This window comes from Taudactylus pleione, unplaced genomic scaffold (genome assembly GCF_031769625.1).
Source record: "Taudactylus pleione unplaced genomic scaffold, aTauple2 ptg000138l, whole genome shotgun sequence".
Classification (NCBI taxonomy): Eukaryota; Metazoa; Chordata; class Amphibia; order Anura; family Myobatrachidae; genus Taudactylus; species Taudactylus pleione.
The window spans coordinates 8,772,121-8,916,299 of record NW_028284540.1 but is presented as its reverse complement, the minus strand read 5'-3'; the positions used below and the strand labels follow the sequence as shown (position 1 = coordinate 8,916,299).

Below are 144,179 nucleotides of genomic sequence, written 5' to 3'. Positions count from 1 at the left end.
ATCCCAAATGACAAAGTTCAGGAAAATGACCTTGAAAAAAACATTGAAATCATCTGAAGAGAAACGTAAACTTGCCAATAAGCCATTTACGACACGGAGTGGCAAGGAACGGCTAAGGTCTTTCCCTATGTTCATGACTAGTGGTTCAGCTTCACATGACGATGGAAGCCCTCCTCCCGCTAAAAAAATCAAACGAGTTAAGCAGGCTAAAGCATAGCGAAGAAATGTGCATTCTAAGAAGATATCACAAATCCCCAAGGAGAGTCCAAGTGTGGTGGCGGTTGCGATGCCTGACATTCCCAGCACTGGACGGGAAGAGGTGGCTCTTTACACCATTTGCACGCCCCCTGCAAGTGCTGAAAGGAGCACCCACAGTCCACTTGCTGATATGCAAATTGAAGATGTCACTGTTGAAGTACAACAGGATGAGGATACTGGTGTAGCTGGCACTGAGGAGGAAGTTGGCGAGGAGGATTCTGATGGTGATGTGGTTTGTTTAAATCAGGCTCCGGGGGAGACAGTTGTTGTCCGTGGGATGAAAAAGCCCATCACGGTCATGCCTGGGCAGAAGACCAAACATTCCACCTCTTTGGTCTGGCAATATTTCTATCCAAATCCGGACAACAACTGTCTTGCCATATGTACCATATGTAAAGGTGAAATAAGTAGGGGTAGGGACGTTAACCACCTAGGAACATCCCCCTTATACGGCACCTGCAGCGCGTTCATAAAAAGTTACTGTCAAGTTCAGAAACTTTGGCTCAGACCGTAAGCAGTCCAGGGTCACCTAAATCCCTTTTTCCTGTTTTATCCAAGGAATCGGTGGATGAGGAGGATGAGGACGACATCTTGCCTCCGTAGAACCAGTTTGTGCAGGGACACATTAGCTTGTTTTGTGGGGGCCCAAAGAACCAATCATTTCAGCCACAGTCGTGTGGCAGACCCTGGCGCTGAAATGATTGGTTTGTTAAGTGTGCATGTCCTATTTATACAACATATGGGTGGGTGGCAGGGCCCAAGGACAATTCCATCTTGCACCTCTTTTTTTTCTTTGCAGTATGTACTGTTTGGGGCCTAGTTTTTCAAACTGCCATCCTGTCTGCCACTGCAGTGTCACTCCTAGATGGGCCACGTGTTTGTGTCGCCCACTCGTGTCGCTTAGCATAGTCATCCAGCTACCTCGGTGCAACCTTTTGGCCATAAAAACAATATTGTGAGGTGTTAGGTGTTCAGAATAGACTGGAAATGAGTGGAAATGAAGGTTATTGAGGTTAATAATTGAATAGGAGCATAAAACCCCACACATTCTGTGATTTTAGCTGTTTTTATGCTTTTTAAAAAAAAAATACAGATCCAAAACACAAAACCCAGAACCCAAAACACGGAAGGGTGGTTTTGGCAAAACAAATCCAGATCCAAAACACGAAGAAAGATCCAGATCCAAAACCAAAACACAAAACACGAAAAGTGGCCGGTGCACACCCCTAGTTTATACCAATATTAGTAAAAGTTAGCTGGGTATGACAAGTAGGATGCTATATAAACAGAGACAAAGGAGATTCCAGCAGCCTGCCCTTTGCCTGGATCAGTCTGCAGCTGGTGGCCAGGAAATTGTTCATCCAGCTATTCTGAATAGACTGAAGGCTCCTGGATTGTGTAACCATTTTCTATTCTGAAGCTAAGTAACTATTCTTTTATATGTTGTTATTTGTTGTAATAAATTACATCTTTTTTCAAGATATTGGTTTGTGTGGCTTAATTATCTTTTTGTATCCAAGAACCTTATTTCGTTCCACCGGGAACACAATTCTTCCGTTCTTTCCCTGTCTTCAGTCCATAAACATATTTCAACTCCGTCGGGCCTCTGACCTAGTTGAAGAAAACAGTCTTGGTTTTTAAACTTTCTAGGGGTGGTGTAGTTTATTAAACTGCCATCCTGTCTACCATTGCAATGCCACTCTGTGCCATGTTGGGAGTTGAACTGCCACATGCTAGTGCCGCCCACTGTTGTCGCTTAGCTTAGTCAGCCAGCTAGCTGGATGCAACCTTTTTGGCCCTAAACTAGATGAAATCAATATTGTGAGCTGTGAGGTTGTCAAAATTGGAAATAAATATTATTGAGGTTAGTAATACTGTAGAAATTAAATTTTGTGATTTTAGCTGTTTATATGATTTTTTTTAGAAAAAATACAAATCCAAAACTAAAACATGTAAGGGGAGATTTTGGCAAAAGCAAATCCATATCCAAAGCACGAGGGGGTGCAGATCCAAAACCAAAACACGGGGGTCAGCGCACATCCCTAATTTAGTGAAAACTCTATAGTATACCTAAGTACACTGCCTCACCTGATCAAACATCACTGAGGTACAGTATATGACACCAATATGTAGATTGACTGACTGGAAGAGACAAACAGCATGTACTTCAAAGATGATAAAAGAAAGAGAGGGCTCAGGGGGAATACCATGGAAAGTGCAGAAGAAAAAGAGTAGGATGCCCATGTGACTGCTTTGTCAGCCTACAAGAACAGCTTAGGGTAGAGATGGGAGAGGGGAAGTTATATAACTTATATGACAAATTTCTGTGACAACCTTTATATAAACCTAAATAGTATTGTAACAAACCTTTTAGGAAGTGCACATTTTAAGTGCATTCAATGCCAGGACTTTTTATAAAATTAACTGATTATTGTAGAGAATAGCTGTGTTAAAATTGTGACACTATAATAAAGTATTCTGGGAGTTGTTGTATATAACAGCTGGTCAGTGACAGACTTTGTAATACTGCTCTACATTCTACACTGCATCTAGCAATAAAGATATTTAAGAAAATCAGATTAATTAAACTCTCCAATCTGTTAATATTATGGAAAAATAGAAAATATATATATATTTTTTCTCAGTAGTAGAATGCATTAATTATTCTACTTATTCAGTCCCACCTAGGTGAGATATTGCATAGCCTCAAACACTCACGATGGGAACTGAGACAATTTAGCAGCACCTCACCGTGCTTTATAACATTTGTCTATTATTTATCAGTAGCAGATAGAGAATCTCACCGGGAATCTGCATTTGATTAGCAGTTATTAGAGAAGACTGCAATATAGCGGCGGCTCTAATTGCTTCAGGCAAAAGCAAAACAACAGTATACGGTATTCATTAATATTTTACACCCGCCAGCGCTTGTTAGAAGACAGTAAGATATAGTTTACAAAAAAACAGGTGGTCGGCTCAATAAATAAGAGTTTGCACAGCAATAAAACATGGAAGCAGCTCCATTATTTCTGCTATTTGCTGTGAAGTAAATGAGAAAACTTTGAACAGGAATAGACAGTTGCTCTACATAGAGACAGCCATCTACACTATAATGGGGCTGATTAACATGTCTGCAACACAATGAAAGGGTCATCTGGGGTGAAGAAATAAAAGCAAATGTCCATCTATCAAAGCAGTTAAAGGATTATTATTATTATTATCAAACTCATGTGTTAATAAAACTAACAACTGTATGTTATAATTTATATATCAGGGCAATATTTTAGTCTTTTTAATACTTTAACGTTAGAATTGCAGTCCTTGTTTTTTCTTCTTCTAACAATACATTTATATTGAATATATGCAAAAACTATGGGGAACAGAAAAAAGAAAGTAGGGCAACAAGCGGGATGGAAAAACCAAAAGGGAAGTAGGGGGAAGAGGTCATCTACAGACATCAGACAAATAAATAAAACAAACATTATTGTATTAATATATCAAACATCCGGGTCTGCCATTGGAGACAAAAACCCACTATGACATACTGTATATGTTACATAAAGACCACTGCATGATAGGGTAAGAGAGGGCCGTAAAGTTTTTCATTTCAAAAAGGAATTGATTTTGGAGACAACTTTAGCAAATGATGGGGGGAGCGGAGAAGACTTCCAATGTTGAGCTGTTGTAGCTGTAGCAGAAATTAAAATATGACCACCATCTAAATGGCAAAGACAACAGCAGAGTTTAGAAGCTGTAGGCCATATTTTATGTACTTTAAAGTGATCAGGTATAGTCTATGTAAGAGTTTAACATGCATTTCGGTGTGGTAAGTGCACTTAGAGGCAGGCCCGGTGACAGGGGGGGCTAAGGGTACACCCGTACCAAGCCCCGAGGTCGAGAGGGGCCCCGAGGCCCAGATGGGCACAAAGGGGGCCCCGGACGGCTGACTCAGTGCTCCAGCTGGTGCGCTGTGGTCGCCGATACCCAAATCCGCCACCCAGCTCCCTTGTAGTCTGGCTCGGGCACCGCTGGGCATGACTTGCAGGTGGCTCAGACACGCCCCAGGCCGGACATGACATTTCAGTAAGCAATGCGGCTGCGTGATGTAATAGGTCACGCCGCCGCACATCGTCCCTGTCTGTCAGGCACACAGTGGAGTGTGGTGGGGAAGGGCAGGGTGTGGTGGAAGGGTCAGGGGGCAGAGGAAGGGAGTAGGGGCTGAGGAATGTGAAGTGTAGGGGTTGAGGAAGGTGAAGAGGGCTGGGAAAGGTGATGGGACTAAGGGGTGAGGAAGGTGAAGGGGGTTGTGAGGATGGTGATGATGGTCTGAGACTGAGGAAGGTGATGAGGGGCTTTTGGGTTGAAGATAGTGTAGAGAGGATGAATTTGAAAAAGGTTATGAGTGGCTGAGGACTGAGGATGGCTGGCTACAGACACCATCCCTCGTATCCCTGAGGCATCCACAGCACTGTCATCAAGAAGACCCTGGAAGAGACGGCAGACAAGAAATGCAGCATGCATCATCAATGACAGTGTGGTAAGTCATAGTGTATTTTTACTAGGGGTGAGCGGGTTTGGTTTTCTGAAATCCGAACCCCCCCGAGCCCCCCTGATCCGAGGCCGATCCGAGTCAGGCTCGACTTTTCCCGCCTGACTCGGATCTGAAATCGAGGCAAAACGTCATCATCCCGCCTTCCGGGTCTCGCGGGTTTTGGATCCTATATAAGGTACCCGCGTCGGCGCCATTTTCTCACTTGGCTGTGGACAGTGAAGAGGGAGGGTGGGAGTTAGGGCTGGCTGGGCTGTGTAGTGTAGTGTAGTTTTGTAGTGTAGTGTAGTGCAGTGTAGTGTTGTGCTGTGCTGCGCTGTGCTGCTGTTGTCCATAGGGGCTGTGTCCACCACTTCAAAGTCCATAGGGGCTGGCTGGACTGTGTTGTCCAGTCAGTTGTCCATAGGGGCTGTGTCCACTCCAAAGTCCTGTGCAGAGTCCCAGTCCTAAAGGGGTGCTGTAGTGTTGTCCAGGGGGTGCTCTGTCCGTCAGGGGTGCTCCCCCCAAGTGCAAAAAAAATAATAATATTTTTTCTGTGTTTGTGAATTGTGTGCACTGTGGCTGCACGTGCATCAACAAAGGAGCAGCGCCAAGCGTGCGCCTGTGTCCCATAAATAAAGGGCCAGCTGGATTGACCGCTAAAGGGTGCTGTAACCCACAAAGGGCACTCCAAACAAAATAAAAAAATATATTTTTTTGTGTTTGTGAATTGTGTGCGCAGTAGCCGCACGTGCATCAACAAAGTAGTGTCAAGCGTGCGCCTGTGTCCCATAAATAATGGGCCGACTGGATTGACCACTAAAGGGTGCTGTAACCCCCAAAGGGCACTCAAAACAAAATAAAAAAAATATTTTTTTGTGTTTGTGAATTGTGTGCGCAGTAGCCGCACGTGCATCAACAAAGTAGTGCCAAGCGTGCGCCTTTGTCCCCTAAAATAAAGGGCCAGCTGGATTGACCGCTAAAGGGTGCTGTAACCCCCAAAGGGCACTCCAAACAAAATAAAAAAATATATTTTTTTGTGTTTGTGAATTGTGTGCGCAGTAGCCGCACGTGCATCCACAAAGTAGTGCCAAGCGTGCGCCTGTGTCCCATAAATAAAGGGCCGGCTGGATTGACAGCTAAAGGGTGCTGTAACCCCCAAAGGGCACTCCAAACAAAATAAAAAAAAATATTTTTTGGTGTTTGTGAATTGTGTGCGCAGTAGCCGCACGTGCATCAACAAAGTAGTGCCAAGCGTGCGCCTGTGTCCCATAAATAAAGGGCCGGCTGGATTGACCGCTAAAGGGTGCTGTAACCCCTAAAGTACACTCCAAACAAAAAAATAAATATTTTCTGTGTTTGTGAATTGTGTGCACTGTAGCCGCACGTGCATCAACAAAGGAGCAGCGCCAAGGGTGCACCTGTGTCCCATAAGTAAAGGGCCGGCTTGCTTGTCCGTTAAAGGGTGCTGTAACCCCCAAAGTACACTCCAAACAAAATAAAAAAATATTTTCTGTGTTTGTGAATTGTGTGCACTGTAGCCGCACGTGCATCAACAAAGGAGCAGCGCCAAGCGTGCGCCTGTGTCCCATAAGTAAAGAGCCGGCTGGCTCATTTCTTAAAGGGTGGTGTAACCCACAAAGTGCACTACTCTCCAGCAAAAATAAAAAAATATTTTCTGTGTTTGTGTGCGCCTTAGCCGCACGTATATATCAATATAACATAAATGGAGGACCAAACTTTCTCCGATAAAAATAAAATAGGGAAAGATCAAGAACCACTTCCTCCTAGTGCTGTTGCTGCTGCTGGGAGTTGTTCATCATCTCAGAGAGGAAGTAGGAACACCACTACTTTTACTAAACAATTGACCCTCCAACAGTCCCTAGCAAGGAGGATGAAGTACGACAGCAGTCATACTGAAGCAAAACATATAACTGAGGCCTTGACAGCTATGTTGGTGTTAGACGTGCGTCCGGTATCCACCATTAGTGCAGTGGGATTTAGACAATTGATGGAGGTAGTGTGTCCCCGGTTCCAAATCCCGTCTAGATTCCACCTGCATCCTCAAAGCAGCAGCGACAAGCGTGCGTCTGTCTGTTAAAGGGTGGTGTAACCCTCAAGTGCTCCAAAAAATAAAAAACTATTTTTTTTATGTGTTTGTGATTTGTGTGCGATGTAGCCGCAAGTGCATCAACACAGTAGCAGCGCCAAGCGTGCGCCTGTGTCATAAGTCAAGGGCCGGTTTGGAAATCTGGTCCGGACTGAAGGACGTGCCAACAATTTCTGACAAGTCTACTGTCACTGCATATGATACTGTCCTCAAAGCAGCAGCGACAAGCGTGCGTCTGTCTGTTAAAGGGTGGTGTAACCCTCAAAGTGCGCTCCACAAACAATAAAAAAATTATTCTTTTTTTTTCTGTCTTTGTGAAATGTGTGGGGTGTAGCCGCACCTGCATCCTTAAAGCAGCAGCGACAAGCGTGCATCTGTCTGTTAAAGGGTGTTGACACCCTCAAAGTGTGCTCCACAAACAATAAAAAAATTCTTCTTTTTTTCTCAGTCTTTGTGAAATGTGTGGGCTGTAGCCGCATCTGCATCCTTAAAGCAGCAGCGACAAGCGTGCGTCTGTCTGTTAAAGGGTGATGTAACCCTCAAAGTGCGCTCCACAAACAATAAAAAAATTCTTCTTTTTTTTTCTCTTTGTGAAATGTGTGGGCTGTAGCCGCACCTGCATCCTTAAAGCAGCAGCGACAAGCGTGCGTCTGTCTGTTAAAGGGTGGTGTAACCCTCAAAGTGCGCTCCACAAACAATAAAAACATTCTTCTTTTTTTTCTGTCTTTGTGAAATGTGTGGGCTGTAGCCGCACCTGCATCCATAAGGCAGCAGCGACAAGTGTGCATCTGTCTGTTAAAGGGTGGTGTAACCCTCAAAGTGCGCTCCACAAACAAAAAGAAAATTCTTCTTTTTTTTTCTGTCTTTGTGAAATGTGTGGGCTGTAGCCGCACCTGCATCCTTAAAGCAGCAGCGACAGGTGTGTCTGTCTGTTAAAGGGTGGTGTAACCCTCAAAGTGTGCTCCACAAACAATAAAAAAATTCTTCTTTTTTTTCTGTCTTTGTGAAATGTGTGGGCTGTAGCCGCACCTGCATCCTTAAAGCAGCAGCGACAAGTGTGCGTCTGTCTGTTAAAGGATTACATCGGTGACAGCATCCAAGTAGGCATGTCAGACAGTCCGTACATGTACTGGCAGGAAAAAGAGGCAATTTGGAGGCCCCTGTACAAACTGGCTCTATTTTACCTGAGTTGCCCCCCCTCCAGTGTGTACTCCGAAAGAGTGTTTAGTGCAGCCGGGAACCTTGTCAGCGAAAGGCGTAGGAGGTTGCTTCCACAAAATGTGGAGAAGATGATGTTCATCAAAATGAATTATCAACTCTTCCAGGGAGACCAGCCTCCAGAATGTACAGAGGGACCTGTGGTGGTGGATTCCAGTGGGGACGAGTTAATACTCTGTGAGGATGAGGATGTACACAACACTGAAGAGGGTGAGGAATCGGTGGATGAGGAGGATGAGGATGACATCTTGCCTCCGTAGAGCCAGTTTGTGCAGGGACAGATTAATTGCCAGCTTGTTTTGTGGGGGCCCAAACGAACCAATCATTTCAGCCACAGTTGTGTGGCAGACCCTGGCGCTGAAATGATTGGTTTGTTAAAGTGTGCATGTCCTGTTTATACAACATAAGGGTGGGTGGGAGGGCCCAAGGACAATTCCATCTTGCACCTCTTTTTTTTCTTTGGATTATGTACTGTTTAGGGCCTAGTTTTTCAAACTGCCATCCTGTCTGCCACTGCAGTATCACTCCTAGATGGGCCACGTGTTTGTGCCGCCCACTCGTGTCGCTTAGCATAGTCATCCATCTACCTCGGTGCAACCTTTTGGACATAAAAACACTATTGTGAGGTGTGAGGTGTTCAGAATAAACTGGAAATGAGTGGAAATTAAGGTTATTGAGGTTAATAATAGCATAGGAGCAGAGAAATCAACACATTCTGTGATTTTAGCTGATTTTATGCTTTTTTTAAAAAAAATACAGATCCAAAACACAAAACCCAGAACCCAAAACAGCGAAGGGTGGTTTTGGCAAAACCAATCCAGATCCAAAACTCGAAGAAAGATCCAGATCCAAAACCAAAACACAAAACACGAAAAGTGGCCGGTGCACACCCCTAATTTCTACTTTATTTAAAGGCTGGAATATCTTTCAGTTAACATATCATGCTCACATATAACACATGCAGGTGAAGTATGTGTGGGTGCGGGGTCGGAGCTGGTGGTGAGAAGGCGGGGCCCCCAGAGACATCAGTGTACTTGGCCCCGAGATTTCTGTTGCCGGCCCTGCTTAGAGAGGGAAAAGGAGAAAAGATGAATATATTCCCACTGTTTAAGGGTGAAGGTACATTGGGGGTCAGTTTCCCATTTTAACTGACTTATCTGTCTAGTTCGGGGGTGACAGTACCAGTAGGATATGGCACTACAGAAGGGCGTTTTAGACAATCTATCCAAACTTCGATTTGGGGGTATCTGAAAAGTAGTGGGGCCAGTATTCAGTCAATCCAATGTTTAAGTTAAAGATAATAAGTTGAATTTGGCACAAAGGTATGTAAAAGTGAGAATAAAAGATGGAGAAAAGAAATCTGCTAGAGACTCAACACCCAGGTGTAACCAATTGGAAATAAAAGGTGAGTTAATAATCTATCTAGAGCCTTAAATGATACAGGGCCTGATTCCCTATTGTACGCAACTGCAGATTGTTTTGCACTACGCATGCCTACGCAACTCAGTGCGCATACCGGCTGCTGCAATGGGGACTGCGATCGCAGCAGCTACGCAGATCCATCGCAAAATGATTGACAGGAAGTACCTTTTGAGGGTGGTAAAGGGGGGCTAGTCGGGGAAATGCAGGAGTGCCAGTGCGTTTGCACACCATTGCAGGGCCATGCACAATTTAGCCAATGCAATGCAATACGCAGTCTGAGGTCTCATAGCATGCGTTGAAGTTAGCAATTTCTGAGTAAGGTCTGGGCTTGTGTAAGTGTGCATATGGGTCTGATGTTACTCTATGTTACTGATTATTTCACTAAGTTGCTAAAGTATACGGACGTGAGTAAGAGGAAGTGAGCGTCCTTATGTTAGGCTGTGATCGCAATGCTATTGCAATCATTTGCATATGACAGCTGATATTAGCAACTGCGTTGCGTGCGTATTAGCAGAATAGCGATCCTTACTGAATCAGGCCCACAGTCCTGGTAGAAAGGGTAAAATTAAAATTAGTTGGAAGCTTAATATATCAAACTTTTAACAAATCCAAAACAGCTATAGGGAATGTCAGGAGTTTTGGTAGAGGGAAATCATGAAGTTGGGCACACTCAAGGCCCACCCAAGGTAGAGAGTATGTGTGTGTAGGGAAACCAATCATATAATTGTAAAAGGAGGGTTGCCTCATGGTACCTAGTCAGGTTGGGGAAGGTGAGATCCCCCTGTAATTTAGATCGGATCATACAACTATAAGCCATTATGGGAGCCTTTTCTTTCCATATATAAGAAAGCATCAACTGCTGCATCTGATGTAACAATTTACAGGGGATTGCATAAGGAATAGCACAACACATTAGCTTTGGCAATAACATCAGGCACCAAGAGTTCTTGTGATTCATTCTACATGGAGGCCATGGATGCCAGCTGAATTAATACAGGGACATAATTAACATTGTGGACATTTTGAATATTTAAAGGAATGTTAATTCCTAGGTATAAGGAAGAGTTTCAGTTTAGGGGGCATTTATTTTATAATACGAAGCAGGACTATAACTATCCAAGATAGATAGAAATCAATGAGATCTCTGGGTTAGTTACAAATAATAGTACATCATATGCAAAGAGACACAGTTTATGGTAGGTGTTACAAACAGAAAGACCAGGTAACAGAGTGCAGAATGCTTGGGCTAGGGGCTCGATAGCTAACACAAAAGTTAAAGGAGAGAGGGGACACCCCTGCCTAGTACCATTAGAGATTGTAAAAGAAGAAGAGAGGAAACCATTGCTGACAATACTTGCTGAAGCTGAAGGGCCAACATACAGAGTAGAGTTCAAGTAAAGAATATCTCCCTGTAATCCAGTTTGGTTAGTACCTGATGCATATATCCCAAAATGGAGCCTGTGAAATGCTTTTTCAGCATTGAGGGAAAGGAGGAGAAATTGAGCTTGAGTATGCGACACCAACTCAATCAAATATAAGACTCTCCAGTATTTTTGTGAGCTTCACACCCAAGAACAAAGCCCACATGGTCTGGATGTATCAGCTGAGGGAGCAGGGGATTAAGGCGGTTAGCTGTTAGTTTAGCATAGATTTTTTTCATCTGTGTTAAGAAGCGCTATAGGGCTATAATTATTGCATTCAGAGGGTTCTTACTTGGCTTTGGAAAAGTTACCATTTGATCCTCCATCATTTTCACTGGAAAGGAGCCAGTGCAAGAAGCCTCTTTGTAAAGCTGCAAAAGAATTGGGTAAAGGACCTTACCGTATGAAGAATAGAAGGAATTAACAAAACCATCAGAGCCAGGAGCTTTCCCCTTAGGCAGCTGTTTAATTACTAGCTAAATTTCCTCCAAAGACCAGGGGGCTTTCAGAGACGTAAGACTTTCCTCATCTAGGGAAGGATGAAACAGACTATTGTCGAAGCCGAATAATTGGCTGAGACAGGATCGGTGTAAAATTAGATCGGGGCGACGCCATTTTGCAAATGGCAATGAGACGCCATTTTGCGACTGGCCACCCAGTGCCATTTTAGTGAAACTCGCCATTATAAGTACATACGGCGATGCTATTATTTAGCGTTGTGCAATTCCCACGCAATAGTAAGAAGTTAAAGGTCCTCACCATACAAATACAGACAGTCATTAAAACATATAAAATCATTATCCCTGCAAAACAAGTACCATGGTGTACTCCACAAAACACATAGTCGCACAACGCTAACTAGCATCTTTTCCCAAGTCCCCAATACTTACACACTGCACACTTACATAAAAGGTTCCCTAGCATTAAAGTGTAATATCCAAGGTTTATGCAGTAATTATTAATGTTGTGTAATAAAGGTTATTTGATATCTAAGGTTTAGTACATGGTAAGCAGACCGTGTTTGGTGTTATACTGATCCACTGTGTCTCCACAGATTTCCGGTATCATCGGTGAGAAGATTGCAACATGCATCTGCAAACTATGGACTATAGAGAGTTAAAACATTAAAATGTACTCTGTAATGTTAGCAGCTTAGATTAGCATGCAGCGGGAAAAAGGACACAAAGGGTTGTTAGAGGCTGTTTGTGTCCATTCGAATTGACCTATGAACTATCCTGTAACAGAAGCACCTTTAAGAAGAACCAATGGAATAAGGCCAAACTTGTCTATTGTATTGCCTATCCCTGTAAGTGTATATATGTGCGCTCTCTGACCCCAGTCGAGAGTCTTCTTGCTGTGCTGTTGACGGAGGTTTCTAATGCTGATGCCGGTATCTGGGCCCAGAGCGCATGCCTATATAACAACTGTGCCTTGGGTCTGTATGATTTATTTGCGCTAATTGTCTTTAGATCACAGCATGTAACCATCTGTTTTTATATTGAATAATAACTTTTGTGCTTTGGAACCACATTCAAAGTCTGAAAGCACTTATTTACTGTGCGACACATTACGCTAAATAGCGATAATTTTAGAAGGTATAGGCAGGATTTTAGAAGGTACAGACAGGATTGCATAGAGGTTTTAAGAAGGTATCCATAGTTCGGGGCTTGCAGTGTTAATCATGCTACCGATCACTTGGTAACACTCGGTAGCGATCTCTCAGCAAAAGGGTGGAGGTGCCATAGCAGGAGAACGCATTGTGCCTTTGAAATCTGCTACCACTTTGTTGCTGAGAGCCTGCTACCTGCTATTGTGGCTTTAGGAGCGCTGATTGAGAATCCAGGGACGAGGGAGGAAAAAGCTTGTTTTCCTTCATCGATAATTTTTATGTTAAAAAGGGGAAGTTGTGTTATTTTGTTGGCAACCAGTCATACTATAGCGTAAAAATCATAATACGTGTTGTGTAGTAGTCGCATTATTGTGTATGCGACTAGTCGCACAATAGCGTATACGTATTTCCTGTATTGCTGCCACATGTTTTAGACAAAGCTGTTGAGAGTGCACGGTGATATTGATAGATAGCATTGTTGTAAATACATTGATCAGTATTGCCATAGTCTGGGAAAACGTGTATTTTTCTGCGCAGGAAAAGGTTGTGTAACAGTGAGTATTTGTTGGTAGGGACAACAGTTCCCTAGTTAAGGGTATCGTAGGACCCTTAAGGACTAGGCGCAAGGGTCAACCTAGTAGCTCGGTAGTAGATAAAATTCTAACACATAAGCAGGTGTAGTTGTTGTCTTTGTTGTAGGTTCGGCTCCCAGTGTGATTACAGTATTCAGTGATCAGTTAAGGTTATTTGAGCATTGTAATTGAACCGTACAGTTTTGGCTAAATTGTGATTGTGAACTGGGTAGAGGGTGGACGAAATCACTGAAAAGGGTAGGTGTTATTGGAATACCTACATGCTAGCAGTTAAAAGGTAGTCAAAAAGGGATTAGGAGCGTGGAAGCAGCCTGGTTATTCTTCCATAGGTTTGTGGGCGCGTCCTGTTAAAACGTCCACTGGAAAGTGAAAGTATCTTGATTGTCTTTCACCAGTTTAAATCTCCATTGAAAAGCTTAGGCTTCTCCCAGATAGGGGCCAAACAAACGGTAGAGATGTTAGATGATGTGCTGCTGTTGGAAGCGCCGCTTGGATTGGCACGCCATATTATGCATATTAAGTATGGTGCTTATGCAATTAGGTACTGTGATGTATGGTTTAAGATGACGATGCAGAGTGTTAGACCGTTTCCCAGAATTGGCAGCTTTGATAAAGAGGGATTGAACAATGTCCGAGATAGCATCTGTATGGTGCGCTCTCGAATGAAAAAGGTAAAATATAATGAGTGTTTAAAATTATGGCAGCATAAGGGGGATGCTTAAAGGTGTGCACAGAATGCAAACTAGTGTCGCGAGCACGTTACCAGAGAGTACACAAGCAGCGCTAAACTGCGGTGCATGCACGCCGTGAGATAATATGCACGTGCAGCAAGGTAGCGTTGCAGAAGGTATTGCCAGTGGTTCACGCGCACCACTGCCACCCTATGCGGATGGGGGTGCAGGTGCAGTTGTTGAAAAAACCCATAAAAATGTAACAAGTAACTTGTACTCTCTCTTAAGTAATCATAAAGAAAATGTTTATGATGCGGATGATAAGCCTATTGTTATGTCTGCCATTTCCCATGCTGTACACATGTTAGATGCTCCACCACAACAAGCACAAGTGGTGCCGCCATCTTCATCAGTGATAGTACAGGAAGTGTTAACATCCACTGCACCCGTAGAGGAAGTTGTTAACCCTATACATGGCAGTAATAGACTAATAGAATGTGGATCCCAGGTCTTTCTATTTTGGCTTTGTCATTACAGTACTTAGTCTCTTCCTCAAAGCCCGATCATGTCATACACACAGAGGAATAAGAGCAGGCTTTCCTTAATCTTAAGGATAGTCTGACAAGAGCACCTTCATTGGGAATACCTGATTATGAAAAACCTTTTGATTGTATTGTATGGAAGCCGATGGCTGTGCAGCAGGTGTCCTCACACAAAAACATGGTGATACCAGTAGGCCCGTAGCATACTACAGTGCACAATTGAACACAGTGGCAAGATCACTCCCAACGTGTTTAAGAAGTGTAGCAGCAACTGCTCTAATGATCAGTAAGAGTGAGGATGTGGTACTAGGGCATGATATGATTGTCTATACTCCCCATGCTGTATCTGCTTTGCTAAACTCTGCCCAAACCAGACATGTCTCTTCAGCTAGATTCACAAAATGGGAACTAGCATTAATAGCACCTGCAAACATAACCATCAAAAGGTGCAGTATGTTAAATCCAGCTACGTATTTACCATATGTGCAACATGATGCACAAAGGGTGGAGAGAGGTGAGCCGCTGGCAACATGTGAGTTCTGCAGGTATATTGATGCGTATGATTGTATGGAATATCTGAATCAAACCTTTACTGCAAGACCTGACATACGGGATACACCTTTAGAAAATGTAAATGTGACATTTTACATGGATGGGAGTTGTCATAGATAAACTGACACTGGAGAGTTATGTACAGGTTATGCTGTGGTAAATGACGAGGATGTTATAGAAGCCGAACCTTTAGGCCCACCACACTCTAATATCTACACTGACTCTACCTTTGGGGTATTACATGATTTCGGTGCCTTAAGGTGTCTGAGAAAATTTTTGACAGCAGCAGGCACACCAATTGCACATTCCAAACATATAAAAGGACTACTAATAGCAATTCAATTGCCAAAGACAGTGGCAGTAATTAAGTGTAAAGCCCATACATGTGAGGATGATCCGGTGTCACTGGGCAACAACAGGGCAGACAAAGCTGCAAAATGGGCAGCAGGGTTAAAAATGAATGTACCAACTGAACAAATCATGACTTTTCAAACAATTGATATGCTGAAATTAATTGAAATGCAAAATTTGTGTTCTATCCAGGAAAAGTCTGGAGAGACAGACAAGGTAAGCCAGTGGCTCCCAAAGCATACTACCCAAGCCTGGCTGAGGCAGCACACAGTCTGACTCATTTGGGAAAGCAAGGTATGTGTAAATTGGTGAGAGCATACTGGTGCGCACCGGGTTTTTCTTCTCAAGCGGAAAAGAGAGCAATGTCCTGTCTGACCTGCTTGAGGAAAAACATTGGGAAAATGATCCCTACTGAACCATCCCACATTCCTCCAACTGACGGACCTTTCCAGGTAACACAAATTGATTTCATCCAATTACCACCCTGCAGGAATGTCAAGTATGTATTAGTGTGCACTGATGTGTTTTCCAATTGGGTTGAGGCATACACAGCTGCCACTAATACTGCTGCGTTTACTGCCAAGAAAATTGTTCAGGAGTTTGTGTGCAGATATGGTATCCCTAAAATTATCGAGAGTGATAAGGGTACTCATGTCACAGGTGATGTTTTTCACAATATGTGTAAACTGATGGATATTAATAGTCGACTTCATACCCCCTACCGACCGCAAGCCAGTGCCAAGGTGGAGAGGATGAAAGGTACTATTAAAAATAAATTAAGTAAGGTCATGGCAGAGACTGGACTAGGGTGGCCAGAAGCATTACCGTTGGCCCTACATAGCATAAGGACCACTCCTAGACCCCCTCTAAATCTGCCCCCCTTTGAAATACTGTTTGGTAGACAACCTCGTTTGATTATAAGTCCGCAGGAAGATTTGAAAGGTAACAACGAGGTAACTGTAAGGTGTCTTATAATAATGAGTAAACAGTTAAAACAGCAACAGCAGAAACTGAAATTGTTGTCCCATGATATATGCCTGAAACAAACTGTCATGATGTTGAACCTGGAGAATATGTTATGATTAGAAATTTCTTGTGTTCAGGTTGTTTGACTGATCATTGGGAAGGTCCATATCAGGTATTGCTGATGAGTACCACATCTTTGAAGGTGGCTGAGAGAGATACCAGGGTCCATTACACTCACTGCAAGAAGGTCAACCAACCGGTGGAGAAACAAGGCGGAGACGAGGCTGATAACGTGGACCTGTCGATCGCGAGCTTGTTCTGGGAGGGTTAAAAGATTGCAGTGAGATATCTGAACTAAAGAAATTTGCAGGTCCTTGCTACGGCAATGTACTGGTCTGCTGTGTTCATTTTTGTATTCTCTTCCAGAGTTTACATCATCCTGGTATGTTCGGGGGGTTTCTGTTTTCTGTGACGGGGGTATATAGAGGAGATGGGAGCTAATGGCAGTAGAGAGGAGGACTGCTATGCCAATCAGGGGAGTGTCTGGCCAATCTTACTACTGTAATTGGTAAGAGATCTGCTATTTTGGATACTCGGAGACAGTGTGAAGATCTATCATCTGAGGATTATTGTATGTGTGAGTTCTGTAGGTCTGTAGTCAATGAGAGATGCATCCAACAGTGTCAACCCAAGTGTAACCAGTATTGGGGTGGGTATCCTTTAGAGAATTATCATACCATGGTGGGTAAAAGTTTGAACCAAACCGACTGTTGGGTGTGCTCTCACGTGCCCCAAGGACAACATAATGTAGGATTAGTGCCATTCCTATTAAATATCTCTGAAATTTTAGAATTGCTAAAAGGGAAGACACTGGTTGGAAAATTTCTTCATACCAAACCACCCCATTTTAAGCACCACCAGTACCATGCAGATAAAACACTTTTATGTTTAAACATCACCAACTCCAATGAACCAGGAAATTGGGAGGTGACTGGGAATAATCAGACGATGACCTTCTCACAAAGAGCTGATCGTGAGTCTATGAATTATGATCTATTACGCAAAGTTAGATCAGGAGGAAGACACTTCCGGTATAAATATACACTGAGTAACACCAAAGAAATGATTGGTAGAATATCAGAAGGGTATTGTGCTAAGGTTATACAACCAGAAACATGTATTTGCCAGATGAGAGAACCTGAGATAGGAACATTTGTGAGGGAAATGTGTTTGATGATCATGATGCATACTATTCCTAATGTTCTCCCCGATGATGTATATTTTATATGTGGAAGGAAAGTGTATAAGTAGCTCTCTCAGAGTTCCAAAGGTTTGTGTTACCTGGGAAGAGTAGTCCCAGAGGTTATGACCCTCACACATGGTGAAATGTTTGGTATTCATAAAAACACACCATCACCATATCTGCACACGCAGTATGAACACAGAGACGAAAGAAATGATACCTGGTGACATGCATAAAGCCACTCAGTTAATTAGTGAGACAACAGGCTTTCAAGTTTTGGTAGCACTGGATTCCACCAGGATCACTCGGGGTACACTAAATTTCAGATATATCCAACATCTTGCTGAATTAATAGATAATATCACCGAGATGTATGATGACACATTCAGGTATACAGGTAGGGAATTGCAAACGTACAAGAAAGAACTGGTGCAACATAGACTAGTGTTAAATTATTTAACACTTGTCACTGGAGGGTATTGCGTAACTTTGGCCACCCAATTTGGTGTAAAATGTTCTTTGGTGTGTCTCCAGCCATTCCCTCTCATGTGTTTCTTCAGTGCTATAACCCTGCACTTCTCCAGTGCCACCCCCAATTCTCTCTGGCACCATCCACCTGTCTCCCCACAGTGCCATACTCCTTCGTCTCCCGAGTGCCATCATCCTGCTCCTCCCCAGTGCCATTGTTCTGTGTCTCCTCAGTGGCATCCTCCTGCCCTAGCACAGAATAGCCCTTCTTTCTCACACACAGATCATCTCCCCTTAGCACAGAATCACCCCCTCCCCCAGACAGATCATCATCTCCCCCTCCCTTAGTATAGCAGGCCCCCCACCATCAGACAGATCATCATCTCCCCCAGCCCTAGTATAGCAGACCCCCTGTCCCCACAGACAGATCATCATCTCCCCCATCCCTAGTATAGCATACTCCCCCTCCCCATAGACAGATCATCATCTCCCCAGTATAGCAGACCCCCCTCCCTATGGACAGATCATCTCTCCAGTATAGCAGACCCCCCTCCCCACAGACAGATCATCTCCCCTGCCCCTTGTATAGCAGACTCACCCTCCACCACATACAGATCATCATCTCCCCCTCCCCTAGTATAGCAGACCCCCCTCCCCCACAGACTGATCATCTCCCCCTGGACTCTCCACTCTGCCCCCTCCTCAGGCTGTGAAATGAAACTTAAAGTTGACACTTCACAGCACGGGGATGGGAGAGTGGAGAGGAGACAATCAGGCTGACAGACTGCCCTGACCAGCCCCCCCAGCAACTTACACCCACCACGACCATGCCAACCACTGCTGTCACCCGCAGTCCTGTGCCATTTCACCTCCACACTCCTCGATGGCGCTGCAGCATGTGATGCTGGCTGTACGCTGGGTGGGGCTTTAGTAGGTCACAGGCCGCTGGCCTCTATTCTTGTGAGAGAGGCTCAGGCATGGCCAGGAAGTACTGACAGGCTGCAGGAACACACAGGACCCGGCCAGGTGACTTGAATTGGGGGGTGGGGCCTATTTTAACAAATGGCCCCACAACCCACCAGGATTTTCCCCGCAGAAATTAATGCCCCAACCGCCCATGACTGAGGATTCAGCATCAGACTTGAATAATGGGCCGTATCTATAATGGTTAGGTGCACCTGGGAGTCTCAGTAATATTCTTATACTGTATATACTGTAGTCTTGTGGTTAAAATGTTTAACAGTGGCTGGGTACCATCATGGACAGGAATGGTCAATTTGGTCTTGAACTCTGAAAAGGAACTCAGAGGTTAAATGGAGGACTGCTCTGCACCACAGTACCATCCAACTTCCACCACCCTGCATAGCTCAACACTAAGGCCCTGATTCAGAGTCACATGCAATCTGCATGTAATGCCAATGTTCACGTAGTTGAGCGATTATTTGCAACTGCTTGTGCGTGAAAAGCTTGAAAACCCCTCAATGCATGCGTTACCCAGAGTGTATGCAAAAGATGCTGTTGCGATCAATTCAGTCAGTATAAAAAAGGTGGTGAAAAAATGATGGTGATTCCTGGGTGGTGACTGAATGGTGGCTATTAGTGCATGCAAATTTGGGCTGCTCAGTGGGCATAATTTGCAAGAGTGTTGTGGGCGTGTCAATGCAATTGGAAGCTCTCACAGATGCACAGATGCAAACAGGATATTATATAGAATTGGCAGGCCCTGGTGATGAGGGTATGACTATGCCCTTTCTACAAAGATAACACAGAGTCTGCGCCACTGGGGTGGCGAGCAGATTGCAAGCCAATAGATGCATGGTGGCATTGTAGTCAGGGGGGTGGGCTGATCCATTGTTGCTATCCTGTGCAGCAACCATCTGGGACCCTTTGGCTTCCTGCTGACTCTCAACTGGCGATTTTGGGGTGCCCATGCAGTGTTTTGTGGCTCCCCACTTTTAGTTTTGGACTCAGCTGCAGCCCCAGCTTCACAACTGCCACTGATAACAACTATGCATGCCACCACAAAGAGGTGTTGCATACCAAGGAGGGGGATATTCTTCTCACTGCACAGACAAGCATAGGATCGGGTAATCAGTACACACTCCCACCACTTTCTTGTCTGCAAGCAAAGGGTTCTATGGTCAGAATGAGAAAAGGGGTGGCGACTCAGAGTGTTCTAGAAAATGGGGACATGTCAGCCCCATTTTCTGGGCATGCTGAAGCCAGTGGCTGCAGCCTTGGACACAGCTTCACTAGCCTCGGCAGCATCTTTTTCCCGGACATCCTGAGTAACCTGAGGGTCACTCAGATATCTGATGGTCATGCAGTTGATCCAATGGCTACGTTTTCAGACGTGACATCAGATCTGAGACTTAAGACGCCTCCTGCGGCTTTTGCATGTTTTAGCAAAGCTACTGCATAGGAAGATGCAGCGACTGTGCTTCTGCATCCATCTCTGAATCAGGCTCTATATACTGTGTCGAAGTCAAATAATTGAGTATGATCGCTGTTCAAATATTATCTGACAATTTAGTTGTCTATGGTCTGATGACGAATTGCTTGGACGCTACTTGCATCAGCGCAATTCCGATACACACAAATATATATTTATATTACTACAAGGTTTAGTCAGAGTGTGGAAAACAGGTTTTAATGTGTATGTCTGTGGATGTTTGCATATGTATTGAGAAACTCTGCATACTAATACAATATGTCTGTAACAAATAATTAAAATGTAACACAGTGATATGATCAGAGAAGGGTTCAAAATGCAAAGTTAAAAATAATTGTCAGGAACCTGTTTATCATTAACAATTGTATACCTTTTGTTCAATATTACTACTGTTCAAAGGAACTGGCATTTAGACTTTGAATAGGCAGAGGAAAACCTTTGAATTAGCTACCAGATGATGTGACTTCAGCAAACAGCTGTTGATCTCCCCTGTTTAGAAATAAACCTTTATTTACACCTTAGAATTTGGTTCAGGCAATGTCTAAATATTAAAATATGCCAGAAATGGATAAAAGTTGGGGATATATCTCCATTACACATACTCTGATGCACATAACACACACACATAAACATATATGCATACACATAGACGATCACATGCGTGCCCACATACATAAATACGAACATTACACGGACTTCACATTAAACATAATATTAGAGGTTTTAGTAGCATATAATTATGTTGTGAAATGTATGTATATGATATTTAAGGTACAGAAGCTAGTAGACATGTCATGTTTGGTACCTTTCTAAATCCCTGTTTATTTGTAGATCTCTGGTTCTATCAGCAAGGAAATTGCAGCATGCGTTCGCAAGATTTGAATTATAGGTTAGAATGTATCTCTGTATGTAGTGTCTTTTTTATTAGTTCTTCAGCGGGAAAACCATACAAAGCAACATCTGAAGATCTGGGACATACCCCCAGTGATACCATATGAACTAACCAATGAATGGAGTGACCTGAAGCAAGAACCAATGAGCATCTGTTATTCTGTGCCTTTATTGTCTCTGAAACCTGTACCGAATATAGGCTTGTGAGCTGGGGCATTAGTCAGTCATTTCTCCATATCCTTGGCTGACGGTGACCGCAGATTCAGGATTGAAATACTGCATACTGGACCAGTGCACGCGTCTATGTATGTATAGGTTTCTACTTTTGTATTTACTTGCTTTTTGCGCTAATTGTGTTAGATCAAAGCGTGTAACTTTCTTTTTATTGCAATATAACTTTTTGTGCTTTGGAACCACAATTGGATTGGAAAGCAATTATTTCTTATGCGACTTGTAGCGCTAAATAGCGACATTTTTGGTATATAGATTTAGAGCTATCAATAGACGGGGTTTCGCAGCTAATGGATATCACGTCACCGAAAGTCGCACGATAGAGTACGGATCTCGTTACCGCAACAAAGGGTGGATGGTGCCATAAGCAGGTAAGAACGCACTGTGTTTAAAACCCTGCTACCATTCAGTGATGTGGAATCGATGTCCTTTATTGTGTGACAAGAGAGAAAGGTTTGTTTCTTTTATTGTCTGTTCACGCATTGTGTGTTAGTCGCATTATTGTGTATGCGACTAGTCGCACAATAGCGTAATTTTCATTTTGCGCTGTGTGTGTCAGGTCACATTATTGTGTGTGCGACTAGTCGAACAATAGCATGCACGTGTATCCGGTAATACTGCCGTTGGGTTTAAACAGTAATTTTGATAAATAGTCTTGGTATATGCATAGCGTGGTTAAATTGCAACTGCCAAATTTAAGTAAAAGTTTTTCTGCGCAGAAAACAAAAGGTGTATGAAAGTGAATGTATGCGTATGATGTAAATAGGTCACTGTCTGTTAGGCCTAGAGAAACTCGGTAGGTGCCCGATGGGGCAAGAAAACTAGTGGGCCAGTGTATAGAGCAGATACATTGTGGTATTCAGGAGCTAACCGTAAGTTTCCCATGCATCGGGAATACGGAGGTTAGCTGTTGATCGGCCCCTCAGAGTAATCGCAAAGTCCATTGGTCAGTTAGGTTCTCTGGGCATTGCGATTGGACCGCATAGTTGGGTAGACTGTGATTGTGTAAGGGGGCATGTGGTGTCAAATCACTGGAAAGGATAAGCATTATTGGAACAATTGCATGCTACCAGGGGAAATTAACTTGAAAAGGGAAAGAGTGCGTACACGTAGCTCATTCAAATCGTGTACAAGCGAGCGGTGAAGCTTGGTTGAATTTTCCGCAAGCAGGGTAGATTGCAATAGGCAGGCATTTTGCTCCTCATTGTGCAAGCTGATCGAAACGGCTAGCGGGTCGGCGGGCATAACGGGAAGGAGTGCGTACATGTAGCTTGTAAAATTGTGTACCGGTCGACATTTTCTTAGCGAGGTTTCAGCGTTTTCCCAGATGGATGCTGGACAATCACTAGTCATGGTCGACAATAGGCTGCTCATGGAAGGACCGACAGGGTCGGCAAGGCATATAATGTATACTATGCAATTGTGTACTGTGATGTATGGGTTAAGAGGACCGAGGTATGTGTGAAGCCTTTCCCTAAAAGTGGCAGTTTCGATTTTGAGGTGCTAAATAATTTAAAAGATAGGATATGTGTAGTCAAATCCCTGAAGACACGTGTAAAGTACAATGACTGTTTAAAATTGTGGCAGCATGAGGGAAACATGTGGCTGAGTGGCGTGAACGTGACACAAAACAGCGTTGCGCACGCTATGCAAGGGAGTGCATATGCGACTCAAAACAGCGTCGTGTGCGCGCCTCATGGGAATGTGCACACACCGTATGATAGCCCTTCCAATAGCAAAGGGAATAATGCATGCGCACCACCACCACCGCCTCATGCGGTGGGTGGTGATGGTACAGCCGATAATAAAATTAATAAAAATGTAACAAGTAATATTTTTTTTCCCTGTGTTAAGGCACTTTAAGGTAAGGTTTCTGAAGAAGAAAAATTAACCCACTGTAAAATCAGCCATGACTGAAATTGGTGAGATTAATGTAAAAAGTAATGGTTTAAAGGAAAAAAGTGTGTTGTTAAGCAAAATAATTTATCATTGCTATAAAAGAGCAATTATTAACATTTTAGATACTTAGGTGGTTTCATGGTTTTGTAATGTACCGTACTGTATTAATCCATGTATATTTCAGGAAAGTAAGATGTCTTTGTTTACAGTAAATATTGGGATTGGGAATTCAATTCAGAATAGTTACTATATACTAACAAGAACAGTTTTTTTCCCTTGAAACTTTTTAGAAGTCTAGACAGTAGATTATTTTGTTGTGTTTATAAGAGATTTACTTTGATCTAGTATTTTCAAAAAATGGGATTCTAAATTACAATAGATAGAATGTTAACTTAAGTTATAAGGTGGCCGTCTCGATAAGAATATCACTCCAGCGTTGAATTCTAATAGTACTAATTATAAACTTATGTTAATTTTTCTCTATTTTTGAAGAAATGGTAATCAAAGGTATTTTGTATTAACCCTGTCTGTGCTGCCACCTGGCAGCATATCTGCAGTGAAAATTGGGCATTAAAGTCACACATGTACAATGCTTGTTTTAAAGTACTAGGGGAATTCATAAGTAATGGCAGCCAACGCAGATATGACTAATTCTTATATATTTGAAGCAAATGAATGTAGCTGGAAATTCATATTTTTAGTGATGATAAAATAATTTTAACATACTAGAATGCAATATATTGAAGGATTGTTCCATGTGGGGTGTTTTGAGAATGTCACAAACATTATAATTGGCAAATTTTTAAGATGTTTGTTAGGATTTAGGACCCTCTGTTGTTCTCAATGTCTGATTGTGAATGACAGTGGGCGTGGTTAACACACAATCTGGGAAAATAGGGATCTGTGTAATACAGGGCATTACTGAACACACACATGCAACACAGAAGTATTGAGGTTTATTTGTGCTCACAGGATCTTGGTTTTCCGTGAGGGGGTTTGTACATGCAGCGTATGAAAGTTTTTTTCTGTGTATAAGTTTATATGTGCTCATCTGTGTGCAGTTTATATGTACTTCTGAAAATTTCCTTGTAGGTACAGCAGTTTATAGATTTATTTCAGGTTTAGAAATTCGGTTCTGAGTGAGTTATGACATGTGGTGTGTTATATTGTATTATCTGTGTATTAGATCGCATGTAAAACAAACATTACCTTGCAGTTATAACTGAGTATGATTTGAATGCTGAAATATGCATAGTACATTGTTTAAGATGATCAGGTTACTGGATGTGTCTTGTCAAGGAAATAAGGACAGGTATGGACCCTGTGGAAGCTGACAGGGTTAACTCATAGGAAGCTTTGATTGATATACACGTATAGTGCAATGAGGACGACCCGGTGTCGGGGGTCTGCAAGTGGTACAGGATAAAAGGAAGCTGTAGAGAAAAGTTAGCAATGTTAAAAGATATAAGATGCTTAAGAATATCTGAGATGTAGCGGGGAAGTGATTGTTGTTGTTATGTAAGACATTCTGTTGTTTTAAGCCTAACCCTTATTTCCTACAGAGAAATGCCTTTGATAGTTGACTGCATGGGTAATGCATTTAGTGACGTGGTAAGAATGGAGCATTGGGGGACCACTGGGGTTTTTTGTACCCCTATGGCCCAGTCTGACCCTGTATACTAGTCATAACTCAGATACATATGGATTTCTGTAAATAGAATAAGGAACTCATCAAGGGAGGTATTTGTGTTTAACCAATTCATTCAATCCTGTAACAGATATATAGGTAACACTGACGTGAAGCTTAGAATCAGGTGATGTATTGCTAAGCAGGGTGTGATTAATTGGATCATATAGCAGGTTGGCAAGAAGTCCTGTAATAGTCATTCTATATACACTGATAAGCAGAATATGGTTGAAAAAAAGACTGAACCGCAGGTCGACAAAGTCTGTAGAAAAAAGGTAAAAATGGATAATTTCATAAGATGCCACAGATGTTAGGATGTTTAAATAATTGTTTTCCTGTAGGTAAACAGGTCATATGATAAGTATAGACAGAGCCGGATTAAGGCCAACATGGGCCTGAGCTGAAAATGTTCAAAGGCCCATTGTGAGAAGGGGAAGAGCTGTGATCAGTGCTGTGTGAGTGTGTTCAGAGTCACCTTGGTGTGGACACCCCCTGCACTATGAACACTAACTACATAGAAACAGAACAATTGCATTTTTTTTTGGGGGGGGGGGGGGGGGTTGTGGACTAGAAAAACTATTTATATACTTAAAATTTATGGCCAGTTAGGCAGCTGGTAATCATGCTGTCATGTTGATGTGCCTATGTTTATGTGGAGGCCTGGAGCTGGAGCTCCATCTGCCCCATTGTTAATCTGGCCCTGAGTATAGATGACTGCGGGAAATATGATTTGTAAACGGCAATATACATAATATTACAGATAGTGGGAAACAATGTGATATTCATAATGTTGGACATGAGATATTCCTTAGAAGTAGAGATATATGAAAAGCAGAGGTAAGGAAATCTAGGTTTGTCATTTATGCAGTACATAAGGAGACGTCTTTATGTTTTCTGATTACAGGTGATAATGGATTTAACTTCTATGCTTATAACAATTTTTACAGTATATGCCATTGTTCTCAAGACTGTGTACAAGTAAAAGTATAATAATGTATATCGGTGAGAAGGGGATTCTAAAATTGCATAGTGATGATAAGTAAGTATTGCAACCCCTGCCCAAATTCATAGGGATTGGAAGATGGATGTACAAGGTTTGGTTTGTAGGATATTGGAAAAATTAATAACTAAACATAAGATGTATATCTCATGAAGTAATGTATGTGTTAAATGACATTAAAGCTGTTATAAGTGGTAATAGTTCATACGGAATGGTTTTAGAGATCTCCAGTGATTGTTTGTAGCAGATACAAACTTGATATCTTTGTGTATGTATATCCCTGTAAAACCTTGTTAAATTGTGATGTAAATATTATGGATAACCAAAGGGTGGAGGTTTCATCCACCAGAAAGGGTTTTCAATAAGAAAATACATTTAAGACTGTTTCAAAATTGATCTTATATTTTAAACAGGTTTTCACAGGATAACTTTCTGTTATTGCTAAATGAACTGGCTATATCTGTTAACAGTTTGTATGTTTGGAATAGATAGGAATTAGTTACATATTGACATACATGTATGATGTATACTAACATTTCTTTCTAGTTCCCCGGCACATCGGAATACAGGTCAAAGTGTATTTAGAATTTCCTAGATTAGGGATAATTATTTGGGGATTTTCATAAAAAGTGAGAAAGGAAAAGGCATTGTAGGATCTTGACTGCCACCTACTGGAGAAAACAAGGTAAAGTTGAGTATGTAAACACTCATCAATGTCAATAAGTTGTGTTTTTTGGAAACTCTAAAATGGAGCCGACAAAATTCTAAATTACCACAGTTGGGGGGGGCACTAACACTCAAAGAATCTGTTGTTTTTCATCCATATATATATAGTAAAGGATTGCATTACAGCCCCGACATTGAATGTGCCTACAGATAATAATATGTAAAAAGGCAAAGTCATGTATAATAATAATTATTGTAAATGTTCCTTTAAACATCCTAGATAATGTAGTCTCATTTCCCCAGACTTCCTTTATAGGTTCGATGAGATCCCACATCCTACCCATGGTCCCGTATAGATCCACTGAGTACGTATCAGGGTTGCTCTAACCTCTTGAAACGCTTTATTAATGGTTCAATGACCGACTCAAGTCATACCATTTAGAACATTGAATAATACATTATAATGCATGACTGGAAAGGTTAAGATCAGAATGTGATAGTTTTATGTTTGCTATCAAAGGGTGGGATGTCGAAGTCAAATAATTGAGTATGATCGGTGTACAAATATTATCCGACAATTTAGGCATCTATGGTCTGAAGACGAATTGCTTGGACGCTACTCTGCGTCAGCGCAATTCTGATACACACAAATATATATTTATATTACTACAAGGTTTGGTCAGGAGTGTGGAAAACAGGTTTTAATGTGTATGTCTGTGGGTGTTTGCATATGTATTGGGAAACTCTGCATACAAATACAATATGTCTGTAACAAATAATTAAAATATAACACAGTGATATGATCAGAGAAGGGTTCTAAATGCAAAATTAAAAATAATTATCAGGAACCTGTTTATCATTAACAATTGTATACCTTTTGTTCAATATTACTACTGTTCAAAGGAACTGGCATTTAGACTTTGAATAGGCAGAGGAAAACCTTTGAATTAGCTACCAGACGATGTGACTTCAGCAAACAGCTGTTGGTCTCCCCTGCTTAGAAAAAACCTGTATTTACACCTTAGAATTTGGTTCGGGCAATGTATAAATATTAAAATATGCCAGAAATGGATAAAAGTTGGGGATATATATATCTCCATTACACATACTCTGATGCACATAACACACACACATAAATATATATGCATACATACACATAGACGCTCACATGCATACTCACATATATACATACGAACATTACACAGACACATATATGCGAACGCATATGTATAAAAAGGTTCCTTCACATTAAACATAATATTAGAGGAATTTAGTAGCATATAATTACGTTGTGAAATGTATGTATATGATATTTAGGGTACAGAAGCTAGTAGACATATCATGTTTGGTACCATTCTAAATCCCTGTTTATTTGTAGATCTTTGGTTCTATCGGCAAGGAAATCGCAGCATGCGTGTGCAAGATATGAATTATAGGTTAGAATGAATCTCTGTATGTAGTGTCTTTTTTTATTAGTTCTTCAGCGGGAAAACCATACAAAGCAACATCTGAAGATCTGGGACATACCCCCAGTGATACCATATGAACTAACCAATGAATGGAGTGACCTGAAGCAAGAACCAATGAGCATCTGTTATTATGTACCTTTGTTGTCTCTGAAACCTGTACCGACTATAGGCTTGTGAGCTGGGGCAGTAGTCAGTCATTTCTCCATATCCTTTGGTGACGGTGACCGCAGATTCAGGATTGAAATACTGCATACTGGACCAGTGCGCACGTGTATGTATGTATAGGTTTCTACTTTTGTATTTACTTGCTTTTTGCGCTAATTGTGTTAGATCAAATCATGTAACTTTCTTTTTATTGCAATATAACTTTTTGTGCTTTGGAACCACAATTGGATTGGAAAGCAATTATTTCTTATGCGACTTGTAGCGCTAAATAGCGACATTTTGGGTATATAGATTTAGAGGTATCAATAACTGTACTTTCATATACAATATTTTCACACTATTACAAAATGCTCTCAACGTTTAGAAATTCTGCTGATTGAATGTGAGATGGATGAAAAGCTGCTTTTTAGTCAGAGTGAATAATTTATTACAAGCATTTGTTGCTGTCATTCCTGGGCCAGGATTTTCATTAACACTTACCTTTCCAAAACAGTTAGAAATTCAGAGGTACATTCTACAGGACATTTACTGGTTATTATATTGGACATTGTTATTAATTAGTGGCAGATAAACATTTTAAGGTCTTATTGAGCAGGACAAACAGTTACTGAACAATATGAATGAATAATGATAAAATAGTTCCTGGAAACTAGATGTAGCTAAATGGCCGCCAAAATACTGATGCCAGCATCCCGCTGCAGGAAGAATTGCCGCCGTAGATATCCTGAAGGACATCAGGATACCGGCATTGCAATGCAGAACGTACGGACACTGGTAAATACAGCTCTATCCCTGGGGATGGGGTGGTTAGGTTTAGGCACCCCCAAGGGGAATTTAGGGTTAGGCACCACCCCAGGAGGGGGTTAGGGTTAGACACCATCCTGGGAGGGGGTTAGGGTTAGACACCACCGGGGAGGTTAGGCTTAGGCACTGGGAGGAAGATTATGGTTAGGCACCCCCGGGAGGGTTAAGGTTAGGCTGCAGGAAGGGGGGTTAGAGTTAGGCACCCTTGGGAGGAGGTTAGGGTTAGGCACCCCCCCGGGAGGGTGTTGTGGTAGACACCACCAAAGGTTAGGCACCAAACAGGGAGGGTTATGGTTAGGGGGAAGAGGGGTAGGAATAACCTACTTACCTCCTCTGTCAGGTACTTTGGGCTTCCAGCGTCGGGATTAGAACCGGCTGCTTTTCAGCCACTGATATATCATACCCATTCCCTGGCAACAATTGAAGTGCCTAGTGAGCTTCCAACAATACAAAGGCAGCAGCCCCTCTTGCTTACTAGACTGGAATTGCAAATCATTCTATAACACAAAAAAAAACCAAGGACGCCACCTAGGGTATATTGTTACAATCCCAACAGCAGAATGCCGGCTAGGGATTCATGATAGGCGTCGAGATAACGACAAAATAAAATACACATATGGCTCTCATCCAGACTTCATAATATTAAATGTTGTATGTGGTTACATAAGTATGGATTACTTCCCAAGTATAGTACCATACAATGTCCTTAAATGCAATAATTAGTCTCATATAGTTCTTAATATAGTCTCAGTCCTGAACAAAAATAAATAAATCCAATGTCTTTTATATTACTCCAATGTCTTTTATATTAATCCATTCTTGCAGTCTGCACACAAGTCAGTACCTTTAGGTAATTGATCACAAGGTCCACCTCAATATACTCCTCAGAAATCCACTCCATAAATCAGCACCTTCAGTTATAAGGATATGGACAGTATCACTTACTTATCAGACACTATGTATGCAGAGTGGTAGTTGGAATTTACTCACCCATTAACTCCTTCTTTGCTGGTCTCCTCTATCCGATTCAGCTTGTAGAGTGAGTGGGAGTGAGTGGACCTTTGTATGTGTATGTGTTTACCTTATGAGCCAGAACGATACTCACACTTGCTGTGTACTCTTAATTTATTTTGCAATCTATTAAAAATAAATTATATACACCGATTGTACAGTATATACAATATAAATTAATAGTATTAGCAGATACCGACGTATATCATAATCCTGACGCTGAAATCCAGGACAACGCGGGCCCGAACAAGGTAAATCCAGGGCGCCCATCCTCTTAGCTGCGGGAGGGGGAGAGTTAGGATTAGGCAACCCCCGGTGAGGGTTAGGCTAGGGGAAGGGGTGGTTAGTGTTAGGCACCACCGGGGGGAGGTTAGGCTTAGGCACCCCTCCGGGAGGGTTAGGCTTAGGTGCGGGGAGGGGGTTAGGTTTAGGCACCCCTGGGGGGAGGTTAGGGTTAGGCACCCCTAAGGGAGGGTTAGGGAGAGGGGGGGGAGAGGGGAGAGTTAGGTTACTTACGTGCCGCTGTCGGGATTTCCTCCATTCGGGCAGCCGCTGTCAGGATTTGAACTGGCTAAATAGCCGCCGGCATTTCAATCCCATTCTGCCCTCTAGTACAGCAAATATAATTTGCTTATCTAAACCATAACAAGGTAATGTCCAAATGCCAGGAATTCCAGGTTAGTCAAATCATTCACAATATAAACTGAATAAAAAGTATATTAAACATACATATATAGCGTAAACCTGTTACATGAAAAGGTATCCAAGATTATAGAAGCAATTGCACATACAAGATAAAAAAAAAATTCTGCACTTATCTGATTTCAGAGGTAGCCAATCACCAGCAGCACCCAATGTGTTTTGTTATGTATCTGGCATGGTGACTGTCTGGCTTCATCAGGGGTATAATACAATTATATTACACTCTACATAGACATAGGACACTATAACCCCCAACATGTACCTGACCACTGGACATAATAATATTACTACTGTATTATACTCAATACAGCTATACATACTTACCTGACTATAACCAGACTCAGGAACCAGGATCTGGTCCCTGACCACTGTGCCCAGGTGACATCTATACCCACTTTAATAGCTTCCCACATTGGTGTCTTGGCACTCAATTCAAGTGTTACTTATTCTGAAGCTGAATAACTTGCAGATCCACAATGCCACACACCACACACACCATTTGCCAGTTTAAAATTCAGCTCTGTTGCAGATATTATGGAAAGAGCTACACAATATGTAATTAGTATGTAAAAACACAGGGAGCAGCACAAACAAAGGGAGCAGGGAACATTTTCAACTATTAGAAACATTGAAGTTACAAATGCACCAGTGAAACACCTATGGTGTGCTTGAGCATGAACTTCCCAAGAAGAAAAAACCTATTCAGTGCTTTAAATTTGGTAAACAGGGACATGTCTCTAGATATTGTGGCATAGCTCCCAAAGGAAGGTTCCAATATAAGGGACCCCATGGGCTAGTAAGTTCTGCAATTATAGAGTGGAACCCAAAAATGGATTTCAGGGAGGAAACTGAACGTATGGAAACTTTTACAGAACCACATTTACTGCTGAGACCGATTAGTCTTATGAGCATCAATGTAAACCCAAATTTTACACCTCATTAAGGATATAGTAATGTCAGAGCTTATTCAAGCCCCGACCGCGCACATGATTACCAGTGTGCCTGTACCTAGTAAACATAAATATAAGAAAAATAATCATGAACTATCAACAGGTGTGAGCAACTCAGTCAAACCCTTGGCTATGATAGTAGGTACACGCAGGAACAGATAACAACTCAGCCCTAAGCCCCAGTTACTCTCAGAGAGTACTATTGATAACACAGAAAATTCTGTACCTAAAAACTTGGTTATGTCAGATTTGCATTCATTCTTACATGATTTTCTGCTCCCATGTTTACCTCTCTGTTATGCATTTATTGAAATGATAGGTTATTCACATAGGCTCTCTTGGGAGAATTTGAAATCCCCCAAGGGGGCAGAGTTACTTGATTTAATGAACAAATAAACAATAGATAGTTATGAGACACCTTCAGAGGCTTTTGAAAGAATAGCATAACAAACTTTTAATAGTGTAGTTTGGTATGGTACTAATTGGTATACAATTATTAAACATATTCCTCAGAAACTAATTTGTAGCATTTGTCAGAAAGTGGCCACTGAGATGAAACAGGTAGACCCCCACGATGCTCACCAACCATTAGCACATTAGCATACAGTATGATATTGTCTTTAAATCTTGGTTAAGAGTATTATTATTCTATGTCCTCATGTAAATTAATTGGCTAACTGTATTTTGCAGATACCTATAGTTGAGAATTATTTAAAAGACTCCATGGAGTAATATAAATAAAAGTGTCTTTGTCTTATTTTTTCCTTTTAACTTTAAATGACCATGATCAGTTTTTAAAAAAATGCCAGAATTCTTTTTTTACATGTTGTAAATGATGATAATACGTATGAGTGTTTTATTTCCCCAGAACTGAAGTAACTATCACTGCATTTTTGCATGATGATCTCAAACTCATTCAACGTACATTCTTCAAAATTAAATTTAAATTTTGGTTTCTTGTACTTTAATTAAAGCAATAAGCCCTAGTCCTTAGTTAGTATTCAGATAGGAGTTTCGAGTACACCTACATACTGTCCAGTACTCTTATCTCTAATATTAAGTGTATAGTATATTGTGTAGACGGTCTTTATTATCTCAATTTATGTTCAGAAATATCTTCTATGTTTTATGTTGCATCCATTAATTTAATACAAGATATGACATATTATGAGGATTGGAAGAAAAAAAGGGACTCTTTGTGGGGGCACACTATAGGTATTGAGATATAAAAATTAACTTTTAATAAATAAATATTTAAAATTATTATAGCAACTGACAAACAAACAAATAATACATATATAAATCAAATCAGAGGAGATGTTATCTCCACTATGGGTAATAGATAGCCAGGCGAAATAATGTTACATTGATATGAATATTTATATGTGCCTTTGGCCACAATACAATATTTCACCAATTAACTCACAGTCTAAGCATGTGACTCCATCTTAAATGCTCATATCTATAATAGGAAGCAATTATCATTCATTTATAGGAGAGATAAAAAAATGTGTATATATACAAATATAAATGCCTGCATGCATTAAGAAGTTACTATATGAAAAAGATTTTATCATCAAAGTAGATCGTACTCTGTGTGTATAGTAATATCATGGGGTTAATCAAATATTAAATATTATAGATAAACCTCACACAGATAAACTTCAAAAAGAACCAGCCATGACAAAGCACAAAGAACACCCGACAGGACCTCATTAATATATTGTCACTATGGAATACAATAGAATATCAAATAGCATGGTATGATATATATATAAATAGCAATAGTGATAAAACAGTCAATTCCTTGTCCCTCTTAATAGATAAATAATATGCTGTTGATGGAAAAGAGAGGGGGGGTCCAGCACAGTGTGTGTAAATATTAGTTGGATAAACCGGCAGGTTGGGTGGCCGTCTGCCCTGATGCGCTGGGCAGTGCAGGGGGTATACGCCACTTACCTGACCAGCGTGCGGTCCTGGTGTAGTCAGCAGTGCTGTCAGTATTGCTAGTGCATGCCGCTGTGTGTAGTTGGAAGACCGGAGTCACGTGTGCGCATCACGTGACCCGGAAGTGTCAGTCTGACGCGCGTTTCGCCGATACGAGGCTTGCTCACAGTCCCAACCCTGTAGCCTAAGCAGTAGGTCAGCCTTCTTGTATCCGTTGCTGACCAATTATATCATCCCATTTATGAGTGATAGACCCAATGGCCTAATAGTAACGTGCATCTGTCTGTGTGTCTGTGTACATGAGTGTTATAAGCAGGCTGTTATATATCATGAAAGATTTATTTTTATACATTACCGTTTTTACAGCCTTTTGATTGGTTTAAACACATGTCTATCATTCTTTGCACATTGTTGCTTACCTAGCCTTTTGATTAACTAATACATGTGTCCATCATAGACTGATCCAGCAATGAGTACACAGACAGATGCACGTTACTATTAGGCCATTGGGTCTATCACTCATAAATGGGATGATATAATTGGTCAGCAACGGATACAAGAAGGCTGACCTACTGCTTAGGCTACAGGGTTGGGACTGTGAGCAAGCCTCGTATCGGCGAAACGCGCATCAGACTGACACTTCCTGGTCACGTGATGCGCACACGTGACTCTGGTCTTCCAACTACACACAGCGGCATGCACTAGCAATACTGACAGCACTGCTGACTACACCAGGACCGCACGCTGGACAGGTAAGTGGCGTATACCCCCTGCACTACCCAGCACATGAGGGCAGACGGCCACCCAACCTGCCGGTTTATCCAACTAATATTTACACACACTGTGCTGGACCCCCCCTCTCTTTTCCATCAACAGCATATTATTTATCTATCAAGAGGGACAAGGAATTGACTGTTTTATCACTATTGCTATTTATATATATATCATACCATGCTATTTGATATTCTATTGTATTCCATAGTGACAATATATTAATGAGGTCCTGTCGGGTGTTCTTTGTGCTTTGTCATGGCTAGTTCTTTTTGAAGTTTATCTGTGTGAGGTTTATCCATAATATTTAATATTTGATTAACCCCATGATATTACTATACACACAGTGTATGATCTACTTTGATGATAAAATCTTTTTTCATATAGTAACTTCTTAATGCATGCAGGCATTTATATTTGTATATATACACATTTTTTTATCTCTCCTATAAATGAATGATAATTGCTTCCTATTATAGATATGAGCATTTAAGGTGGAGTCACATGCCTAGACTGTGAGTTAATTGGTGAAATATTGTATTGTGGCCAAAGGCACATATAAATATTCATATCAATGTAACATTATCTCGCCTGGCTATCTATTACCCATAGTGGAGATAACATCTCCCCTGATTTGATTTATATATGTATTATTTGTTTGTTTGTCAGTTGCTATAATAATTTTAAATATTTATTTATTAAAAGTTAATTTTTATATCTCAATACCTATAGTGTGCCCCCACAAAGAGTCCCTTTTTTTCTTCCACTCCCATGGTCTATATGCTACATGCTGACTCTGGGGAGCACCACAAACTTCCTTATTGATAGGTCTATTAGACTGTGGTCTCATGATCCATCATAGGAGTATTATTGCACGTGAAAAAGTGTGTGCGCATATATATTTAGTTTGTATGAGGTATATTGATGAGATAATATTAATCATATAATAGTGAGAATCTTCTCAGTGCGGTTCCAGTATTTCTTTTTGTATATTATGAGGATTGTTAGGTGATGTTTGTTTGTGTGTGACAGGATTGTCACAAGGGTGTGGATTAAGTGATAATAAAAGTTAGATTATCTACTATATAAAAGTGAAAATTTGTCCCTCTGTCTTTCTATACAAATCCACAGTTTACAAGCCAAGATCGTGAAATTTTACATACGAGCGTATAAAAACACGGCGGAGGCAACTAAAAGAATTTGTAATCGAAATGAATTACTGTTCATTTTTAATTAATTAAAAAACACAATTTTTGCATAACATTCGCCCTCTACAGGTCAGGTACGGAATTAGAAAAGGATTTAGCTTATCTACTATATTTTCTTTTCTATCTCTACTATATAAAAGCGAAAAAAATTTCTTCTGTCTTTCTATACAAATCCACAGTTTACAAACCACAGTTTACAATTCACGATCTCTCATGGTTCTACACCTAAAACACCAAAGAAGAATAAAAACATTGTCCTGTTTGGTATATTGCTATATGCAGATGTGGACACCATTCTTCTTGGGCCATCTGCAAGGTCTATAATAAAAATATTAAAATGTTATTTTTGTTTAATTTCATAATTTGATTTTATAACATGCATTTTGCTACGTAAAAAGGAATTATGGAATTTTATTCTGTAGCATATAATCTAAGTATCTGAACATCATTTACTATGGCTCTCGCATAGAGTTTACAGTACCTTTTAAATGCTGTATAAATTTATAACCACTATTGATATTAAGCCAGGCTTATTATAAGTCTGAATATAGTAAAAATTGCTATCTGCATCCATGAGGAGAGATCCATCTGATTTAGAATCAGGCCCATAAAGATGGCAACTATACTGGGATGCAAAAATGCAGCTCTGCAGCACAAATTTTTATTTATACTTGCTCATGCATGAGCTTACACAACTAGATGATGTCAACAGTGGTGACTAAACTTTTTTGTCTACCTCCTTGGTTGCTGGACAGCACTATGGAACGCACAGAGGCTACTTCCAGTTCATTCCTTTATCAGCTCCTGAAGAGTAAAACCGATTGGATGAATCTTATACACCATGGAGACCCTGAATGCCAGAAACAGCTGCACAAGAAACTATAAGCAGTTGCTGTGCATTTCATAGTGCAGTCCAGCAACCAGGAAGTACACAGTCATCCTGGTATCAGGGCAACAGGAGCTCTTGGCCGTGTTTACACTGTACATCCGACAAATTTTGAATGCTTTTATCTCCGAAGTTTGCTTTACACCATTACAGGTCCTATTTCCTTCGAAGACCTTAGGACTGTGGATGGGGATGTTTGTCACACTTTTCGTGAGGCCTGCCTAAGGAGAATTTTGTTGGAGGATGATGTGTAAACAAACATTCTTAAAATCCCGGACAACGCCAGGTACTCCAGCTAGTTCCTAATAAAGGACATACAAAGAGGAAGGTGTGAAGAAGGGATATGAATGTGAAGAAATACAAAGTATGTACAAGTATAGAGGAATTGTATAGAGTGAAGATAATTGGATTCTGGAATAGAAAAAGTGTATTTTCAGGGACACTTGAAGAGTAGGAGAGGGGATGAGGAAAGTCTGATTTTATATAGGCATATTCTGGATCTGTTTAGATGTATGTAATATGAATGTGGTTGAATGTGGGTACCATAGGACAGTTTAGAGAGTAAAGGATATTGAATTATCAACAGCATTTTAAACCTTACTCAACGCTACTGTACTCCATAGGCATAGTCCAATGCTTAAGAAAATGTCAAGCTGCCTAAAGAAATGTATTGTTGCAATTATCCAGTCTAATGAAACCGCAAAGCAGGCTGCAATGAGGGAAATATTTAACTCCTGAAATTAATATGATTATGTGATTGTTGACATTGCCCATTACCCCATCATCATAAAATAAATAAGTAATAATACATGGCATAATCATTATAAGTGCCAGAGGTTACTTGAAGTTCCCTATATGTATATGTAAATATTGAATTAAAATGTACTGCTCCAATAGTTGCTTGTGAATAAAGGGAAAACCATTATAATAGCTAGAGCTGGTAAATTCAAACCCATGAATGATAAATATTGAAAATTTAATGTAACAAAATATAAAATAGAAGCACAGCCAAGTGCATTCCAGAAACATTGCTGGAATATTACTGAGAGGCCGCTATGTCAGCTTTTGGGAAATACTGATAATTGTAGAGGAAGTCCAAGCTAGCGTCATATAGCCCGATAGGCATCCTCCATAAGGTATATTTTAGTATGTGGTAATATTGCTTATTCTTACTTTCTTGCAACACATCAATATCACATTTCTAGTAACCAGAAAACATGTTAAAAGGTCATTATCTCTTCATTAATTTACCTTTATTGTCTAAAATACAGTATGAAGTTTTAACATTTCTGATAACTATAACACAAGTGAAAATAAAATAAAAATAATAAAGCAGTTGAAAGATATACAAGAAAGCATGCACCAATACAAGGACTTAGATGGTATTACTAGATGGTTTATGCAAATACTACACTTTGTAATGCTGGGACTGATATTAATTTTTGTAAAATATATACAGTATATAAGGTGTCTACCCATTATGGTGCAATGGTTTAAGAAACTCTGTACTCCAGCATCAAAATCTGCAACACAGCTAATGACTGTGAAGCCTATTCTATATGTTTCAGTAGCATAAAAATGAATAAATCGCTGGTATAGTGTGGTATACATACACATACTACTTTTCCCTAGTTATTTTCTGCTTAAATACTTGCGCGCACACAACACTGCTGCTGAAATATACAGTGTAACAAGGCATGTGCCTATTGGACTGTAAGAAAGTCTGGAGAGTGTAAACCTGAAACTTGCATATGAGAAATGCAGTTTTGGGGGTCCGACCGCATTTCTCGCGTTGCTGCATCCCATCCCATGTCAACTAATTTGGGGGGTGCTCAACTGAACTACAGTAATACAACATTTGTATCCTACATACCTTTGTGTCTCTTTTCTTTTGCTATAATATCCCCCTTTTCCCACCCCTAAGGATACATTTACTAAAATATGGGTTTTTAGAAGTGGAAATGTTGCCCATATCAACCAATCAGATTCTAGCTTTTATCTTCTATAAGGTGCTATATAAATGAAGTAGAATCTGATTGGTTGCTATGGGCAACATCTCCACTTCTAAAAACCCGCATTTTAGTAAATATACCCCCTAGGGGTAAATTTACTAAGATTCGAGTTTGGTCAAGTTTTTCAGTTTTTAAACTCACTTTGCTTCACCAAAACTTGGGTGAGTTTTCCCTTATCAAACTCTCAAATTTACTAAGAAGTAAGTTTAGCTGAAGTGAGTTTTTCGATGGTGAAGCAGATCGAGTTTTTCCACCAAATTGCGAGTTTAGAGGAGAGTTTAAGGAGAGTTTAGATGAGAGTTTAGATGAGAGTACTTACTTGTGATTGCAGTGTTTTCTCTCTTTCAAACTCACCCAAGCAAGCAGCCTGCACATATCAGTGAGATATGTGTAAGCTGCTTGTGTGTTAAGACCTGTAAAAAACAGGTTAAATCATTTTTTTTTAAATTACATAGAGCCCCCCCCACCCTAAAGTTTAACCAGCCCCAGACTTCCCAGCCTGTCCTGGTAGCTAAAATAATGGAGAACAATACGAGTAGGGTTCCACTGTAAGGTACCAGCAACAGGCTGCAGGGCCAGTCCTGGTTTTAATTATAGGGGTAAAAAAAATTGTGTAGGGGTACGCCTATAAATAAAACCAGCACTGGACCCTTTATAGAGGGGGCTGATGCCATAGCCAGGGGAGCCTATTCACAGAGCCCCCCAGCCGCAGCATCAGCCCTGATCACTAGTCAGCCCAGGCCAGGGATCCCTGGAGAGTTGGGGACCCCTCCAATAAAGGGGTCCCTCTCTCCATGGCACCCCTGGCCTAGGCTGATAGCCCTGGGGTTTTTTCTGCTACACCTGGATGGTGGGTGGCAGGTTGATAGTGTAGGTATAGCGTTAAAAATATAATTAACAATATTGTCTTTACAGTAGAACTGCAGGTACCAACAAGCCACCCCCACATGCTGGTACTTGGAGAACCACAAGTACCAGCATGCACGACATTAAGTGGCCACTGGTACCTTTAGTTCACCTGTAATGAAATGTGTTTAAAAAAAACAAACACACACACTGTGGAAATAAAGTTTTATTACATCCATACTCGCTCACATACTCACCTTCTTCCAGATGTTCACGCCCCCTTCTCAACGTAAAGTATCCAATGGAAGTACCTGTAAAAAAAGATCCAATACTCACCTTTTGTCCCATGATGTTCTCCTCAGTAATCCAAATAGCGCCTCGGACACACTGTAACAAGAAGCTACAGCATATTGTTACTGTAACGCTAATGACAGCTCTGGGCTTGAGCTATCATTAATGCCGGGCGGCCAGCCAATCAGCGGTGGCTTCCATTAGCAGAAGCTCATTGGCTGGGACCCACGTGGAGGAGCCGCTCATTGGCTATCAACCCGCCACCCACTGCTCAGCCTAGGCCAGGGGTGCCCTGGAGAAGGGGACCCCTTAATTGGAGGGGTCCCCAACTCCCAAGGGATCCCTGGCCTGGGCTGACTAGTGGTCAGGGCTGATGCTGTGGCTGGGGGGCTCAGTGAAAGGGCACCCCTGGCTGTGGCATCAGTCCCCCGCTAGAAAGGGGATGTATACTGCGCTTAGCTGAACAGGGTGAAGTATTCAGATATAAATTTATTACATATAAATATATACGCCACATACAATAAAATATACACAACAGTATATCATACAATAAAAAATAAATGATAAATAAATAAATAAAAATAAAAAACAAAATTGCTAAAACATCACTTTCCCACTCGGGTTGTGAAGTCCCAGATGTATAAGCAATTGCAGGGAGCCTTAAAGTGTTCACCTTTTGGAGAGCTCTCTTAATAATAAACTTAGGTCAACAAGAACCACTTCCAGTGTGAAAGATATTGGTCCATAGACACTGCTAGCAAGATGTAACAATCCAAGAATCTTTTTCATACAGCTGCTAGCTACAGGGCTTAGATTCTCATCCCGTGGTAGCACCATTTTGGTATTTTTATACCTTTTGCTATTTTCCCCGCTAGAAAGGGTCTGGCGCTGGCTTTAAATATAGGGAGAACCTCACGCCATTTTTTTCTCTCTATATTTAAAACCAGCTGTATCCCTGCTGCCTGGTGCTGGTTCTTAAATTACAGTAGAACCCTACACATTTTTTGCACTGTAATTTTAAGAACCAGGACTGGCTTACAAGTCCGGGGCTGGTTAGTCATTTGGGGGGGACCTCAAGTAATTTTTTTAAAAATAATTAACCCTACTTAAGCAAGTTAAAAAAAAACACACACAAATCACAATGATTTGTGTATGTTTCAGCCAAACTCGCATCTCAGGAGGTGAGTGTTTAAAACTTCTATTTCACAGTGAGTTTTTGCTACAACCTCACATGAGATTGGAAACTTGAATCTTAGTAAATTTGCGAGTTGCATATTTTTCATCTAAAGTACTTGCTATTTTGGCTGATGGTGAGTTTTTTCGAGTTTGCAATCTCACATGAGTTTTAACAGTGAGAAAAGAAGACTCACTTCAAACTCACTCAAGTTTGTCTTTAGTAAATTTGCGAGATGAAAAAAATGGCTACACTCACACAAACTCGACCCTTAGTAAAGTTACCCCCTAGTGTTCACCTCAGTTTTGATAGCACACTCACTTAGGGGGAGATTTGATAAAGCTTGGAGAGAGATAAAATTGGAGACACTACTGTAATTGCAGCTGCAAATTCACATGGAACGCTGCGAAAATATGCTTAAGCTTGCCAAAGCACCGCCGACATAAAGACGTCCACTGCTGCTTTCTCACATCCATCCAGTGTCACTCTTCTGTGTAAACATTGGTACCATCAACACACATCGACCAGTTACACAGCATTTACACTAGGTGTGACCACCCGCAAACACTGCAATTCTCTTCGCAGGCAGTGGACTCTCAATCTGTGTATGCAATTGCAGTGGCTAATTTATGCACGCCCAAGATACTGCATTCAAATGGACAGACACACCTGCGTTTTTCCTACCACTCCCCTGTCACCACCCCCAAACGCTCACAGCCTGTGACTCGCTCTGCGATCGATTCCTCTGTGCGTCTGTAATCGCAGTGCCATTGCAGCGCATGCACATTGCCAGGGCCGAAACTAGGATTTTTGTCACCAGGGGCAAGACAGTAATTTGGCGCCCCCCATATAATTCCCCCTGCAGTAGTGCCCATATTGTAATGCCCCCATAGTAATGCCCATATGTTAATACCCCCATAGTAATGCCCCTGTAGTGCCCACCATACAGTAATGCCCCTGTAGTGCCCATGCTCCCATATTAATGCCCCTGTAGTGCCCATGCTTTCATAGTAATGCCCCTGTAGTGCCCATGCTCTCATAGTAATGCCCCTGTATTGCCCATGCCCCATAGTAATATCCTTGTAGTGCCCTTACAGTAATGCCCCTGTAGTGCTCATGCCCCCACAGTAATGCCCCTGTGGTAATGCCCCTGTAGTGCCCATGCCCCAATAGTAATGCCCCTGTAGTGCTCATGCCCCATTAGTAATGCCCCTTATTGCCTATGCCCCCATAGTAATGCCCCTGTGGTAATGCCCCTGCCCCCATAGTAATGCCCCTGTGGTAATGCCCCTGCCCCCATAATAATGCCCCTGTAGTGCAGCTTATTAAAAAAAAAATACTTACCTTGAACCCCGCTCCTGCATCCAGCGTCGCGTCCGGTCCGCCGGCTGCTCCTTGGAACTATGGGGGAGATGTCATTACGTCTCCCCCATAGTGCCCGTGGGGAGAGCCGGAAGCTGGAGTTCGGGAGAGAACTCCGGCTCCGGCTACACCGCGTCGCTGCAGAGAAGGAGCCGGGCGCCCGCTGGTAATAAATATTACCAGCGGACGTCCGGCTTGGAGCCTCTCTGCAGCGCCGGGCTGGAGGTCACTGGCACCAGGTACAGCGGCTCACCCAGTGCACGTGCACCTCCAGCCCCCCCCTAGTTGCGACCCTGACATTGCAGCTTATATGTATAAGCAATGGCTAAGAATTGCTCGATCTGCGTATGTAGTTACATTTGCGATCACTGATAAATAAGGCCCTATATTTGTAGCAGCGAGGAGCTCATTTAGAATTTGATATTTCTGTACAGTGCATGTGCCCATACAGTATGTCTACTTTTGTGAATAGTTGGTCTGGAGAAGTGGCATGGGGGCACAACACAATTATCTCTAGTAGGAGCTGGAGAGCTGGTGCAATGATACTCTATAAACACTTAAAAAAATTCTGGCGCTGCACCGCCTAGATATTAGTGTGTATAAACTATTGTGACTGCTTCTTAAAAAACTGAATTGGAAAATATATCTACCCACTAAATATATAGGCAAGATAAGCAAAAAAATATAATTCAAATCGCTGGCAGATGTCTGAATTTAATTAAAAAAGAAGAGTAAAATAGTATTACATAACAATTACATCAACATATAACATATAATTCAATAAAAAACTTTTTATACTTTAAAGATCTCAATCAAAATTTATATATATGTCCAGAGAAATTAGTAAAGAGAAGACCTTTTTACAATTAATATTATACTTCCAGGTGTTTGTGTCTAAACAAATGGTAACACAGTTGATAATCTGTATCCACTTTTGTAGCCAAAATGTGTCCCACAGTGTTTCTTCGTTTTTTTAAAAAGACCTATATTTAATTTCCTCAGATACTTCATATAGAACAGGGATGGTTAACCTATGGCCCGCACAATCATTTTATCAGACCCGTCTGCTCCTACCTACGCTGCACACATGCAGGACCTGGCACTGTGTAAAAGCAATCCGGATAGAATAGCATCAGCATCTTCTGCTGCCATTTGCCCTGGAGAAGTTGAGCAGGGCAGCACTGGGGGTGGGGGCAGAGCCCGGCTGCCTGATGACTCCTTGGATATTTAAGCCAGTGATCTGAGGAGTCTGAAATGAGCTGAGCTGAGCTGTCTGCTTCAGTCTCCTCTGATCACTGGCTGATAGAGATGGCTAGTGAGTGAATGTCCCGACACAATGACTCGAATCATTTAGATCACAGGTTCTCAAACTCAGGGCCTGATTCAGAGCCGGACGCTCTGACCAGAGCGCTCGCTCTGAATCAGTGCCCTCCTACCTAAAAAAGGAGCGGCCTCCTGGCCGCTCGCATAGCTGTGGGTGACCACCCACAGCATATGCGAGCGGCCAAAAAGATGGTCGCGATGGTCAAGACCGTCACGACCATCGTGCTTGCGATGAGACCCTGCGGTAGGGTCTCGGTGACCGCAAGCCCTGGAGTGATTTTGGCTCTATCAGAGCCAAAATCACTCCCACTGACATCACTAGTGATGTCAGTGGGGCCGGACCCAGACGGTAGGCGTTCCCATGGGAACGCCTCCGTCTGGCAGCCACGCCCCCGGCACGCCCACCAAAGGGGGCGTGCTGTCAGTCACCATCGACAGCATGCCCCCTTTAGTGCGAGAACCGGAGCGACAGCTTGTCTGTCGCTGTCCGGGTCTCGCGCATGCGCACGACGGAGCTCCCTCCATCGTGCACATGCGCATTGGGGTAACATCGACTTGCTTGTGAGCATCCTGTGCTCGCGATCGTGTCTGAATGACCCCCTCAGTCCTCAGGACCCCAAACAGTGCATGTTTTCCAGATCTCCTTACAAAATCACAAGTGAAATAATTAGCTCCGCCTGTGGATCTTTTAAAATTCAGTGAGTAATGAATACACCTGTGCACCAGCTAGGTGACCTTCAAAACATGAACTGTTTGGGGTAGTGAGGACTGAGTTTGAGAACCACTGATTTAGATTATCTAATGATTCGAATCACTCAAAGTTTGGTGTGTCAAGACACCCACCTCATTCAAAGTCAGTCTCCCCCAAGTCAGGATCACATGAGATTATGGGGTCTATTTACTAAGCAGTGTTAGGAGACAGAGTGAAAAGTGATAAGGTGCCAGCCAATCAGCTCCCAACTGTCATTTTTCAAACACAGCCTGTAAGATGACAGTTGGAAGCTGATTGGCTGGCACCTTATCACTGTCATCACTTTTCACTCTGTCTCCTAACACTGCTTAGTAAATAGACCCCTATATCACTCAGTGCGATTGGGTGGCAGCATTCTGGGTGACACCCCTCTGGGAGGGAGCAGAATGATTCTGCTCAGGGCTGCTGCTGTGACACTCGAGACAGACTCATTGCCAGTGCAGATGATTCATCTGCACTGAGGGTCTCATTCAGACCCAGTCTCAAGCACCGATGTGCTCACAACCGAGTTGATAGTTAGCCCTGCACACGCGCAGCTGCCCAAGTGCGCGTGCAAAAGCCCCGGAGCGAGAGAGAAACTCTCTCACTCCGGAGCTCTCTACAAAAGGGGCGGCTGTCGATGTTGATCGACAGCTCGCCCCTTTTAGTAGGTGGGCGGGGGTAGGTGGGCGGGGGGTGGTTTCTAAAATGGAGGTGTTCCTTAAGGAACGCCTACCATTTTGTGGGCGGCCACACTGACATCATCAGTGATGTCAGTGGGGAGTTTCCTGCTCGATCAGAGCAGGAAGCTCCCTGGGGCTAGCGGCTGCCGAGACCCCAACCTTAGGGTCTCATCGCAAGCCCCGATGGTCGCGATGGTGTTCACTATCGCGACCATCATCCTGGTCGGTTGTTAAGCTGTGGATGGTAACCCACAGCTTAACTAGCGACCAGGAGGCCGCACTTCAAAAATGAAGAGGCCACCCTCATTCAGACCAAGCGCTCGCTTCTTGCGAGCGCCTCTGAATGAGGGCCTGAGTCTGTCTCGAGTGTCACAGCAGCAGCCATGAGCAGAATCAGTGCAGTGACACTCAAGGAGGCAGGGCTGCTGCTGTGACACTCGAGACAGACTCAGTAAGTCTTTCTCGAGTGCCACATCAGCAGTGCGGGGGGGGGGGGGCGAAGCTGTCAGTGACTTACTTGGAGTCAGCGGCACCCATGTGTCCTCACACTGCTCAGCTGTAGTCTTCATTCTAAGTGCCGTGTCCCGAGACACTGTCTCGGGACACTCCATTGAGCTGAGTCATGTGGCTTGACTCAGTTCAATAAATCGCTCTGCCCATGACTACTGGCTGAGAGAGCTGATGAGTCATCAGGAAGCTCAGCCCCCATCCCAGTCAGTGTGGTGTTCAGCTTCTCCAGTGTCCCTGGCAGCCAGCATCAGGCATGCAGTCTATGAAGCAGAAGAATGAAGATAGCCCTGGATGACTTTTCCTTTCAACGTTGGTACATGTAAGTGTTGGAGGGGGGAGCACAGTGTGGGAAAGGGGAGCACAGTGTGAGTGAGATGAGGAAGGGGTAAGCACAGTTTTGGTGATATTTGGGAAGGGGGAGCACAGTGTATGTGAGATGAGGGAATAGGGTGCACAGTGTGGGTGACATGTGGGAAGGGGGAGCACAGTGTGGGTGAGATGAGGGAATAGGGTGCACAGTGTGGGTGACATGTGGGAAGGGGGAGCACAGTGTAGGTGAGATGAGGGAATAGGGTGCACAGTGTTGGTGACATGTGGGAAGGGGGAGCAGAGTGTGGGTGAGATGAGGGAATAGGGTGCACAGTGTGGGTGAGATGAGGGGAGAGGGTGCACAGTGTGGGTGACATGTGGGAAGGGGGAGCACAGTGTGGGTGAGATGAGGGAATAGGGTGCACAGTGTAGGTGACATGTGGGAAGGGGGAGCACAGTGTGGGTGAGATGAGGGAATAGGGTGCACAGTGTGGGTGACATGTGGGAAGGGGGAGCACAGTGTGGGTGAGATGAGGGAATAGGGTGCACAGTGTGGGTGACATGTGGGAAGGGGGAGCACAGTGTAGGTGAGATGAGGGAAAAGGGTGCACAGTGTGGGTGACATGTGGAAAGGGGGAGCACAGCGTGGATGACATGTGGGAAGGGGGAGCACAGTGTGGGTGAGATGAGGGGAAAGGGTGCACCATGAGGGTGACATGTGGGAAAGGGGAGCACAGTGTGGGTGACAAGTGGGAAGGGGGAGCACAGTGTGGGTGAGATGAGAGAATAGGGTGCACAGTGGAGGTGACATGTGGGAAGGGGGAGCACAGTGTGAGTGAGATGAGAGAATAGGGTGCACAGTGTGGGTGACATGTGGGAAGGGGGAGCACAGTGTGAGTGAGATGAGGGAATAGGGAGCACAGTGTGAATGAGATGAGCGAATAGGGAGCACAGTGTGAGTGAGATGAGGGAATAGGGAGCACAGTGTGGGTGACATGTGTGAAGGGGGAGCACAGCATGGATGACATGTGTAAGAGGGTGCACAGTGTGAGTGAGATGAGGGAATAGGGTGCACAGTGTTGGTGACATGTGAGAAGAGGGTGCACAGTGTGAGTGGGATGAGGGAATAGAGTGCGCAGTGTTGGTGACATGTGTAAGAGGGTGCACAGTGTGAGTGAGATGAGGGAATAGGGTGCACAGTGTTGGTGACGTGTAAGAGGGTGCACAGTGTGAGTGAGATGAGGGAATAGGGTGCACAGTGTGGGTGACATGTGGGAAGGGGAAGCACAGTGTAGGTGAGATCAGGGAAAAGGGTGAACAGTGTGGGTGACATGTGGGAAGAGGGAGCACAGTGTGGGTGACATGTGGGAAGGGGGAGCACAGTGTGGATGACATGTGGGAAGGGGGAGAACAGCGTGGATGACATGTGGGAAGGGGGAGCACAGTGTGGATGACATGTGGGATGGGGGAGCACAGAGTGGATAACATGTGGGAAGGGGCAGCACATTGTGGGTGAGATGAGTGAAGAGAGTGCACAGCTTGGGTGACATATATATATCAGGCACATTTTTAAGTTGATTATCTTGCATGACCTGTGAATGATTTTATAAATATCCAAATGGCCATTGGTAGAAAAAAGGTTCCCCACCGCTGATATAGAAGGATGCATAAAAAGTTAGGATAAGTGCTGAAAATCTCCAATTGATAGTGCAGACTCTCATTCAGTCGTCAATATGATATATGGGAGATGACAAGTCGTTAGATGATATCTTATATAAAGTCTCTTGTATCCAAATATCAAAGTTATTTTTTTCACAAATGATATATTCAAATTTGCAAGGAATAGCCCGGCACTGATACAATCTGCCAGTTCCTAAATGTCCCGTCTCTCTCATACAATGCTGCACTTATTATGCATGGCTGGTAGGTAGGGAGGGAGTCAAATAGATACTTAAATTGCGACACTACCGCTCCTAGTTTGCGGCATACGTTATGCACAGCCAGCAGGCTAGAAGGCAGTGGTAAGTATTAAGTATATAGTAATATCTCATCACCGTCGTTCTTCATCCGTGGGATGAGTTGTACTCAGCCTGGAGTGTTATGCTCAGCCTGGAGTGTTAGTAACACAGTCTCACCGCCGCCACTCTCTATTTGTGGCACAGACTCTTAAAACAAATGGATACAAAGAACGCAGCTGTGAATAAAAAGATTTAATTACATAAGGTTTTGCTGACTTAAATGCATACAGCTGATTGCTATAGTTAAAAGAACTGGTGCAGGACACAAACATCACTGTTTCCTGAGGAAGCTGCTGAGATTATTGGAGGCGGAGAAATGCGTAGAGACTCCCCTTTTTTTTCCTTGTTCAGGAAGTGCTGACGGGTCAACACCAACACTACTCCTCCGGGCTGTGTATTATCTGTGCCGCAAACAGAGATCAGCGGTGGTGAGCCTCTGTTACGTACACTCCAGGCTGAGTATAACACTCCAGGCTGAGTAGAACTCATCCCACGGATGGAGAACAATGGCGGTGAGATATTACTATATACTTAATACTTACCATTGCCTTCTAGCCTTTTGGCTGTGCATAATGTATGCCGTAAACTAGGAGCGGCAGCGGCGCAATTTAAGTATCTATTTGACTCCCTCACTGCCTACCAGCCATTGTACCAGCTCTCCAGCTCCCACAAGAGATAATTGTGTTGCAGTTATGTGAACACAACCTTACTGCTTGCCCTTCCCCATTCCACTTCTCCAGGCCCACTATTCAACTATTCACAAAAGTAGACTTACTGTATGGGCACATGCACTGTACAGAAATGTCAAATTCTAAATGAACCCCTCTTTACTAATTTCTCTAGCCATATACATACATTTTGATTGAGATCTTTTAAGTATAAATACATTTTTTTAATTGAATTATATGTTATATGTTGATGTAATTGTTATGTAATACTATTTTACTATTTTTTAAATTAAATTCAGGCATCTGACAGCGCTTTGAAATATCTTTCAATGATACTCTATGATGATGATGACAATGACCAGGGACATAACAGGTCTAAAATATGCCTTAACACATCATGACATCACTTTGAGGGGGCAGGGATGATGTGATCAGCAAGAAGATGGGTACCCATCTCATCTTTATTACTGTCAGGACAGTTCTACAATTTGCAGGGAAAGTGCCTGGAGCATTCTAAAGGCCCTTGGAGCAGTTCTACAGGCTTCAGAGTACAAGTTGCAGGCCAAATGCAGGTGCCATGGGGAAGCCACCGCCTAGGGCTCTGCACCCTGGGCAGCAGCACGACTCACACACCCCTAGGTTATGGCTCGGACTATGACTATCAGCAGCACTCTGTAAGCCCTTCTGATTATCTGCTTGTCCATCAATCCCTCCAGCTGATAGTACTTAGGGTCTGATTCAGAGATGAATGCAATTAGCACAGCCACTCTGTCTTTGTACGCAGCAGCTATGCGAATATGCTAAAGCTGCAGTGCGGTATCCTGTGTAAATAGATGCCAACTGCAGACTTCTGTGAGCTGCAGTCTGTCAATCAACCTTTATTCAATAGCATTGTAGTTATATTATAAGATATCATGGATGTCTATTTGGGTTACTTAGTGTTATTGACATTTCAGTTGGACAACTGGATGAATAAAGATTCCCATCGGTCCACCAGTAGCATTGCCACTGCCAGACAAGCAAAGAAGTATTACCCCTGGCACTTTGCAGCCAAACCCTTCATAATTGCCCCTGAAAAGTCAGTGAGGGATCTCTGGAAATATTGGTATTTGTACTTAACTACTGTATATCAAATGTGCCTGGATGGTACAAAAGCAATTAAAAATATAAGACATCAGTTGATATTGCAACAGTTACTCTCTTTTAATATTAAATACAACTTAACTTGTAAATTAATTCACACAACAAGAGTTGGCTTCAAATTAGATAAACTATTTTTTATATATTTAGATTATCTGTATTTATTAAGGTTAGTATCGTAATCATATAAATCATTGGTTAAGGAGTGTGTAATAACTAAACCGTTCTTACCACCAACAGCAAGGCCACTTAATCAGTTGCACTTACACTATATCAATGCTAAACCAACTCCAAAATACCCCTAAAAATACCTTCAAGTACATGAAATGTCCCTCATCAGTAAGACATACACTATACACCGGTGCGCATCCTCGATATTCGGCCTAGGCACCACCACAACCCCATTAAGGGAAATCACACAATGAGAAAAATTAATCTTCCTTCACACTTCATCTACCATGGGGAAGTTTTCTTAGAATGCTACACATTTTGAGGCACAATGGCTAAATCTGCAGAAGGACCAAGATCTAGATAGTAACTCAAAATTACGCATAATGGCCCAACTCAAAGCCAAAGATGTACATCTACACAAACCACCAGTCTAGGTACTCCATGCAGCCGCCACCGAATGATCTGCCAAATCAGTACACCAATCAGTACACCATGAGGGGCCAACTGATGAAATTTAACCCAATTAAACATCGGGAACCCGGCGGCTATTCATGGTGCTCTCTGCCGGCTGGCTCTGTGTGCATCTGTGTAGTTGGCCCTGGACTCACCTGATGGTCCAGAATGAGCGTCATCAACCTTATATACCTGGGCTCAAGATCCCAAGACAAACTGAAGACCCATGTCAGCAGATAAAAAGAGACAACCAATGGTCCCAAAAACAGACAGAGGCAGGCAGGAGAAAAGGCAAAGACATAGCAGGAAGGGAGGAAACAGATGTGGATAACAGCAAAGGGATATCCAAAGCCTGAAAAACCTGCGCCACACAATTGAATTTGCATTCCAAATTTACTGAACTTAGAAAAGTTTACTAAAATATGTTAATTTTAACATAACACAAAAACTGTTTGTTTGTGTGCTCCTACTTAGGCCTTTACCGGAACATATGTTCACACACTGCGCCTTTGGGGACTGTTTGGTGCTCTAGGTTGGTGGGGTGGTTGTCTAACTGCTAGCAGTCGATGTGCTACAACCTCCCAATGATTCTCTTTGGCCCACAATCTCTTTTTGTACAGTATGCTGAGAGGTGCCTCTGTTTGCCCCCTAATAGCCTGACTAATCTCAAACAAGTGCATATCTATGTTATGGGCCATTCTGGTTCTCATACTCTGCAACACTGGTTGTGTCGGCTATTTTACAGAGCTGTCTCGTGATGGCATTCCTTTGTGTTGTTTGCACATTCATGAAATGAACCTGGATTTGTAAGAAATTTTAATGACTGTGCCATTTCTTCCACAGTTCGGGCAGACTGTGGTGTGGGCTATGGCTGGGCCTGCTGCCATTCTTGTGTCACCACAATGTTGCCTGCTGTTGTGTCCTCTGCAGGCTCAACTGGATCAACAGGCGTGAAGATGATGTCCTACCGATCTGAAAACTGTTGATGACAATCAGTGTTGGTGGGATCGCACGAGAAGGACATGTAAAGTGGATATTAACTGTTCAATGACAATCGGTGTTGGTGAGCTCGCACAAGAAGGATATGTAAAGTGGATATTAATGGAAAGTAATCATGCTTGTTAAGTATAAAATATGCTATCTCTAGTAATTTGGCCCTCCTAAAATTGTATGTTTTACAGATATCCATGCTTGTGCACAGGTGATTTCAGTAGTGATTCAATTAAGTTGTTGAATTCAACACAATTCAAGCATGATTTTTAGGAACTTCTGTATGGGATGTTTGTATTAATTTAAAAGTTTACATTCCCGTGTATTGTAACCATTAGGGTATAATTTAGAGGTTACACTACTAATATGGTTTTGGCTTCACTACATTGTTAAATGGATATATGTAACAATGGTGATGGCATAATGTGACAATATAGATGTATTGCAGAGCCTGCTGACCCGTGGACTGATTGCACTTTTCTTCGATTTTTATTTGTTTAGGACTTACCAGTCTCCTCTTCATCTATTTGTGGACATGGCCTTTTAGCAGGAGGCTTCATCTTCTGTGGTACAGCTGAGGAAACAAATATAAAATATGTTTAAGCGGCCTTTCTTGGTCTTCAGATTATGCATCTGTACTAGAATATGCATCTGTTATGATTGCCAAAGCCTGCCCCGTGTGAACCGACTAGAACCCAGCTGATGAGGTCTTCCGCCAATAACAATCGCCCGTTGTTCATTTAGAACTGGTCGTATTCACCGGTACTTAGACGGCCACCTGGTCTTAATACTTGGGGTGGTAGTGGTTCACATGAGGGTACAATAGAATCTAGTGGTGAGTGGGACAACAAGAACAAGAACAGTTCGAGAAATGGCGTAGAAACCGGTGTACGGCTTTGAGAGCCGATGTTGCGGCTTTTATGCCAATAGTGCTGCATGAGCCGATGGTAAAAAGCTGGTAACAAGTGGTAAGGCTTTGAGAGCCAATGGTGTGGATAATATGCCGATGGTGCAGCTTGTGTGCCGATGGTGCGGCAATAGCCGATGGTACAATACTGGTAGCAAGTGCTGCGGCTATGAAAGCCGAAGGTGTGGCAAATATGCAGATGGTATGGCATGTGTGCCGATGGTGCGGCATGAGCCAATGATACAAAACTGGTAGCATTGCTGCGGCTTTGAGAGCCAATGGTGTGGCTAATATGCCAATGGTGTGGCTTGTGTGCCGATGGTGCTGTAATAGCTGATGGTGCAAAACTGGTAGCAAGTGCTGCGGCTATAAGAGCCGAAGGTGCAGCAAATATGCCGATGGTGTGAGGGATTTCACGACGCAGGTCTGTCTGGGTGAGCTCTTGAGACAAGTGCACTCGTGGCCGCGTGTGTCAGCCGGAGCCCCTTCAATGTTCAGCTGTGTTCCCACAGCAAAAGGGAACACAGCTGAACATTGAAGGGGCTCCGGCTGACACACGCGGCCACGAGTGCACTCGTCTCAAGAGATCACCCGGACAGACCTGTGTCATGAAATCCCTCATACTGGAGATTGAAGGTACCGTACTGACTTCATTAGCGGCACACGACTGATCCTCTCAGCGTGTCCCCACACCGGAGATTGAAGGTACCATGCTGACTTCATTAGCGGCACATGACTGATCCTCTCAGCGTGTCCCCACACCGGAGATTGAAGGTACCATATTATGCTGACTTCACTAGCGGCACACAACTGATCTTCTCAGCGTGTCTCATCTCCTGGTGTGTGCACCGCAATTACTGTTCCTGTATCCCACACTAGATCCCAGCATTGGGACCTTTTAACTGTTCCAACAAACTTTGGTTTCATAGAAGGAGACTGTATCATCACTGCTCATTTGTGAAGGAGCGGTGCTCAATTGGGAATCTAATATATACATCACTGTGCATGGATGTACCATGAACCCACTTAGCTGTTGATACTTATCAGACTACACACAATATCAGTAGATCTCTATATTTTTTTTCATCCTACCTTACAGGACATCATTGTTACAAATTGGCAACAGTGTTGCACACTATTGGAGAATTGACACCATAGTCAATATTCATGGCAGCTTCCAGATTAGGGTCTACGGATCATCCCCAGGATTATTGCATCCAGTGATTGTCATTTGGTCATATTCAATTGTAGCTTTTAATTTTTTAGTTTTATGTTCATGCTACTGATTAATGTTATTGTTGTCCATGTGTAATTTTTGCGTACTGGGTATTTGTATTTAGAACTGGTCGTATTCACCGGTACTTTTTATTTTTATGTCTAAAGATTTTTCTATTTATTTAATGATTTGTGAGACTCTCCATTCCTAATATTCTGTGACATTTCTTCATTTAGTGGATTTATTATCTATTTAAAAGCTTACTCAGGCCTCTAGAGATAGCGCTCCTTTTTTTGCCTTTTAAATCTGCTCGGTAATTAACTACTGCACCCAACATACTTATTAAACAGTATGTCATATTATTTTTAAGTCTGTATCAAGGCAGGAAATTACTCTGTATCTGTGTTGGTATATTGTCCTCTCACCATTTGTTTATTTTACTGCTGACCCTTTGTTGTGTGAGGAGAGTGTTAGGGGTGGAGGTGGAATCAATGTGGACACCTGGTTTGAGTCATACTTATTTGTCACTATTAGGCTGCCATAGCCGGGGCTGTTACAACATCATTATCCAAGGTTTGAAGTGCATAGTTTAAAGTGTCAATAGAACATTTACGTTAAAGCTGGAGTTATTCAGGAGTTAAACAGGAGAACAGAAGGAGAATTTAACAGATCACCAATTCCTGCTATTAAGGACTGCTTTTATCTACCACCACACTTCCATCATGCCTATGTATTATGCCTGCACCTGGATCTCCAATGCTGCCCGCATCCCTCCTGATCCCTCCTGATCTTCCCATGCAATCTGCTTATCCACTCCAACTATACCTTACCAATCCACGCAGCAAGATTACCTCTCAAATGGTCCTTGGCTGTGGCCCCCAAATCATGAGGCTTCGTGCAAGTTTGCTGTACTCATTGTTTTTTTTTCCTCTTAAGTTTAGACGATTCTTTCCATAGATGTTAGATAACTGTGACCCTTGTATCCAGCCCATCTGTGTCACCCATGTTTGTCTGCCCCTTCCCCTTTAGAATGTAAGCTCTCACGAGCAGGGCCCTCTTCCCTCATGTGCTTAACTTTCACTTAATTATACTCTAATTTACAACAGCACCCAACCCTTGGTTACAGACACCATGCTGCTTATCTAAGTGTTACACAGCAATGTATAAATCATGTATCTGTCCTGCATTTATTTTACTGTTAACTTATGTTTTATTGTGTGCTTATTTGTCTATGTACTGTGTAGGGCTGCGGAACCCTTGTGGTGCCAAATAAATAAAGCATAATAATAATAATAATAATAATAATAATAATAATAATAATAATAATAATAATAAAAAGTGCTGCAGGTATGAAAGCCAATGGTTTGGCAAATATGTAAATGGTGTGGCTTGTGTGCCGATGGCATGGCAAATAGGCTGATAGTGTGGCTTGTGTGCTGATGGTGCGGTAATAACCAATTACAAAACTGGTAGCAGGGCAGCGGTTTTGAGAACCGATGGTGTGGCTAATATGCCGATGGTGCGGCTTGTGTGCCAAAGGTGCTGCAATAGTCGATGGTACAAAACTGGAAGCAAGTGCTGCAGCTATGAGAGCTGAAGGTGTGGCAAATATTCAGATGGTGTGGCATGTGTGCCAATGGTGCGACAATAGCCAATGATACAAAACTGGTAGCAAGTGCTGCAGCTATGAGAGCCAATGGTACGGCAAATATGCCGATGGTGTGGCTTGTGTGCTGAAGGTGCGACAATAGCCGATGGTACAAAACTGGTAGCAGTGCTGTGACTTTTGGAGCCGATGGTGCGGCTAACATGCCGATGGTGTGGCAATAGCCGATGATACAAAACTGGTGGCAGTGCTGTGGCTTTGAGAGCCGATGGTGCGGCTAATGTGCCAATGGTGTGGCTTGAGTTCCGATGGTGCAGCAAGAGCCAATGGTAGAAAGCTGGTAACAAGTGCTGCGGCTTTGAGAGCCAATGGCAGTTTGGAAACTATTGATGTGGCTAGGGAGCCAATAGTAGAAAGCTTGTTGTAAGTACTGCAGCTTTGAGAGCCGATGCCAGCACGCAGTGTTGGTGGTTCTAGGAAGCCATTGCAGAAGCTGGAGAGTCGGAGACAGCACGGAAGCTGCTGGTGCGGCTTGAGTGACAATGATGCAGCAAGACCTGATTGTAGAATGCTGGTAGCAAGTGCTGTGGCCCTGAAAGCTGATGGCAGCATGACAGTGTTGGTACAGCTAGGAAGCCATTGCAGAAGCTGAAGAGCTGGACAGCACGGAAGCTGCTGGTGCGGCTTGGGTGACAATGATGTGGCAAGAACCAATGGTAGAACTCTGGTAGCAAGTGCTTCGGCCCTGAGAGCTGATGGCAGCATGGAAGTATTGGTGCAGCTAGGGAGCCATTGGAGAGGCTGGAGTGCCTGAGACAATATGGAACTACTGCAGGAATATCAGAATCTTCACCACGAGGAGATTCAGAATGCTGGCCATGCAGCCGAGTTAGAGGAACGCTATAGTCAGCAAGGTGGCAAAAGTCCAGTGTGTAGAAATAGGAATACTATCCAATCACACTGTGCTATGGATATCAGGCATGCTGATCACCTGGCAACTGATGGCGCCAGAATAACAGCATCAGTAAAAACTGCTAGCTGAAAATGAGTTGCGACAGCAACTTGTAATAGTAGCCCCCGTTGACACAGGGTTGAAGAACCCCCAGAAGCTGGTTTGCCTGGGAAATCTTGGAAGAAAAGTCTCCTCAACCTTGGAGCATGAGAAGGAACCCAGGAGCATTCCTCTGGACCATAGCCCTTCCAGTGGACCAAGATCTGCATACAACCCCTGGAAATTCTAGAGTTCAAGGTCTTCTCCACCCCAAACTCATGTGGACCATGGACCATAACTGAAGCAGGCCTAGACGCAAACTTGGGTCTGAACTTTACTGAACAGAAGACTAGTTGAGCAAGGAACAGTGGAAGGTGTTATTGATATGAAGAGACCTGGGTAACTGAAGTTTGAAGGCATACCAGGTTCACCTGCAAAATGATGCGGAAAAGACCAATGAACCTTGGACCCAACTTCTGCATAGGTTGGTGAAACTTAATGTTTTTGGTGGAGAGCCAAACCAAATCATCTTTCTTGAACCCACCTGCCTTCCGATGCTTGTCAGCAGACCTTTAGGAGCAGAAGGATTCCTTTCCGAAGATTTTGGTGAACTTTGTTTCAAATACGACTGAGCCAAGAGACAGAAGGTGAGACTGGTAAACTGGAGTCGAAAGAGATTGGTCTCGGATGTTGGCCCGTGACACAAAAGAATGGAGATACCAAAGATGAAGTATGGCACAAGTTGTTAAAAGCAAACTCAGCAAGCGGTAGATGGGATGCCCAGTCATTATGACACTTGGAGACATTACAGCATATATATTGCTCCAGACACTGGTTAATGTGCACAGTTTGTCCATTGGACTGCGGATGGTACCCTGAAGACAGGCTAAGGTCAATGCCCAAGGAAGCACAGAAAGCTCTCCAGAACAGTGCCACAAATTGTGTTCCTCGATCCAACACAACATCCACTGGTAAGCCATGTAGGTGAAAGATATGCTGGAGAAACAGGGCGAAGGGTTCTTTGGCAGAAGGGAGCTTAGACAATGGTATAAAGTGGGCCATTTTGCTAAACCAGTCCACCACCATCCAGATCACAGAACATCGAGCAGATACTGGAAGGTCAACAATAAAACCTATGGCAATGTGAGTCCAGGGTCTCCTAGGTATGGAAAGAGGAAGTAACAGACCTGAAGGAGTTGTCCGATGTGTCTTATTCCAGGCGCAGACCTCACATGCCAGGACAAATTCACACACATCCTTGGTCAGAGAAGGCCACCAAACTGAATGGGAGAGTAACTCTAAGGTTTTACTGATGCCTGGGTGCCCAAAAGCTTGGCAAGCATGAAAACCCAGTAGGACTGATCTCCTGAATTTTTCTGGAAAGAACAGAAGACCAGAAGGCTTACTGACTGAAATGCCTGAATGAGTTCAGCCAGATTTCGGGTGATGGCAGAATGGAAGAAGGAGCTGATGTATGGGTTCAAAGCTCCTGAATAAGGCATCAGCCTTGATGTTCTTTGAACCAACGAGATGAGGAAGTTGAACCAGGTGAAACATAATGCCCAACGTGCTTGCCGCGAGTTCAACCTTTTTGCAGACTGAATGTAAGACAGGTTCTTGTAGTCAGTAAGAACCATGATTCATTGTTTGGCCCCTTCTAAACAGTGTCTCCAGTCCTAGAATGCCCACTTAATTGCAAATAACTCCTGATTACCTACACTGTAGTTGCACTCTTCTGAGTTGAACTTGCAAGAGAAAAAGACACAAGGGTGCAATTTATTATCGGCAAGATCCTCCTGAGACAGAATGGCCCCAGCTCCAAATTCTGAGGTGTCCACTTCAAGGATGAACGGAAAATCCGGATCGGGATGCCGAAGCACTGCAGCCTGAGTAAATGCGAGTTTAAGTGCTGCAAAGGCCTCGATCACTTTGGTTGACCAATTAAAGGTGTCTGCTCATTTCTTGGTCCATTCAAAGATGGGTGCAACGATGGTGGAAAAAGACTTAATGAATCTGTGGTAATAGTTAGAAAACCCAAAAATGCGATGGATCGCTTTCAGGGAATACGGCTGGAACCATTTTTGAATAGCTTCCACTTTACTCAGATCCATGGAGACATCAAAATCACACTTCTCTAGGTTAGGGTAAAGGTGATTTTCCAGTAGTTTCTGTAGAACTAGGCGTACATGCTGATGATGTTGATCCAGCGACTGGGAGAAAATGAGTATGTCATCCAGATACACGACTACAAGCTTCCCTCCCAAAGGACATTGTTAATGAGATCCTGGAAGACCGCCAGATAGGCCGAATGGCATGAACAGGTACTCGTAATGTCCAGAATGGGTACTAAAGGCCATCTTCCACTGATCTCCACTTGTGATGCGGATGAGGTTGTATGCTCCTCGCAGGTCAATCTTTGAAAAGATGTGGACTTGCCGCAGCTTGTCAAAAAGTACAGAGATGAAAGTCAGTGGGAAGGAGTTTTTATGGTGATATTGTTCAAACCTCTATAATCAATACAGGGATAGAGAGATCCGTCCTTCTCCACAAAGAAAAAACCCGCTCCTACCAGTGATTTAGAGGGACAAATAACCCCTTTGGCCAATGCATTTTCGATGGCCTTATCCTTTGGAACAGAAAGTGAATACAAACAACCTCTAGGTAATTTGGTTCCAAGTACCAAGTTGATACTACAGTCGCATGACCAATGAGGAGGAAGGACGTCTGCTAGCTGTTTGGAGAAAACATCAGTAAAATCTCGGTGTTAAACTGGAATAATGGGAGGTGCTTCAGTTACTGCAAGTTGAACTGCCCAGACAGAAATAGCAAGACAACGAGCTTGACAGATATGACTCCACCTTACTATTTCCCCGGAGTACCAATCGATGATGGGATTATGATCCCTGGGCCAGGGGAGCCCGAGAACGATGGGCGCTAATGGACACTGGAGGAGATAGAAGGAAATAGTCTCCAAGTGTAGAGCACCAACAAACAAGTGGAGAGGTGGCGTTTTGTATTTTATGAAACCACTAGAAACCAATCCTCCATCCAGTCCACAGATAGGAATTTCTTGAACAAATGGAATGGTGGAAACACCATGTGATCTAAAAAAAAGAAAGTCCATAAAATTGTCAGCCACCCCACTGTCCAAGAATGCTGAAGTGGTAAGAGTGGAACCAGCAATTTGGATGGCTACTGGAACCAATATGGAATTCATGGAGGAAATAGATGCCAGGCCCAAATATAAATCCTCCTGAACATTTAGGACTTGCCTTTTACCGGTCTAAGTGGACAGTTGTTCACGGAATGCCTTTTATCTCCGCAATACATGCAAAGGCCTAGGAAACATCTCCTGCATCTCTCTTCAGATGACAAACAAGACACACCAATTTGCATTGGTTCTTCTGGGTCAGAGGATGGAACCCAAGCAGGAGAACGAGGCAAATTGGTAGGAAAATTTTGTTCCCGTTTTCACTCCAGAGACATCGGTCAATCCTGATAGACCTCTGCATGAGGTCATCCAAGGACTCGGCAGGAAGATGTTGGATGAGGATGTCCTTGATGGCCTTAGAGAGTCCAAGCCAATATTGGCTGCGTAAGGCCGGGTCATTCCAACCAGAGTCATTAGCCCATCTGCGGAATTCATAGGAATAATCTTCCGCTGCTCTCTGACCCTGCTTCAGGGAACGCAACTTGGATTCCACCAAAGAAGACTTATCCGGGTCGTAGTATAATAAACCCATGGCAGCAAAAAAGGCATTGACGGTCTATAGTGCTGCGTGGGTTGGTCTTAATACTCGGGGTGGTAGTGGTTCACACGAAGGTACAATGGAATCCAGTGGTGAGTGGGAAAACAAGAACAGTTTGAGAAATGGCTTAGAAACCGATGTACGGCTTTGAGAGCTGATGTTGTGGCTTGAATGCTGATGGTGCGGCAAGAGCTGATGGTAACAAGTGCTGCAGCTTTGAGAGCCAATGGTGCGGCTTGTGTGATGATGGTGTGGCAACAGCCAATGGTACAAAACTAGTAGCAAGTTCTGCGGCTATAAAATGCGATGGTGCGGCAAATATGCAGATGGTGCGGCTTGTGTGCTGATGGTGCGGCAATAGCCGATGATACAAAACTGGTAGCAGTGCTGTGGCTATGACAGCCGATGGTGCAGCTAATATGCCGATGGTGCGGCAAATTTGCTGATGGTGCGGCAATAGCCAATGATACAAAACTGGTAGCAAATTCTGCGGCTATGAGAGCCAATGGTGCAGCAATAGCCGATGATACAAAACTAGTAGCAAGTGCTGCGGCTATGAGAGCCTATGGTGTGGCAAATATGCTGATGGTGTGGCTTGTGTGCTGATGGTGTGGCAATAGCTGATGATACAAAACTGGTAGCAGTGCTGCGGTTTTGAGAGCCAAAGGTGCAGCTAATGTGCCAATGGTGTGGAAGGAGCAGATGGTAGAAAGCTAGTATTAAGTGCTGTGCCTTTGAGAGCCGATGGCAATATGGGAACTATTGATGCGGCTAGGGTGCCGATAGTAGAAAGTTTGTAGTAAGTGCTGCGGCTTTGAGCGCTGGTGGCAGCACGGCTTGGGTGACAATGATGCAGCAAGAACTGATGGTAGAACGCTGGTAGCAAGTACTGTGGCCCTGAGAGCCGATGGCAGCACAGAAGAATTGGTGCGACTAGGGAGCTGTTGGAGAGGCTGGAGTGCCCGAGACAATACGGAACTACTGCGGGAATATCAGAATTTTCACCACGATGAGGTTCAGAATGCTGACCATGCAGCCGAGGTGGGGGAACCTACAGTAACGCTATAGTCGGCAAGGTGTTAAAAGTCCAGTGTGCAAAGTAAAAGAAGGGTACAACACTAGGGGGGTGATTCAGACCCGGACGCAAAGAAGCGCACTTTCGTTGCCATCAGGGGCAGGGTATGCAAATTTCGTGATCACACGGCAAGGCTTAAGGACGCCCTCTATGTCTTAGAGAGCGACAGCAGAGCGAACGCACGCTAGTATAAAGACGCCAACTTTTCTTTCTTAGCACACATCATCTCCAGGAAGTGTATGATTAATCAGTAACATCCAGAGCCATCAAAGCTGCTCGCAGCCTTTGAGGTAGACCCTACCCCACCGCAAGCACTGCGATCACTGCAGGATGAATTACAACCAGGTGACGTGTACAGTGACGCTGCCATGCTAATTATGCACGCCCATGAAACGCCGTTAAAACACACAGGCATGCCTGCGTTCACACATCCACACCCCCGGTTACAGAGACCATCCCCTGACACCACTCTCAAATGGCACTATCTGTCACTCAAGTTAGCGCTCAGTCTATGTACTATGAGCACTCGATTCCCGATCACAGTGATGCATATGCATGTGCAGACGGGCAACTATCGGACATAGCGTGTGTTCGCTTAGGGTTCGAGTCTGAATCAGGCCCTAAGTTCCAACTGAATTAGGTTGGTACAGTTAAAAGGTAAAAACTGTTTAGTTACTCACCACATGGTGCTTGAGATCAGTGCTGGCGCGATGTGCTCAGCCTGTTCTGCAAAGCAGGGAGGCTCCGGGTTGGAGAGGTGCTGCAGCTAGTGGCACACACTTGATTCCACCCCCGGATGTGCCAGAATTACAACAACCTATTACAGCTGTTATGAGTTATTGCGCGGAGACGAGCCCTCAGCAACCAGGCGCACATCACACTGCTGCCTCCTTATTACCTAGCACACGCACAGCTAGCTGCAGACATTTTCCCTGACAATGGAAGTCAAGCCTCCTTCCTGCCCTGTCACCACGGTCAGCACTGATTGGACAACATGTCTCTTCATCCATTGGTGAAGATTAACGCCTGTCAGAGCGCCAGGTGGCCTGGCCACGCCCCCTCCCAGCTGTCAGATGAACTTGTCCTTGTGGTGCTGTGTTATTATAGTCCAACTGTCATTTTGTTATGATATTGTACAACACACACATAAACTGTAATGTCTGTGTCTCTAAATAAATAATACGGTAGGTGTGAGGAAAGGTGTCCTTGGACTGTACTAGGGATAGCTGTACAGCTAGTGATTCTACTAGGAATGGATAGGTTCAGATTGAAAGCGTTGCTTCTCCATTTGCCGGGCATCCACTGAGATTTTGTTACCGCATTCTGGCTCCTACAGTGGGTGTAGGGAGAGACAACATGACATCTCTCCTATATTGCTGAGTGCGAGGAGCTATCGGACAGCTGCGGGTGCAGGAGCAGGGTTTCAGGTATGTATTGTGTTGTGTGTCATTATGTGTAAGGAGTACTACTACTGTGGGCATTGCATAAGTGGCACTACTAATGTGGGCATTGCGTAAGGGGCACTACTGTGGGCATCGCTAACGGGCACTATTACTGTGGGCATTATGTGTGTAAGGGGCAATACTGTGGGCATTGAGTTTTAGGGGCACTATTGTGTGTCGTAACATGAATAAGAGCATTACATTACTATGTGGTGTAATGTGAATCAGTGGCACTACATGCGATGTAATGTGGATAAGATTGTGCTACAGTGTGGCATAATTTGAATTGGGGGCACTATTGTGTGACAACACTCCTTTTTGGTGAGACCACCCCCCTCTTTGCTGGCATGCGCGGTCCCTTTATAGGGAATGGGAGAGAGGGCACAAATTTACAGTTTGCAGGGGGGCACCGAACACCCTAGCACCAGCCCTGCTTGAGATGCTTGACGGTCGGTGTCCTCAACATGGGTGCCTGCTTAAGCTCCTTCTCAAATGCAGTGACTGCTGGCCTACCCCCTGTTCGGCGTGACTCATGCAGCTCCTCTGCTATCTTTGCCTTCAGGACCATCTTGACATTGTTAAGATGTTTTTTGCAGTTTTCAACAGACCACCTGCAACAACTTACTGCATTTACAGTATTACAGAACCCCTGCCATAATGCCTTCTTTCTGGCAAGGGTTATGTACACCACATTAGGTCCACTCAGGTCCAAGGATCCTACCATGCACTGGCACAATTGCGTGCAGGAGTGCACAGTCCACCTCATAAATGAAGCGGACATTCCACCCTGTTTTTATCTTTCCAGGGGCAGTTACAGCAGGTTCTTCCTCTACCACTTCCCCCTCCACATCCTCCTCCTCCTGCTCCTCACCATCCTCCTCCTCAAACTCATTTCCAACTCTCAGCATAATGCCATGCTGCTAACTGCCATACACAAACAATACCTCACAATGCTCCTCACACTCCTACACTGTCTCCTTCACAAAACCTATCAAAGCAAGAAATGGCAGAGGTGCTACTTATATAGGGCCTTTAAGGGGCCAATGGCTCCCTTGGTTTCGAACTAAGAAAGATGCCTCATGTGATGAATCTTGCATTCCAATTTGCAAGATTTTCATGGTCTCCGCCACCAGAAAACTTGCATGGTGTCTCGTGTGAATTATGTTGGCACAGTGAAACTCGCAATCTATTACATACTGCAAGTTTTGGAACATTCTCACACCAAACTCGTACTCTATTACATTTCACATTAAAGGCCAGATGTACTAAGCTCTAGATAGTGATAAATTGGAGAGTGATAAACTACCAACCAATCAGCTCTTAACTGTCATTTTTCAAACACAGCATGTAACATGACAGTTAGGAGCTGAGTGGCTAGTAGTTTATCACTTTCCAATTTATCACTTTCCAGAGCTTAGTACAGTACATCTCCTCCTAATTCTGCTTGACCGACCACTACTACAAAACCTAAGCCTTAAACTTAAAGTGGCAAGCCCAAAGGTTGCCTAGTACAGTCTAGCAGAGTCCCTGTTGTTATGATTGTCACTCATCCATGTTTTTTCTTGCTCTATTCACATATGATACAGAAAGGAACCTTTACTGAGATCCCTCTAAAGGGTAAATCATATTAATGCCGCAGGGCTCAGTGCAGTCTGCAAGCATTCCACATTTCCACAGGGACAAACAGGCAGTTCTGACACAATCTCTTACCCTTCATTATAATCCAGCCAAGAAATAGCAGGGGCTTCGCAAATTATAGGAGTGATTAAATCCAGCTAAACCTGTACTGTGTGTATTTAGCTATTTTAATGTTGCCAACATTTTGGCTTTGAGTGTACACAAACATGTTGGCCTTGAATGTTCAGAAATGTGATAATTTCTCCGTTTTTTTTTATAATGATGGGACACAATGCTACTCAGTACAGACGCCTTTTTTTGTTACAATTTTTAATTATTATAACTAGTTCAAGAAACAGAAAGAAGCAGGAAGAGATTAGTTAAATGTTTTCAGAAATTAATAAAATAAGCGTCTGAAGTCTCAATACTTGCCCAGAGTATGAAAGCTACTAAAATATTGTATTAACCTGTAACTTTAGGTAAATTCTGGTATCTTTTTTCATAGAAAAAGAAAAAACACTGGCATATTCTATATAATTGTCCAATATTGTTGTTGAGGAGAGTGCTCTGCTCAGTCTACTCATAGTTGCTATGGTTCCCATGCACTACTCGGCATGCACAACCTCTGACCCAAATGCCTACTGCACATGCATGACAGTAAGGATGTGCCCCTGAGTGTCTCCAAGAGGAGATTGTGCCCCCCTTTCCTGCCATCCACTTCCCCCCCACAGCCGCCCACTTAAAGAATATCAGTTGGCAGTCCGGGGTTAGCCGATAACGTGGTTTGCACTGAATCGCGTCATCGTGGCTCCGCTCACTACTACACATGTCGGCAATCTCGACATTGTGTAGCAGGGACGAGGCCGCGATGAAGCGATCGAGCAGGTGCGCCCCTAATCATGCCTCTCACCACGTCCCCCACTGTGCCAACCTGGTTGCCTTCTCCTGGAGGGGGTAGCCAGATTGTCGTCAAGTATGTCTATATTCACCCCTCAAAAGCTGCATGTATTGTGCTTGTGCCCTTCCTCTCGCCATCATCTGTATTTCCTGTACTGTAAAAACCCATTTCTAGTTCTGAAAACAGGAAAATGTAAGAAGATATCAGTTATAGATACAGAAATTAAGAAAATAAATGTCTGAACACTTGTCCAGGGTATGGAAGCTACTTAAATCTTTTATCAACATAGAGCTTTAGGTGAGTACTGGTACCTTTTTTCATAGAAATAAAAACACTAAGAAATTCTATTTAACTGTACTTTTCAAACTGACCGGCTTTCTAGAGGGAGAGTTGGCCTCTGACACTATGGGTCTGATTCAGAGGTACACGGAATTGCAGCCTTGACTGTGTCTTTATTAGGCATAAGGGTGTTCGGATTTTATAAATCCAGCCTACCCTGATCCGAGCCGGGAATAGAGTCTGGCTCGGGTTTTCCCGCCAGACTCAGTTCCCGGAACGAGGCAAAACATCATCCTCGCGCTGTCGGTTACTCATGGGTTTTGGATTCTGTAAAAGGTCCCCGCGTCGGTGCCATTTTTCACTCGGCTGTGGACAGTGAAGAGGGAGGGTGGGGTTACTGTGCTGGTGCTGCTGTTGTCCATAGGGGCTGTGTCCAAAGTCCATAGGGGCTGGCTGGGCTGTATTGTGCAGTGCTGTTGTCCCATAAAGGCTGTGTTGTCCATAGGAGCTGTGTGCAGACAGAAGAGGGGGGCTTCAGTGGCTCCTGTGTCACTGTAGTCCTAAAGGGGTGCTGTAGTGTTGTCCAGGGGGTGCTAAGGGGTGCTCCCCCCAAGTGCAAAAAAAAAATAATTTATGTGTTTGTGTGCACGTTAGCCGCACATGCAACAACAAATTAGCAGCGCCAAGCTTGCGCATGTGTCATAAGTCAAGGGCCAGCTGGTCTGTTGAAGGGCGCTGTAACCCCCAAAGTTCCCCAAAAAATTAAACATTTAAAAAGTGTTTATGTTTCTGTGTTTGTGTGAACGTTAGTCGCACGTGCATCAACAAAGGATGAGGATGACACCTTGCCTCTGTAGAGCCAGTTTGTGCAGGGACAGATTAATTGCCAGCTTGTTTTGTGGGGGCCCAAACGAACCAATCATTTCAGCCACAGTTGTGTGGCAGACCCTGGCGCTGAAATGATTGGTTTGTTAAAGTGTGCATGTCCTGTTTATTCAAAATAAGGGTGGGTGGGAGGGCCCAAGGACAATTCCATCTTGCACCTCTTTTTTTTCTTTGCAGTATGTACTCTCTGGGGCCTAGTTTTTCAAACTGCCATCCTGTCTGCCACTGCAGTGTCACTCCTAGATGGGCCATGTGTTTGTGCCGCCCACTTGTGTCGCTTAGCAAAGTCATCCAGCTACTCCGGTGCAACTTTTTTGCCTAAAAACAATATTGTGAGGCGTGAGGTGTTCAGAATAGACTGGAAATGAGTGGAAACTAATGTTATTGAGGCTAATAATAGCGTAGGAACAAAAAAAAAAAGCCAAATTCTGTGATTGTAGCTGTTTTTATGCTTTTTTTAAAAAAAATACAGATCCAAAACACAAAACTCGAGTCAGAACCTAAAACACGGAAGGGTGGTTTTGGCAAAACCAATCCAGATCCAAAAAACGAAGAAAGATCCAGATCCAAAACACGAAAAGTGGGCGGTGTACACCCCTAGTCTTTATGCTGATGCTGCAGCTGATGGATTCATACAGAGACATACACCGGCTGCTGCGTTAATCCATTGCTGTGCGCATTAAAGTGCACCTTCAGATGCAGGTGCAATTTCTCCATCTAAACCTGGATATCCCGGTCCAGTGCATCTGCGTCTTAAGACACAGTCGCTGACTGCAACATGCCCCTGTTACCACCTAAAATTGCCTCTCTCTGCATCCAAATTCATTCTGCAGCTCTGGGTGTCAACAATCAGGACGCTTGTGCAGTGCAACTTGGATGCATGTACAGACTGAAAACATTGACAGCTTGCATGCAGCATCGATACAGCGCACCTCTGAATCATGCCATACTGTATATTGTAAACACTGGAGGCCTCAGATACAGTTTGACACATTTTGCTATCCAAATATACTTTTATAGAGTATGTAGCAAAAAAAGGCATACAGTACTTACAGATACATCCAACTCTAAATCTGCAGTATTCCTGCTTCAGCATACTGTACATCAGGGGTTCCAATCTGTATACTTATGCCTATCTATAGTGTAGGGATGCGGCTTGACAGTGTTAGTAGTACTGTAAATGCGCTAGTCACATTACCCTCTTTATACACAATCTCTTTGTTTTGAATGTGCCCCTTATAAGGCCCATCAGACACCCCCACATGCCCCTCATCTGTCTGGTTTTGTGCCCCCCAGTCTGTATGTCCAATATTGTACCCCCCCCCCTGATCTGTATTGTTTGCCCCCTGATCTATATATCATGTAGAGGAAAAGTACAACCAATCCTAAGTACAAAAAATCCTAACTGCCATTTTACAGGTTGCAGCAGCCATTGAATATGACGTGGGCGGGCGTATTCAAGTGGCTCTGCTTGTCACACACATCGGGGTTGGCGTCGGCCAGGTGTGTACCCAGCTTAAATAATATTTTACAGGAGGCTGTGTTTGAAAAATGATAGGAGCTGATTGGTGGGTACTTTATCTCTCTCTAAGGTTTGCTACACCTTTCCTATAATCACCTTCCTGCAGAGTTCATCAAGACTTTACATGAGCACTTTAAATGTCTTTTGTCATGTGAAAGCTGTCATAAAATGTAAAACCATTGAATTTCCAGTAAATATTGCTTTGGCTTTTAGCTAGTAAATTGATTTGTTATTATTATTATTATTATTATTATTATTATTATTATTATCAGTGCTGCACATTGTTAATGTATTTAAATTGTTCCTAACTTGCAGCTAGTGTTAATATTTTTTTTTTTAATCAAATTGGGCTAATAAATACATCTCCCATAAGGCTACCATACATCAGGTACAAATTGTCGCAATTCCCCCATCCCCAGATGCCAGAGTTGGGGTTTCGGTGAAACATATTGGATTTCTCGAATTTGCAGATCCCGACCAAAATATGTTCATAAACAGCAAATCGGGGATTTTTAAAATGGTGAATTATACTGATGCCCCGTTGGATCGGGGAACATCGATGGCTGTAGATCAGTGCTTCCAACCGGTGGAACAATGGTTTTGGTCAGATCGGGGAATCAGGGACCTTAACTCGGCCACTTTAATGCTATAACTGCACCTTCCTGTTCTGAGCACATTAATAGACTAGAATTCCTGCGCTTCTTACCAGTGGCAGCCAGAATGGGACACCATTTTGTACTGGGCCTTTAAAAGGTACACCATCCCTGCTAATGTTTAATAGGGCACAATCTGGACATTCAGTGCAAACCACACCCTGACCTGACAACTACACACATATCCAGATGAGGTCACACCAACTGTATAATTGGATCTACCCTTTATGGGAATCAAAAGCATAGCCAAAGTCAATATTATTGGAAGGTATGGTATAGACTGTGCAACTACAGCCGAAAACGAAAAAAAAATTACAGGTGATTATTGAGAATTTTTTAGTTACTTTTAGGGAAAATGACCTTTTATGGTATATTTGGCTAGGGTCATGCTGATTGAGGTGTCCTCAGTATTCAGTGGGCAAGGATAAGACAACCTGAAGTCAATCAGTATTTCAAGAGAGGAATATGTTGATCTTGAGGGAGGGAACGATCTGCCTGTTCGGGTGATTGTTAGGGATTGCAGACTACATGTGATGAAGTGAGGGGGAAATGGAGGCAAATGAGTCTTATGTAGTAGAAGCAACAGAGTAGAGGTGGAAACAGAAGTGGACAATAATGTGTAATGTACCCCAAAAGATAAGAAAATTAATGTATTGCCTTTAAGTAGGAGCAATTAAAGAAGATACAGTATATACAGGTTGAGTCTCCCATATGCAAATATTCTGAAATATGGAATATTCCGAAACACAGAATTTTTTTAGCATGACTGAGATAGTGAAACCTTTGCTTTTTAATGTTTCAGTGTACACAAACTTTGTTTAAGGCACAAAATTATTAAAAATAAATTATACAATTACCTTCAGGCTGTGTATAAGGTGTATATAACACATAAATGCATTATGTGTGTATATTTGGGTCCCATCCCCAACATATGTCATTATGGTATGCAAATATTCCAAACTATGGAATATTCCGGTATCCAAAATACCCCTGGTCCCAAGTATTTTGGATATGGGAGACGCAATCTGTATATCACAAAAAAAGACAATAAAAGTAAAAAAAAAGCCTTAAGCCAAAATATTAAGGTGATATACAGTACCACTATAAAATATAAATATAATTAAACCCATCCTTACCTAATAATACCTTTGTGGTGGTCTTTTAATAATATTTATTTCTTTTTCATTATTTACTATCTTTCATTATTCCTACAACTGACTATTTATCTTACACTGTAATTATTTTCTTCATATGCCACCATTTAGTGCTAGGAGCAAATCCAACTTATGGATGCAAATTTGTGTCTGGGCAATTTATGTAGCGAAGCAATGGGTCAAATGCAATATTCTTTATTTCTATGCAGATAGAATATTGGTAGCTTATGCGTGTAGCACACCAAATAGAAATGTGCACAGACCCCCGTGTTTTGGTTTGTTTTGTAATTCATCTTAGCATTTTGGTTTTGACAAACCACCCTCACCTTTTTTGGTTTTGTATCTGTTTTTTTTTTAAATTATAAAAACAGGTAAAATCATGTTTCTTTGGGTCTGTATTTTTTTTAATTAACCTCAATAACATTAATTTCCAGTCATTTCCAGTCAATTTTGACCACCTAACAGCTCACAATACTGTTTTCACCACTATTGGCCAAAGGCTGCACCAAGCTGGCTGGCTGACTAGCTAAGCAACACCAGTGGGTGTGACATACACGTTGCTGTTACAGATTCAAACACGGCACAGTTAGTGTTTGTGGATACCAAATCAGAATTAGCACTTGGCCTGATTCAGCAACGAACGCAGTTGATAATACGCACACAATCTGCTGATTGTTGCATATACATCACAGTGCACATGCGCAAACTAGCCATTGCGATTGGGACTGCGATCGTAGTGGCTATGCAGATCCATCGCAGACCGATTGACAGGAAGTGCTGTGTGTGGGTGGTAACAGGGGGGTGGTCGGCCGAACGTAGGTGTGGCAGTGCGTTTGAACACTGTTGCAGGGGTGTGCATAAACTATTCATTGCAAAGGATAATTTCCGCAGCCTGAGGCCTCATAGCTTGCACTGAAGTTAGCAATTTCTATGTAAGGACTGACCTTGTGCAAGTGTGCGTGAGGCTGCAATGGTACTCAAGTGTACCGATGTTTTTGCAGTCCTGCTAAAATATATGGATGTGTGTAAGGTAAAGTGGGCGTCCTTATGTTATGCTGATATTGCATTGCAATCGCAATGGATTAGCATACATTTGCAGTGAGACAGCTGTGTGCGTATCGCTATTGCATTCGCATCAGCATTCCTTGCTGAATCAGGCTCACTATTCCATATAAATTGAATGGCCTGGAAACTATAGCTAATTTAATTTTCTAAGACATAACCTACAAATTGTGATCACATTGATTTTTTATTATACTTTTAATTCTTTTGACCATCCAGTTCCTAACCCTGAGATCCCTGTATAATTGGTCATATTTGACCCTTTGCATCTACCTTATGTCATCAATCTGTACTCTGTACATTTACCACTATTAGCCAAAGGCTAAACCGAGCTAGCTGGCTGACAAGCTAAGTGACAGCAGTGGGCTGCATAAACACATGGCAATTCAATTTTAAACATATCTATTGTTTGTGGATACTAAATCTAGATTATTATTAGCACTGTTCCATCTAAAATGAGTGACCTGAAATTAATAATACAGCAGAAATCTCTAACCTTTTTCTGTTGTCAAGTTCATTATTCTCCTAAACTCAAACTACAAACTAAACTATTGTATGGCATATGGGGCCCCAATGCATTTCGGCTTCTATCACTGGTGGAAGCAGAGGAGTATTAAACCCTGTATGATAGTACATAGCACTCTAGCGTTTGTTTTTTTCACACTTTTTGTATTTCTGGAATAATCCTCCACCATTCTATTGAGGATTAGTGTATCAGATTGAATCCCAGTAGAGGTGTCAATAATTGTGGGCATTTCTTCTAAGCCTGACCAGATGTCAAACTTGTGGGTTCCCACAGCTTTACGAGTGGCAGGAGACAAAAAATAAATAAAAATGCCCACATTACCTGTGAGCGACTGGCCCTTACGAGTGGGTCTGAATAAGGCCCATTATCCACTCCCTTAGTGGGTCTCTTGGAAAAGGACCTTTTTTCCCTTGCAGCAGCCTCTGCAGGATAAACTGAAGCAGGAGACATCATTGTGTCATCATGTTCCATGTGAGCTGTCAAATTGCTGGCAAGGAGCTCTTTACATCTCTTACGATAAGTCACTTGGAAATAAAGATATTACATAAGACTTATAGTAAACCTAGGATCAAGCATAGTTGCCAAAATTTAGTGATCCAATTGCAAAATCTTGACAACCCTAGGGTCCTGGTGAAACGAACAAAGAAGTTGATCTATAAGTCCAACATACTTCTTGTGTAGGTTTTGATGGCTTGTTGCTGTTCCTCCATTCGCTGAAGTATATAAGGGTGGAATTTCACCTGGTCACTACCTCTTGCTTCAGTTGGTTGAATGGCACATGGAACTGTTCTTGTAGCTGCTGCAATCTTCTACATGCAGTTGCTGAATACTGAAAATGTCCATACATTTTTCTGGCCACAGACAGCATCTTCCGCATGCTTTTATTGTGTGGGCAAAACATGGCATGTGTTCAAATTGTAATGCTCTCACAATGTGACATATGTTATTGGAAATTACAAATCCTGAGAAGCCTCTTAGCACAGTAAGCAATCTTGCTATGACTTTTTCTAACAAGTTGACACTGCTATGCCTCTTAGTGAAGCTGGTGATACCAAGAGTAGCCTGTCTTTGAATGAGCTGGCGTAGTGTGTTAGATACTGCTGCTGAAGGTGATACACCCACCCAGTGGGCTGTCACAGTCATGTCATCTTTCATTTGACCAGTACTGCTTGTCCACATATCTGTGGTTAAGTAGATTGTGGGTACAATAGCATTTTCTAGGCCAAGAACTAGTTTATTTTTAACATCCCACTACCAGTGAAGATAGAATTTGGTAATGGGGACACAGGACTTTAATTAATCATCTACAACCAGATGCATTGATGGTGGATATTGGATGCAGATCTAATGCTAGCATAGCCGTCATGGCTACAGTGAACCGCTGTGCAACAGAATTGCAGCTTTCATACCTGCTTCTTCTTTCAAAGGATTGTTTAAAAGTCAATTGTTGTTTGAAACTACTAGTATTCATGGTCCTCTTCTGGGATGAAGATTCACCTCCAGCAGCAGCAGCCCTAACATACAAGGATTATTCTGGGGAATCCTTAATAGGGTTGTAGTCAGTTAGCATTAGCAAATTAGATGCAGGACTACCTCTGCTCATTAATAAGCAGATTGATGATGAAGGTGTTTGTAGTGGAAATTGCATGTGCTGCTGGGATCTATCCATGCAGCAGTTAGGTGTTGCTGGACTGCTTTTTATTATTTACAGGATTCTTGTGATTTTCCTAAAGAATTTACAATTGCATGAACTTGCTGCAAATGATTTAACAGGGAGGAGGTTCCTAAATTGATACGGTCCCTACCTCTTGGCCTCACAAACGGTATGGATGGCTTGACAAATGTTAGAATTTGGGTAAAATAATTCCACACAAAAGAGGTGGCTTTTTTGGTCTTTTGCTCAATCATGACAATGGCCTTATTTTTATCATGGACAAGTATTGCTGCCACTGATGGCTGACTTACTTTGACACAAACGACACCCTCCCCAACATTAACATCCTCATTAGTGTCAGATGCACAAATATCCCCCTCATCCTCCTGTTGCACTTCCACAGTAGTATCTCCTATTTCTAAGTCACCATCTTTACTGCTGCTCATCCCCACATTTGCAGAGGGTGTGAAAATGGTGGAAGGAGGCTTCTCTATGAGTAGAGTGGGCCTGATTCAGTAAGAATCACTATTGCTATCACAATAGCGATTACATACACAGTTTCACTGCAATGATATGCTAATGATTGCAATTGCAATGCCATATGCAGCCTAACATAAGGACCCCACCTTTACCTTACACACATCAGTAATACTTTGCAAAACTGCAAAACCATTGGTAACATTGAGTACCATCTTAGCCTCAAGCACATTTGCACAAGGTCTGACCTCACCTTACTCAGGAACTGCTAACCTCATCGCACACAGTGAAAGCCCAAGCTGCGTATGTCATCTCAGTGGCTAATGTATGCACACCCCTGCAACGGCATTCAAACGAACTGACATGCCTGTGTTTCACTGATCACTGCCCCAAAATGGTAATTCCTGTCAATCACTCTACGATGGGTCTGCGTATTCGCTGTAATCTCAGTCCCGATCGCAGTGGAGTTTTCATGTATGCACACTGCGACGCATACGCAGAATGCAACAATCGGCTGATTGTGTGCATAAATGTAGTTGCAATCCTTGTTGAATCAGGCACCATGTCAGAAATGTCAGATTCAGAGAGATCATCACACATAGCACTTAGGGGTATATTTACTAAAGTGCTGGCTTTTATAAGTAGAGCTGTTGCCAATAGCAACTAATCAGATTCTACATATTTGTCTAGCACCTTCTAGAATATAATAGCTAGAATCTTGTGCTATAAGCAACAAATCCACTTCTAAAAACCCACACTTTAGTAAATATACCCCTTAGACTCTCCTCTGAGATTTTGAAGTTTGTGAACACATAGATTGTTCTTCAGCCTTAGTTATGTTTTGGTGAACTGATTTGCCTGTTTTAAAGGTGATACATGTTGAGAGTGAGATGGTGTTGCATGTGAGGTTTCAGAAGATGCCTGACTGTATTTGGCCCTGGCTTCTGCAACAGATATTCTAGTGCACAGGTTCTCAAACTCGGTCCTCAGGACCACAAACAGTGCATGATTTCTAGGTCTCCTCACAGAATCAGTGAAATAATTAGCTCCACCTGTGGATCTTTTAAAATGTGTCAGTGAGTAATGAATACACCTTTGCAGCTGCTGGGTGACCTGGAAAATGTGAACTGTGTGGGGTCCTGAGGACCGAGTTTGAGAACCACTGTTCTAGTGCATGAAACATCAAAACCTTTACCACCACTAGCAAAGGAAGGCCATGGCCTGAGCCTTTCCTTGCCACTGAGTGTGGTATATGGAATTTTGTCACTTTTAAATTTTTCGGCAGTAAATATCTATTGTTAGAAGTGATGTTTTTTTCTTTAACATTGTGAAATATTGTTTTGATTTCAGTTGCCCTTTCTTAAACTTTCTTTTTATGGACCACCTTTTTTAGATGTTGAAGTACTTCTACTATCAAGACTGCTAGCAGCAGCCGCAGCACTAGTATTGGGTTACTGCTCCTGCTCTTCTATTGGCTGATCCATATCAACTCACAGTGCTCCTAGTTTAAGGGTGGCACCCTAATGTAATTACATTATATTTTTTTAACAAACAAGTTTAAAAAAAAAATAGTTTAACACTGACTGAACACTCGACAAACTGCCTAACACCCAAATTTTAGATTACCATTTTTTGCATCTGGACACACAACAAACTGCCTCACAGCATCCCTAGTATAAGCTGGATGGTACCCAAATATTGGCATTATATTTTTTAACACAAGTTTTTTGAAACAAAAAAAATTAACAGTGACTGAACACACAGCAAACTGCCTCACAGTGCCCCTAGTATAAGTAGTGGTGCACCCTAACAATGATGTTATATTATTTTAACAAACAAGTTAAAAATGTTTTTAATATTGACGGAACACACAACAAACTGCCCCACAGTGCTTCTATGACGTTATAATTAGGGATGTGCACCGACCCCCGTGTTTTGGTTTTGGATCTGTATCTCCTTCAAGGTTTTGGATCTGGGTTTGGTTTTGCTAAAATCATGTATTTTATGCAATCCAAAACCTGAAATTCGGCAAACCGCAAAAAGATTAGAACCGCGACCCAAATTTACCCGGATCTCCTCAGGAGATTAGAACCGCAACTCGGATTTACCCGGATTCACGAAATTTGGGTGGTTTCGTATTTCTGGACAACCGAACCGCACATCTCTAGTTATAATGTGTTTTTTTTGCGCTGTAGTCCATTCCTATGGCGTTTTTTTTTATTTTTGTATGCCTCACAAACAACAAGTGCCTCTATAATGAGTGCTGCAGCCCAGTCCCCAAACCATCTCCTGCTGCAGATAGCCCACAGTGGGCCTGATTCAGGAAGGAATGCAGTTGCTTATACGCATGCAATCGGTCAAATGTTGCGTACAGCACATGCTTACGATCGGGACAGCGAACGCAGGGAATACACAAACCCATGGCAGAGTGGCGTTTGTGGATGGTGAAGGGGGGGTGGGGTCGGCCGAACGCAGGCGTTCCAGTGCATTTCAATGCCGTTGCAGGGGCGTGCATAAATTATCCACTGCGATACCAGATGCCGCCTGAGGCCTCATAGCATGTGCTGAAGTAAGCAATTCCTGAGTAAGGTCAGGGCTTCATTAACTGTCCAATGTTACTCGATGTTACCGATTGTTTCTCTATGTTGGCCAAGTATACGGATGTGAGTAAGGGGAAGTGGGCATCCTTATGTCAGGCTGCGATCGCAATGCGAATGCAAACATTTCACCGCTGATTTTAGCAACTGCATATAAGCAAAATAGTGATCTGTAGTGAATCAGGCCCAGTATACACAGTGCCTCTGGTACAGTGCCCTGTGGCTGTTACTGTAGTTACAGTCAGTGCTCCTAAATAATTTTTTTCTGAAAATCACTTACTGCAGCCCAATTCTCACACCCTCTCCATCCGGTATCCGGTGAGAAATGGCGCCTAATCACAATCTGTATGCAACACGCGTGACCTGACACCTGGAGGATGAAGTTTTGCATTGTTTCAGGAATTAAGCTAGCCAGGAATACCCAAATCAGCACTCAGTTCAGACTTGGAACCAGGCCCGCTGAGAGCTGCGGCGGGCCCGGGTAATAGGGGGCATGGCCTAATCGTGGGAGGCGTGGCCATGCCCCCTTCCTGAAAAAAAAAAGATTTGCAGCACCTCGCGGCGCTGCGTGCTGGGGAGGGGGGCCCCCTCAGCCCTGCTCAAAGCCAGGGGGGGCACGATAAGTGTGATCGCTCCCCCCCACAGGCATAGGAGACTGCTGTGGCTGCTGCTCAGCAGCCACGAGCAGTCTCCACTGCAGCTCAGCACATGCTGTGTGCTGGGCTGCTGTGAGGGAGGGAGGGAGGGGGAGCGGCGCCGGACCCGGGCCCCCGCCGGGCACCTCAGGAAGCCCGGGCCCTGGTAATCTGTACCCGCTCCCCCCCCTCTCGGCACCCCTGCTTGGAACCCCTAGTTCGGGTGTTTTCGGTTTCAGGGAAACCGGACCTGCACATCTCTAACACCAATAATGATCAGCATTATTTTTACATTGATATTTACAGTTATTTTAAGACTCACGCCACAATTCTAAATGTATCAGTATATCTCACATTTGCCCCCCCAAAGCACAAAATTATTTTGCTAAGGTGCAAAATTTCCTCCTAAACCTTAATGATCTTTAGGGGTATATTTACTAAAGTGAGAGTTTTTAGAAATGGAGATGTTGCCCACAGCACATTCTAGAAATTAATAGCTAGAATCTGATTGGTTGCTATGGGCAACATGTCTATTTCTAAAAACTCTCACTTTAGTAAATATACCCCTAAAGATCATTAAGGTTTAGGAGGAAATTTTGCACCTTAGCAAAATAATTTTGTGCTTTAGGGGGCAAATGTGAGATATACTGATACATTTAGAATTGTGGCGTGTCTCCAAATCGTTATACTCTCCCCTAAACCTCATCTCTTTAGACAAACATATAGCCTGACGCAATAACACGTCACTTCTATCACCTGATCTATCAGAACTTTTATCTCTAGTCTAAAATCCCAATAATCTGTACTTAAAATTAACATTTTACCTCTATGTGTGTCGCCCTTCTGCAAATCCCAGACACAAGGGTTAAACCGAACAACCTTAAAAGTGCAATGCAGACGCCACATCTAGAGATACGTGTGAATTGTATTATAAGCAGATCATTGGAAGTGAAATCTACAAAGGCCAGCGAGGTAAATCACTCGAGATGTGACATTTTAGAGATGGAGGAATCAGAAAAGCTTGTTTGATATGACACAAGAAAAAGTCGATGGATGTCTCTTGACACATGAAACTCGACTGCGAGCGGTGTTACTGTGCCATCCTTCAATGATATGGGAAGCAGATTGTGATGCCAAGCTCCAGATCATGGGCAGGAAATAGGACAGGAAGCAGAGTCTGTGCATTCCATGTCATATTGCTTCAGGGTAGAGATATTGATGCAGTAAGAAAGCTCTTTGGACCCAGGTTGAGAAACCCTCTTGTGAATTTCAGACATACAAAGAACGGCTGCACAATTATACACATATCACTGAAATACAGACCAGCTGACAGCTGTGTCTTTTCTTACAATAATATGTCTGATAAATAAAGATACTGATCAAAATGCAATTATTGGTTGAGAATTAAAGTACACAAATATATTGCTACAGAATGATGAGGATCATTATTCTGAGACAAAAAAAAATACTTGAGAACAGATTTAATTTTTTTCTCATCAGTGTTTCAAAAAGAATCACATTGGAGTGTAGTATTTGCATCAGAGTAAAATATAAAAAAGTAAATGGCAGGAAACCACTATATACAGGATATAATTTTTTTATATATTACTAATGCTGGGCATAAACTATACAATTATCTGTCCAATCTGGCTGGTTGAAATGAAAATCTGGTAATGTACAATCGACCATTTGCTCACAAACACTGGAAAACAGACAAAAATGGTCATTCAGACAAATTGTTTAAAACACACGAATTCAGGGGCGGATTGGGCCGCCGGGAATATGGGCTGGTTCCCGCTGGGCCGGTCCCTTAGCTGCCTTTAGGGGCCGGCGGCCGCACCTCCCTCACCCCAGATGCCCGGCTGCCGCGAACAGGGCTCAGCTCCGATCGTGCAGAGTTACAGGCTGCTTACTGTATCTAAAGTAAAATGGCCACCGGGGGCAGGGCGGATTGGCCCCCCTAGCACAGACAGTCCGCATCATGCACTGAGCTGAGCAGTCTGTGTTCAGCCTGTGCTGTGATCAGAGCTCCGCGCATTACACGGGCTCCGGTCACAGCACAGGCTGAACACAGACTGCTCAGCTCAGTGCACGATGCGGACTGTGCGGTATCCGGAAGCTGGAGTTCTCCTCTGAACTTCAGCTTCCGGCTCTCTCCACAGGCACTATGGGAGAGACGTCATGACCGTCTCTCCCATGGTTCCGAGGAGCAGCCTGGCGGACCAGAGGGCGGAGGAAGCAGGAGTGGGTTTAAGGTAAGTTTTTTTTTTTTGTGCGTGTGTGTGTGTCAGCGGCTATAAGGGCACTACTATAAAGGCACTACAGGGGGCATTACTATAAGGGCACTACAGGGGGAATTACTATAAGGGCACTACAGGGAGCATTACTATATGGGTACTACTGGGGGCATTACTATAAGGGGACTACAGGGGGCTTTACTATAAGGGCAAAACAGGGGGCATTACTATAAGGGCACTACAGGAGGCATTACTATAAGGGTACTCTACAGGGGCATTACTATAAGGGCACTACAGGGGCATTACTATAAGGGCACTACAGGGTGCATTACTATAAGGGCACTACAGGGTGCATTACTATAAGGGCACTACAGGGGCATTATTAATAGGGTATTACCATATGGACACTATAGGGGCATTACTATAAGGGCACTACAGGGGCATTATTAATAGGGTATTACCATATGGGCGCTACAGGGGCATTACTAATGGGTATTACCATATGGGCACTGCAGGGGCATTACTATGGGGTCATTCCCATATGGGGACTACTACAGGGGCATTACTATGGGGACATTGCTACATTTAGAGTGCCACTCATCCAATTGCTCTATATATATATATATATATATATATATATATACACACACATTTGTGTTTACTTGTGTGTGTGTGTATATATATATATATATATATATATATATATATATATATTTATATGGAATGCCACCACTCGGGATCCCGGCAGTCAAAATCCAGACTCTGCTCCTGATTCCTAAAGCTAACCTCCCCCTCCCCGTGCCCAAAACCTAACCCTTTTCCCTCAGTACCTAACCCTAACCCTCCCCCTGGTGCCTAGCCCCTAACCCTACCCCTAGTGCCTAGCCCCTAACCCTCCTCCTAGTGCCTAAGCCCTAACCCTCCCCCTAGTGCCTAGCCCCTAATCCTCCCCCTAGTGCCTAGGCCCTAACCCTCCCCCTAGTGCCTAGCCCCTAACCCACCCCCTGGTGCCTAGCCCCTAACCCTCCCCCTAAACCTAAAAATGGTGTGGCACCCTTGACTGTATCTGTATTGGTGTTACGCTGTATTTACCGCTGTGCATCATGCAAGGGGTTAGTAGTGGCCACAACTGCATCCAATTTAGAATCAGGTACTATAATGAGGTAGTACCCCGTCCCCTCATCATACCCCGTCCTCTCAACTGAGCCTGTCCCATTAGGGCTGCTTCCAAAAATTTTCTGGGCTGGTTTTCCATCCCAATCCGCCCCTGCATGAATTTAACCAATTTCAACAATTGTTTTTTGTCTGTTTTTCAGTGTTTAAAACCAAATGATCGACTGTCATTTGCTCCCATACATTACCAGGTTTTCATTCCAACCAGACAGATATCTGCCAGATACTTGTATAGTGTATGCCCAGCATAAGATACATATTACAAGGAAAACTACATCGCCTGGCTCCGGAGCTAAATTTGGAGAGAAGGGGTGGTGGTGATGAAATGGGAGGGGGGGGGGGGAGGGTCAGCATATGCATTCTATCTTCCTGTAGCCTATGCTATGCTGTTTTGATATGCATGAGAAATAAGCATGTGCTTTGAAGATCTGTTTCGGCTTTATTGTGATTCCACTCAGGTTATAGTGGCAGTGGCAATGGTGGTAGTTCCACCCCTTATTAGATAGCAGCGTGGGGATACATTTATATTCTGCTACAGTAAATGAGCATTGTGGGTCTATTGGAGCAACCAAAATAGGTTAGGCTGTTATAAACAGGGTCTTAACTATAGTGGGTGCATGGCGTGCCATTGCTAAGAGGCCCAGATACTTTGGGAGTCTGCCATTGTGAACTGAGGGCACTGTAGCATAATGTGAACCGGGGCACTGTGTGGTATAATATTGAACTGGGGGTACTGTGTAGCATGATGTGATTTAGGGCACTACTATAAATATAAAGTGAATTAGGGTACTATTATGGGACATACAATTAACAAAAGAGAGCTGTCTCTCCAGAAGCACTGGGAGCCCCTTCAAAATGTTGCCATGAAGCCCATACATTTATAGTTACACCCCTGACTACAGGTACCCTTTGGCAATTGCAACTTAAACAGTTATAAGAGGGATTCTACTACCAGCAATTTTTGGTAAGGGGTCATGTTATACTAGAATTTCTAAAAATGTGCAGTTAGCCTACGGAAATCAACAGCAGCCATGTAAAATGTTGGTAGGCTTCCTATGTTACTTTCTCTTTTGAAATAATTGCTAGGTGCTTATTAAAATAAAAGAGCAGGACCTTCATAATACATTATTTATACACTTTATATTACAAGTATATTATTATTGAGGGCACGGCTCTTCAAAGTCATATCTAAAATCCATATGGGGGGGGGTCATTCTGAATCAGCCGCAATGCCAATGTTCACATAGTTGGCAATTTTTTTTGACAGCACATGCATCTAAAGCTTGAAAATGTCACCCATGTGTCCCACAGTATTAACGCTCAGTCGCAGGATTGATTGAGCTGCATGGACTCTAGAATGTATTGAGTGTTCCTGAGCACTGAAATGGAGGTGTCTATACAGACGCATTGAGATATTCCATAAACTGTACCTGTCCTTTTCTCAAGGTACTGAGGACCCAATAACAATTCTAATGGCTGTCTAGCTGAGCTCCAGATTTTGTATTTTTATAGGGGCACTGTTTGAGGGGGTAATGTGAGGTATTTCTGTGGGGGCAAGTGGGCTACTATTTTGGGGGCATATATTGGTGCACTACAGTATGGGTCCATACAGGGTGTTTCTATCTGGGCATGTGGGGCACTATTGGCGAGACATATCTATGTGGCACTACACAATGGGGACCTTATGGGGTATTTCTTGGGGCTATGGGCACTATTGTGGGAGCATATATATGTGGTACTACAGTATGGGGCCTATATGGGGTAGTTATGTTTGGGAGAGAAGGAGGGGGGGCTCCAAAAATTCTGGCACAGAGTGTGATTAAACCTGGGGCTGGCCCTGGATGAGGACACTCCTCTATATGAGCGGGCTGACTGATTGAGAAACCTGCTCTATGTGCATTTGAAGGAAGCCCTGGTGCCAGCATGAGACACTGACAGATATTGATATTTTGAAGAGATGTAATACAGGGTTAGAACTAGAGATGAGTGGGTTAGGATCTCAGAGATCCAAACCCACCCAAACATAGGGAATCCAAGTCAGATCTGAGACGGCTCGGGTTTTCCAGCCTGACTCTGATTTAAAATCGAAGAAAAACATCATCATCCCACTGTCAGATTCTCATGGGTTTTGGATTCTATAAAGGTCCCGCGATCGCTGCCATTTTTCATTCCAGCTGTGGAGAGTAAAGAGAGAGGGAGCTGGTAGCTGTGCTGTGCTGCTGTGCATGCTACAGTTGTTGCTTTGCTTAATGTCCATAGGGGCTGGCTGTTGTCCATATAGGGGCTGGCTGTTGTCCATTATATAGGGGCTGGCTGGCTGTTGTCCATTATATAGGGGTTGGCTGGCTGTTGTCCATATATAGGGGCTGGCTGGCTGTTTTTCCACTCCATAGGGGCTGGATGTTCTGCTGTTTTGTCCAGGGGGTTGCTCTATTCATAAGGGGTGCTCTTCACCCCCAGTGTGAAAAAAACAAACAATTTTTTTTGTGCGTATTAGCCACATTTGTCAACAGCTTAGGTGTGCAGGGGTGCTGGGCTGCTGTCTGTCAAGGGGCTGCTGCCTTTTTCAGGGGTTCACCCCCAGTATGAAAAAAACAAACAATTTTTTGGTGTGTGTGTTAGCCTGCCACCCCACCAGTGAAAAAAATTAAAACAATTGTTTGAGTGTACACAACCAGTGTGAAAATAAAAACAGCTGTGCTGCTGTCTGTCAAGGGGCTGCTGCCTCTTTCAGGACTTCATCCCCAGTGTGAAAAAACAAACCAGTCTTGCTGCTGCCGGTAGCAGTCATGATGATGATGCAAAGCCGTCAACGTCATCTATGAAGGCCGATGCACCAGGGCTTAAGTCAGGCAATGTAAAAAAAAATCTACTTTTACCCTGATAAAGAAAAATAAAGCTAAAGCCAAGTTAGCTTAAGAGAAACAATTTTCAATATGCCATTCACTACACGTGGTGGCAAGAAAATGATAAGGCATTGGCCTGTATTTATGACTGATGATAATTTTAGCCCCTCTGCTTGTAGGAGAGGTACAAAAAAAATTTAATTGTTAAGACACCAATTGTGTGCTCGGAAAAATCTAAAATCCCCGAGGAGAGTCCAAGTGTGTCCGTGGTTACCATGTGTGAGCCTGACCTTTATTATACTGTACTTGAAGAGGATCCTCCTTCCACCATTTGTGTGCCTTCTGATATAGAAATCGAGGATGCTTCTGTGGAATTGCATGAGGAGGATATTTATCTAGTTGGCAATAACAACAAAGATGATGAGGATGTTGATGGCAAGGATGTTTGAGTAAAAACTGTAAATCATGCAACAGTTGTTGCCCGTAGTGGGAAAAATCCCATTGTTGCCATGCCTGGGCAAAGGACCAAAAAATCCATTACTCATGTGTGGAATAATTTCCACCCAAATCCAGACAACCTTTGCCAAGCCATTTGTGACCATTGCTAAGTAACAGTGAGTAGAGGTAAGGACCTTAACCATTTTGGAACCTCCTCCCTGTTACGTCACTTGCAGAGCATTCATCAAATCGGAAAGGGTATTGAAACTTTGGGGACAAAAAAACAAACAACAATCAATCCAGTGTCACCAAGCTGCTCCCTTCTATCTGGATCCAAGCACCTGCAATATCCACCACCAACACCTGCATCATCATCAACATCCTCATTCATGATTGAAAGTAGTACTGCATCCAATATCATAAGGACTGACTCCTCTCCTATCCGTTGTTCCTCAGAAGGATCCTTGAGTGTTACACCTGCTGCTGCTGTTGCTATAAGTGGATCTTCATCCCAGAAGGGGACCAGGAAGAAGACTACTTTTGGTAGTTCAAAAAAGCAAACCAAACAATTGACTGTCACACAATCCTTTGCATTGGCAAACAAGTATGACAGCAAACACCCAGCTGCACAGAAGATTACTGACGCCATAACAGGTATGCTGGTATTAAATGTGCGTCCAGTGTCCGCCATTAATGCTGTGGGTTTTACCCAGTGAATGGAGGTCCTGTGTCCCCGGGTACAATGTGCTTTCTAGATTCCACTTCTCTAGAATAGCAATTCCCAAGGACATTAAAAAAAATCTTATTAATGTCCTTTGAATTGCTGTTGTGCCCACTGTCCAATTAACCACAGATATGTAGACAAGTGGGAGAAGGCGAACTAAAGATTACATGACTGTGACAGCCCACTGGGTAGGTGTATTGCCTCAAACTGTGTAAACAGCAGCAGCATCTAACAAATGCCAGCTCAATCTACTCTGTGCATCACTGGTTTCACTAAGAGGCATACTGCTGTGAACCTCTTCGAAAAGCTCCATGAAATAATTGGAAAATGGCTTACCCCACTTGGACTCTCCTCGGGATTTGTGATTTCTGACAATGCCATCAATATTGTGCGAGCATTACATGTGGGCGAATTCAATCACATCCCATGTTTTGCTCACACAATTAATCTGGTGGTGCAACATTTTTTTTAAAAATGACAGGGGTGTGCAAGAGATGCTCTCAGTAGCCCAACAGATTTCTTGACATTTTCGACATTCAACAACTGCGTGTCAGAGATTGGAATTCTACCCTCTATATGCTTCAGCGGATGGATGAGCAGAAAAAGGCCATTCAAGACTACACTACGGCCTATGACAAAGGGAAAGGAGCGGGAAAGCACCTTAGTCAAGCGCAGTGTAGAATAATTTCCATGTTGTGCAAGGTTCTCAAACCCTTTGAACTTGCCACATGTGAAGTTAGTTCAGACACTACCAGCTTGAGTCATTCCCCTAATTAGACTTTTGCAAAAGCAGCTGGAGAAACTGAAGGAGGAGCTGAAACGGAGTTATTCCGATAAGTATGTGGGACTTGTAGATCAAGCCCTTCATTCACTTCGACAGGATCCAAGGGTCATCAATCTCTTGAAATCAGAGCACTATATTTTGGTGACCAAACTTAATCCTAGGTTTGTCAAACCTTGTGTCTTTCTTTCTGATGGACATAAATCTGAAAAGATGCAAAGAGCTGGTTGTGAAAAAATTGTCAGCTCAAGCGGAACATAACACGGCAGCATCTCCTCCTTCAGTTTCTACAGCTGCCAGAAAAAAAACTAAATTTTCCTAAGAGACCCACTGCTGGTGGTGGTGCAGATCAGTCAGCACAACAGTGACATTCAGCCAAGGGTTCTCAGCCCAAAGGCCACATCCTACTTCATGGCCCAAAGGCCAATTGTCGTCACCCCTCACCAGCCCTCAAGGCGGTAATGGTCGCAAGTTGCCAAGAGTTCCAGGCCTCGACGCCTTTGCTGGACTAATCATAGCTCTGTATTCCACTACTACTCAGCCTGGAGGCTGCATCAACAATTAACTATCAACTCTTCAGCCATGGGCTGCACCAATTATCAATTCTTCAGCCAGGGGCTGCACCAATTATCAATTCTTCAGCCAGGGGCTGCACCAATGATCAATTATCAATTCTTCAGCCAGGGGCTGCACCAATTATCAATACTTCAGCCTGGGGCTGCACTAATTATCAATTCTTCAACCAGGGGCTGTGCCAATTTATCAAGTATCAATTCTTACTTCAGCCAGTGATTGTATCAATTATCAACTATCAGTTCTTCAATGTTCAAGGGGTACCCTAACTTTCATCTTTGCACAGTCCTCAACTCTATTTATCACTCAGTTTTGAGCCAGCTAGCTGGATGCAACCTATTGGCCCTTAACTAGATGAAAAAAGCAATATTGTGAGCTGTGAGGTGGTCAAAATTGACTGGAAATGAGTGGAAATAAGTATTATTGAGGTTAATAATACTGTAGGAACGAAAAAAACCCATTTTATGGAATTTTTAGCGGTTTTTATGATTTTTTAAGAAAAAATCCATATCCAAAACCAAAACACGGAGGTGAGGTTTTGGCAAAACCAATCCAGATTCAAAACCAGGGGAGATCCAGAACCAAAACCAAATCCAGTTTGTCAGTTACAGCTTAGTGACCATTGACAACCATAGTATCATAGTTTACATCTGTGCCATATCTGTAGAAACTGCCTAGTTATCCTAAGAATTTAAAATTGAAAGTATTATATCTGACAACATTTTTGGTTTAATATTTACCAGCTACACATTATCACTTTGCAGTTCTCTGTTTCCAGATAGAATTGAAAATATATAGTAAATTGTGTTTAATATACAGTATGTATTTCATGTGCTACTGTCCTGTACTGTATTATATGAATATCCAAGTATTTATAGAAGAGGATATAAGGTGTTGCTGGAAGGAGGACAGCTGTATTTTTTATACAAAAATGCTGACATACTAGTTTTTTGCAAATGTATAATATATATATATATATATATATAAATTAGGGGTGTGCACCGGCCACTTTTCGTGTTTTGTGTTTTGGTTTTGGATCTGGATTGGTTTTGCCAAAACCACCCTTCCGTGTTTTGGGTTCTGGGTTTTGTGTTTTGGATCTGTATTTTTTTGAAAAAAAGCATAAAAACAGCTAAAATCACAGAATTTGTGGGTTTTTATGCTCCTATTCAATTATTAACCTCAATAACCTTCATTTCCACTCATTTCCAGTCTATTCTGAACACCTCACACCTCACAATATTGTTTTTATGGCCAAAAGGTTGCACCGAGGTAGTTGGATGACTATGCTAAGCGACACGAGTGGGCGGCACAAACACGTGGCCCATCTAGGAGTGACACTGCAGTGGCAGACAGGAAGGCAGTTTGAAAAACATACTGCAGTACAGTACTGCAAAGAAAAAAAAAGAGGTGCAAGATGGAATTGTCCTTGGGCCCTCCCACCCACCCTTATGGTTGTATAAATAGGACATGCACACTTTAACAAACCAATCATTTCAGCGCCAGGGTCTGCAACATGACTGTGGCTGAAATGATTGGTTCGTTTGGGCCCCCAAAAAACAAGCTGGCAATTAATGTGTCCCTGCACAAACTGGCTCTACGGAGGCAAGATGTCGTCCTCATCCTCCTCATCCACCGATTCCTTGGATAAAACAGGAAAAAGGGATTTAGGTGTCCCTGGACTGCTTACGGTCTTAGCCAAAGTTTCTGAACTTGACAGTAACTTTTTATGAACGCGCTGCAGGTGCCGTATAAGGGAGGATGTTCCTAGGTGGTTAACATCCCTACCCCTACTTATTTCACCTTTACATATGGTACATATGGCAAGACAGTTGTCCGGATTTGGATAGAAATATTGCCAGACCAAAGAGGTGGAATGTTTGGTCTTCTGCCCAGGCATGACCGTGATAGGCTTTTTCATCTCACGGACAACAACTCCCTCCCCCAGAGCCTGATTTAAACAAACCACATCACCATCAGAATCCTCCAACTTCCTCCTCAGCGCCAGCTACACCAGTATCCTCATCCTGTTGTACTTCAACAGTGACATCTTCAATTTGCATATCAGCAAGTGGACTGTGGGTGCTCCTTTCAGCACTTTCAGGGGGCGTGCAAATGGTGTAAAGAGCCACCTCTTCCTGTCCAGTGCTGTTAAGGTCAGGCATCGCAACCGCCACCACACTTGGACTCTCCTTGGGGATTTGTGATATCTTCTTAGAACTCACAGTTCTTCGCTGTGCTTTTGCCAGCTTAACTCATTTGATTTTTTTAGCGGGAGGAGGGCTTCCATCGTCATGTGAAGCTGAATCACTAGTCACGAAAATAGGGAAAGACCTTAGCCGTTCCTTGTCACTCCATGTCATAAATGGCATATTGGCAAGTTTACGTTTCTCTTCAGATGATTTAAATGTTTTTTTTAAGGTCAATTTCCTGAACTTTGTCATTTGGGATTGTATGTGCCCTCTACTATGACATTGGGCATCGGCCTTGGCAGACAACGTTGATGGCATGTTATCGTCTATGTCATGACTAGTGGTAGCAGCTTCAGCACTAGGAGGAAGTGGTTCTTGATCTTTCCCTATTTTATTTTTATCGGAGAAAGTTTGGTCCTCCATTTATGTTATATTGATTTGATATATACGTGCGGCTAAGGCGCACACAAACACAGAAAATATTTTTTTATTTTTGCTGGAGAGTAGTACACTTTGTGGGTTACACTACCCTTTAAGAAATGAGCCAGCCGGCTCTTTACTTATGGGACACATATGGGACACAGGCGCACGCTTGGCGCTGCTCCTTTGTTGATGCACGTGCAGCCACAGTGCACACAATTCACAAACACTAAAAAATATATATTTTTTTGCACTTGGGGGGAGCACCCGTGATGGACAGAACACCCCCTGGACAACACTACAGCACCCCTTTAGGACTGGGACACTGCACAGGACTTTGGAGTGGACACAACTGACTGCACAACACAGTCCAGCCAGCCCCTATGGACTTTGAAGGAGTGGACACAGCCCCTATGGAAAACAGCAGCGCAGCGCAGCACAGCACAGCACAACACTACACTACACTACACAGCCCAGCCAGCCCTAACTCCCACCCTTCCTCTTCACTGTCCACAGCCGAGTGAGCAAATGGCGCCGACGTGGGTACCTTATATAGGATCCAAAACCCGCGAGACCCGGAAGGCGGGATGATGATGTTTTGCCTCGATTTCAGATCCGAGTCAGGCGGGAAAAGTCGAGCCTGACTCGGATCGGCCTCGGATCGGGGGTGCTCGGGGGGGGGGTTCGGATTTCAGAAATCCGAACCCGCTCACCCCTAATATATATATATATATATATATATACACACACACACACACACACAGTATATCAGTGGCGTATGCTGAGGTAGATGGCTGGTGAGGCACTGGCTAGTGTCAGAGCCAGATTTACAGATACATACATGAACCCGAGGGTTCATGTGGGCATTATACAAAGGTGCAGCATTATGTAATGCTGGAAATTTGGTGTGTTTTGATCAAGAAATGTGTGGAAGAGGTATACAGGGGAGGCAGTGCCTCACCTGCCATACACTTTTTACTCCAGAATTTTGACTATAAAGATAATACAAATAATATAATTATAATATTTTCTTTATTGTTTTCTAATAATTGTTATAGTCTAAACCTTGGAATATACCTAAGTATGACAGGAAAGGATCTGCCTCACCTGACAGCACATCACTGATATGTATGTATATATATATATATATATATATATATATAAACATATATATATATATATATATATATATATATATAACCCATGTTTGGTTGCACACCCCTAGTTATGGCACCCTGCATATATTGGGGATTTGGTATTACAGGATTTTACTTTTAATTCACCACTGGTTTTGAGCAAAGATGTAAGAGTGCAGAGAGAGTTATGGGTTGTTTGGAGTGCAAGCCTAGTATGTTGTGGAAATTAAATATCCAAATACCACTAAATTCTATGTATAGCCTGCATTTTGCCTACATGGCAATATAATTCCCATATTATGGCGTTTATGTAATAGGGTGCGGCTTGACTGTGAAGGCGCGATTCCCACGAATGTGTCACGATTTGTAATTATTTTAATATAGCAATCCGACCAAAGCACCAGTACTTGCCATCTTGGGGTTGGAAGATGGCGGCGATAGGGAGCAGGGGGTGGGGGTTTACAAAACAGGGGCATATTGCCCTGTTATTTTGGTGGGTGTGCCTGGGTCAGAGTCTGTGTGTTCTGATGTATATTTCCTGGCCCCGGCTAAGCAGTTTTGTTGCCCATTCTAAGTAGGCTTAAGCATACTGAGATGGGAGTTGCTCCGTTTTCGGATATAGCACTAGGATCTGTGATGCTGGCAGGAGACGTTTTTATTTATCAGACACCTCCTGCTGTATGAGCATACATTAGCATCACTGCTGCATCTTGCTAACAGCATCCATCTCTGAATCAGGCCTATAGTCTATGTGCAAACACTACATTAGAGCCAAAGTACGCTTGTTCAGCGCAAGTTGAGATGCTTGTAAGTATACACGTAATTGTTAGCATTGTCTCTATGTTGTGGGCTGAGACAACCGATGATGGCATCTAGCATCATCTTAGTCATACAGAATAGACATGGAACATTTTGTTATTATGCAGTAACCCCTGTAGATATCACGTTACTGATGGTGTTTTACAGTCCTGTGTCTTACTGACTGATAAATAAAATGATCTGTGTCATGGCGAGGTAGAAATAGGTCTTCACCTAGTGGCTTCCATTTCACAGGTCACCAGTTTGCATTACGCTTTACTAGCAGTAGTAATGTATCAGTTAAATGGGGGAGTTATAATCTTCTATGCACACTTCTCTGAGGTCACATTGCTAGATGAAACTGAACAGGAATTTCTTTTACAACAGATTCAACAAGTAATCGTTTTTTCAGTAACTATTCTTGTAGTACATGGCTGAAGCATCAGGGCTCATTAGTAAATGCTGCTATAAGGGATTACTGTTGAACTCAGAATAAGAATCTATCATACATCCTTTATCCTATAACTACACCATAATTTACACTCTGCACTCTCTACATACAGTATATGTGGATTTTTTATATTGAGCATATATGTGCAAAATAGTCTTGGAGGTTGCAAATACATCTAAACTTTAGCTACATTTTGCTAGTGCCATATATAGGTTTATTCCACTTCTACAACTCTGTTAGGACAACGATCTTGCACTAGTTTAAAGTTAAAATAGAAATTGGCTTGGTTTAAGTAATTGAACAGATGTTAGATCTGGAGTTACATTTTGGGAAGATTTATATTACAGACAAGGGCTAATGTTAGTACTTTGTAAGTGTCACGATCCGGTGCAAGTGTTCCTCTGTGGAGGACCTTGAGCCGGGGGGTTCGGGTGACTATGGGAGTGACTGGACTAGGTCTCCTAGTTGCGGCCGAACCCAGGTTTGGCTAGACCTGCCCAGAGGCGCGGAGTCTAACTCACTTGGTGGTTTTCTCCAGTGACCCCTCCAATTGGGATTTGGTTTTCGCCGCACCAAGTGAGCAGGTCGTGGCCCTCTGGACAGGTACCTGGGATTGGCAGAAGACCGAAAACTATATACAATGCTAGAACACTGGAGGTGAACAGAATGCTAGAAAACAGGGGAAAAATCTTGATACTAGAACTTAGGCATGGACTGGAAATAGTTAAATATCCAGGTGCTGATTAACACAGAAAACACAAACATATACTGGGGATTGCACAGACAAGAGCAGAGAGGACTCAGGGAATATATTGGTAATGCTAGAAATGTGGGTGCTGACTGCACAGACAAGACACAGAGAGAAGACAGGCATATACTGGGAAAGCTAGAAATGCTGGTACTGGACAAAGGAAAATACTGGGAGAGCTAGAAATGCTGGAACTGGATAAAGGCAAAATACTGGGAGAGCTAGAAATACTGGTACTGGACAAAGGCAAAATACTGGGAGAGCTAGAAATGCTAGTACTGGACAAATGCAAATACTGGGAGAGTGCTGGGAGGTCCAGCTGTGAGCTAACTAGTGATTAGCACAGTGAGACATAGGTCTATGTACTAAGCAGTGATAAAAGACAGAGTGAAAAGTGATAAGTCAGTGATAACGTGCCAGCCAATCAGCTTCCAACTGCCATCTCACAGGCTGTGTTTGAAAAATGACAGTTGGGAGCTGACTGGCTGGTACCATATCACTGACTTATCACTTTTCACTCTGTCTCTTATCACTGCTTAGTACATAGACCCCATAGAGAGGTAGACAGGCTGGGAATGCTAAAAGTGCAGCTGGGAGCTAATAGTAATAGCAGGTAATCTGACACCTCAGTAACACAGGGTAATAGCCACAGAACTAACAGCAATTAACAAGACACACAGACATAGAAAACATGAAAGACAGGATACTGGGAGAGAACTGATCTCTCAGATTGAGAATAGCATGGAAGCTAATACTGGAAACTTTAGAGAACTGTGAACAGGCTGAGCAATACTCTGAAGGAAATAGCACAGAGCAACAATGGTGAGTATCACAGGCACTGGAACAACGAAGTTGAACAACAGTTACTTGTTCCTGGAGTCAGACTTAACTACCCCTGGGTGGCTGATCATTGGATCATCTGAGTGACCACAGGACTATCATTGGGAGAGACTAGTCAGGTGATATGAGCCAAAATGGCTGCACCCATGCCCGGCACCCCGGAAACCAGGACGCACACATGGAAGCCCTAGCGGACCCCAGGGAGAATACTCAGTCACCACTCACCTCCACTCCCAGCATCTGGACACCTAAGCCCAAGGATACCAGCGCTTAGATGAGTAGCGGCCGATCCCAGGCCGCATTCTGACAGTAAGACTAGGAGCCTATTCATCATCACAATTTCTACAAAAGCCCAATAACTTCATCTCTACAATTGTAGAGATTAAGTTATTGGGCCATTCATCAAGAAGGTAAAACAGGACATATCACAGATATATCCTACTTACCTTCCTCTTGCAGAATGGCCCGCTGTCCCCATACACTAGTATGGGGACAGAATATATCAAGCTCCGAAAATACAATATTTTTGGAGCTTGACTGATCTTCAGATAGCATTTGCTCTCGCTTGCTGCGAGCAACCCACTCCTTTTGGTTCCCTCCACTCCTTTCTGGCTCCTTCCGCCGGAAGTCGGGGGCTTTGTGCGCATGCGTGACCTGTAGGTCAGGCATGCGCACTTGTGTCACTGCTCAAAAAGGAGCAGTGAAAGTGTTCGAAAAGACAGCTGATTTTCGGATCAGCTGTATACGCATCACTGCTCCGGCACTCACGGCGAGATTAAATGTTAATTATCGGGGTCCATTCAGATCCCAATAATTAACATAATATATAGACCCCTATGTGAGACTGTTATCTGAAAGTAATTTGGGTTTTTTTCAATATTTTTGACCAAATAAATTTCAAGTTCATCTAGGATTCATACCTAATGAATGACAACCCTGTTTGTAATATAAGAGATCTTCCTATGACATTAGGAAGTTGGGATACAAGCCTCTCCTGTCCAGGCCTTATTAGTAGGAAGTAGGGCTGCCATCAAACATTGTGGGGCCAAATACAAATGAAACATGCAGGTTTGTCACCTTCTTGATCCCTCTCTCACCGTTCCTCAGCCCCACAGCGACTCAAATGGGCTGTTGGTCAGAGAGGTTTAGCATAGATCCCTGGTGCCCAGGAAAGGAGCATGCTATGACCTTCCCACATGCTATGGTTTAATTACAGTATGTGGTGTTAAACATTGCTGTGCTTCCGTTCATCCACATCACATCTGCTTAGCAGCCACCTGCCACTATTTTACCCACATCATCTAGAAAAGGAGGATGGAAAGGCACGTAGAGGAGAGAAGTGGAGAATGAAGGCAAAGAAAGAATGGTGCAAGAATATGAATTATGGGTGTAGATGAGAAAAGGAGGTAACAGATGGGATGGGGACAGACAGGATAAGGGGACAAAGGGGGAAAAGACAGTGACACGTTGGGCATAAACTGGGAGCAGACTAGGTTTGAATGTGACCCGGCCTGCAGATTTGCTTTTACACCACAATTTATTTATTATCAGTTACTTATATAGCGCCAGCATATACCATTGCACTATGCAATTGGGAACAAACAATAATAGAATAAGTCTGGATAATAACAGACAGACAAAAAGGTCAACTTGGCCTGCTCAAAAGGGAAATAGGCATTGATACACAAGGATATGTGCTACAGTATATATTGCATATTGGTCCTGCCAGATTGCAGAGAATCTCGGTGAAACATATGATCCAGTCACACAGGAATTTTGGCCAAGGGTCAGGATGATATGAAAGTGAACAAAGAAAATATGTAAAGTTATGTGTGGACTGTATAGTGGCGATGTAATTGGGTAGGGTAGCTTATGGAGGTTATGTGGGTGGTTCTGGAAAAGAACAAACCAGCACAAAGGAAAGCATCCAGAAAAAGAACCCCACACATATGGGTCCATTGAAAACTGTGAACAACTAGTCAATAATGAAACCTGTTAAAAAGAGTCGCACATACTGTACTGTAGCAAGGTGCGTCAATGGTGCACATGGGGAGGTGAAGGAGAGGCACATACTGTATGGGGAGGAGGGCAGAGACATATGTGGAGGTGGGGTAGAGGCACACATGGGGAGGTGGGGCAGAGACACACATGGGGAGGAGGGGCAGAGGCACACATGGGGAGGAGGGGCAGAGGCACACATGGGGAGGAGGGGCAGAGGCACACATGGGGAGGTGGAGCAGAGACATGTGCAGGTGGGGCAGAGGCACACATGGGGAGGTGGGGCAGAGGCTCACATGGGGAGGAGGGGCAAAGGCACACATGGAGAGATGGGGCAGAGGCACACATGGAGAGATGGGGCAGAGGCACACATGGGGAGGAGGGGCAAAGGCACACATGGGGAGGAGGGGCAAAGGCACACATGAGGAGGTGGGGCAGAGGCACACATGGGGAGGTGGAGCAGAGGCACACATGGAGAGATGGGGCAGAGGCACACATGGGGAGGAGTGGCAAAGGCACACATGGGGAGGAGGGGCAAAGGCACACATGAGGAGGTGGGGCAGAGGCACACATGGGGAGGAGGGGCAGAGGAACACATGGTGAATGTGCCCCCTGTTCCTGCTCCTCAATCTGTCTCCTACAACACCAATGATCCCGTCCATGAACTGCTTCTCATTCCCAGTACTATCTATGAATAATTAGAAGCATCAGTGGGAAACCTTATCTGCCTTGGCCCCATGATGGCTGCCATGCTAGAAAGTCTAATGGTGGATTTGGCCCAGGGAAAATTATAACTAAGATATAATGCATGAAACAGAAGCGAAGGACCCTACAATCTACAGTAAAAGGTGCGGGGGACAAGAGCATGACCACACGATCGCATCATTGTAGCCCGCCCCCTCTTTACAATGCTGAAATTATGGGCATTGTGAAATAGGGGGCGGGGCCACGATGACGTGATTCAGCGCAAATTGCGTCACTGCCCCCCCCATGCTGTGGGGGTTTCTATTGTAACTGTGGAGAGTCCGGATGGGTCGGCGGCTGATGGGAGGCTGGCCTGCCTTTCCGGTGGGGCTGGGAGCGGAACCCGATTTTGTGGAGGCTCCTGACTGAATCTGGAGGGTAGGCTAGTATGACACATGATACTTACAGTAGCAGAATAACAAATATAGCTGCTGTTTGTAAGGAAAGTGTGTGTGGCTGCTGTAATTGACGACCAGCATTTCTCTGCAGCTACCAGTGATGCAATATGGTAGGAATGAGGGGAGACATAAAGACTGAACTAGACACTGTAGAAATGCCAAGACACTTAGCTGCTGGTAACCATGAGCATCCTCCACAATATATCTCAACTGAACCTGCTTCCTAAAAATAGGCTCTTTATGCTGCACGAGCACTCCTGTGCTATCTGCCAGCTGTGTTTCCAATATTCTTCTTTCTTATCATGCTCACTGCTGGTCACAGAGCCAGGACACTTGTTTTCCATGTTCGCAAAAGTGGCTACTGCTGTAACCAGGGAGGCTGCATAGTGGAGGAACAGGTATGGCAACAACAGCAACTGACTGTAGTCTGTAAGTGCATACTTTCTGAACAACTACATCAGTATGCCTATGACTATCAGTGCACGCTGCGGAACATGCAGTTCCAAAATAGAAGAAATAGCATAAATATTAAATCACATACAAAAATATTTAAAATCTTTTATTCAAATAAAGACTACAGAAAGCCCTATTCACCACTGTACCTGATAAAAATCTCATACATTTGGAAATAATATAACAAAAACAGATATTAAAGCTGCTTGCTAGGAGCACATGGCACATAATGGCATCAATCTTAATGGAACTGTATAAGACTTTGTCACTCAGCCAATCACAAGTAGGTCTTCATGCTGGCTACCTGTGATTGGCTCAGAGGCAAAAGCTTGTCCAAGTGTACAAGTGTATCCAATACACTTCTGTTATATGCTTAATGCTCCGTTTTTCTGAGACTGTACTGCTGTCTCACCCACAGGTCGCAGTGCCCGCAGTGGGGGGGGGGTTAGGGGACACAAAGCATTGGGTGAGCAGTGGGAGAATAGATGCTGGGCACATGCGCATGGCATCTATTCACAGTGTAGGAAATGTCTGGGAGCAACCTAGTATTTTGGAGAGTGCTTTGCATGCCCCCACAGTGACATAAACCGAGCCATGAGGATCAGCCCCATTTCCCTGAAGCTGGAGCCCCTTTTAGTGAGACTCCTCCCTCTTTACATGCGCACTTGCAAAGTCACACATCAACACATATGAAAGTTGGGAGGTATGACCTAGGGCCTGCTTCTAAGTTAGACACAGTGATGTGCATATGTGTGTCTTTAGCCGATCGCACGTCTGCTACTTTATGCAAATACCACCACAAGCCCTTCCCTGGTGTACATCTGTGCTCAGAGGCCCGATTCAGAGCCGGTCGTTCTGACAGAGTGCTCGCTCTGAATCAGGGCCGGTCTTTTTTTTTTTAGAACAGCCTCCTGGCCACTCGCATAGCTGTGGGTGACCACCCACAGCTATAGCGAGCGGCCAGGAAGATGGTCGCGATGGTCAAGACCATCGCGACCTTCGGGCTTGCGACGAGACCCTTGTGGTAGGGTCTTGTGGCCGCAAGTCCCAGAGAGATTTCGGCTCTAACAGAGCCTCAACACTTGTGATGTCAGTGGGGCCACCCCCAAACGGAGGCATTCACATGGGAACGCCTCCGTTTGGGCAGCCACTCCCCCGGCCCGCCCTCCAAAGGAGGCGAGCTGTCACTCAACAACCTTTGTTGCGAGACCCGGAGCGACGGAGTGCCCGTCGCTATCCGGGTCTCGCGCATGCGCACGACAGAGCCGGCTCTGTCGTGTGCATGCGCACTGGCCCACCATCAACCCGGTTGTAAGCACACAGCGCTTGCGACCGGGTCTGAATCAGGCCCTGAGTGAGCAAGGAAGGAGACACCTACTTTGAGCATCTTTAGTTGCTCAAATACTGAGTCAAAACTTGTACCAGCCCTATGGTAGGGGCAGATTTTCCATCTGAGTATGACCCCCAATGTGAGCTATTAAGCATCTGTGTACACAACCACTTCAGTAACATGCCTTTGACATTCCTATAACACACCCATTAGTTGGTCTATTTCCGTGTGTCTGAATAGCCATCCCCGCCACCATCCAGTCACCATCCAGGAACGCTCAATACATTTCAGCATTCGTGTGTATAAAATCATTACTGTAACTCTATACAAACACAAGGCCTGATTCAGATGTGGACACAATGCAGTGGCAAACGCAGGATTTTGAAAGGGGGGTTTCCAAATAAATGGTTACAGAACCAAGGACAAAAAGTCTAACCAGAATAAGCCTGCAGCATACACTTTATTGTGTACTTCCAGTGTTCTAATATAAATAATAAATAATATAAATAACAAGGTGTAAAACTTGCTTATGCACAATGTGTAACTGTATGTACGAACAAAATTTAAATTAACAGTGCAATTTCAACATTTGAACTAAACGTAACTGACGGACACACTCACACACACACTGACTGACCCACTCATACACACACACTCTGATCGACACACTCATACACACACACACACTGACCGACACACTCATACACACACACACAGAGCGACACACTCATACACACACACTCTGACCGACACACTCATACACACACTGACCGACACACTCATACACACACACTGACCGACACACTCATACACACACACTGACCGACACACTCATACACACACAGACCGACACACTCATACACACACTGACCGATACACTCATACAAACACACACTGACCGACATACTCATACACACACAGACCGACACACTCATACACACACACTGACCGACACACTCATACACACACACTGACCGACACACTCATACAAACACACACTGACCGACATACTCATATACACGCACACACACTCATACACACACACTGACCGACACACTCATACACACACACTGACCGACACACTCATACAAACACACACTGACCGACATACTCATATACACGCACACACACATATACACACACTGACAAGACACACTCATACACACACCGCAACGCTCACCTAAAAAACACGAATGCAGAGCCAAAAGCAGTCCTCTGGCATCATTAAATATTATCCCCCCCCCCCTAAATAAAGCAGTCCTCTCTCTGGCATCATTTAGTAAATATTATCCTCCCCCTCCCCACAAATACAGCAGTCTTCTAGCATCATTTATTAAATATAATCATACTTTCCCCCGCCCCCCACAAATGCAGCAGTCCTCTGGCATCATTATCCCCCCCCCAAAAGCAAATGCAGCACTCGTCTGACATCATTTATTAAATACTATCCTCCGAAAGCCGCCCCCCGCCCGCCTTACACCCCACCCGCAAGTACATGCAGCAGTGATCTGCCATAATTTATTAACCATAATCCTCCTCCCCCACCCCCAGGCCCCACCACCTACGTTGTGCGGCTTCAGGACTCGTCAGCGTTGGCAGTACTGGACACAAACAGTGTCCCGGCGGTAAGCACTCTCACCCACTCTGTTCACGGTGCCGCTATGGGAACTGACTGGGAGGAGCTTGCGCGCAGCAGCTCCCCCTACAGCCAGCCCAGGCAGTGTCTCTTCTTTAAAAAAAAAAATAGTTATATTGTTCAGCTGCTCGCCAGGCCGGCGGTGATGGAGCAACGGGCAGGGGGGGTTTCTAGGTACTCGGAAACCCCCCCTGTGTGCGCGGGTGCAATGCCAATATTTACACAGATGAGTGATTATCAGCCAACTGCGCATGTGTCTTAGCTGAAATACGCACACACAGCATTTGAATTGCTATTAAATGTGATTACAGTTGTAGTGAGGATTTATTCGAAAGTGATTGACAGACAGAGGCTGTTTTGTGGGAAGTAACAGGGAGTGGTGGCAAAAAAGCAGGCGTGTCATGACCGTTTTGGGTGTGTGCATCTGTCTACATCTGCAATCCCATATGCAGAAGATATGGCGCCAGTGTTTCAGTTACTGCGGGCATTCTGTGTGACCATAGGATTACTCAGGTGGTTGATTATCGAAGGATCTGCGAGCACCTCTGCATGTTTGTATTAGAGATGTGCGCCGACCCCTATGTATTGGTTTTGGTTTTGGATCTGAATTTACCCTGGTTTTGGATCTGGATTGGTTTTGCCAAAACCTCACCTCCGTGTTTTGTTTTCGTGTTTTGGTTTTGGATCTGGATTTTTTCTTAAAAAAATCATAAAAACTGCTAAAATCACAAAATGGGCCTGTTTTTGTTCCTACATTAACCTCAATAACATTTATTTCCAGTAATTTCCAATCAATTTTGACCACCTCACAATATTATTTGCTTCATCTAGTTAAGTCCAAAAGGTTTTATCTAGATAGCTGGCTGACTAAGCTAAGCGACACAGTGGGCGGCACTAACATGTGGCAATTCAGCTTCTAATTTCCAACACGGATACAGTGTGTTATACAGTGTGGGTTGGATGCACCAATAGTGCACTTACTGTGACAGCAGTGTCGGCAGAGCGGGGTTGCTGACGGTGTCCTCCTCAGTACATGGAATTTCAGTGCTGCGGTGCTGGCATTGTCCTCAGTGAAGGGTACCGGTGATGTTGGCAGTGCGGGGGTGCCAGCAGTGTCTTTAGTGCAGGTTTGCTGGCTATGTCGGCAGTGCGGGGGTGCCAGCGGTGTCTTAGTGCAGGTTTGCTGGCTGTGTCAGCAGTGCGGGGGTGCCAGTGGTGTCTTAGTGCAGGTTTGCTGGCTGTGTCAGCAGTGTGGGGGTGCCAGTGGTGTCTTAGTGCAGGTTTGCTGACTGTGTCGGCAGTGCAGGGGTGCTGGTGGTGTCCTCAGTGTGGGAGTGTCGGCAGTGTGGGGGTCGCTGACGGTATCCTCAGTACGTTGGGCAGCAGTGCAGGAGTGTCGGCAGCGGGGGATGCTACCAGTTGGGGTGCCGTTGGTGTCGGCAGTGGGGGGTGTCGGCGGCGGGGGATGATGGGCGCTATCTTCTTTTCTTCTTCTTAGATCCAAACCCGCTCATCTCTAGTTTGTATGCACATGCTTGGATCTGCGAAGCCCCTGGTGGGCATCTCAATTCACTTCCAGATGGATGCATGCATTAGCATATTTTTGCACAGCGGTTGCCTACAGGATCGCAGCTGCGATTGCATAAGGCGTCAATTTATCATTACAATTAACCAATAGAGACTTATAACTCTAAATGAAATAAACACACGGACAAGAACTGCTTGGATTAAAATGTCACAGCTTGTATTAATTATGACGAATTATATATTTTTTCTGAGAGGTGGCAAAGAAGGCGCTACAGGATCAGCTCTAGCCCAATTAAATATACCCAAGGTGAGGGACGACTAAAACACCCCTCCTGAAGATACAACTGCGCTGCAAAGGACTCTCCTCCCCTTGCTTGAGAACAGACATGAGTAGGACACCTGGCCTTACGGCAAAGTGACAAGTGCCCCACAGCGACCTCTTGCGTTACACGTGGCCACTGATCTGCAGCGCCTTCCCACCACAGCTAGGTTAGGCAAAAAATGAGCCTGCCACCACAAAAGAAAGCAATCCATTCTACTCCAAAAAAGAAAATATATCCTTAAGAAAAATACCTAGACCTAAATTAGATAAATGAACCCCATTAGGCCTATATATTTGCAGCGTATCCGATCTAATCATAGGGTTTCTAATTACCACGCCTCCAAAAATCTTGAAAAACCAGACACGGCAATATTGATTTTCTTTCTGGCTTTATCCAGAGCTTCATGGTCCCTGGACCCTTGCCAAACCAAAGGTGGCACTATGTCAGACCATACTAGCCACACGGCCACCCATTTGTTTCCCAAAACGTCTATACAGTATCTGCCTTGATTTTCAGAATCCAATCAATACCTTTCTCCTGTCCAATATCATTTCCGCCAAGATGAATCACAAGGCAGTCTGGGCACCCCTATTTGTGCTACAAAGAGAAATGTACCTCCAGTAAACCAAGACCCCCAACATTTATCCATCTAACCCTTAGCCCACTTAATAATGACCTTACTAGCCAGGGGAAGTTTCTAGGCCCAATAAACATTTGAGTGCCCACAAACTACACTGTTCTTGTCGAAAAATCTTGAGGTGTAATAGAAAAAAACCCCCTAAAGTCACAAACCGCACCTAAAACCATAACAGGAACAGGTGAAAGAAAACCTAGCCCCTATAAAGGAAGGAAAAAACACAACCCAGGTGAAGGAGAAAACTCAAAAAAACCTCCCGTGGACCATGATATTGAGCCAATTGTGATAGGCCCCCTTGGAGGAAAAATTAAAAAGCCTACACTCCCTCAGTTTTTGAATGCAATCATTCAAAAACAGGCGGGTAAACATTTCTGGGTGCAAAACTAAATGAGTGCAATACATGCAAGGAGTGAAAAACTAAAGCTTATTGCAGAATATTTATGCCTTGTATGCCGCAGACTTTCATCTACCAACCTTCTGAATATCTAATGTTAAAAGACCAGCCGCTGCAGCGCATGTAGCACCACCTATCCTAGAAAAAGGAGTGCTATAGTCTTCAGCCTTTAAACCTAACTGGACCAAACATTGTTTAAAAACTGCCGTGAACTAAAACTTAGGGCCTGATTCAGAGGCGCTTGCTATTTGCGAGCACTCGCTCTGAATCAGGGTGGATTTGCGAGTGGCCTGGCGATGGTTGCAATTATCGCGACCATCGGGCTTGCGACGAGACCCTTGTGGTAGGGTCTCAGCTCCCGCAAGCCAGAGAGAACTTGCTGCTCTAATAGAGCAGGGAGTTCACTACTGACATCACGATTAATGTTAGTAGGGCCGCCCACAAATGGCAGGCGTTCCTTCTGGAATGCCTCCGTTTGTCAAGCCGCCCCCCTCCCCGCCTACAAAACGGGGCGAGCTGTCAATCAACATTGACAGCCACCACATTTTGTAGCGAGCCCCGGAGTGAGTGAAGTTCTCACTCGCTCTGGGGCTCGCGCATTGCGCCTGCTGCGTGTGCGCAGTGGATGACTATCGACCCGCTTGCGAGCGCTATGCGCTCGTGAGTGGGTCTGAATCAGGCCCTTAGTTCATGCAGATTCTTCCCTGCTTACTAACTATTAGCACCTTGTGGCCTCAAGGTAGAATAAACAGAGCAAAGCTTAACTGGGCTATTAGACTGAACCCTCAACTTACACCACTGCCCCTTGCCCAACCGGTCCATCATAGAACAATGGATTTTGCACAGTTCCTCACTCTCTCTAATGATGACGTATTGTGCAAGCAAACCCGTTGATGCTATAAGCTCGCTCATCCGAAAAGCCCCAAAAAATGTGAATGAAAAAGCTATTTGAAAAAGTTGGACTTCTTAACTGGAGGAGGCAACGCTGCGTATTACAGAAAAAAGGTCTTCTAACAACTTAAGTTCTACTGGTTTCCTAGAATCTGGGCTGGAATATGATTCCTTAGCCCATCCCTTAAGGGCCTTGGCGAGGACAAATAATTTTGTGGGATCATAATGACCATACAATTTTGAAAAGAAAAATATGCCTGCTAAGGCTGCCGACATAGCAGCCTTTGACCTACCGCATTCATAATGCCCCCAAACAAAAACCAACAAACATTGATCCAGTGACTTACCCTCCTGATTAAATAAAAATGATTCCCAATCACACCAAGCTGCAGTATAAACCCTCAGTGTCGCCAGGTCCAATGATTTCCATGCAAGTCCTTCTATGCCTGATCGATAATCTGCAGACATGAGAAGAGGAAATTAATCCTTCCAAATTAGCTTTGGGAGCTAATGCACGAAACCTGGCAAAGTTGAAACACAACAAAGCTTCAGCTATCACATTGTCAACACCCGGCACATGTTTAGCCTTAACACTTATATTTGCTTGTAAACATTTAAAAACTAAATGCCTCAAAAGCCGCAAAGCTTGAGGAGAGAATGAACATTGATTGTTACTTGCATGTATGACACCCAAATTATTGCACCAGAATATAATATTAAGATTAGATAATTTGTCTACCCATGATTCCACTGCCACTATAATTGGAAAAAGTTCCAATAGGAGGTTGGCTTTGAAACATCAAAATAGGCCCTAAAACCAGTAGCACCCGCCACATCCGTAAAGAGCTGTAACGTTGCGTTGGGCAGTGGCTTGGTAGGCCAAATCCTCTCTAAGGCCCTCATTCAGAGCCGTTCGCTATTTGCGGTCGTTCGTTTAAAAACAAGGGGTGGCTATTCAAATGATCCGTACGCACATTGTAGTCTGTTCACACCTCTAAGTCTGAACGAGCGAGCAAAACATACGCTCGTTTATTTGTTAAAAACGCCCCCTGGCCGCTCGCATCCTACGTCATGTCCGCTATTTATTAGATTAATCGAGTACATCGAACAGCGTATGAACTGCTCGCTATTCTTGTGGTTGGTGTTTGCTACCACAAATTTGCGAGCAGTTCTGGCTATAAAATAACCCAGTGACGTGAACAATGACGCTGCTGTTTTAAATATTCACACCCATAAAACGCCCGTTTTGACCTTTAAGCACGCCTGCGTTCGGATCTCCACTCCCCGTTTTCAAGCACCTTCCCCTGTTACCACCCACATACGCCTCATTCTGTCACTCAAAATAGCAGGCCCTCGCTATATTGCGTACCAACGATTTTCGGCCGCACTGACTGGTTCGCGCATGCGTACTAAAAACCGTACGCATGCGCAGATGTGCGAACATCGCTCGGAACGAGCGTACTGCCGCTAGCGAGTGGCTCTGAATGAGGGCCTAAGTTCAAATTCTCCAAAAATGATGCCCAAATTTGGAGATCATTCTCCAAATGTGCTGTAGCACATTCCAGTTTCCGGCAAAAAAACTCTCTCATCGGAATAATGCGACAAGAGAAATGAAATGAACCAAGAATGGATTGGGCAACCCGTAAGCTAACTTTCCTTGAAAGCAGACAAAACTGATTAAAACTTTTTTTTGCTGGGAGCCGCCAACATCCCTCTATGGTGTCTATTTCAATACCAAGGTAGGACAAACAGGAAATTGGACCTTCTGTTTTGTCCTGCGTAAAAGGTACTCCTTAAATATGAAACAATGATTGAGCTGAAAGTAGGATGTTCGCGCAAACACCACTATCAAGGGGGTCTATAAACAAAAAATAGTCTGGGTAATGCGCTATACCGGCATGACTATTGCCAGTCTGGACGCACCAATGTAAAAAGGAACTGCATTTTTCAAAATAAACACACAAAATGGAGCAACCCATGGGCAAGTATTTATCTATATATTATTGCTCATTCAATTTAAAACCAATAAATCTCATGGATTCTGGATGAAAAGGCAGGAGTCGAAAGGCCGATTAATTGTCCAGCTTTGCCATTAATGCTCTCTTGTCAAAACCTAATACTAGTTCTAATGCCTCATCAAATGATTAATAACAGGCGCTGCAGAAAATTTCTGCAATGGCATCATTTACTGATGCTCCATGAAGGTAGGCAAGATGCTGTATTAGCCTTTATTTTTCAAGCGCTTTTTTGGGGACAACAGAGAGGAAATGCAAAAATCTGGAAAGGGGTGAAGCAAAAGGGATGCACATGCGTCATAATCTAACTGCTGCTGACACCTTTTGTAACACGATTTCAGGAAACTTGCAATGACTATCTAAATGGTAAAACCAACTGTAAAACCCTCTAAAAGATATTGGGCCTCATTCCGCAGAGGATACCAACCCAACCATTTCTTAAGCTCCTTCAAGTTAATAGGTGAGCTAGCCTTAAGGAGTGTCGCTCGTGGCTTCTAGCTTTCCTCCTGCCTCGGTGTCTATTCCTCCTCTAAAATCCTTTGCTGGGTGCCCCCCGCTGCATAAATAACAGGAGTGTTGAAAATTACACCCCTCCCCCACAAAACAACGGGATTCTTTATATGCAAAACATTTAACTTTTGCCGATGACCCTGCTGCACCTTTTGTTGGTATACACTAGGGGTGAGCGGGTTCGGATTTCTGAAATCCGAACCCCCCCGAACCCCCCCGATCCGAGTCTGATCCGAGTCAGGCTCGACTTTTCCCGCCTGACTCGGATCTGAAATCGAGGCAAAACGTCATCATCCCGCCTTCCGAGTCTCGCGGGTTTTGGATCCTATATAAGGTACCCGCGTCTGCGCCATTTTCTCACTCGGCTGTGGACAGTGAAGAGGGAGGGTGGGAGTTAGGGCTGTGTAGTGTAGTGTAGTGCTGCTGTTGTCCACTACTTCAAAGTCCATAGGGGCTGGCTGTGTTGTGCTGTGCTGCTGTTGTTAATAGGGGCTGTGTCCACTACTTCAAAGTCCATAGGGGCTGGCTGGACTGTGTTGTGCAGTCAGTTCTCCATAGGGGCTGTGTCCACTCCAAAGTCCTGTGCAGTGTCCCAGTCCTAAAGGAGTGCTGTAGTGTTGTCCAGGGGGTGCTCTGTCCATCAGGGGTGCTCCCCCCAAGTGCTAAAAAAATAATATATTTTCTGTGTTTGTGAATTGTGTGCGCAGTAGCCGCACGTGCATCAACAAAGTAGTGCCAAGCGTGCGCCTGTGTCATAAGTAAAGGGCCGGCTGGCTTGACCGTTAAAGGGTGCTGTAACCCCTGAAAGTACACTCCAGTCCAAACCAAAAAAAAATTATTTTCTGTGTTTGTGAATTGTGTGCGCAGTAGCCGCACGTGCATCAACAAAGTAGTGCCAAGCGTGCGCCTGTGTCATAAGTAAAGGGCCGGCTGGCTTGACCGTTAAGGGTGCTGTAACCCCCGAAAGTACACTCCAGTCCAAACCAAAAAAAAAATTATTTTCTGTGTTTGTGAATTGTGTGCGCAGTAGCCGCACGTGCATCAACAAAGTAGTGCCAAGCGTGCGCCTGTGTCATAAGTAAAGGGCCGGCTGGCTTGACCGTTAAGGGTGCTGTAACCCCCGAAAGTACACTCCAGTCCAAACCAAAAAAAAAATTATTTTCTGTGTTTGTGAATTGTGTGCGCAGTAGCCGCACGTGCATCAACAAAGTAGTGCCAAGCGTGCGCCTGTGTCATAAGTAAAGGGCCGGCTGGCTTGACCGTTAAAGGGTGCTGTAACCCCCAAAGTACACTCCAGTCCAAACCAAAAAAAAAATTATTTTCTGTGTTTGTGAATTGTGTGCGCAGTAGCCGCACGTGCATCAACAAAGTAGTGCCAAGCGTGCGCCTGTGTCATAAGTAAAGGGCCGGCTGGCTTGACCGTTAAGGGTGCTGTAACCCCCGAAAGTACACTCCAGTCCAAACAAAAAAAAAAATTATTTTCTGTGTTTGTGAATTGTGTGCGCAGTAGCCGCACGTGCATCAAAAAAGTAGTGCCAAGCGTGCGCCTGTGTCATAAGTAAAGGGCCGGCTGGCTTGACCGTTAAGGGTGCTGTAACCCCCGAAAGTACACTCCAGTCCAAACCAAAAAAAAAATTATTTTCTGTGTTTGTGAATTGTGTGCGCAGTAGCCGCACGTGCATCAACAAAGTAGTGCCAAGCGTGCGCCTGTGTCATAAGTAAAGGGCCGGCTGGCTTGACCGTTAAAGGGTGCTGTAACCCCCAAAGTACACTCCAGTCCAAACCAAAAAAAAAATTATTTTCTGTGTTTGTGAATTGTGTGCGCAGTAGCCGCACGTGCATCAACAAAGTAGTGCCAAGCGTGCGCCTGTGTCATAAGTAAAGGGCCGGCTGGCTTGACCGTTAAGGGTGCTGTAACCCCCGAAAGTACACTCCAGTCCAAACCAAAAAAAAAATTATTTTCTGTGTTTGTGAATTGTGTGCGCAGTAGCCGCACGTGCATCAACAAAGTAGTGCCAAGCGTGCGCCTGTGTCATAAGTAAAGGGCCGGCTGGCTTGACCATTAAAGGGTGCTGTAACCCCCAAAGTACACTCCAGTCCAAACCAAAAAAAAAATTATTTTCTGTGTTTGTGAATTGTGTGCGCAGTAGCCGCACGTGCATCAACAAAGTAGTGCCAAGCGTGCGCCTGTGTCATAAGTAAAGGGCCGGCTGGCTTGACCGTTAAGGGTGCTGTAACCCCCAAAAGTACACTCCAGTCCAAACCAAAAAAAAAATTATTTTCTGTGTTTGTGAATTGTGTGCGCAGTAGCCGCACGTGCATCAACAAAGTAGTGCCAAGCGTGCGCCTGTGTCATAAGTAAAGGGCCGGCTGGCTTGACCGTTAAGGGTGCTGTAACCCCCGAAAGTACACTCCAGTCCAAACCAAAAAAAAAATTATTTTCTGTGTTTGTGAATTGTGTGCGCAGTAGCCGCACGTGCATCAACAAAGTAGTGCCAAGCGTGCGCCTGTGTCATAAGTAAAGGGCCGGCTGGCTTGACCGTTAAGGGTGCTGTAACCCCCGAAAGTACACTCCAGTCCAAACCAAAAAAAAAATTATTTTCTGTGTTTGTGAATTGTGTGCGCAGTAGCCGCACGTGCATCAACAAAGTAGTGCCAAGCGTGCGCCTGTGTCATAAGTAAAGGGCCAGCTGGCTTGACCGTTAAGGGTGCTGTAACCCCCGAAAGTACACTCCAGTCCAAACCAAAAAAAAAATTATTTTCTGTGTTTGTGAATTGTGTGCGCAGTAGCCGCACGTGCATCAACAAAGTAGTGCCAAGCGTGCGCCTGTGTCATAAGTAAAGGGCCGGCTGGCTTGACCATTAAAGGGTGCTGTAACCCCCAAAGTACACTCCAGTCCAAACCAAAAAAAAAATTATTTTCTGTGTTTGTGAATTGTGTGCGCAGTAGCCGCACGTGCATCAACAAAGTAGTGCCAAGCGTGCGCCTGTGTCATAAGTAAAGGGCCGGCTGGCTTGACCGTTAAGGGTGCTGTAACCCCCGAAAGTACACTCCAGTCCAAACCAAAAAAAAAATTATTTTCTGTGTTTGTGAATTGTGTGCGCAGTAGCCGCACGTGCATCAACAAAGTAGTGCCAAGCGTGCGCCTGTGTCATAAGTAAAGGGCCGGCTGGCTTGACCGTTAAGGGTGCTGTAACCCCCGAAAGTACACTCCAGTCCAAACCAAAAAAAAAATTATTTTCTGTGTTTGTGAATTGTGTGCGCAGTAGCCGCACGTGCATCAACAAAGTAGTGCCAAGAGTGCGCCTGTGTCATAAGTAAAGGGCCGGCTGGCTTGACCGTTAAAGGGTGCTGTGACCCCCAAAGTACACTCCAGTCCAAACCAAAAAAAAAATTATTTTCTGTGTTTGTGAATTGTGTGCGCAGTAGCCGCACGTGCATCAACAAAGTAGTGCCAAGCGTGCGCCTGTGTCATAAGTAAAGGGCCGGCTGGCTTGACCGTTAAGGGTGCTGTAACCCCCGAAAGTACACTCCAGTCCAAACCAAAAAAAAAATTATTTTCTGTGTTTGTGAATTGTGTGCGCAGTAGCCGCACGTGCATCAACAAAGTAGTGCCAAGCGTGCGCCTGTGTCATAAGTAAAGGGCCGGCTGGCTTGACCATTAAGGGTGCTGTAACCCCCGAAAGTACACTCCAGTCCAAACCAAAAAAAAAATTATTTTCTGTGTTTGTGAATTGTGTGCGCAGTAGCCGCACGTGCATCAACAAAGTAGTGCCAAGCGTGCGCCTGTGTCATAAGTAAAGGGCCGGCTGGCTTGACCGTTAAAGGGTGCTGTAACCCCCGAAAGTACACTCCAGTCCAAACCAAAAAAAAAATTATTTTCTGTGTTTGTGAATTGTGTGCACTGTGGCTGCACGTGCATCAACAAAGTAGTGCCAAGCGTGCGCCTGTGTCATAAGTAAAGGGCCGGCTGGCTTGACCGTTAAAGGGTGCTGTAACCCCTGAAAGTACACTCCAGTCCAAACCAAAAAAAAAATTATTTTCTGTGTTTAGCCGCACGTATATATCAAATTGATATAACATAAATGGAGGACCAAACTTTCTCCGATAAAAATAAAATAGAGAAAGATCAAGAACCACTTCCTCCTAGTGCTGAAGCTGCTGCCACTAGTGATGACATAGACGATAACATGCCATCAACGTCGTCTGCCAAGGCCGATGCCCAATGTCATAGTAGAGGGCACATACAATCCCAAATGGCAAAGTTCAGGAAAATGACCTTGAAAAAGACATTTAAATCAGCTGAAGAGAAACGTAAACTTGCCAATATGCCATTTACGACACGGAGTGGCAAGGAACGGTTAAGGTCGATCCCTAGTATGTTCATGACTAGTGGTTCAGCTTCACATGACGATGGAAGCCCTCCTCCCACTAAAAAAATCAAAAGAGTTAAGCTGGCAAAAGCACAGCGAAGAACTGTGCTTTCTAAGAAGATATCACAAATCCCCAAGGAGAGTCCAAGTGTGGTGGTGGTTGCGATGCCTGACCTTCCCAGCACTGGACGGGAAGAGGTGGCTCTTTCCACCATTTGCACGCCCCCTGCAAGTGCTGAAAGGAGCACCCACAGTCCACTTGCTGATATGCAAATTGAAGATGTCACTGTTGAAGTACAACAGGATGAGGATACTGGTGTAGCTGGCGCTGAGGAGGAAGTTGGCGAGGAGGATTCTGATGGTGATGTGGTTTGTTTAAATCAGGCTCCGGGGGAGACAGTTGTTGTCCGTGGGATGAAAAAGCCCATCACGGTCATGCCTGGGCAGAAGACCAAACATTCCACCTCTTTGGTCTGGCAATATTTCTATCCAAATCCGGACAACAACTGTCTTGCCATATGTACCATATGTAAAGGTGAAATAAGTAGGGGTAGGGACGTCAACCACCTAGGAACATCCTCCCTTATACGGCACCTGCAGCGCGTTCATAAAAAGTTACTGTCAAGTTCAGAAACTTTGGCTAAGACCGTAAGCAGTCCAGGGACACCTAAATCCCGTTGTCCTGTTGTATCCAAGCGCCTGCAAACCACACCGTCAACTCCCTCCTCGTCAATTTCCTCCTTAGTCAGGATCGGAAGTAGTCCTGCAGGCCATGTCACTGGCATGACTGACTCTCCTATCCGGGATTCCTCTGGAGGATCCTGCATTGCTACGCCTACTGCTGCCGCTGCTGCTGTTGCTGCTGCTGGGAGTCGTTCATCATCCCAGAGAGGAAGTAGGAACACCACTACTTTTACTAAACAATTGACCCTCCAACAGTCCTTAGCGAGGAGGATGAAGTACGACAGCAGTCATCCTGAAGCAAAACGTATAACTGAGGCCTTGACTGCTATGTTGGTGTTAGACGTGCGTCCGGTATCCGCCATTAGTGCAGTGGGATTTAGACAATTGATGGAGGTAGTGTGTCCCCGGTTCCAAATCCCGTCTAGATTCCACTTCACTAGGCAGGCGATACCGAGACTGTACAGAAACGTCAGAAAAAGTGTCCTCAGTGTCCTGAAAAATGCCGTTGTACACAATGTCCACTTAACCACGGACATGTGGACAAGTGGAACAGGGCAGACTAAGGACTATATGACTGTGACAGCCCACTGGGTAGATGTATCACCTTACGCAGCAACAGCAGCAGCGTCACCAGTAGCAGCATCTCAGAAACGCCAGCTCGTTACAAGGCAGGCTACGCTGTGTATCACCGGTTTCAGTAAGAGGCACACCGCCGACAACCTCTTAGAGAAACTGAGGGAAATCATCGCCCAGTGGCTTACCCCACTTAGACTCTCCTGGGGATTTGTGATATCTGACAACGCCACCAATATTGTGCGGGCATTACATCTGGGCAAATTCCAGCACGTCCCATGTTTTGCTCACACAATAAACTTGGTGGTGCAGAATTTTCTGAAAAGCGACAGGGGCGTGCAGGAGACGCTTTGGGTGGCCCGAAAAATTTCTGGCCACTTTCGCCATTCAGCGACTGCGTGCCGAAGACTGGAGCGCCAGCAAACACTCTTGAACCTACCCCGCCATCACCTGAAGCAAGAGGTTGTGACGCAGTGGAACTCAACCCTCTATATGCTTCAGAGGATGGAGGAGCAGCAAAAGGCCATACAAGCCTATACATCCACCTATGACATAGGCAAAGGAGGGGGTATGCACCTGACTCAAGCACAGTGGAGAATGATTTCCGTGTTGTGCAAGGTTCTCCAGCCCTTCGAACTTGCCACACGTGAAGTCAGTTCAGACACAGCCAGCTTGAGTCAGGTCATTCCCCTCATCAGGCTTTTGCAGAAGCAGCTGGAGAAAGTGAAGGAGGAGCTAAGACGGAGCGATTCCGCTCGGCATGTGGGACTTGTGGATGAAGCCCTTCATTCGCTTTGCCAGGATTCCAGGGTGGTCAATCTGTTGAAATCAGACCACTACATTTTGGCCACCGTGCTTGATCCTAGGTTTAAAGCCTATGTGGTGTCTCTCTTTCCGGCCGACACAAGCCTGCAGAGGTGCAAAGACCTGCTGGTGAACACACTGTCAGCTGAAGCGGAACGTGACACGTCAACGGCTCCTTCTTCATTTTCTCCCGCAACTGGGGCTGCCAGGAAAAAACTTAGGTATCCTAAGCAACCCGCTGGCGGTGATGCAGGGCAGGCAGGACCAAGTTTGGACATCTGGTCTGGACTGAAGGACCTGGCAACAATTTCTGACATGTCTACTGTCACTGCATATGATACTGTCACCATTGACAGAATGGTGGAGGATTACATCGGTGACAGCATCCAAGTAGGCATGTCAGACAGTCCATACCTGTACTGGCAGGAAAAAGAGGCAATTTGGAGGCCCCTGTACAAGCTGGCTCTATTTTACCTGAGTTGCCCCCCCTCCAGTGTGTATTCCGAAAGAGTGTTTAGTGCAGCCGGGAACCTTGTCAGCGAAAGGCGTAGGAGGTTGCTTCCACAGAATGTGGAGAAGATGATGTTCATCAAAATGAATTATCAGCTCTTCCAGGGAGACCAGCCTCCAGAAGGTACAGAGGGACCTGTGGTGGTGGATTCAAGTGGGGACGAGTTAATACTTTGTGAGGATGAGGATGTACACACTGAAGAGGGTGAGGAATCGGTGGATGAGGAGGATGAGGATGACATCTTGCCTCCGTAGAGCCAGTTTGTGCAGGGACACATTAATTGCCAGCTTGTTTTGTGGGGGCCCAAACGAACCAATCATTTCAGCCACAGTTGTGTGGCAGACCCTGGCGCTGAAATGATTGATTTGTTAAAGTGTGCATGTCCTGTTTATACAACATAAGGGTGGGTGGGAGGGCCCAAGGACAATTCCATCTTGCACTTCTTTTTTTTCTTTGCATTATGTACAGTTTGGGGCCTAGTTTTTCTAACTGCCATCCTGTCTGCCACTGCAGTGTCACTCCTAGATGGGTCACGTGTTTGTGCCGCCCACTCGTGTCGCTTAGCATAGTCATCCAGCTACCTCGGTGCAACCTTTTGGACATGAAAACACTATTGTGAGGTGTGAGGTGTTCAGAATAGACTGGAAATGAGTGGAAATTAAGGTTATTGAGGTTAATAATAGCATAGGAGCAGAGAAACCAACAAATTCTGTGATTTTAGCTGTTTTTATGCTTTTTTTAAAAAAAATACAGATCCAAAACACAAAACCCAGAACCCAAAACACGGAAGGGTGGTTTTGGCAAAACCAATCCAGATCCAAAACACGAAGAAAGATCCAGATCCAAAACCAAAACACAAAACACGAAAAGTGGCCGGTGCACACCCCTAGTATACACCTCTTAGCTCTTACCTCTTCTTGTGAAACCTCCTGTTGGGTTACCTCAAACAATAATTCTATGTTCCTTCAGCACAAGGGGAATAATATTTTTCCCCTCCTGTTGGAGGCAAAACTTCTCATCATAGTCCTTACAAACATGACCCTTGGACTTTGAAAACATGGCATGTATCAAATAAATATAATTGATAACATTTTGATGTTCCTCAAGACGAGTTTCTAGATAACAAACTGAAAAAAATAGGATGCCCTTCATCCAATTGTTATAACTCCTGAATGCCTCCTCACCACTACCACCTGGCTTCTCAGCCTTATCTAAAGCCTTCTTTGTCTCCTTTGTTAGAACAAAAATATCTACATATTTGCCCTTACAAATTTTTTCCTTGGCCTTTTTTCTTAAACCCCTTGTAACTGCTGTTAGCTATCCAGATCCTCTGTTGTACTGACGCCCTTAGTTTGCATATTACTTAACTTTTGCACAAATGAGCTTAGTTAATTTATGTGGCCATTGCCTAGTGCCAGATGAGGAGCCATGAGGGAAGCATACACTGCGGGTTGTGATATTTGCGGGTCACCAGTTGCCACAGGGAGCCCTGGTCCCCACTCATAGCACCTGGTGCTAATGCCACAAGCTCCAGAATTGGAGTCATGTGACCTGTGGGCCATCTGGCCACTTGCGTGCTCGCTTCACTTTCCACACTTTGGGCAAGATGGCTCGCTTTGCTCATGTTAGGTTTAGGTAGGGATGATCACCTAGGAGCCAAGTCCAGCACAGTCTAGAGGGCAGGAAAGTATCAAGTCCTGGAGTGGTGCAACAGCCTTGAGGACAAGAAATGTTGGTAAGATGTAGCCATTGAACCAAGATGCAGCCCTTGGACTGTGTAGCAGCCTTGAGGGCTGGTAATGCTGGGTTGATGCAGCCTCTGGACTGTGGGGCAGCTTTTGGGCTAAGATGCAGCCTTTAAGCTGTGTAGCAGCCTTGGGGGCTGGTAGTCTTGGCTGGATGCGACCTTTGGGCCGTGATGCAGTCTCTGGGCCATGTAGCAGCATTGAGGGCTGGTAACTTTGGCAGGATGTGGCCTTTGGGCCGTGATGCAGCCTTTGGGACATACAGCAGCCTTGAGGGCTAGTAATCTTAGCAGGATGCGGCCTTTGGATTTAGATGCAGCCCTTGGGGTGTTATAGCTGCCTTGAGGGCTGAGAGACTTGGCAGGATAACGCTGGGATGCGCCAAGTGCCGCCAAGATGACACTGGCGGAAGTTCACTATTTTGCCCAATCGGACACTGAGGTGCACCAAGTGCCATCGAGATGACACTGGCGGCAGTACACTGAATAGCAGAGTAGGACACTGAAGTGCACCAGGTGCCATCAGGATGACACTGGTGCCAGTACACTGGCTAGCACCGTCGAACGCTGAAGTGCGCCAAGTGCCGCTGGGATGACACTGGTGGCAGTACACTGGATAGCACCCCGTCGGATGCTGAAGTGAGCCTGGTGTCACCGGGATGACACTGGCGACTGTATACTAGAAGGTGCACTCTGGACTCAGGAGTATGGCCTGTGCCGCCGGGTTGACACAAGCAGCAGCATGTGGGATAACGCACTCAGGGCGTAGGAGTGTGAACTGGGCTGCCTGGATGACACTAAAGGCTGATAACTGTAATATGGACAGGAGAATTGGAGCTCAACTAGATAACTCAGGAGACTGACCACAACCGGAAACGTGTGAACGCAATCACCGGCATCGGAGCAGCATTCACAGGAGAAGGTCAATGGATGCAGGAGCCAAACCGGGCTGATCTCAGAATGTTGGACAGGAGGTAGGAGGAGCTTCAGCAAATGCTGGCCCGGCATTTACCTTGCACAAAATTAGCAGTGCAGCGGCTTGTGATAGTACCCACCCTTGACGAGGGGTTAGGAAACCTCTAAACCCAGGTGTATCTGGAAAGTCCACGAAAAATCTTCTCTTCAGAGCAGGAGCATGCAACGAATTTTCTGGGACCCAGGAACGCTCCTCTGGTCCGTACCCCTTCCAATGGATCAGAAACTGACGAGATCCCCGGGAAATTCTGGAGTCTAGGATCTTCTCCGCGACAAATTCCTGGCGCCATTGGAGTACAGATGGAGGTCTGACCGGACATCTAGGAGAAAATTTAGAGGAAAGAAATACTAGCTTCAGGAGGGAACAATGAAAAATATTATTGATTTTGAGAGTCCGAGGTAACCTCAGACGGCAAAGCAACAGAGTTTACTTGGGAAATAATCCTGAAAGGACTGAAGAACTTGGGCCCCAACTTTTGTGACTTCTGATGCAGGCTAATGTTTCTGGCGGACAACCAGACCAAATCAACCACTTTGAGACCACAAGGCCTACGATGTCTCTCTGCCCAGGCCTTGGAATGGCCGGATGCTTGAAGAAGGGACTGATGCACTTTCCTCCAAACTACATGTAACCTGGACACAGACGAAGGAGTGGTGGACACCGGAGTCTCAAAATAATTACTTCTAGGATGAATCCCATGGTTGCAGAAATATGGAGACACTGCAGAGGTGGAATGGCAGGAGTTGTTGTAGGCAAACTCCATGAACGGCAACGAGGACACCCAGTTGTTTTGACACCTGGAAATATAACAATGAAGGTACTGCTCCAATGTTTGATTGGCCCATTCCATCAGTCCATTGGACTGTGGGTGATACCCAGAAGACAGACTGACACTAATGCCCAAATCAGCACAGAAACATCTCCAGAACCAAGCCACGAATTGAGTACCATGGTCAGAGACGATATCCATGGGAAGTCCATGCAGTCTAAAAACATGTTGAACAAAAAGAACTGTTAGTTCTTTGGCTTAGTGCAACTTACTAAGAAGCATAAAATGTACCTTCTTGGAGAAGCGGTCCACAATGTCCAAATGACTGTACAGTGAGAAGATGCCAGAAGATCCACCACAAAGTCCAATGCGATATGTGACCAAGATCTGAGAGGAGTTGGTAATGGACATAGCAGACCTGAAGGAGCTGTACGGGGGGCCTTGTTTCTAGCACAAACCTCACAAGCTGCCACCAACTCATGAACGTCCTGAGACATGGACTGCCACCAGACAGAGCGAGAAAGCAGTTCAACAGTCTTGGAAATGCCTGGATGTCCCACAGCCTTGGATGAGTGGAATTCCTTAAGGACTGCCTTACGAGACTTTTCTGGAACATAAATCAAACCTGGAGGTATCTCAAGAGGAGCTTCAGATTGGTACTGCTTCAAAAAATCTGCCAAGGTTCTTGTCAATGCCAAAACAATCCGGGAAGAAGGAATGATGGCCTCTTTTCCAACAGTAGGAACTTGGTCAAGAGAAAAACTACAGGAAAGGGCATCCGCCTTCACATTCTTAGATCCAGGTCGAAAAGAGTTGATAAAGTTAAAGCATGTGAAGATCAGGGCCCATCGTGCCTGTCTGGCATTCAATCTTCTGGTGGACTCAATACAGACCAGATTCTTATAGTCCGTCAGCACAGAAATAACATGGTTAGCTCCTTCTAACCAATGCCGCCTATCTTCGAATGTCCATTTTATGGCAAGAAGCTCTCGGTTGCCCACATCATAATTTTTCTCCGCTGACTGAATCTTCCGAGAGAAAAAGTCACATGGATGGAGTTTATTGTCCTCCAAATCCCTCTGAGAAAGAATGGCCCCCACTCCAACCTCAGAGGCATCCATCTCCACCACAAAAGGAAGGTCGGAATTAGGATGACAGAGGACCGGAGCAGACACAAATGTTGCCTTGAGGAAGTTGAAAGCCTGAATAGCTCTGGGAAAACAATTGCTGACATCTGCCCCTTTCTTCGTCAGATCCATGATGGGAGATACAATGGTGGAAAAGGATCTGATGAATCGGTGGTAATAATTAGAAAACCCCCCAAAATGCTGGATGGCCTTTAATGATGTGTGTTGTTTCCAATCCGAGACAGCCTCCATCTTACTGGGATCCATGGAAATCCCACGATAAGTAGCCCAAGAAGGAGATCTCTTTAACCTCGAACTCGCATTTCTCCAACTTGGCACACAACTTGTTATCTAGGAGTCTTTGCAAAACCAGCCTCACACGTTGTCGGTGTTATTCAAAGGACTTGGAAAAAAAAAAGATGTCATCCAGATAGACAACCACAAAGACCCCCAGAAAATCCCTCAAGATTTCATTGTTAAAGTCCTGGAAGACGGCTGGGGCATTAGAAAGACCGAAGGGCATAACCAAATATTTGAAATGCCCAGAATGGGTGTTAAAAGCCATCTTCCATTTGTCTCCTTTCCGAATGCAGATAAGGTTGTAAGCACCGCTTAAATCAATCTTGGAGAAGATCACGGCCTCACATAACTGATCGAACAGCACAGAAATGAGCGGCAACAGGTAAGCATTCTTAACAGTGATCCTGTTTAGTCCTCTGAAATCAATACAGGGCTGGAGAGATCCATCTTTTTTTTTAACAAAAAAGAAGCTGGCACCTACCAGAGACTTGGATAATAAAACCTTTCCCAAGAGCATCTTGGATATACTCCTGCATTGCTTTATCCTCGGAAAAAGACAAGGCATAGAGTCTACCTTTGGGTAATCTGGCATCAAGTCACTAGCACAATCGAAGGACCGATGTGGTGGAAGAACATTGGCCTCTTTTTAAGAAAACCCCTCTGCCAAGTCACGATAAGGATCGGGGATTATGGAAGTCTCAGACAGGATGACAGCAGCAAGATGCACTGGATGAGACAGACAATGATTGTTACAAGAGGATCCCCAACGCAGAATCTATCCAGTTTGCCAGTGAATCATGGAACAATGCTCTTTTAACCATGGCAAGCCCAGTACAAAAGGACCCAGTGGGCATTATAGAAGGAGAAAGGACAGTTACTCCTGATGAAGTGCTCCAATGGTCAACGAAATAGGAGGCATTAGGTAGGAAATGGGAACTGAAGACAGATCCTTGCCATCTAGTCCCACTACCACGACTGAAGTACCCAAAGGTTCAGGAGAGAGCTACAACATCCCAAAGAATGATAGGTCTATGAAGTTCTCTGCGGTTTCAATATCAATGAAGGCTGACACACTGACTGGACCAAAAGATGACTGGAGTATAGTGGGAAATAGGACTGAATTTTTAGGAAAGATGGATGCAAGGCCTAGATGCAACTCTTCACTAGCATCTAGACCTTGCCTTTTCCCGACTTGACGGGACAAAGTTGAGCCAAGTGACCTTTACCCCCACAATACATGCACAGTCCTAGGGTGCATCTTCTTCAACTCTTCAACATGGAGATGGAAAGCCCCTAATTGCATGGGCTCCTCCTGTTCACCAGCAGGTATCCACAGGGGAGAACTAGGAGTTTGTGGAGGGAGATTTTTCTCCAAACGGTGCTCTCGGAAGCGTCGGTCGATGCGGATAGTCAGACTCAGGGTATCTGCATAGGGATGTTGGCCCTGGATGTCTTTAATCCAATTTGATAGGAGTCCGTTCCGATGGGGCCTAAGGGCAGGATCATTTCATCCCGTGTCTACGGCCCACCTCCAGAACTCTGAACAGTAATCCTCCACTGCCCTGTCTCCCTGCAGAGCAAAGGCATCCACAGTATCAAGGGCAGTTGATGTGGAAGGATGACTGAAGGCCCAGGTTTGGGGGGTCCCCCTGTAACAGCGAGATTCACTATCCTGACCCGCTGAACTTCGGGCCCTGAGGACTGGGGTCTGAGTTTAAAATAAAGCTTACAGCTTTCTCGAAAGTTCAGAACATTCTTGCGGTCCCCTTTCAATCATTTGGGCAAATGTAATTTGGGCTCACGCAAAGAGGGATGAGCAGGTGCAGCCCGAGTCTCCTCTACTTTGAGAGAAAGATCTTGCACCTGTCGTGTGAGCACCTGAATCAGGGCTGCCAGAATTTATGGAGGATTCTACCCAGGCTCCATGGCAAATCAAGTGTAATTTGTCTAGCTGGTGATAAAGTTAGGTTTAGGTAGGGATGATCACCTAGGAGCCAAGTCCAGCACAGTCTAGAGGGAAGGAAAGTAACAAGTCCTGGAGTGGTGTGACAGCCTTGAGGACTAGAAATTTTGGTTAGATGTAGCCATTGGACCAAGATGTAGCCCTTGGACTGTGTAGCAGCCTTGAGGGCTGGTAATGCTGTGTTGATGTGGCTTCTGGACAGTGGGGCAGCCTTTGGGCTGAGATGTTGCCTTTAAGCTGTGTAGCAGCCTTGGGGGCTGGTAGTCTTGGCTGGATGCGGCCTTTGGGCTGTGATGCAGCCTCTGGGCTGTGTAGCAGCCTTGAGGGCTGGTAACCTTGGCAGGATGCAGCCTTTGGGCCGTACAGCAGCCTTGAGGGCTAATAATCTGTTACGGTTCTCACATGTTTGTGTAAGACCTCTAGAGCCAGGGAGAGGATCTTCTACCAATAACAGCCACCTGCTATTCCCTTAGTGATTTATTTACACACCAGTACTTAGGTGGCTGTCTGGATTTATGCCTCCAGCAGTGGAGGCTTACACAACCGGCGAGAGACTGCAGGACTGCTGACTAGGACAAGACAGGACAGTGATGTGGAAGTCCTTCCATAACTGGCTAACTGGAATGAGGCTGCAGGTAATGGTATTGAAACAAGCATAATGGACAGGATACACCAGCAGCAACAGATAATGGGTCTCAGGAATATCCAGGGACAATGGTGCAGATGGGTAGCCGTATGAAGAATGGTGGTAGCACAGGAGCTACTTGGTGTGGCTGGGAAGCCATATGGAGAATGGTGGTAGCACGGGAGCTACTTGGTGCAGCTGGGAAGCTGTATGGAGAATGGTAGTAGCACAGGAGCTACTTCTTGTGGCTGGGAAGCCGTATGGAGAATGGTGGTAACACGGGAGCTACTTGGTGTGGCTGGGAAGCCATATGGAGAATGGTGGTAGCTCTACTGGGAGCAGTACTATGGAGACCTCTTCTGAGGGCAGTACTTTTCTGAAGTTGATACATCGAGCTCCCCTCCTGGTGTCTGTACTTCAGGCACTTCTTCTGAGGTTTGTACATCGAACTCCCCTCCTGGAGTCAGTACTTCAGAAACCACTTCTGAGGGCAGTACATCAGACACCTTTTCTGAAGTTGATACATCGGACTCCCCTCCTGGGGCCTGGATGACTGAAACATCAGGAACCCCTTCAGGAGTAGGTACATCAGACACCTCACTTGAGGTCAGCACATCAGACTCCCTTACTGGAGTCGGTACTTCAGACATCTCTTCTGAGGTTGGCATATCAAAGTCCTCTCCTGAGGTCTGAATTACTGAGACATTGGAAACCCATTCAGAAGTAGGTACGTTGTACACCTCACTTGAGGCCAGAATATTGAAGTCCTCTCCTGGGATCTGGAAGTCTGGGACATCGAAAATCGCTTCAGGATTTGGAAGATTGGACTCCTCACTTGAGGTCGGCACCTCAGACTCCCTTACTGGAGTCAGTACTTCAGACACTTCTTCTGAGGTTGGCATATCGAAGTCCACTCCTGCGGTCTGGATGACTGAGACATCGGAACCAGAAGAGGCAGAATCCGGTACGGGACCGGAAAAGGCAGAATCCAGGATGGGACTGGAAAAGGCAGAATCCGGACTGGGACTGGAACAGGCAGAATCGAGACTGGGACCGGAACAGGCAGAATCCGGGACGGGACCGGAACAGGCAGAATCCGAGCTGTGAGCGGAACAGACAGAATCCGGGCTAAGACCAGAACAGACAGAGGAGACCCCTACTGGGGGTAGGAAAATAAGGGGTCTCTCTGATTATGAGATGTTTATCGAATTTAATATTGGAAGTTCCTCCTGCGAAAGAACCAACTGAACTCTTGCTAGTACAATGAGAGTCTTTGTTTAATTGGTTCCTCAACTTGAGATTTGGTCCCCTAGTGATGGGACCCCAATTATAAATAACTGGCTCTTTTTGGGGGGCTTTGGCACCTTTATCGGGAATGACAGAGTTTGTGGCATGTATTGGCTTACAAAGTGAATTGCAAACTTGAGGCGTAGAACTTTGGGGCTGGTCGTTTTTCCTGGGTTTGCACAAGGAACAGTCTCCAATAAAATGATCAGCATTCCCACAGTATAAATAGAGGCAATTTTCCTTATGCCGTTGCCGCTCGCCTACAGAGAGCTTTGGTCATAAGTAGCTCCGAAAACCACTTCTTTTCTGCATAGTAGGTAGCACAGTAGAAGCAGGTGGAATGGAGTCTGTCAACTATTTAGTTTCTGTTGGGAAGGGTGGAATAATATCAAAGTCAGAAAAATTCCCAAAAAGTTTTTGTACTACAGATTAGTACTACACAACAAATTCTGCAACTGTCCAGTCTTTCAAAGAAATTCCTGTAGCAACTCAAGATCCATTAATTCAAAAGACTGAAACGTTCTGAAACAGTTATCACTTGGAGTGCCTTCCAATTTTTCCTCCCTAGATGGACTTTTGCAATACCTAGTTGCGTCCACTGAATTCTGGGAGGCTTGAATTGTTTGCTGCTGCAGTACATCCACACAAGATGATAATCCTAGGAAAGCCTGTAGGAGCACAGTTTGCATACTCTCCAGGGTACGAATTTTATTCATGTCCCAAATCAGGGTTCAAGACTGAGGTCTGATTTGGCTAGACCTGAACTGGATTTGACAAAATAGAGACCATGTTGAACACTCCAGTAGAGTCTGTATTTTGGCCGGTTATAATGTTACGGTTCTTGCACGGTTGTGTAAGACCTCTAGAGCCAGGGAGAGGATCTTCTACCAATAACAGACACCCGCTGCTCCCTTAGTGATTTATTTACACACCGTTACTTAAGTGGCCACCTGGATTTATGCCTCCAGCAGTGGAGGCTTACACAACCGGTCAGAGACCGAGGACTGCTGACTAAGACAAGACAGGACAGTGATGTGGAAGTCCTTCCACAACTGGCTAACTGGAATGAGGCTGCAGGTAATGGTATTGAAACAGGCGTAATGGACAGGATACACCAGCAGCAACAGATAATGGGTTTCAGGAATATCCAGGGACAATGGTGCAAATGGGTAGCTGTATGAAGAATGGTGGTAGAATGGGAGCTACTTCTTGTGGCTGGCAAGCCGTATGGAGAATGGTGGTAGCATGGAAGCTACTTGGTGTGGCTGGGAAGCCGTATGGAGAATGGTGGTAGCACGGGAGCTACTTGGTGCAGCTGGGAAGCCGTATGGAGAATGGTGGTAACATGGGAGCTACTTGGTGCAGCTGGGAAGCCGTATGGTGAATGGTGGTAGCACGGGAGCTACTTGGTGCAGCTGGGAAGCAGAGATAAGATGCAGGCTATGATGCAGCCCTGTGGGCCATGATGCAGCTATGATAGCCAAGACGAGATGCAGACTATGATGTGTCTGGAGCAATATGGCAGACAGGTGAACTCTGGCATGACAGGAACACAGGCAGGAAGCAGACTGAAATGGCTTGACTGGACTCTGGAATGAAAGTGCAACAGGCAGCAGCAGGGTAAATTTCACAGGCTAATACCAAACAGACAGAAAGGAGCAGGACACTGGAACTGTGGAACTTGGGGAGACCGGCAAAAGATCAGACTTCAGAGAGACATGCATACACTGGTTGTCAGACAATATAACCGGGAAGGAGTGTAAGGCTGGCTGAAACTTAAAGAAAGCAGGGTCCAATCAGAACCAATTCCTGGAGAGAGCACTTCCTAATCAAAGGCATGTGTCCACCTGAGCTTTGCACACAGACAGCTAGTACTTAGTGAGCACGTGATACAAAACACACAGACAGACATGAATGACAGGCTATGATTTAAACACAGACAAGACAAGATTTCAAGCTTCCTGCAAAAAGCCAGAACAAAGACAAGACATGATGCAATATCCCAGGACCAACTCTGACTGGGAACTGCCACCAATCGGACACTGAGGTGCACCAAGTGCCACCAGGATGACACTGGCGGCAGTACACTGAATAGCAGAGTAGGATGCTGAAGTGGGCCAAGTGCCGCCGGGATGACACTGGCAGCAGTACACTGGCTAGTGCCGCCAGACGCTGAAGTGCACCAAGTGCCGCCAGGATGACACTGGCGGCAGTACACTGGCTAGTGCTGCCAGACGCTGAAGTGTGCCAAGTACCGCCAGGATGACACTGGCAGCAGTACACTGGCTAGCACCTTCGGACGCTGAAATGGGCCAAGTGCCGCAGGGATGAGACTGGCGGCAGTACACTGGATAGCACCGTTGGACACTGTAGTGCGCCTGGTGTCGCTGGGATGACACTGGCGACTGTACACTAGAAGGCACACTCTGGACTCAGGAGTGCGGCCTGTGCTGCTGGGTTGACACAAGCAGCAGCACATGGGATAATGCACTCAGGGCGCAGGAGTGTGAACTGGGCCACCTGGATGACACTAACGGCTGGTAACTGTAACGTGGACAGGAGTACTGGGGCTCGACCAGATATCTCAGGAGACTGACCACAACCAGAATCATGTGAATGCTATCACCGGCATTGGAGCAGCATTCACAGGAGAAGGTCATGGATGCAGGAGCCAATCCAGGTAGGAGGAGCTTCAGCGAACGCTGGCCCAGCGTTCACCTCGCACAGAATTAGCAGTGCGGCGGCTTGTGACAGCTCGCCACAGGTTTATATTTGCTCTCCACATTGGACAGTAAATGATGATGTCAGGGTACAAATACTGAAGGGGATCCATCTACTTGCATACCATGAACTCCAGGAATGCGGCCACCCACGTCATTACACGGTGGCCATGGCTAAGCAGCCAGTGGAGCGGGAGGGAGGGAGGCAGCCAAGGTTGATATCCGTGAGTTGCCAGGTGCCACAGGGAGCCCCTGGTCCCTGCTCACAACACCTGGTGCTGATACTATGAACTCCGGGGCCAGGGTCATGTGACCCACAGACAGGCCGCGGGCCACATGCATCATTAAATGATGGCCGCGGCTCATCAGCCAGTGGAGGGGAGAGGAGGAAGCCTGCAGGAGCCGAAGCCTCTGGACACCCTGGCTGCTTATTGGACCTGTCCTGTCCCACATGCTGACCTTGTCTCCAGTAAGGGTAAGGAAGACAGGGGGCAGGCAGTGGGTGGGGTGGGGGGACGGGAGACGCAGATCGCTTAAGCTGATTTGGCAGATTCCGATGCATCAGAATGACAAATCATTCATATTGTCCAGTGTGTATGCACTATGTCACTGACGATGCGCGCTCCCACACTTCATCATTTACATCGTCCGTCAGACCTGCATGCAGGTCTGATGGGCACTATAGTTGGTGGGGGCCATGCTGCCTGATGCAGCATGGCCCCTGCCATTGTTCCGTCGCTGCCGGAATTGGCAAGTGTGTACGCACTTGCTGTTGCCGGCATCCCCGCCAGGTCCCGTCGCTAGCGACATCGTGCTAGGTACACATTGTTTAGTGTGTACCCAGCTTTAGGACTGAGCATGGTGCTGGGGAGTGGAACAAATTAGCCAGAAAATGAAGACAGAAAAAAAGGGAGGGGAATTAAAGAAAGGTGAATGAAGAAAATAAATGAAGGGGGGGGGGGGGAATGCAGGAATAACAGGGAAGGGATAGCTAAGATAATGAGATAAGTAGAGGTATGATTAAACAGAAAGAGTTAACAGGAAACACCAGCTAAAATTGAAAGAGAAGAAAAAAGGGAGGGTTTATGAAGAATTATACAGTAAATAGCACAAAGGGCCTGATTCAGAGCTGAACGCTCTGACCAGAGCGCTCGCTCTGAATCAGGGCCCTCCTCCATGAAAATGGAGCGTCCTCCTGGCCGCTCGTATAGCTGTGGGTGACCACCCACAGCATATGCGAGCGGCCAAAAAGATGGTCGCGATGGTCTTGGCCATTGCGACCATCGGACTTGCAACGGAGACCCTGCGGTAGGGTCTCCCTGCCACAAGCCCTGGAGTGATTTTGGCTCTATCAGAGCCAAAATCACTCCCACTGACATCACTAGTGATGTCAGTGGGGCCGGCTTCAGACGGTAGGCGTTCCCATGGGAACGCCTCCGTCTGGCCACCACGCCCCCGGCACGCACACCAAAGGGGGCGTGCTGTCAATCAACATCGACAGCACGCCCCCTTTGGTGCGAGGCCCGGAGCGATGGAAAGCCCGACGCTCCCCGGGTCTCGCACATGCGCACGACGGAGCTCCCTCCGTCGTGCGCATGCGCAGTGGGGAACATCGACCCACTAGCGAGCGTACTGCCGCTCGCGAGTGGGTCTGAATGACCCCCAAAATGTTCTGAGGTAAGCTCAGCCTTCCAATTGAAAAATATGGTGACTGCTAGAGTACTCCCTATTTATATCACCATTTAAACCACACCTACCCAAATTCCTATAGGCTAATAAACACCAATAGGAAAAAACCTAACAATGATAAACTACCTAGTAATGGGTTCATAACCTCCAGCAAGTTACAAGACTCTTATCTAGTCTCAAGCTTAAACAGCCCTTGCCTACTTTTAGCATACATATCTGAATGAGGCCCGCAATCAGGACACATGCAGGGTACGACTTAAACACATGCACAGTAAAAAAAAAATTTCAACTGCATGCGACATTGACATAGCGTGCAACTTAGAATCCTAGTTAGCAGTTTTGTTGCTTAATATGGTGCTTGAATATTGGCAAATCTTTTCTTATTGCACCGAATGGAAAAATCCCATGTAAGCAGAGGAAGTCCTATAGACTCAAATGTCAATTGACGTGGATAAAAACAAGGTGCTATAGACCTAATTAAACGATTCACATAAACACAATTTTTATGCAAATCGCTGATGTTTTGAAATCTACACATGCACAGGAGCAGCACTGCACATGTGCAGATATGGGTATGCAGTGCCCCATACGCCGCAGCATGATTGGCATTTGTCTGGTGTTTAGGAGCAGTGACAGGAATCAACACAGAAAATGGGGGTGTGTCGGCCCTATTTCTGGGGCATGCTAAAGCCAGTAGCTGCATTCTTGGATATAGCTTCACTGGCCCTGGCAGCGTTCACCAGACATCCTGAGTAACCTGAGCGTTACTCAGATGTCCGATGTTCGCACAGTGGCCCTGATTCAGAGCCAGTCGCTCTGACAGAGTGCTCACTCTGAATCAGGGCCGGTCTTTTAATTTTTTTAGAACGGCCTCCAGGCCGCTCGCATAGCGAGCGGCCAGGAAGATGGTCGCGATGGTCAAGGCCATCACGACCATCGGGCTTGCGATGAGACCCTTGTGGTAGGGTCTCGTTGCTGCAAGCCCCAGAGAGATTTCAGCTCTAAGAGCCGAAATCTCTCCCACTGACATTACTCGTCAATGTCTCTCCCACTGACATCAGTCGTGAGGTCAGTGGGGCCGCCCCCAGACGGAGGCGTTCACATGGGAACGCCTCAGTTTGGGCAGCCACTCCCTCGGCCCGCCCACCAAGGGGGGCATGCTGTCACTCAACATCGACAGCACGCCCCCTTTGGTACGAGACCCGGAGCGACGGATTGCCCGTCGCTATCCGGGTCTCGCGCATGCACATGACGGAGCCGGCTCTGTCGTGCGCATGCGCTCTGGGCCACCATTGACCCGGTTGCGAGCGCTCAGCGTTCGCGACTGGGTCTGAATCAGGACCAGTGTTTGGACACAGCAGCAGATCAGAGAAGCCGTCAGGAGGCTTTTTTTACACAAGATACCTCCTGCGGTCGTTGCAAATTCTGGCAGTGTCTACGTACAAAGACGCAGCGGCTGTGTTAATAGCGTCCACCTCAGACCCTATATATCCAAAACTATTAATCCTAGATAAACAGCAGATTCTATATTTACAGCACAATCCTCAAACATCAAAATTATTTTTATCTGCAGATTCTCATTTAATGCAAAGTATGGATTATGTATCACAGCAGACTTGCATGTCTTGGCTCTTTTACCTTATTTTCCTCAGTATGGAGGGATCAGGGATATCATACAAAGGATTAGAAGAATAATTGCAGGAATGCAGCTTTAGGCAACTGTAATAAATCTGTTTTCCTTGCGAAATCTCTAGTGAGGTAATTATAGCACCAAGATACAGAGTAATGGGAAAAACAATTGTTTCCCCCTGTGTCACAATGCAAGAGGCCTAGAATTCAAACAGTGCCTCATCGCCTGGGGTGGCGTTCCGTCTGTGACCTTCTCTTAATTAGTTTGATACCTATTGGCAAGGGAAGCCTGCGTCCTCTTATAAATATTTTTGAACACGGGACTATCTCCTCTGTGACTGTTTGTCATTCATTTTTCACAGTGAGTTCCTAATGTTCAACTGACATTATGGTGCTAGATACTGTACATTGGTGTCTTTTTAGTCAACGTTGTTACAGATGACAAGTGAAGACCTATAAACTGAGAATACATAAACAGAGAACACAACATCAAACAGGTCACTGTGTAACATATAGCAAACAGTCTCACGTGGTTAATTTTATTCTTCTCACGTCCGTTCTATGTTGAACTTGAATAAGTCGTTCAGATGTTGGAGGAAGTGTGGCTGTGGGTGGGAAAGTAAAGGCTTAAGGTTCTTTCATGATGTATAAAAGCCAGTTTGTATCAAGATATAAAAGGCAGCACAAGGGAAGACACTGTACGCAGTTGCAGGCAGCTGTGAGGGCTCCAGTGGGCATCTCAATACAAATCTGCAGGCTGATGAATTAGCATATTTTAGCAATTGCTAAGTGGCAAGATTCGTAAAGCGGTTGCATTAGCGTACAACACTGAATCAGGCCTAGTGTAAGGGAGCCGGGCGACAACATGAAGGCTGTGTACAGCCGTTTTCAGGACGTGCCTCTGTGATCCATTACACAGTAAAAATGGCTCCAGCGTATCAGTTCTCGTGGCATTTCTGTGCCACCTTAGATATCAGATTATTGCCCTATCTGCGACTATTGTTTCATCTTTGTACACAGGGCTGATTCAGAGATGTATGCTATTCCAATATGTATGCAGTTGAGTGATTATCGGCTGATTACGCATGTATCACAGTTGCGCTGCGCACACTTCAATGTACCATTGTGATGGTGCTTGCTGTGAGTATTACTTTGCAAAGTGGTTTCTAGTCAGGGACCGCCAGGGGTAAGTAATGGGGATACGGCACAAGACGCAGGTGTGCCACGGCCATTTTTTGGGCGTATTTTAGCCTGCGTCTGCAATCCCGTACTCAGATAAAGTGGTTCCAGTGGCTCATTTCAGGCAGCCGTTCAGTATGACTCAAGGGCTACTCAGATGGGCGATTATCGAATGATCTGTAATGGCGCCTACGTATTTGAAGGCACTTGCTTGAATCTGCTAAGTGGCTAGTAGGCGTCTCAATGCATATTCAGGTGGCTAGAGCATTAGAATATTTTAGCATGGCAGTTGTGTGCGGGATCACAGCTGCGTACATCTCTGAATCAGGCCCACAGTCGCTTGGCTTTGCGAAGCCGCTGGTGGGGGTTTCAGTAGAAATCCTGATAGTTGTGACATTTGCATATTTTGGCACAGCCAATGAATAAAAATTTGCAGCAGCGGTTGCATAAGCATACATCTCAGAATCAGGCCCATAGTACCTCGTACCATATGCTGCAGACAGCAGTCTGTTATAAAGATTTTATTTATACTTCTAAAAGCATTATTTTTTATGCATGATTATTATCAAGGCTTGACAACCTTGTTCTGGTTGACCTGGCTAGTTTTTTTTTAGTATTCTCATCCCTAACCGAGGCTTGTTGTTTTATTCAATGGTGGATTGGGCCACCGGGAACCCAAGCACCCTGCTCCCCTCTCTAGATTGCTGCCGGGCCAACTCTCACTGCTGCGGAGTCAGCTGCTGTGATTGGAGCTCAGCTCTGATCAGTCAGCGTTCATTTGGTCTCCAGACAGGGGCATGTACGGTGTCAGGGCAAGGCTGAAACTAGGGTGGCCCAGCCTGTGCCACGACATAGAGCGCAGGATGCCATGGGGCAGAACCGGGCGCCCACCACAATTTCTATTTTGTCGAGCACCCACTACTGTGTATATCAGTAGCGGTGCACTCGGCACCTTTATTGCAGCCCTTCCTGTCTGTCACTTACTGTTCCGTCTCCCTCATGGCTTCCACACACGGCACACTGTCTTTAGGGAGTGTTAGTGCATCAGTCCACTCCAGACACACTAACAACATGTCAGTGTCAGACACAATCTGTGTGTCAGTGTCAGTCTGTATCTAGTCATAGAGTATCATTGCCCAGATGTGTGCACTACTGACTGTATATGGGAGGGAGTCCGGGGAATAGGATGGGAGGAAGTCGGGGGAGATTACAATATGACATGATAACAATATTAAAATGATCCTTACTGTTCCATGTACAAGGTAATAATTTAACAGATAACCAATAAACAATAATATCTTCTTGTTTGCCTTAATCTTATTTAAATGAAGACACAGGATCATCCTGTGTCATCTGTCGAAGCTGGATTATTGGCTGAGACAAGATCAGTTTAAAATTGAATCGCAGCGACACCATCTTGCGACTGGCCGCAAGACGCCATTTTGCAAAATAGCCACCTAAGCACCATTTTAGATAAACTCACATTTTAGTACATGTGGCGATAATACCATTAGCATCATGCGAATGCATCTGTGACCATCATCATATGTTACGGCGATTCACTAAAAGCCTATTTCATTACTTTACGTATTATAAAGGATATATTCCAGAAATGGCTTTACTGTATTGCATTAAGCAAGTGGCCAGGTGACAACTGGCTTGTGTAGATAAGCTTCCTGCATAGTGTTTGTTCACTACGGGTGGTCTGGCTAGAATAAATAAGCAAGCTCCCTCAATGACATGATTTCAAGGGCTAGAGTGTCACCTTAGGTCTGTCGCTTGTAGATGGGATATTTTGCATTTTCACACAAGAGACCAACAGAGGTATCTTTCCTTTGAACACAGGAAATGTGGGGGCCTGCTGACAGGACATGTAGAACTATCTAGCCCAGCATGTCACGCTGCTAAAATGTTAGAGTCGAGTGCACCCATCTTCATACACACATTAATATGTCTTTATATCAAACCCCGAATACTCACACATTTCATATTCAGACATTAAGGTTCAATAAGCATCAAAATGTATGATTTAAGTTGGTTAAGTTAGTTTAAATGCTGAGAAATAAAGGTATTTGATGACTAAGGTATTATAAATGGTAAGCAAGTTGTGTTTGGTTTTGTTCTGATGCGTACGCTTTTTACAGCATTCTGGTGTTATCGGTGGAGAGATCGCATCATGCAAACTCAAGTTATGGATCGCAGAACTTACAAGCAACAAAATGTTTAAATGTTAGAATGTTACAGAATGCGTTACTAGAAAGATTCCCCTGCTGTTAGAGGCAGGGAGAGTCTATTTGAACCAGCTTGTTAAATGTGCTGTAACATATGCTTCTCCTCTAGGAACCAGTGACATCAGCAAGAAACTTCCCCATTGTCCTGTTTTAGTCTGGGGGGGATAAATATGTGTGCCCGGATACTGGTTTTTTAGTCCATGCTGAATGCTGTATGAACTGAGGGTCTCTTACTGATGCCTATCTCCGTGTCCGGAGGTGCATGTATACTGTACTTGGGGTCTGTATAATTTCCTTTTGTGCCTCTCTCAGTGTGTGTGCCTCTCTCTGTGTGTGTGCCTCTCACTCTGTGTGTGTGCCTCTCTCTCTCTTTGCGTCTCTCTCTGGGCATCTCTCTCTCTGTCTCTCTGTCTTTCTCTCTGTTTCTCTCATTGTATTTATTTGTGCTTATTATACACAGATTATAGCGTGTAACTGACTGTACTTTTACTTGAATAATACTTTGTGCTTCGGAACCACATGTTCTGAGTCTGGAGTCTCTAATTATTGTATGACTGCGTACGCAAATTAGCGTCATCCTTAGAGGTTTATAGGAAGGATTTTAGAAGGTACAGGCAGGGGTATATAGAGGTTCATTTTAAAATCAACACATCATTTTAATAAGATGATGGCAAACAAGAAGATATTATTGTTTATTGGTCAACATTAAATTACTACCTTATACTTGGAACATTAAGGATAATTTTAATTTATTGGCCGGGTGAGTGCTGCATCTGGGAGAGAGAGTCATGGAAATGTGTGTATGTGTGTGGGGGGGCACCATTGCTCTTTATCGCACCAGGGATGGTTTTCCATTCAAATCCACCCCTGGTTTCACTTAACTTATTCTCTAACTGACTCAACAAAAATGTCTTTAAAAACCATTGGATCAGCCCTGACAACCCTTTCTGGGGGTTTTTACAAAATGAAACTTTCCCAATCATTAGAGACCTAGAGGATACACACTCCCAGACTTTTCTGACAGGCAATTACAGACACAAAAAGGGCTGTGGGAGTTCTTCCTTCCAAGGATGGATTGGAACTCCCAGGCAGTGTTCCAGGGGGGCCAATGACTGAAGAGGATGTTTGGAGCATTTTATATACTGTACAGGTTATATAACTTTTTTTGCTCTTCACTTGGGGCTGGATCTGTATTATTAGTGGCCTGCTCAACCTCAACATCCTGGTTGCTGGCTCCTACCCAGTTTCCGGGAGGCATTTTTTAGACTGGTAGACTGAATGCCGCCAGTCTAAATACTGACACCTAAAGCCCGACACGGGATAAGATAGGTATCGAAATACCGATGCCTATCTTAATCTCGATGCTGGAAGACAGACAGACACTGGACCAATCAAGGTAAGCCGCCGGTATTTCAATCCCATTCCCCGGTGACCAACTGGCTTACTGCATAAGAAGCATGAATCAGCTCAGGTCACTCCCACTTCATCCTCAATGGCAGTAGTGTCCTCCCAGCACTCAGTGATGGGAAATCAGAGATTTTTTTAAATGGTTTTAAGGTGGTAAAGATTATATATATATTGTGGGGGCTTACACTGCAATAAACCAATTCCTCACATATTACATATTCCAGGTGATCAAAAATATATCTAATAAACTTTCTGTCAGGTTGCGGCCTAGGATCGGCCACTGTTCACCTATGCGCCGGCTTCCCCTGATCTCCCATGTGCTCAGATGTCAGGTGCGGCGGAGGGTAACTGTTACATCTGCTGCTGCGGCTCTCTGCCTGATTGGCTCTCCGTGGTTATCCTAACAACCTGGACTCTGGCTGCTATGTGCAGTTACTCACCTGTTGGTAGTCTCGTTACCTGACCTCAGCCTGAGTAACCAATCACAGGAGACCTCTCCCTTTATTAAGGATGCAAGTCTGATCCTGCCTGCCGGTGATATTACTAGTTCCTGCACCTAGTGGAGGCTCACATGGTCGCTGCATGCTGTGCAGTTCCTTTCTCCTTAACCTTTGTTCCTGTGTCCTGTTTGTGCATTACCAAGACTCTCCAGCTTACCTTTTGTGTCACCTCTGGTTTGTGTCTAGTCCAGCGTGTACCTGTGGATTCATCCTGCCTGTTCAACTACATCAAGTACTGGGTCTGCTACAACCTCCAACCTGCATCTGCCTGCCAGTTCAACCATTTCAAGTACAGATTCTGCTACAAACTCAAACCTGCATCTGCCTGCCAGTTCAACCATTTCACAGATTCTGCTACAAACTCCAACTTGCATTCACCTGTCAGTTTAACCATATCAAGTACTGGTTCCACAGTATTCCCACCTGCATCCTGAGTAGCTGGCCTGCCACAATCAAGGCCATATACAGCATTATAGGTACAACATTATTCATACCTGCATCCTGAGTAGCTGGCCTGCCACAACCAAATTCATATACAGCATTACAGGTACATTAGTCCTACCTGCATCCTGAGTAGCTGGCCTGGCACAACCAAGTTCATATACAGCATTACAGGTATAACCTTATTCCTACGTGCATTGTGAGTAGCTGACCTGCCACAACCAAGCCCAAGTCCAGCATTGCTGCTTTGACATTGTTGCAGCCTGCATCTTGCAAAGTTGGCCTGCTACAAGTCCAGATCTGCATCCTAACTGATTTTGTGCTTATCCACCTGTGCAAGTTGATTACTTCCAGCAGCAGTCTCCAGCACACACTTGCATCAGCTATTAACCCCTACCTTGCTTGCTGCTTTACTCCAGGTAAATTATTTTCTGTGGATCCCTGCCTATTGTATGAGCCCCATCTGCGAGCTCTAGGGGCATACTTGCCAACTATCTGGCTGCCCTTTCCAGGAGGGAACACCCAGATCGGCATGACTTGGGGGGGGGCATGGCCAGCAAACGGGGGCAGGGCTGGCCAGACAAAGAGCGGGGGGAGGCGGAGCCATGTAATCACTTCATTTTGGCCCTGCCCCCACTACACACTGCCAATATTACAGGAAGTGTGAAGCAGGGGGCGGGGCCAAAATGACGTGATTCCACGTGAATCGCGTCACCCCCGTAACCCGATGTGGGAGCTTTACATGAAATTGCCAGGGGGAAAGCCGGGAGGTTTGCCTGCCTTCCTGGGAGGTCGGGAGCGGCACCAGATTTTCGGGAGGCTACCGACCAAATCGAGAGGGTAGGCAAGTATGTCTAGGGGTATCATGCAAATAGCGCATGTACATTATCACCGGCCAATCACTGGATTATAGCAAGATGAGTCCAGCTCTGCAAAATCCGGTCTAGTCTTCACCCACAAGCCAGGCCACCTCATGTCAGAATTTGGATGACGATCCAGTTCTGGTTTTGTTCAGCAGATTGAAAAGCTGTGAAGACATGCAAATTCTCACAACACAAGCCTTCCTAAAGCTGGCCACACACTAGACCAACTTACATCCAACCAGCCAACTTGTTGATTGGTTGGAATGAAAATCTGGTAAGTAATGGGAGTCACTGATGATCAGCAATTTGCTCCTAAATGCCAGAAAACAGATGAAAATGATCGTTCAGACAAGTTTGTTAAATGTTTGATCTAAACTATTTGTTCAAACAACATTTTTGGTCTATTTTCCGGCGTTTGGGAGCAAAATGCTGATTGTCATTTGCTTTCATTCCTTACCAGATTTTCATTCCAACCAATCAACTAGTTGGCTGGTTGGACAGATAATCTTTAGATGTGTGGCCAGCTTTAGGCTATCCATCCATGTAGATGCTCTGCAGCAGCAGATTTCTGCAAATAGTCCTGACAATTCTCAGCTTTGTCAATCATGTGGACAAATAGTTTATGGCACCTTTCAAAGTGACTGTTCTCAGCCTCCAAAGTTTTCCAGTAAGGGGAGTCTTGAATAACTGAGGATTTTTCAGGCTCCTATAGAGCAGTTGATGACATCACTCTCTGAAAAAAATCAACAAGTTTCTGAATTATTTGGAAGTTCTTCGGATGCCACAAAAGTCGCTTCCCTGAGGCAGAAAAGACCACAGATTCTGGTCCCCCGAGTCTATGGGTGACACCTTCCATGCTGTCAGAAAAGGAGATTCCAGAGTTTTTGGCATCCCAAACTTTCCAAGGCTGAGCGCCAGTGATGAAAGAATGACCTGCTTTGCATGTATTGTGGAAGCGCAAGCCACTTCATTAAAGACTGCTCCTTCTGCAGCTCAAGAAAAAGTGACACTCAACATCTCGAGGTACAGACTGCCCCGTCACCTGAAGTAGTCATTCCGGACTCCCAAACTTTCAATAATGGTGCCAAAAGTAGCCCATGAAGGGGATCAGGTATATAACTGGGCTCCTTTGACCCGTAGCCCCAAGTTAAGATTTGGGAACCAAATGAGGAAATGCAAATCTCCCATTCCCAGAGTAATCCCTGATCCTATAGCCCTAGGAGATACATCTAACACAACCATTCATGGAGGGCCAATTAGTTCTACTGCTCCGAGTGGGGCATTTCATTTGTCAACAACCTCTGGAGAGGTCCTAGCCAGTGACCAAAATCCAGGAGGAGTACCCGATGTACAGAATCCCGAAAGAGTGCCAGTTGTCTGAGAGGTGTCTGCCTTGCCAGAGGTCCGAGAGGCGTCTGCCTTGCCAGAGGTCCGAGAGGCGTCTGCCTTGCCAGAGGTCCGAGAGGCGTCTGCCTTGCCAGAGGTCCGAGAGGCGTCTGCCTTGACTGGGTTCCCACAGGTGTCTGCCTTGACAGGGGTCCCAGAGGATCCACCCAAGTCTACCTTGCCTGAGGTGCCAACTCCAGAGTGGGAGTCTAAAATACCAACCCCACATATTTGGGATAATGTCTGGTTCCTTGAGGGGGTATCTAAATCTCAAGTTCCAGAAACAATATCGGGTCTGTCTACCCCAGGAGGGACATCTGATTCTGTGGCCTTAGAAAAGACATCTGTCATAAAATCTAGTCCTGTAGCCCCTGGAGGGGTATCTGATTCTGTGTGAAGTCCTGAAGCCCTAGAAAGGGTATCTGTCATCAAGTCTAGTCCTACAGCCCCTGGAGGGGTACCAATTCCAGCTGAGGCCCCAGGAAGGAGGGGAATTCCTCTCAAGTTCCCTGAAGGGGAGATTCCAGTTGAGACCCCAGGAGGGGTAGATCCTGCTAAGTTCCCTGTAGGGGAGATTCTAGCCAAGACTCCAGGAGGGATAGATCTTTCCAAGCTCCCTGAAGGGGAGATTCTAGCTGAGACCCCAGGAGGGGTAGATCCTGCTAAGTTTCCTGAAGGAGTGATTCCAGTCAAAACCCCAGGAGTGGTGGCTCATCCCTTGTCTCCAAAACAGACTACCAAATGTCCAGCTTCTGGAAAGACTTTAAACATTTACTTTCTGAAAAAACTTCTAATCTGTCAGTCCTGGGAAGGGAAACACACCCTGTAAAGTCTGGAAAGAAATACCAACCAGTTATTTTGGCAGCAAATTCACATCGTCCTCCTAAAGACTCTCAATCCATTGTTCCAAACCAAGACCCTGACCTAGTAATTTTTGATGGAAAATTAGAACAATATCATGGTCTGATGCTTCAGCGTCTAGAAGTAGCACCACTTCTTACTCCAGCTGAGAACATACTATGCTTGACTACTGTATGTCCTTCAGAGGGGAGGCTTTGAAATGGGTTAAGCCACTTATTTAGTCTAACGATTGTATTCTTCAAGATTTACAAGCCTTCAATAATGCAGTTATAAAAGATTTGCTGGTCCTGACATCCTTTCTGACTCTTCTGGAAATGCTGCCTTGTCGGCCAAAGAACCGCCTATCACTGAGCTTGGAAAATCTCTGATTAACCAACGCACCAACAAAAAGAGTTGAGCTTGTAAGAACCAGGCTTCTGAGGACTTTCAGTCTCAGGTCAATCACAACACAGCGTTATCTTCTTGATTGGAGACCTTGAAGATAACTGTTGGCTGTGCCGCTTTGTCCTCAACTTGTAAAGGAGTTTTGAATAAATCTGAACTGTTGTATCCAATACCCATCCAGGCTATTGGACATTCTGCCTGTGCCCAATCTAATAGTGTTTCTTTTCCAGTACCATCTGTCTCTGAGAAGAGCACCGTAATCCTTCCTTTGGATGTGGATTCTAACTCTGATTACAACTCTGAAGCCAAAGAAACTCCTTTGATTGAAGGTACCATCAGTTCAGACAATATTTTTGGACTTGCCATACTCAGACCTCAGCAATCGCACAGAAAGAAGAAGTCTAGACATAAATCTTAAGTCTGCTTTGTCCATCTGTTTTTTTGTTTTCAGTTCCTCTTAGTCCTGTTGGGGTGTCCGGAGTCCACCCTCAAGGGGGAGGTATTGTTACATGTGCCGCTGATTGGCTCTCAGTGGTTATCCTAACTACCGTACCTGGACTCTGGCTGCTACATGCAGTTACTCACCTGTTGGTAGTCTCATTACCTGACCTCAGCCTGAGTGACCAATCACAGGAGACCTCTCCCTTTATTAATTAATTTATTTATTAATACATTATTTATTTATTTAAGGATTCAAGTCTATTCCTGCCTGCCGGTGATATTATTAGTTCCTGCACTTAGTGGAGGCATGCTGTGCAGTTCCTTGCTCCTTAACCTTTGTTCCTATGTCCAGCATCCTGCTATTAAATACACTTGCTCATAGACTCTGTCCTCTGTGTTCTGTCCCTACCAGTCCTACTCCTGTGTCCTGCTGGATTCTGCCTGTTCCCATGTCCAGTCCAGCTTACCTTTTGTGTGGATTTATCCTGCCAGTTCAATTACATCAAGTACTGGTTCTGCTACAAACTCAAACCTGCATCTGCCTGCCAGTTCAACCATTTCAAGTACAGATTCTGCTACAAACTCCAACTTGCATTCACCTGTCAGTTTAACCATATCAAGTACTGGTTCCACAGTATTCCCTCCTGCATCCTGAGTAGCTGGCCTGCCACAATCTATCCATTTCCGGTATTGAATGGTTCCACAGTATTCCCACCTGCATCCTGAGTAGCTGACCTGCCACAATCAAGGCCATATCCAACATTGCAAGTACAACAATATTCATACCTGCATCCTGAGTAGCTGGCCTGCCACAACCAAGTTCATATACAGCACTACAGGTACAACATTATTCCTACCTGCATCATGAGTAGCTGCCCTGCCACAGCCAAGTTCATATACAGCATTACAGGTATAACATTATTTCTACCTGCATCCTGCATAGCTGGCCTGCCACAACCAAGCCCAAGTCCAGCATTGCTGCTTTGACATTGTTCCAGCCTGCATCTTGCAAAGTTGGCCTGCTACAAGTCCAGATCTGCATCCTAACTGATTTTGTGTTTATCCACCTGTGCAAGTTGATTACTTCCAGCAGCAGTCTCCAGCACACACTTGCATCAGCTATTAACCCCTACCTTGCTTGCTGCTTTACTCCAGGTAAATTTTTTTCTGTGGATCCCTGCCTTTTGTATGAGCCCCATCTGCGAGCTCTAGGGGTCTCATGCAAATAGTGCAGGTACATTCATAACCGTAACGTTCAGCTTAGTGCCATGTGAACTGCCTTTGCTTGCGCTGTGTCTGATTTCTGCGGTTGCCGTCATGGACGCGGCCATGACAGTTTGCATCACCTGATGACTCCATACCCAATTGTAGCATGACTGTGGTCAGCTGACGCTATCCACCAATGATCTGCTACTGCAGGGGCTAAAGCCAGACTCTGGACCATAGGAAGTTGCCTGTGCAACGTTGTCGCTACCTGTGCGTTATTGCCGCTACCTCGTTCCAGGTTCCTTTGCGTTACTGGTGAACTAGTATTGTCTTTTTCTGCAACAGTGCAACTAACATCTAGCCTGTGTGCAAGTCTATACCAACTCTCTCTCAGCAGCAGTGTTCCTAACATCTAACCTGTGTGCTAGACAAAGTATCATCTCACTCTGCAACAGAGCGTTAATATCTGGCCTGTGTGCATCGAGTACCACTACAGTGCAACAGTGTGTCCTTTCATCCAGCCTGTGTGTGTCAATTGCCACCTTATCGTGCAATTGTGCGTCCATCATCTGCAGGGGCACTTACCCGACACCACCTACTAACGCAATACTGTGTCACGGACTGCTTCCCGGTGTGCATTTAGTGTGTTCTGATGTTAGTTAGCGTCCAGGACCTCTTCTTGGTGAAACTCAATTCTAGTGTTGTACTTGACGCAAGCTAGCATCTAGGACTCTCCCTGGAGGAATCTCTCTCAAGGACATCCCTGTGACATACCAGCATCCAAGTGCTCATTTCCCCTTCCTGTGCTATACTTCTTCTTGAAGTATATTTCCTTGTGCCATCGTATTTTTGGACTCCATTCTCATGGTATCGGACACCAGTGCAAAGGACTGTGACCTGCCAGCTGGGTGCAGCTAAAACCATGTCCCGATTGGTGGGGTCACTGGTGAACACCTCCCGACTGGTTAGACTCCGCACCTTTGTACTGGTCTTGCCAACATCTGACATTTGTGGATGAGGAAGTCTTATATTCAGGCCCCACGCCTCTGGTTCCTCCCTCAACCCGGGACCTCAAATTTCACCCCTCAACTAGGGAAAAATCTCCTGAGACCATGAGACTTTCACTGTTCTTTATGGAGTGAGCAGCTGCCTCTTTATTAACAATACATAATGATTTTAAATATATTTAATAAAAGGTTATTTAAATAATCAGGAATAAATAGACAGTTTTTATGAGTAAATTAATATTGTTGGCATTATGCAGATCGATTTGAAACTTGAATTTGGCAAAATTAATGTCTTCAAACTTGTTTGCGGTACCATTATAATGTTTGGGCTGTTTCTAATATGGTGGTCACTGGGACGCTATATGAGTTATATGGCAGTCATTTGTATGCTCTCTGTATAGTTTGGTGGTCACTGGGATGATGGCTGCATTTTATGGTGGTCAATGGAATACTCTCTGTATAGTATGGCGTTAATGGGATTTTCTATGTATTGTATGGTGGTCACTGAGATCCCCTATGTGTTTTATGGTGTGCAAGAGGATACGCTATATGTTTTATTGTGGCTTTGGCTAACAGGGTGTTAACCCAGTCTACATTTCCATTGGTGTCACTTACAGTTGATTTGGTTCTACCTACACAAGATCTGTTTCACAATTTTTTTCCTAGGGCTACTTTACATTACAATTCCATCATCTGCTTCACTTCAATAACTACAACTAAATTGTATTATTATAGTATGTTTGTGAAGGTCTGGGTTTGTTGTGGACCCGAGGTGGTGACAGGAGCAGACACAGAAGCAGATTTAAATAAAAAGGTGGATTTTTAATAAGTGATTTAGCAGACATGGGAATGGCAAAAGAAAAAGTCCAGGTTTAGCACTAAAGTGCACTTGATAACTGTGGTGAAGCAAATGGGAGAATGTCCAGATAGTGACAGGCAGGAAGTGTCCAGTATGCACGTTTGGTGAGCTGTAATGAAGTGCAGGCAGAGGTAATGAAGTCCAGCTGGGAGTTAGAGTGTGAGGCAAGGTGCAGGGAAACAGTAGGTTCAGGTACTCAGGCAGGTGAAAGGTAAATGGAGGGTGCAGGGTGAGTCCAGCAGGTTTGGAGCAGGCAAGGTAATAGGCAAGTAGCGGTTCCAGGCAGACAGGTAAGGCACAGGTACTCTCTCTCAGCCGCAGCTGAGAAACACATTGCACTGACAATGAATGAAGGCTCTGGACCTTCCTAAATAACAGGTGCCATGTTGTGACTGGCTGGAAAGAGCACATGACCCACCAGGATTGGACAGCTTGAATCACATGACCTGAGGCAAGATGGCGGCGCCCATGCCAAACGGAATGGAAACACTACCAGGCCTCAGTGACAATGTGCTGCACAGACCACGTGCAGCCAATGCCACTCACCAAACACCAGCACTGCTGCCAGAGACCCCTCGCCACAATGACCTCACAGGTAATACCCGGTGACCACCATGCCCAGAAACCCTGGCCGTGACAATGTTCATGCATAGCATATATTGTATATATTAGGGGTGAGCGGGTTCGGATTTCTGAAATCCGAACCCCCCCCGAGCCCACCCGATCCGAGTCCGATCCGAATCAGGCTCGACTTTTCCCGCCTGACTCGGATCTGAAATCGAGGCAAAACGTCATCATCCCGCCTTCCGAGTCTCGCGGGTTTTGGATCCTATATAAGGTACCCACGTCGGCGCCATTTTCTCACTCGGCTGTGGACAGTGAAGAGGGAGGGTGGGAGTTAGGGCTGTGTAGTGTAGTGTAGTGTAGTGCTGCTGTTGTCCACTACTTCAAAGTCCATAGGGGCTGGCTGTGTTGTGCTGTGCTGCTGTTGTTAATAGGGGCTGTGTCCACTACTTCAAAGTCCATAGGGGCTGGCTGGACTGTGTTGTGCAGTCAGTTCTCCATAGGGGCTGTGTCCACTCCAAAGTCCTGTGCAGTGTCCCAGTCCTAAAGGAGTGCTGCAGTGTTGTCCAGGGGGTGCTCTGTCCATCAGGGGTGCTCCCCCCAAGTGCTAAAAAAATAATATATTTTCTGTGTTTGTGAATTGTGTGCGCAGTAGCCGCACGTGCATCAACAAAGTAGTGCCAAGCGTGCGCCTGTGTCATAAGTAAAGGGCCGGCTGGCTTGACCGTTAAGGGTGCTGTAACCCCCGAAAGTACACTCCAGTCCAAACCAAAAAAAAAAATATTTTCTGTGTTTGTGAATTGTGTGCGCAGTAGCCGCACGTGCATCAACAAAGTAGTGCCAAGCGTGCGCCTGTGTCATAAGTAAAGGGCCGGCTGGCTTGACCGTTAAGGGTGCTGTAACCCCCGAAAGTACACTCCAGTCCAAACCAAAAAAAAAATTATTTTCTGTGTTTGTGAATTGTGTGCGCAGTAGCCGCACGTGCATCAACAAAGTAGTGCCAAGCGTGCGCCTGTGTCATAAGTAAAGGGCCGGCTGGCTTGACCGTTAAGGGTGCTGTAACCCCCGAAAGTACACTCCAGTCCAAACCAAAAAAAAAATTATTTTCTGTGTTTGTGAATTGTGTGCGCAGTAGCCGCACGTGCATCAACAAAGTAGTGCCAAGCGTGCGCCTGTGTCATAAGTAAAGGGCCGGCTGGCTTGACCGTTAAGGGTGCTGTAACCCCCGAAAGTACACTCCAGTCCAAACCCAAAAAAAAATTATTTTCTGTGTTTGTGAATTGTGTGCACTGTGGCTGCACGTGCATCAACAAAGGAGCAGCGCCAAGCGTGCGCCTGTGTCCCATAAGTAAAGAGCCGGCTGGCTCATTTCTTAAAGGGTGGTGTAACCCACAAAGTGCACTACTCTCCAGCAAAAATAAAATAATATTTTCTGTGTTTGTGTGCGCTTTAGCCGCACGTATATATATCAATATAACATAAATGGAGGACCAAACTTTCTCCGATAAAAATAAAATAGGGAAAGATCAAGAACCTCTTCCTCCTAGTGCTGTTGCTGCTGCTGGGAGTTGTTCATCATCCCAGAGAGGAAGAAGGAACATCACTACTTTTACTAAACAATTGACCCTCCAACAGTCCCTAGCGATGAGGATGAAGTACGACAGCAGTCATCCTGAAGCAAAACGTATAACTGAGGCCTTGACTGCTATGTTGGTGTTAGACGAGCGTCCGGTATCCGACATTAGTGCAGTGGGATTTAGACAATTGATGGAGTTAGTGTGTCCTCGGTTCCAAATCCCGTCTAGATTCCACCTGCATCCTCAAAGCAGCAGCGACAAGCGTGCGTCTGTCTGTTAAAGGGTGGTGACACCCTCAAAGTGTGCTACACAAACAATTAAAATATTGTTCTTTTTTTTTCTGTCTTTGTGAATTGTGTGGGCTGTAGCCGCACCTGCATCCTTAAAGCAGCAGCAACAAGCGTGCGTCTGTCTGTTAAAGGGTGGTGACACCCTCAAAGTGTGCTACACAAACAATTAAAATATTGTTCTTTTTTCTGTCTTTGTGAATTGTGTGGGCTGTAGCCGCACCTGCATCCTTAAAGCAGCAGCGACAAGCGTGTGTCTGTCTGTTAAAGGGTGGTGACACCCTCAAAGTGTGCTACACAAACAATTAAAATATTGTTCTTTTTTCTGTCTTTGTGAATTGTGTGGGCTGTAGCCGCACCTGCATCCTTAAAGCAGCAGCGACAAGCGTGCGTCTGTCTGTTAAAGGGTGGTGACACCCTCAAAGTGTGCTACACAAACAATTAAAATATTGTTCTTTTATTTTTGGTCTTTGTGAAATGTGTGGGCTGTAGCCGCACCTGCATCCTTAAAGCAGCAGCGACAAGCGTGCGTCTGTCTGTTAAAGGGTGGTGACACCCTCAAAGTGTTCTACACAAACAATTAAAATATTGTTCTTTTTTTTTCGGTCTTTGTGAAATGTGTGGGCTGTAGCCGCACCTGCATCCTTAAAGCAGTAGCGACAAGCGTGCGTCTGTCTGTTAAAGGGTGGTGTAACTCTCAAAGTGTTCCAAAAAATAAAAAACTATTTTTTTAATGTGTTTGTGACTTGTGTGCGATGTAGCCACACTTGCATCCTCAAAGCAGCAGCGACAAGCGTGCGTCTGTCTGTTAAAGGGTGGTGACACCCTCAAAGTGTGATACACAAACAATTAAAATATTGTTCTTTTTTTTTTGGTCTTTGTGAAATGTGTGGGCTGTAGCCGCACCTGCATCCTTAAAGCAGCAGCGACAAGCGTGCGTCTGTCTGTTAAAGGGTGGTGACACCCTCAAAGTGTTCTACACAAACAATTAAAATATTGTTCTTTTTTTTTCGGTCTTTGTGAAATGTGTGGGCTGTAGCCGCACCTGCATCCTTAAAGCAGCAGCGACAAGCGTGCGTCTGTCTGTTAAAGGGTGGTGTAACTCTCAAAGTGTTCCAAAAAATAAAAAACTATTTTTTTAATGTGTTTGTGACTTGTGTGCGATGTAGCCACACTTGCATCCTCAAAGCAGCAGCGACAAGCGTGCGTCTGTCTGTTAAAGGGTGGTGTAACCCTCAAAGTGTGCTCCACAAACAATAAAAATATTCTTTTTTTTTTTCTGTCTTTGTGAATTGTGTGGGCTGTAGCCGCACTTGAATCCTCAAAGCAGCAGCGACAAGCGTGCGTCTGTCTGTTAAAGGATTACATCGGTGACAGCATCCAAGTAGGCATGTCAGACAGTCCGTACCTGTACTGGCAGGAAAAAGAAGCAATTTAGAGGTCCCTGTACAAACTGGCTCTATTTTACCTGAGTTGCCCCCCCTCCAGTGTGTACTCCGAAAGAGTGTTTAGTGCAGCCGGGAACCTTGTCAGCGAAAGGCGTAGGAGGTTGCTTCCACAAAATGTGGAGAAGATGATGTTCATAAAATGAATTATCAACTCTTCCAGGGAGACCAGCCTCCAGAACGTACAGAGGGACCTGTGGTTCCAGCAGGGACGAATTAATACTCTGTGAGGATGAGGATGTACACACTGAAGAGGGTGAGGAATCGGTGGATGAGGAGGATGAGGATGACATCTTGCCTCCGTAGAGCCAGTTTGTGCAGGGACACATTAATTGCCAGCTTGTTTTGTGGGGGCCCAAACGAACCAATCATTTCAGCCACAGTTGTGTGGCAGACCCTGGCGCTGAAATGATTGATTTGTTAAAGTGTGCATGTCCTGTTTATACAACATAAGGGTGGGTGGGAGGGCCCAAGGACAATTCCATCTTGCACTTCTTTTTTTTCTTTGCATTATGTACAGTTTGGGGCCTAGTTTTTCTAACTGCCATCCTGTCTGCCACTGCAGTGTCACTCCTAGATGGGTCACGTGTTTGTGCCGCCCACTCGTGTCGCTTAGCATAGTCATCCAGCTACCTCGGTGCAACCTTTTGGACATGAAAACACTATTGTGAGGTGTGAGGTGTTCAGAATAGACTGGAAATGAGTGGAAATTAAGGTTATTGAGGTTAATAATAGCATAGGAGCAGAGAAACCAACAAATTCTGTGATTTTAGCTGTTTTTATGCTTTTTTTAAAAAAAATACAGATCCAAAACACAAAACCCAGAACCCAAAACACGGAAGGGTGGTTTTGGCAAAACCAATCCAGATCCAAAACACGAAGAAAGATCCAGATCCAAAACCAAAACACAAAACACGAAAAGTGGCCGGTGCACACCCCTAGTATATATACAACCATATGAATTCCACATTTACAGTTGCAACAGTGCACAGGATAAACCTCACCTCTGGGATATTCTTTAAGTCATATGATCCTGTGAAAGAAGAAGGCGATGAGCAAATATTTACAAACTATTTCACAAAATATAATTATACAAAATATACTTGTCTTTGCCTGGTTATTTTTGTAGGTTTGGTCAGTGGAGTTTGGATAAACTGCTGGTGTTTCCATTTCTACCCAAATCAAACCATACAGAAGAGTGAATTTCCCCTGGGTGAAAGCAGTGTCCCTAGATGAT

At 44.5% G+C, this 144,179-nt stretch overlaps 1 long non-coding RNA gene across 2 annotated transcripts; it reads right to left on the bottom strand.

Moving 5' to 3' along the window:
• Positions 1–50,039: 50,039 nt before the first annotated feature.
• Positions 50,040–137,002, bottom strand: LOC148522826 (uncharacterized). 2 transcript variants are annotated; one of them, XR_015878498.1, is made up of 5 exons: positions 136,926–137,002; positions 126,834–126,909; positions 102,352–102,462; positions 51,880–51,945; positions 50,040–51,360 (listed from the first exon to the last, which is right to left on the bottom strand). It is a non-coding gene; the product is annotated as an uncharacterized LOC148522826 (long non-coding RNA). The 2 variants fall into 2 exon arrangements; XR_015878497.1 differs by lacking the exon at positions 126,834–126,909 and having other exon boundaries at positions 136,926–136,944.
• Between the last annotated feature and the right edge of the window lie 7,177 nt (positions 137,003–144,179).